The 136,301-nt window shown below is 37.0% G+C and overlaps 1 protein-coding gene, 3 non-coding genes and 1 pseudogene across 4 annotated transcripts; all 5 read right to left on the bottom strand.

Moving 5' to 3' along the window:
• Window positions 1-2,082: 2,082 nt before the first annotated feature.
• LOC126013076 (U6 spliceosomal RNA) lies at window positions 2,083-2,189 on the bottom strand. The gene has a single exon (XR_007497409.1). It is a non-coding gene; the product is annotated as a U6 spliceosomal RNA (small nuclear RNA).
• A 49,152-nt stretch (window positions 2,190-51,341) lies between these two features.
• Window positions 51,342-51,448, bottom strand: LOC126013019 (U6 spliceosomal RNA). The gene has a single exon (XR_007497357.1). It is a non-coding gene; the product is annotated as a U6 spliceosomal RNA (small nuclear RNA).
• An 18,480-nt stretch (window positions 51,449-69,928) lies between these two features.
• Window positions 69,929-128,242, bottom strand: ECT2 (epithelial cell transforming 2). The gene is made up of 23 exons (XM_049775245.1): window positions 128,113-128,242; window positions 126,757-126,836; window positions 124,442-124,624; window positions 123,386-123,475; window positions 122,379-122,486; window positions 119,479-119,552; window positions 118,311-118,441; window positions 117,966-118,081; window positions 117,800-117,862; window positions 114,928-115,150; window positions 110,371-110,507; window positions 107,205-107,324; window positions 103,823-103,891; window positions 101,794-101,904; window positions 100,861-100,957; window positions 98,370-98,451; window positions 93,316-93,394; window positions 93,043-93,162; window positions 90,477-90,615; window positions 88,371-88,525; window positions 78,546-78,653; window positions 75,909-76,055; window positions 69,929-70,018 (listed from the first exon to the last, which is right to left on the bottom strand). Exons 1-23 carry the CDS (start codon window positions 128,240-128,242, stop codon window positions 69,929-69,931), a joined length of 2,652 nt encoding a protein of 883 aa, XP_049631202.1.
• Window positions 91,346-91,452, bottom strand: LOC126013176 (U6 spliceosomal RNA). The gene has a single exon (XR_007497503.1). It is a non-coding gene; the product is annotated as a U6 spliceosomal RNA (small nuclear RNA).
• Window positions 119,905-120,026, bottom strand: LOC126012644 (uncharacterized; annotated as a pseudogene).
• Window positions 128,243-136,301: the final 8,059 nt, after the last annotated feature.

The raw sequence follows: 136,301 nt of genomic DNA, 5'->3' as shown, positions 1-136,301 counted from the left end.
AGACTTATCAAACTTCCAAGCTACCAATTTGTTTTGGACCTATAATTCCTTGACTGTGCAGTAACACAGGACTGCTCAACACCTCAATATCTTACAGTAGTATCAGCCCAGTAATAGTATAGGAAATCTGATGGGAAAGTTACATAAAAACCTGCCAACCCCAGTGAGCCTGAACAGTAACACACACAGCTAGAATAGCACCAACCACAACCCAGTAAATCCTTTACACTGTCTTTCATAACGCCACGATGAGATATAGCAATCATTTCAAAATGACCTGCCTTGCTCTAAGATTTGATCATTCCATTTACCTTTGCACTGTAACAAGCAATATGAAGTAAATTCGAATGTGCCTGCATGGCAGCACGTGGTGAGTGGGAGATCAGGGACACTGGTGAAGGGAAGGTCACACTGGTGGTGGGACTAGTGTTTGAATATTTAATACCTGAAACAATGGTGTTATGAACAATTTGGTAAATCATGGTTTTGTAATAAAATTTTAAAAGACCATAATCAAGATTATTTTTATATTCTTCCAGTGTAAATGCCAAATTAAAATCAAACATACTGAACTTCAATAGTTGTTTACTAAATTTAATTTCCTTCATAAGGTGAGTTTTTAGTCTTCACTTTTAAAGAGTTGTTAAATAAACTAACCTTATTTTTTAAAAAATTCATATTTTAAATGGAGATAATTTCTTTATTTAAGCACCATAGTTACAAATATGTTCATAATTGGATTGCAGTCATAAAACACATACCCCCCTTCACCAGTACAGCTTCCCTGCCACCATTATCCTCCCCATTTCCTACCTCCCCAACACCCTGTCTTTGAGCCAGTCATTGTATTTCTTTTTTTTTTCTTACAGCTGTGTAGTATTCGATTGAAATTCACAGATTTTTGAAAATAAGTAACTAAGTTCAAAAATATAATGGGCTATTATTTTCCTATTACTACTATAGGCGTTGAAATCTGTATAGTATTCCTTCCACTTTTTCCAAGATATATTTAAAGATTCTTTTTTTTTTGTAATTTTTTAAATTTTTTAACTGAAACCCAACTACAAAGACACTGTCATAAGAAAAGAAATTAAAAATAAATCTCCAGTCCATTTTTTCTCTTTTTTTCCTCTTTTTCTCTTACTCTTCTTCTTCCTCCTCTTCTTCCTCTTCTTCTTCCTCCTCCTCTTCTTCCTCTTCTTTTTCTTTCTCCTTGTCTTCATTTTCTTCCTTGTTTTCCTCCTTCTTCCTCTTTCTTGTCTTCCATGTCTTCTCTTCTTTTCCCCTCTTCTTCCTCCTCTTTGTCTTCTTCCTCTTCCACTTCTTCCTCCTTTTTTTCTCTTCTTCCTCCTTTGCTTTTTTCCTCTGCCTTGTTTTTTTATTCTTCTTCCTCTTCTTATCACTTTTGTTCCAACTCTTCTTAATATGCTCTTCCTGAGTCTCTGGGACTCCAATGATTCTTATGTTGTTTCTGTTGAGTTTATCAACGACTTGTATTTTTATCTATTCACATTTTTTAAGTAGTTTATTCATTGTCTGATCATTTGCTTTAAGGTTCTTTTCCAATCTCTTCTGTTGTATGGAGTTGTTCTGCATCTCATCCTCTGGCTCACTGGCCTCATCCTCAGCTGCTGTTACTGCTTTGGAGAGGCTACTCATTGAGGTGTTCATTTCATCTGAGTTTTTCAGATATCTTATTTCAGTTTTTAAGTTCTGTCACTATGGTCTGTTCAGACCTATCCATGCTTGCTTTGAGATCTTTGAGCATCCTCCATATTAATACTCTAAACTCCTTATCTGAGAAGCTTTTCAGGTCATCTTCATTTTCTATGCGTGGTTTCTATGCATTTTCTATGCATTGTTTCCTTATTGCAACACTTGTATAGTGGTTTTTACTATGTGCGGAGCTGAGTTCCTGTGTTAGAAGATGCGCAGAGCCGCGGAACGAAGCGCTCCTCTGGCTCCACCTTATTGGGTGGGGCCCTTACCGGGTTTGTGCCCTGGAGATTGTGTTCTATGGCGTCTTCTTGGCTGTCTTGGGCATTAAAGCAGACAAGGAGCAAGGCAGCACTCTTTTATAAAGAAAAAATATGAAACACCACGAATTTACGTGTCATCCTTGTGCAGGGTCCATGCTAATCTTCTCTGTATTGTTCCAATTTTAGTATATGTGTTGCCGAAGCAAGCACTATTTAAAGATTCTTGATATAGAAAGATTGGAATTTTTGATTCATTGTCACTATTTACATTAAATATTACTGTGAAAGATTCATAATTTACTTTGGTTACAATAAAAATTATTTTTAAAAAAGAAAGATTAGAATTTTTTAAACTTAAAACTGAAGTGAAGAAAGCAGAGTCTTTTCAGAAAAGCAGTGCTGTAACAATTGAACATTGACAGATGTAAATAAGGACCTTAACTATACCTCAATAATATGCAAAAGTTAATCCAAAATAGATCGCTGGCTTGAATAAAAATATTAGACGATGTCACTAACCAATCATTAGAGAAATAAAATATGGGAGAAAATCTTTAGGATTAAAATCTAACTAAAGAATTTTTAGACTGAACAATAAAAACATAGTCCATGAAAGGGGAAACTAATCAATTAACATCAAGATGAAAATTTATGCTCTGCAAAAATGATGAAATGGGTGAGAAAAATCCAGGCTAGAATAGATACTATAAAAATGACATGACCATAAGAAAGATATGGAAATATAAATGCCAATTCATGCTGGTTGGACAAATCAGGAGAATAAGTAGGCTGAACACTGGGAAAGGGAATGGGCTGTTATTATTCATATTATAATTAGAGAGCACTAATTTCTGGACATCCACAGGTCTGGGAGAAAAAAAAACATTACTTTGTATTTAGAGAAATAAGATAATGTTTTTTTATTCACTGATCAAGGCTAGGCATTTAAGCTTCACTAAATTGAGAGAAAAGACTAGTCTTCTCTTTTAATAACATAATGTCTTCTCACTAGAAGCCTGGAATAGCAGGGATTTTCTCTACTTTTCTGTTCCTCCATTCCTTTGAAACTCTTTTCATAATGAGCTTCCCACAATCTCTTTATTCCCTCCACCATTGCTCATTTTTCTGGTCTATTTGTGTTACAGATTACGAGTCTCTGTCTTCATGGGTTTCACCAACTTTTTTGTCATTTTTTCCCTAAGCTCATATTACTACTCTTTGAGGAATGTAAGTACTTCTCTTTTATGTCTATTTTCAATTTTCCCAAGTTCATCTGATGTGTTATTACCTCAGAGACCTTAAATGACTTCTATGATTATGCAGTCAAGCTGTCCATGAACAATAATGTCCATAGACAGTAAATAAATGAGCATGTTCATTTTCCTTAACTGCTAGCTAAAACTGAGTGCTTCATTCAAATATTTATGTAATCACAGTGAAATATGGAACATTAATGGCTACTTTAAAAAACAACAACTAGAAGTCAGAGACATAGCACAGTGGTATGGCGTTTGCCTTGCATGTGACTGGCCCAGGAAGAAAAAAGTTCAATTCCTGGCATCCCCTATGGTCCCAGCCTACCAGTTGCCATTTCTGAGTGCAGAGTCAGGAGTAACCCCTGACCACTGCTGGGTGTGTCCCAAGAAGCAATCAATCAATATATAAAGTTTAAAATAAAATAAAATAAAATAGTTACCAGCCTTTACCATCTCTCCCACACACCCAAAGAGTTAATTACCTATTTTGGGACAGTGAACAGAAGCATTATCCCATCTAGAAGAGGAAAACCAGACCTTGGAGACACTGAGGGCTTCTAAGCTGAGGCTATTAAACTGCACAATTTAAGGAGGATTTACGTGGTTTGTCCTGCCTGTTGTCTTTATTGGAAGTAATTCACAATGAGGTGTGGAGGGAGTGACAGCAAGCATCTTGCATGAAGTTAGCTGGCATAGTCTATTCTAGATATGCACTGTCTGAAGATGGCAACTGTGTTTTTGGAGTTAATACACTTTCAAGTGGTTAAGAGATTAGAGATTAAGGGGCCAGAGAGATAGCATAGAGGTAAGCATTTGCCTTACATGCAGAAGGATGGTGGTTCAAATCCAGGCATCCGATATGGTCCCCCCAAGCCTGCCAGGAGCAATTTCTGAGCATGGAGCCAGGAGCAACCCATGAATGCTGCTGGGAGTGACCCAAAAACCAAAAAATATATAAGAGAGATTAGAGATTAAAGCCATGCATTTAAAAAGAGGCAGAAGCTAGTCTAAGGGTTAACATATAGCCAACCTCAGTTTGGTTTTTGCTACCACATCATCCCCACCACCATTGCCAGTTGCATTCCTTGAAATTCTCTAATGCCTTTGGGATGATTTGGATAACCCAGTGTATCACAGGGCCTGAACAACAGAGTATCTTCAGGCTGAGCACTGAACAATCAACCTGGTGGATATGAATATCCAGGAAGGGCTCTGTGCTTTGTAACACTGCTTGAGATATGGGGGATCATGTGGGATGCGGCAGATTAAACCCAGATCAGAAGCATACAAGGCAAGTGCCCTCCCCATTGTGCTGTCACTCTAGCCCCTGACTAACATATTTTTAAAATAAAAGTAGGCAGGTTTTTCTTTATTTTGCAGGAAATTAAGAATTAAGACATTGGTGATGATAGAATTAGCTTCACTAGCATTCTTCAAAGTGATGCTATGTCATTCATTCGTATCTTATAAAAACCAGATTAAAGGGGAGTGGGTGAATTGGATGTGACAATAGGACATGGAGGATGTCCTGGGCACTTTGCTGATGGTGAGGAGAGATCATTGTATACACTAAGACTATAATTGTCATAATCAGGGCTACAGTGCGTTGGGGACTTGCTTTGCAAATAGCTGACCTGATTTCACCCATACCATCCCATATACCCCAAGCACTGCCAGGAATGATTCCTGAGTGAAGAACCAGGAGTAACCCCTGAGCTTAGCAGGTTATGCCCCTCACAAAAAAAAAAAAAAAGATGTCATCATTGTTGTAAACACATTGCCTTTATTACAATACATTTGTAACACAAAATCCTTGCATTCTCTAAGTAGTAACAATCCAAGCAAACTAATGCTGAAAGTGCACCTTTGTTCACATTTCTCACCACCTTGTACTTCCCCTCTTTTGTTCTCCAACAAACACTTTCGATTTAAAAGCACTCATCTATAGAAAGATTTCAGAATCCCAACAAAGATAATGTAAAATGAATGAAATCCCAAGCAATTACCAATCTAGCAGCACATCAGTTTTAGAGATCTTCAGCTTTCTAGGTGGTAATTGGTGCATTAAAACTCACTGATTACTTCAACTACTTTGGTTTTCGTGAAAGAGGAGGAGTGGTTTTTTAGCATCTATGTCAAGCAGAATTTTTAAGATACTTATTGGTCAAAGGCTTTGATCAAGAGATATAGCAAAAGTTCCAGGGATCACATGTGTGCAAGCCAATATAGTCTGCCATATATGGACTATGTCAGCTTTGTAAATACAGAGGCAAATGAAAAGATGTTCTTTATAATCTGGTTTTAAATACACTTTTACAAATCATCAGACTATCTTGTAGAAGTTGTCTGATATAGCTGAACATGGACAAATGGATATATAAATAGGCAAAAAAAAGACAAATATTCACATATATGCTTATTTTTAAATACACCACAGTTTAAACCCTATATTAGCATCTACCTTTGCAAATAAATTGTGTGCCTCAAAATGTATAGAGGCCATGGACTCTGAAAGTACATAATAATAAAGCATAAAACATGAAAATGATATCATCTTGCACTTAAACCACCTCAAAGTAACCATTATTACCCTTTCCTTTTAAATCTCCACTGAAGTTTCTTATTGACTTTCTTATTATGGCATGATTGCATTTCATAGATCAAAATTTTATTCTTCTGAACTTTCATATAAGTTCCTCCTGCATCAATTTCACTTCATTATTTCTCAATCTACTTGCATAAATAAGAAAAAAAGGTTATTTGCCTTTTTTAACTGACTATTCCATCGCTTCTTATAATATATGTAGAGTACTTAGTTTATCATAGATGCTAAACAAATATCATTCAAATTTAACCATTCAAGTCAAGCAGATTCACAATATATTCTAAAAATACTTTTAATTTAAAAATAACAAAAATGAAAATGCTTTCAATAAATCTGTTTCTTCTGAAATACTTCATGTATATTATTTCACAACATCCTTGAAAAGTTGCTGACATTATCCCTAATTATGTAGCTGAAGATATGGAACCTCAGAGAACATAATTAATGAACAGCACATGGTCACACAGCTATAAATACCAGAACTGAGACTCATGCCCCAACCCATTTAACTTTAGTCATATTTTTGGTTCCAGGTGGCTAAAGTAGAGTCTGGGGCTGGATTTTTCTAAGCTTAATTACAATACATTCCATATATGCATTTAAATGCAAACAGATCTTAACTATGACAAACACTAAGAATATAAAAAATTAATTTGGAGAGATCAGAACTTTGAAATTTCCTCCCATCATATTTCTTGAAAGTAATTGCTCAGGAATATAAGGTGGTTCTTACTTCCTGTAAAACTATTTCAGAAATGCTGTCTCACTTGTAATGGAACATCATTCCTGGAACTTTGTCCCCTATAAAGTATCTTTCAGAACTTTAGTTGATGCAAAAGAGTCTCTTCATAAGGTACCTCTTCTTCACCACAGTGAAAAGGCCTTCTCTGTCTGCATGATATTCACATGAGCAATCTTAGTTTTTAGAGTCACTAACTTCTCAGGTTGCATCCTAAAATAAACACTTACCCTATATGTTCTGTAAAATTAAAAAAAAAAAAAAAAAAAGCTGGGGCCAGAGCAATAATCTAACCATTAGGGTGTTTGCCTTGCAGACAGCTGACAAAAGTTTAAGCCCCAGCATTCTATATGGTCCCCTAAGTACCACACAAAGTAATTCCTTAGTGCAGAATCAGTAATGGTAACTCTTGAGTGAACATTGCCAGGTGTGACCCAAACCAAAAAAATATTAAAAAATAAACTTAAGGGGCCGGAGCAGTGGCACAGTGGTAGGACATTTGCCTCACACAAGGCTGACCTAGGACAGACTGCAGTTCAGTTTCCGAAGCCAAGAGTGATTTCTGAGCGCATAACCAAAAGTAACCCTGAGCGTCACTGGGTGTGGCCCAAAAACCAAAATAAATAAATAAGTAAGTGAATAAATAAATAAATAAATAAATAAAAATAAACTTAAATTAAAAGGCTTAGGAATCAAAGAGATAGTACAGTGGGTATGGAGTTTGCCTTGCTTGTGGCTTACCCAGGTTCTATTCTCACCATCCACCATATGGTCCCACAAGGACCCTTAGTGCAGAGCTAGGAGTAAACCCTGAGCACTGCTGGGTGTTGCAAAACAAAACAAAATAAAACAAAACAAAACAGGAAAAAAATTGAAAATAGCGACTCTTTTAGATTCCTTTACAAATTTAGCATATTAATTTGACTTCATTCAAAGCAAATAGGTTTTACAATATTTGTTTGCTTGCTTTTTTTTTTGTTTTTAGATCACAGCAGTTCTCAGGACTTACACTTAACTCTTTATTCAAGGATCACTCCTGCACTCAAGGATCCGGGGAGCTATTTTATTTTTTGTTTTGTTTTTTGTTTTTGTTTTTTGTTTTGGGGCCATATCTGGCAGTGCTCAGGCGTTACTCCTGGCTTCATGCTCAGAAATTGCTACTGGCAGTCTCAGGGGACCATGTGGGACACCAGGATTTGAACCAATGACCTTCCACATGAAAGGCAAATGCCCTACGTCCATGCTATCTCTCCAGCCCTTGGGGAGCTATTTCTAACAGCAGTAATCTTATCTTATATGGTGCCCGGAATTGAAACCCATAACATTCAAGGTACACATCTTACCTGCTACACTATCTCTCTGGCTCCAGATTTTATAATTTCACAATCATACAAAGCTCTACAGACCAGGTAGTATTGCAGAAAGAACCCAGCACTCTTGCAAACAAATTCCCAATAATTTCTAATATCCTCCTATTGTCATGCACTTTAGAAATTTAGTTCATGTTCTTATTTGTCATCATTTTATGGAGGGTGGGTAAAACCTGGTGATGCTCAGGGGTTATTCCTGGCTCTGTGCTCAGAAATCACTCCTGGCAGGCACGGGGGACCATATGGATGCAGGGATTCAAATCACCCCCCATGCTGAATTTGACTGCATGCAAGGCAAACACCCTACCATTGTACTATCTCCCCAGCTCCTCATTTCTCATCTTCTGTTCAATACTTAATACCAATACCCTTAATCTCAATCAAGGCAGCTAGTTCCATTCAAGTACCTCCAAAACATCACTTATTTTTGCATCATTCTTCCTAATGTATCTCAAATGCTAATCATTCACAGAATTCAACTTCTGTGAACTTTGAACTATAGTTCCCTAGGTAGCCCCATCTTCCAGACTTTATATGGACTATATTCTGTGTCAGCCAAATTCTATATTTACAATAAAAACAAAGATTGCATCAATCTTGGCCTTGAGTGAAGAAAATTATTATAAGGTATTTTTAGAATACATTGATTTTCTTCCTTTAGTCCAATTCTCCCAGCTGGGCTCCAGGAAATAAATATTTCAATGTTAACACAGAGACCAGAGTGATGGCATAGCGGTAGGGCATTTGCCTTGCATGCTGCCAACCTGGGATGGACCAGGTTCAATCCCTGGCATTCCATGTGGTCCCCTGAGCCAGCCAAGAGCAATTTCTCAGCTCAAAGCCAGGAGTAACCCCTAAGTTCTACCAGGTGTGGCCCAAAAACCAAATAAACAAATAAATACATAATAAATAAACTCTCATTAAAAGATAAATAACTTAACACATATGTATAATTATATACCTATCTATAAGACTTCTTCTTTCGGGGCCGGGCGGTGGCGCTGGAGGTAAGGTGCCTGCCTTACCTGCACTAGCCTAGGAGACGGACCGCGGTTCGATCCCCCGGCGTCCCATATGGTCCCCCAAGCCAGGAGCGACTTCTGAGCGCATAGCCAGGAGTAACCCCTGAGCGTTACCGGGTGTGGCCCAAAAACCAAAAAAAAAAAAAAAAAAAAAAAAAAAAGAAATAAAGACTTCTTCTTCCAAAAACCAAAAAAAAAAAAAGGGGGGCCGGAGAGATAGCATGGAGATAAGGCATTAGCCTTTCCATGCAGAAGGACGGTGGTTCGAATCCCGGCATCCCATATGGTCCCCTGTGCCTGCCAAGGGCGATTTCTGAGCATGGAGCCAGGAGTAACCCCTGAGCGCTGCCGGGTGTGACCCAAAAACCAAAAAAAAAAAAAAAAAAAAAAAAAAAAAGACTTCTTCTGAATGTCCTCCAGAAAGCTGCCATTTATCATGCTCTTTTTGTGTGTGTGTGTTTTGTTTGTTTGTTTGTTTGTTTTTGGGTCACACCCAGCAATGCTCAGAGGCCACTCCTGGCTCTACATTCAGAAATTCCTCCCAGCAGGTTCGGGGGACAATATGGGATGCTGGATTTCAAACCACCATCCTTCTGCATGCAAGGCAAACACCCTACCGCTGTGCTATCTCTCTGGCCCCTATTTATCTTATTCTAATTATCTTTATCTTGACTAGTGCTCCACTTCCTCTTTCCTTGTTTCCCCTATTAAATATAAGTCTTCATATAAATTGAATACTCTAAAATTTTAGTCTTTAGGATGACCATTCAACCATATTCCCTCTCTAATTAATCATTAAACCTTTTCATTTTTATCTAATAAATCTTTTCTGTCTAGTTTCTCTGTTCCATTCACTAACACTGCCACAACCTTAGTTTATGTCTTCAGTAAGACTCATTCTCTTCACTCTTGCCAGCCTCTGGAAAACCCCAATTCACACTGCTGTCACGGTTTTGCTCTTTTTTTTTTTTCCTGAAAACAAATCACATCATGTATAATCATATGCCCAGAATATTAACTTCCCTGAATTTCCCTTCTGTATCCTTTAAGTACTGCAATAACACTTTTATGGAATTCACTCAAATCAAATAAAATTACATTCTATAATAGAATTCAACCAACTTCTAATGGGTATCAGAGTTTTGGGTCAAAACAACTCCAGATTCTGTGTTTAAGCAAGGATAATAATAGAATCTTTGGTGTATTCCTAGCTAGTATACCTAACTTTAATAGTACTTATTTTCAGGGACTGAATCAATAATACAGTGTGTAGGGCATTTATCTTACACATAGCTAAATCATGCTCTGTCCGCAGCATTCAATATAATCTGCAAAGGTCACAATCAGGGGCCGGAGAGATAGTACAATGCTTTGAGCACTGGCTAGTGACTGGCTAGTGAGTTTGATCTCTGGCATCTAAATGGTCCCCAAGCACCAGAAATGATTCCTAAATGAAAAACCAGGAAGTAACCCTGAGCACCTGTGTGTGGCTCAAAAGCTAAAAACAAAACCAAAGTACTTATTTTCTAATTTAGAATATTTGCTAGTATCCATCAGTCTAGTAATAAACTAATTCAGAGAGCTAATTCAGAGAGCTGAGAGTAAAACATTTACAATAGTTACCTAACAGGGAGCAAGTGTTACAGAAGACTGAACACAACAACAACGATGGATAGGAACCTCTAGAGACTCTATCCTAGACCCTGACCTATAAGATCGCTAGCTATAGTGGCTTGATTTTCTCACACACAACCGAGAGGAAACTTTCCTGGCATCGCAAAAAAAGTCTTTGGGATGGGGTAATGAATATATAGGGAGCCAGGGTTTGATCCCATGATGGTATGCTTCAAGGATGGAGAAACCCTGAATCTCTTAGGCCATGGGAATTCCCTTTCTTCCCCAATGCTTACTGTGCCTATGCAAAAAAAAAAAAAAGTGGAGGGAACACCAAACCCTGCCACTTCAGCACCCCTTCTTTTTCTTGTTTTGTTTTGTTAGTTTTTTACTTTATTTTCCTTCTCTTTTTTCTTCCACTTTTCTCTTTCTTTTTCACTCTTGTGCTTATTATTTAGAGATTTATTTTTATTTGCCAGGTCCATTTTTTATTCTTTCATTTTTCTTTTCTTTTCTTTTCTTTTCTCTCTCTTCTTTCTTTTTTTGGTAGTTGTCACCAAGTTTTTTCTCCCTTTTTTCTTATCCTTTTTATCTCCAATGACGGTGGGATGGATGCTCAATCTACAACAAGCTGTAAAGTGGAGACCAGTTGCACTAGCATTCTGGGGGGTAAAGGAGGGAGATATGGCATGCATACTGGGAACAGGGGTGGAGGGAGGACAGCACTGGTGGTGGGAATGCCCCTCATTCATTGTCACTATGTACCATAAATGATGCAGTGAAAGATTTGTAATGCACTTTGGTCACAATAAAAATAAAAAAAAAAAATAGTTACCTAACTTAAAATCTTTCCAATGGTAACTAAAGTTTCCTGGGAATGAGTATTTCTGATCAAGATAGAATTTATTTCAAATATTAGCAAACTACTTCTAAAGTGAAACCAAACTAACTAAATGCATACATATTTATCACACTTTCTTTACTGAATGAATGTAAGCTAAATTGCAGATAAGATAACATTGTTTTTCAGGTCCTTACATGCATTCCTAATTTGCCTACTTGGTAGTTAAGCCAACTGGATCTTTTGCATCCAATTCTTACCATCATTTCTAGCCACTCAGTAATAGACTTGCAGAGCATGGAGCAATAATAGAGCAAATAGTGTTGATCTGGGTTTAATCTATGGCCTTACCTAGGATTCTCCAAGCCTTGCCATGAGTGATTCCTGCATTTAGAACAGTAGTAAGGTCTGAGCACCACTGGAGGTGGCCCAAAAATAAGCAAAAAGAACGGATATACAATACATGTTTTGATGAGGGACAAAGGAGTGAATGTACTAATTCATTCATTACAAAGATTCTTGCTAGGAGTGAAGAATTCATTTTATCTATCTAGACTTCAATATTCCAATTCTTAGACAGTAACTTAAAATTAAACTAATCTATTTGAGAAGTTCCCCTTCAGTATTTGGGAAACACAAATATTGGCAATTTTATGTGGTTCAATCTTTGATGATGCTTCCAAGATACTCTCGAAGAAAGAAAAATTATACTTTTAAGACTCAACTTTTATACAAATGTTTAATGACCAGATCCCAGGAAGAGAAACAATTCCTTATCCTCACTATGTTGTTGGTCCGTTCAATCTCCTTAATATTATTAATCGGTCCACAGGGAACCTGGTTATTTGAAGTTGTCACAGGTCAATTAAATCCTGGGTGCTTCTGAAGTGACATTCAGATTAGTGGAAGGGTGAAAGGAAATCAATTCTTACTTCTTAGTCTGCAGGTAGCTGCAGGTTTCCTGGTGTGAGTAGTGAACCTTTCTTTCAGAGACAAAGGCAAAGATGGCCTCTCCTTTCAGGGCCATTGGCTGATTGCTGAGGTGATGCTACAGAGAATAGGGACCCCAGGGATCTTGACTTGCCATTAAGGGCACTGACACAAAAAATAAAACTCTCTTAATATGGGGAGTTCGAAAGAGAAAAGAATGCAATTCCTATTCCACCAATCGCTGAAACAAAATTTCCTTGAGAATTCAGACTTCAAACAGGGATAAGAGCACCAGGTTTCATTATCTAACCAACATGTGGAATAAGGGAAGAAATGCTTTTTGAGGAAAGTGTCACTTGAGCAGGGGAAGGGGAAGGAAAGATGAGTCAAGGTGAGACAAAGTGAATTCCACCATTTAATTAGCTATCACCCTTGACCTACCAGACATAGCCACTATAATTCTTGAATGGTTGAGTCCAAGAAAAGAACAGGTAATTAGAGAACAAGCACTAGAGCATTGAGAAGTGTCACATATATCCAGGGCTGAGAGCAAACTGGATATATGCTCTATGCTCTTAATGTATTCTGCTTTCTAATTAGCAATCAGGACTGATTTGCCAATCATTCTACCTATAATACATAAAGCACTGGAACATAAAGGGGAAAAAAAAACAAGTTCAGAAAATCAATTATGCTTATATTTACATTCCCTCAAGGCAGAGGCGTTGCAAAAACGGCCGAAATATTATCTTTCTCTTTACAAAGGAGCAGAAAGGAAGGATGAGATTGCAATTCAATATAATGAATAAATCTCTGGCTGTTTGGGGAAAAGCACAAGAGTGGAATATTTATGAGACTGATGATGGAAAATGCATTTCATAGGGTCAGCTATTGTGGAGCTATTTTGCCAATTTTAAGCACATAAGAACAAGTACATGTTCAAGATATATAGGATCATTTTTTACATATAGGTAGTTAACAAGAAATATGCCAGAAATCAGCCTTTTTATAGGATGGTAGGTGGTAGAATAGGATTTCTCATCACTCAAATTACCCCATGAACATGACATTACCCTCACACAAGAAACAGTTTGTTCCTTCCTTCCAGCCATGCCAAAGGTTCAGCTCATATTCAATCTCCAACCAAAGTTTCTGCCTTTCTTTAGCACCAACTGACCAAAACTAGCCCTGCACAGGCCCCAGTGCCTTCAACTCCCATTCAAGTGAATATACTTTTCTATTCTCATCTTAGTAGACTTCCTTGTGACTGTTGCCACTGATACATATCTTAAGAGGAGAGATGTGGACAGCATGAGTTCCATGTGCATGATATGGCAGCACACATGTGCACAGTATAGACACATGGGTCCAGGGAGTACATGTGCATGCCTCCTTTAATCCAAGTTGGTTTCTACAGGGTTTCTTCAAAGCTGCCCCACATTGGGCTTTCTACCTACATTAAGAGACCAATTATGGTTTCCAGGGGGTTAGTTGGGAATAGTTGGTCATCTTTAACTTTCCTTTCCTAGTCTCTGTGCCCACTGGAGCTTCTCTTATCATGTCTTAGTTCCAGTTCCTTAGTTTTAGACCTTTGTTCTATAAGGTGTGTCCTGGTAGCCTAATGTCTTTTACATCCCAAGAACTCATTGTCATGTTGTGGGTGGAGGGGCTTCCTATCTACATGCCTGTTTCACCAGTAAGATTCATTTTTTAGAACCTTTCATCTTTGTTTCCTGTGTTTTCTCTTTTGATTGTCCTTCTGACTCTTTGTTAGTCCAATTGTGTCTCTTTTATGATTTTCTCTTTATCTACATATATCATAGATATTTGTGACCTGGTTTCTGCCTGCACTTTAAAAAAATTTAGTTTCTCATCTTATGGTTTTAACTACCCTTAAAGTCTATTGAAGAGACCTCTCCATATATCACCACCTCTTGTTCTCTTCTCATGCCTAATAAATGGGCTCAATGTTAACACTTGGAAGAACATCACCACAAAAATATTTACTAACACTTTATAATTAATATAGAGAAAATAAAACTGGTGTCTTCTAACGCTATCCTTTTTGGCCCATCTTTATGCTCTTGGTGTCTGTGTCAAGATGCCTCTACAATAAGCTCCATTGACACCCATTTCCTATTCATACCTTTGTGTCTTCTGCTCATTTTAAACAAAAATGTCCAAGTGACTCTAACATGAAATAAGGCAATAACTAGTTCTGAGATTAGTTTGCAAAAACAGACTTCCTTTGGCTAGATCTTGCTTTCTCTGACCCTCTTTTTGAGCAAAGTCAGCTACAAGACTATGAGATGTCCTACAGAGAGTGACACATGACATGAAACTGTCACCAAATAACAATCTGGGAGTACCTTCCAGTTGCCAACAAATATCTGAATGAGCTTATTAACTGTAGAGACTCTCCTACAGGGGGAATTTGAGATAAATGATTGAGTTCCAAACATCTCCATTACAGTTTTATAGAACAGACTCAACACACTTATCAAATAAATTTTCTCTAAGGAGCACCAGGAGTGATTCCCAGCACAGATCCTGAAGTAAGCCCTGAGCAAAACCTGATGTGGAAAAAAAAAAAAAAAAAAAGAACACATTTAATCCTGGCCATCTCCATAGACTCATTTTTTTCTCTAATGAGATGTAAACCAAATCTTGAAAAATTATGGCTACACAGGCCTATGCAACAGAAAGCTGATCATTTCAAAAGAAGGTGGATCAAGCACTCACCCTGGCAAAGCCACACCTGCTGCTTCTATCACCCACAATCACCATTTCCAAGATGGCCCTTCCTCATCACTCATCCTCTACAATTCCAGTTAGGAACACTGATTTGACCAAACTTTAGGTATGCCAGTTTCTGAACTGATACCACCAGGACTTTTCCGAGCAAGTGTGGGCACTCTCTACCCATATCTCATTAGTTCCAGAAGCCTGACAGCTCAATATGTACCTCTAAAAGTTGTACTATTAGTAATAGTGCTTTGAATTTCTAGACAACTTCATTTTTGATGCTGCCATCCCAAAAGGAATACCCCAATTTAGAATAAAGGGCAGCTAACAAAAGCTTACAAAACCTTCTGCCATTGTATTAATGACTTTATTGAAAATGCAGTAATTTTGGATCCAAAGGTTCTGCTCAGTCTCTGTTGTCCAAGTTGGGCCTCTGCAATAAGACATCTTGTTGTTGTTTTATAAGAGTTCTGGGCTACAGCTTAGGGTATGGTTTTCCTTATTGGTCCCAAGGTAGGTTCTGTTCAGTCACGGTTGTCAAAGTCAGTTTTCTGATGTTGGTGCTCTTATTTTTCACAGTTCAAAGCACAATACTTCTTCTGATTTCCATTTAGTGTTAAGTGACGTGATAGGACAACCTGGTCTTAGGTCAAATTGTCATTTCCTCGTTGTCATATCAAAACTGGCACAAGTTGGTGCCAGAGCAGTGTTATAAATCTTCCAATGGAGCTTAGTTCCTGGTTTTGTTGCCCGGAGCTGTATCAGTTCTATGTCTGGGATCTGGGGGTTGGGATTGGACTAACACTGTCCAATCTCCTGGAGACTGCGTTGTATCCACATGACACATGTTCAGGATGGGAGGCACCCTTCTGCTATAAAAAGTGTGAGTTCTTATCCCTAGAAGATAAGATCTTGTTTCTGTGTCTATGTTTCCCCCCCCCCTTTTTTTTTTTACTGTGCCCATACAAAAACGTATGGAGTCATACTGTGTTGCTGGTGCTGTACTGGGTAAGGATGACACGCTGCACACACAGTCTCTGTGGTCTGGTTTTGATCTGAGCTTTTATCCCAGTCAAGGATTTTGTACCAAGCAGCACCAAAACTGGTAAGGATAGGAACTGAACGAAAACAGGGAGCAATTGTTACAGAAGACTGAACACTAGAACCATAAAGACTCTATCCTAGACCCTATCCTATGACCTGAGCAAATACCAAGATCACTAGCGACAGTGGCTTGATTTTCTTACACAAAACCGAGAGGAAACTTTCTTGGCACCACAAAAAAGCCTTTGGGATGGGGTAATGAGTATACATGAAGCCAGGAGTTGATTCCACGATGGTATGTTTCAAGGTTGGAGAAACCCTGAATCTCTTAAGCCACGGGAATTCCCTTTCTTCCCCAATGCTTACTGTGCCTATGCAAAAAAAAAAAAAAAAAAGGTGGGGAGAATGCCAAACCCTGCCACTCCAGCACCCCTTCTTTTTCTTGTTTTGTTTTGATTTGTTAGTTTTTTACTTTATTTTCCTTCTCTTTTTTCTTCCACTTTTCTCTTTCTTTTTTATCCTTTTTATCTCCAATGATGGTGGAATGGATGCTCAATCTACAACAAGCTGTAAAGTGGAGACCAGTTGCACTAGCATTCTGGGGGGTAAAGGAGGGAGATATGGGATACATGCTGGGAACAGGGGTGGAGGGAGGACAGCATTGGTGGTGGGAATGCCCCTCATTCATTGTCACTATGTACCATAAATGATGCAGTGAAAGATTTGTAATGCACTTTGGTCACAATAAAAATTTAAAAAAAAGAAAATACAGTAATTTTCACAAATGTACTTGCTATTGTACTTTCTTTTCTTTTTCTTCCATTTTTTTTTTCAAAAAATTTGATTTAGCTTATCTAGAGACAAATATATTATGATCAACTGTGTCAGCTATATGATGCATCTTTTTAAATATGATTTTTTCATAGAAAAAAAGAAAAGGGAAAATAAATACACTTGTGGCAAAACCATAAAGAGAAAAATAATCAGTAATTGGTATCACCTAAGCCTGATCAGAAACTATTAATGTTCTTTTATACTTTAAAACACAGGCTTCATTTATATATTATAAATTATAAACTTTATATATATTTATGTGTATATGTATACTGTATATACTATGCAATGTATTCTTTTAATAATACATTTTATAAGTATAAATTGATTCAATCATTCTTTCTAGATTAGAATTCAGTTTTAGAAGATGAAAATTGTTTCCTAGAAATATTTAATAACAACATAATCATATAAATATACATACAATAGTTAAGGGGAAATTTTATAGTTTTTGACACTCAAAAATTTTAGGCAGAAATAAAACAATATTTTTACATAACTCTGATGCTAGAATTAAAATGTTAATTACAGAAGCTAGAGAGATAGTCCAGTGAGTCCTTTCACATAGCTGACCTGAGTTTGATCTCCAGCACCCCATATCATTCCCAGATAACTGCCAATGGTAATGATTGAGCATAGAACCAAGAGTAAGCCCTGAGCACTGCCAAAAAGAAAAACAAAAATGTAATTACAAAACTTTGCAAAAAGAATAAAACAAGTTCAAAGTTCAGCAGGCCCCTTCACTTTACTTCCACTATTGTTAGTAACACACCCCTAGTTTAATAATATTATCAATTCAAGGGTACTATTAATAAACTAGCAATTTTATTAGAATTCTCCCCAAAGTATGTTCTCTTTCTATTAGGTGGTCAGTTGCTGCAAAGAACAGACAACACAGAGTGAATAGGTCAGAGATAGGTTTATTAAGAATCAGCATTAACGGGGCTGGTGAGGTGGCGCTAGAGATAAGGTGTCTGCCTTGCAAGCACTAGCCAAGGAAGGACAGCAGTTCGATCCCCTGGCATCCCATATAGTTCCCCCAAGCCAGGGGTGATTTCTGAGCGCTTAGCCAGGAGTAACCCCTGAGCATCAAATGGGTGTGGCCAAAAAAAAAAAAAAAAAAAAACAAGAATCAGCATTAAGTGCTGCAAATCAAAGGGACTTGGAGCACTGAAGGCCTGAATGAAAGTCAGAGATTTGAAGCTCAAAACATAGATTAGGCACACAATTTATACATTTTCAGCCTGTGTATTCAAGGCACATATCTGCATTCTTTCAAACACATACCATATTTTTAACCCTTATCTAAGCAAAGCAGATGTTACATTAAGCTGTGTATCTTGTCTAGGAGGTTTAAGAGCCCTATTTGCTTCTTGTCCTCCAGTCCCTGCCGTCCCAGAGACCCATGTGGGGTGGATGGAATTTGCCTAATCTCTTCATCCTGGGCACTGAATGGACATGGTCTTTGTCTGTTTTCTTAGGTCCAGGCACCACTCTAGTTCACTCTCTCCCCTATATACTTTTTATTTTCTGGGATCTAATTCTTTTAGATTGCTTTCTTTGTCTTCTTTACATAATCTGTGACAATTCCTACTTTTTCACCTTATTTTTCAGTCTTTTTTACAGTTCTAAACAGTTGTTTTGCAAAATGTTGTTCAACTTGTTGTTTTGTATTAGCTTGACTAAAACCCTTTAAGCAATAAAGCTATTTTTTCCTGTAACATGTTTATATTCACAAGACTAAACAGAAAATGAGCAAGTTATTCCATTTCTAACATAGAATGATGCAAAAGTTCACTTTGAAAGGGATTGAGTTTTTGGTTTAATTTGGCTTTGAATAACAACCAGAATTATACAGTTATTTGAAATTTGAGGTGTGATTAATTAGCAAAATACTGCAGCTCTAACATGAATTTTACTAGAAAAACAGTAAGTTTTTTTAAAAGATCACACACCAGGAAAATGCAGGTTGCATATTTTAAAGGTTATAATTAAATTCTGATAGCTTCTGTATATTTGCAATATTCTACTCTTAGATCTTTAAAAAATATTATTTATTCTTTTTTTTTAATTGAGAACATTGTGAATCAAAAATCCTTCAGAGTTGTATTTCAGCATATAGTCACAGTGACAAGGCCATTCCTACCACCAGTGTTAATCTCCCTTCACCAAAGATCCTAGCATGTATCCCATACCTCCAATCTTAGCGCCCTGGACTACCAGTGTAACAGGTCCATTTTAAGTTTAGATTGTTATAGTTTGGGCCTCTTGATTCTATTATTGTTGACTTTGATTTGGGTATTTAGTTCTGACCTCTTTTTTTTTTTTATTTCAACAATGCACCTGAGACCACTTGGCCCCTGGACCCCATCTACTTTTTTTTATTATTATTTTCTCAATTGTAGAGATGCAGAAATATGAGGTAAAACAAATTAATTCCTGTCCTAAGGTTATATAAAAAAAGGCAGGTGCCCCTATCTAAAAGATACAAATAAAATGTAAAAAAAAAATTGTCGTAGCAGGTTTTTATTTGTTAGTTATTGCATAGGTGCAGCAAACATTGGGGAAATTAAAAAGTAAAAACCCTTGGCCTAAATAAACAGGGTGTATCTATCCATGAAGCATGCTGTTACTATACTGAATACATACTCCAGGCATACTAATTGTCCATTTCTTAATGATACCAAGAAAAATTTTACTCAATCACGGTTGTCTGTCACATTTAGGTTTCTGTAATTAGAGATCTTGATTTTTATGTAGATCCTTTGTCAAAGCCGGAGTGTCACAGAGTCTTCTGATTTCACCTAGTCTTCTGATTTCATCTCATTGCTAGGTAGGTGGTGAGGCAGGGAAACTTGCCTTTAGAGCAAGTTGTTGCTGTTTCCTGGTTATCAGGAACCTACCCTGGAACAGAGCAACATTAGGGCCTCTCTGGGGGTAGTAGGTTTAATTCCTGGTGCTGTATGAATCATACTTATTTGTTTTTAGTTTTTTGTTTTAAGATCACACCCAACAGTGCTCAGAATTCCAAGCTTTGCACTAAGGGTTCACTCCTGGTGGGACTCAGGGATGCTGAGGATCAAGCCTAACGTCAGCTGTGTACAAGACAAGTGCCCTACCCACTATACTATTATTCTGGTCGGATGCTTATGATTGTGCCTCAGAATGATTCTGAATTTTCTTTATCCTATCTCCATTTCTTTATTATAATTTTTCTATAGAGAAGTTAGCGCTTTTCCCCATTCATTTACTTGTTTACATGTTTATTTAAATATGAATCCAAGAATTCTATTGGTTTTGATCCTGTATTATCATGATGCATTTTAGAGTTCAAATCTTTCCATTTTTGCTTATTGTGAGCTCTTTTAGGTTCACTCTCAGGTCCTTATGACATGCATCTTTCTTCCTTTGAAAATGTCCTTATTGCACCGACAATATAAAGTAGCACCATTTTTCCCTGCAAAGGCAAACTAAAAGAAGGGGAAATCTTACATATAAAAAAGAGCTCTTATCTACTAGAGATAAGAACTCATACTTGTTTACAATACAGGGATATCTCCCACCTTCAAAATATGTCACGCGGACCCAACTTAGACCTCAGGTGATTAGACACCATCCGTCCAGCCTTGAACCCTGGATCCCAGACATAGAATCGACAAAGTTCTTCACAACAGCTACAGGAAACAAATCCCATCTGGGACATCCTTAATACCACTGGGCCACCAACAAGTGCCAGCTCTATATGATATCCTGACAACAAAGAAAATGGGAACAACTTGACCTAAGAACAGGTTATCCTACCTCACCAGCTAACGATAAGACAAAATCAGAAAACTTGTCACCCTTTGGTCGCTCCAAAAGCCAAGATCGCGATTTACAGATGACTGGCTGCTAGAACCATGACTGGACTGAATATATCTTGAGACCAATAAAAAAGCCCCAGTCTAGGGTTTGAACTACGACCCGCACAACAACCATGATCCCCAGTTCCAAAGGTTCGGCAGAGACAATTGCAACGGAATGGGGCTTCTGAAAACACAATGAAAGACGCTATCCTAGGTTCCATCTAGGATCAGTGCAAAGACCAAGACCACCAACCACAGAAGATGGATTAAAATGACACTGAGAGAACAGAACTTCTAGAACCACAAAGAAAGACTTCATCATAAGTCCCACTCCTGGACCTGTGCAGATACTGAGATTTCTAGATACAGAGGTCTTATTTCATCACCCAGGACGGAGCAAAGTTTTCCAAACACCACGAAAGCACCACCGGTAGAGTAAATGAACCTGAACGGAGTCTATAGTTAATCCCGTGACAATATACCCCACGGGTGGAGAAACCGCATATCTCTTAGGCCAAGTGAATTCCTTTTCGAATGACCCCAAAATTTACTGTGCCAGTGCAGGAGGGGGAAAAAAAAGGCAAAAAAGCACAAAACATTTTTTATTTTTTATATATATTATATATATATTCTTCATTTATTATTATTACTATTTTTATTTGTATTTACCTATCTACTTTTTGTCAATTTCTTTGTTTTGGTGTGGTTATTGAAGTTGTTGTCCCCGTTTATATTTATATTGGTTTTTTTTTTCTTCTTTTCTTTTCTTTCTTTAGGTGCTCTGTCATGTTTTTTAACTCAAGAACATGGCTTTTTTTGTGGTGCCTATCGTTATCACTGGATATTTGACACTTCTTTTTGTACTGTTGGGGTGTTTCACCTTCTTTTTCTCCTTCATCTCTCAAACCGACGATGAGAGCCTCTAGAAGGATTCCACCCATTTTCGGGGTATTAGACTTTTACCCAAGTTTATTACTTTTCTCTTCTTCAAATAAAACCACATAACTTGAACTTCCTCCCAGTTAGAGGGGGAAATAAGGGAGGCACCAAGACCAAGACTACTAAGTAGTAAACTAGGTACAGAGGGGACCACATATTCTCGCAGCTCCGGGGTGAGGGAGGAGGATATGGGAGTTAGGACGAACACGGAAGTGTAGGGAGGACAAATCGGTGATGGGAACCCCCCTGATTTTATGTAAATATGTACCTATAATATTATTGTCAACAATATGTAAGCCACTGTGATCAAAATAAAAATCATATTAAAAAAAAAGAAAATGTCCTTATTTTCTGACACTACAAGATATTTCAGTCTCATCTTTTATTATCTCTGATCCAACTCTGAAATCAATTATTTTTTCAATGAAAAGTTGATTTCTTTCATTGAAGAATAATTTCTCTAACCCAAAATATTACCACGGGGGTGGCTTCATTATTCTTGAGGTGTCTCAGTGGTGAAAGCTGGAAAATACATAGACAATACTTTACCACACAAACACACATCCATATTTACTTCTGTATGCATTTGTATGTTTGTTGAAAACAATGAAGTTGTATCAACATCTATGATTCTAATCTAACAATATGAGGTTACTCTAGTCTTGTTCCTTCATGTAAATTTAAATTCCTTTTCCAACAGAACAAAACCCAACTCTCATTAATATTATATTCACTGATATGTTCAGTACTAGTATTCATGTAAAATAATAATACTACTGCTCAGCTATACCCTATGAAAAGTATTTATTAATTAAGCAAGTTTTTTTTTAATTTATTGTGACCAATGTGAATTACAAGTCTTCCACAGTTATATTTAAGGTACAAAGTGACATGAGTTAGGGACATTCCCACTATCAGTGTTGTCCTCCTTCTACCTGTTCCCAGCATGTATCCCATACTTCCCCTCATTTGCTCCCTGGACTGCTAGTGTAGCCAATATCTTTTGTATATATCTGGGTGTAGATTGGTTATCTTGATGATGTTGTTGATGACTTTTGGTTTGGTGTTTGGGTCTGATCATTTTTTGTTTCCACTCAATGTTCATATGACTGTTTGCTCCTGATACCATCTACTTTTTTTCTTCCCTCCATTTATGAGGCAAAACAAAATGATTCAAGCCCTGTGGTTATGTTGGAAAAAAGGAAAAAAGAAAAAGAAAAAAATAGATGCTGGGAGGAGTCTAGGAACTAATCAATATCAATATAAAAGGAGAAAAAGGAAAAAAAAGAGAAAAAAAAGGAAAAAAGAAAACAACCAGGCACCAACAAGAAACTTGGCAGCAAAAATAAACACCAGCTAAAATGGCTACAATGCGAGAAAGAAAAAAAAGAAAAAAGAAAAAGAAGGGGGTGCTGAAGGAGAGTGCGGCAGGGTTTTGTGTCTTTTAGTTTGTTTGTTCTTGTTTTTGTTTTTGGGCCACTCCCAGTGATGCTCATGGATTACTTCTGGCTATGTGCTCAGAAATATCTCCTGGCTTGGGGGACCATATATGGGATACCTGGGAATCAAACCACGGTCCGTCCTAGGTTAGTGCATGCAAGGCAGACGCCCTACCACTTGCACCACTGCTCCAGTTCCTTGTGTCTTTTTTTTTCCATAAGCACAGTAAGTTTTGGGGAAATTAGAAAGGAAATTCACTTGGCCTAAAAGATACCAGGTTTCTTCACTCTAAGTATTATTGTCATGGGAACGACTACAGGCTCCAGACAGGCTCATTGATGAATCCGAAGGTCCTTTTCTGATGCCAGGAATGTTCTCCTCAGTCGTGGCTGACAAAATCAGTCTTCTGTAATTGGAGATCTTGGTAATTAGGCAAAAGTCTTTTATTTTAATTTTTAAATTTAATTTAATTTAAATTTTGGTTTTTAGGTCACACCCGGCAGAGCTCAGGGATAATTCCTGAGTCTTTATGCTCAGAAATCGCTCCTGGCAGGCTCGGGGGACCATATGGATGCCAGAATTCAAACCACTGTCCTTCATAAAAAGCAAAGGCCCTACCTCCATGCTATCTCTTTGGTCCCGGCAAAAGTCTTTTAATGTCATTCATCAGACTCACAATATATAGTAACAATACTTTTCCAACACTATTTAGGTTAGGACTTTAATATATATTTAGGACATCTATGCCATTCATTCTTAACATAGTTATATTCCTATGTTAATCATTACATTACATTTGGATCTCTCTATTACTGGCTAATTTTAATTATATACTGGGAAAGACAAATATAAAATGTTACTATAATTCTAAAAATCACACCTATATTAAAATATATTATCTGAAAATTCATTTGCCATGTCTGTATTTGTTCATATCCATAGACTCACTCTATTCTCCAAAGGCATGTAAATCAAGCTATGAACAATCATGGGCATACCAGCCAAGCAGATGAAATAGCAATTTTAGGAAATCAGGTTGACCAATTTCCTCCCTGCTCAAGCTATACCAGCTGCACCCATCACCCACATCTGCCACTTTGCCAATGGCCCATATTCACCACTTAATCACTGATGTCAGCAGAGACACCAACCCTACCAAAATTCTAGGTATGCCAGTATTTAGGTTAACACCAACAAGACTTGGTGTGAGTGCAGGCACACTCCTCCCAACTCTGAAATTCTTGTATTACCAGAAGGCCTGGCAGCTGAACCATGCCCACACCACAGTATTAGCCTTGGACCTTGGAATTGCTTCAGCTGTGTGACAACTCCAATTTATTTATTAATTCTGTTATGCTAGTAGAAATACATCATTTTTGACATTATTTTAGATTTAATGCTACATAATGTTCAGGAAAATAAACAAATAACAGGAAATTAAACTAGCAAAAAAATCACTTAGCAAACCTGACAATGACCTAATAACCTTATTGTGAGAAACTTTAATTTTCACAGTCCAAGCAAGTGAAAGTAAAAATAAACAAATGGGACTACATTAAACAAAAAAGCTTCTGCACTTCAAAGGAAACAGTGATTAGGATACAAATACTACCCATGGGATGGGAGAAACTATTTACCGAGTATGTACCCATCAGATAAGGGGTTAAAACACATCAGTAAAAGACATCAAGTACCCTTCAGATAAGGGGTTAATATCTAAGTTATACAAGGCACTAATAGAACTTAGCAAGAAGTAAAAACATCTAACTCCATCCAAAAACGGGGAGAAGAAATTAACAAATATTTTCTTGAAAAAAGAAATACAGGGGCCAGAGCAATAGCACAGCAGTAGGGCATTTGCCTTGCACGTGGCTGATCCAGGACGGACCTGGGTTTGATCCTCAGCATCCTATATGGTCCCCCAAGACTGGAGCGATTTCTGAGAGCATAGGCAGGAGTAACCCCTGAGTGTCACCGGGCGTGACCCAAAAGCAAAGAAACAAAAAGAAATACAGATGATCAAAAGGCTCATGAAAATAATGCTCCACATCACTAAATCATCAGAAAGATAAAAATCAAAACAACAATGAGATATTATCTCACACCACAGAGACTGTCACTCACCACAAAGAATAAGAACAACCCAGGCTGTCGCAGATGTGGGGGAAACCAGACTCTCACTGACTTCTGGTGGGAATATAGACTGGTCCAGCCTTTATAGAAAACAATATGAATATTCCTCAAAAAACTAGAAATTGAGATTTTATATGATCCAGCAATACCACTCCTCGGGATATAACCTAGCAACACAAAAACACACTACAGAAAAGCCCTCTGTGTTCCTATGTTCATTTTAGCATTATTTACAATATCTAGAATCTGAAAACAACCCAAGTGCCTCAGAAAAGATGAGTGGCTAAGGAAACTATGCTACATCTATGCAATGGAATACTATGCAGCTGTTAGGAAAAAAATTCATAAAATTTGCTTATACATGATGGATGTAGAGATAATTATGCTAAGTGAAATGATTCAGAGAGAGGGATAGACATAGAAAAATCTTACTCATCTGTGGGCTAAATGAAAAACAAAAAATAGTATGGTAATTATATTCAGAAAAAATAGAGATGAGAACAAGAGGGCTAGTCCATGGTAGAAAGCTTGCCACAAAGAGTGATAAGTGCATCAGGGTAGAGGACAGTCCCCTCTGACAATAATAGTTAGAACTTATTGCTCTGGACAATAACTGGGTGGTACTGGGTCTAGAATGAAAGGGCAGTTGGTAGGGTGTTTGCCTTACATGCAACTAAGTTTCATCCCCAGAATCCCATGTGGTACCCTGAGCCTGCCAGGAGTGATTTCAGAATGCACTGGCAGGAGTAAGCCCTGAGCACTGCCAAGTGTGGCAAAAAAAAAAAAAAAAAAAAGAACTTGGAGTTGAACTGGGAGCTGAAAGTGATATGCACAATGCCTCTTCATTAGCAATAGTGCAAAAATAGTGTCTTAAGAGAGAGAAAAGTAAAATAATGTCTGCCTCAGAGGCAGGCGGGGAGGGTGGGTGGGAAGGAAGAAAACTGGAAATATTGCAAGCAGAAAATGTGCCCTGGAGAAGGGTGTTGTACATTCTATAACTTAAACTTAACCATGAACAATTTTTTAATCACAGTGCTTAAATAAAGTGGTTATATTAAAAAGAAAAGAGAACTCAGATGTAAAAAAAATAAATAGAAAATCAAACTTGCAAGCAGCACCAGGCAAACATCATACATGAAAAAAATTGGCCTTTATTTCCTTTTTATTGGGAGTTTATCTTCATGAATGATTCCTGAAGGTGGAATTTCTGACCAAAAGCTAAGTACATGTAGCTTTGTTAGATATTATCAACCTTCCCTTTCACAGAGTTATACTGGTACATTTTATTAAAAACAATTTACGAAGGGTGTCTGAATCTTCACAGCCTCACTAATGAGGCATGTTTTCATACTATTTTTATGTTTTCCAGTAAAAATAAATTATACCTCACTGTTGTCTTAATGTGCGTTTCCCTAATTACATGAGTCTAAGAAATGTTTTCATATGTTTGAGGGATATTTATATGGTTTTATGTCCGGGTTTCTCCTTTTCTCTCCTGCATCCTCATCACCATTTTCCTGATTCTTTGTCCCTTAATTTCTATAACTATATGTGTTCTATATTACAGATATTTTCTACTAATTTGTCAGATAGTCTTTAATTTTATTTACACTGTGTTTTTGTTTTTAAAAGCTATGTTTAGTTTTCTGTGGCCAGATTTCTCTATCTTTAATTGACATTGGATTTTGAGTCATATTAAGAGAGTCTTTATTCCTAACTTCAAACAAGTTAAAGAAAAATTGACACTGGTTTTCTTCAGATACATGAATCCTTTTATTGTTTACATTTAAATTCGTAATACCTTTGTCATTTATACTCTTAAAATGGAAATATGGACCTGATACTATCTTCTTCTAAATAGTTGCCCAGCATCATTTATTAAAATGTTCAAATTTACTCTATGTCTCATAATTTGCATATGCAAGTATGCTTATCATCACTGAGTATCAGGAAATAGAAAGCAAAATGATAATGAGATATCACTGAGAATGGCTTATCTCCAAAGGAACAGAAATAGGGCTGGAGAGATAGTACAATAAATAACCTAGGTTTATGTCTATACACAAATAGGGCTAGAGAGATAATACAATAAATGACCTAGGTTTATGTCTATACTGTCTGATTCAGGTTTGAACTCTGGCATATATAATCCCCTGAGTTCTGCTCTGAGTGATCCTTGAGCACAGGGCAAGGAACATGCCCTATGCAAAGCTGGTTGTGGTCCAAAAAAGCAACAATAAAAAAGGCACTTGCAGAAATATGGAAAAAAATTAAACATAAACACACTTTCACATTGGGAATATAAATTGGTTTAGCTACTATGAAAAATAATATGACTATTTCTTTAAAAGTTAACCTACCTAGGGCTGCATGGTTGCACAGTGGTGGGACGTTTGCCTTGTATGTGGCTGGCCCAGGACGAACACAGGTTCCATCCCCATATGGTCCTCTGAGCCTGCCAGGAGCAATTTCTGAGTGCAGAACCAGAAGTAGCCCCTGAGGGTTATTGGGTGTGGCCCCAAAAGCAAAACAAAGTAAATAGAAGTTAACCTACCAAATTATCTAGAAATTCGATGGAATTTATTCAACACAAAAGCATTTATCTAGAAGATATGTATACCTGTATTCATTGTAACATTATTTGCAATAGCCATGATATGGAAACAACTCTTGCCCAATAACAAATAAGTGTGTAAAAAATAGTATTTATACACAATGGAATACTACTGAGTTATAATAAAAGATAAAATCTTGCTTTTTGCTACCACATGAATGAAATTAAAGAATGTTATGTTAAGTAAACTATGTCAAAAGAAGAAAAATACCAGATAAATTAACTGAAATGTGAAATATAAAAGAAACAAGTCAAGGAAATTGACAATGCCCTTACCCTCAATCAAATAACTTATTTTACCTTAAAAAAAACTGAGGAGGAAGGGAGGAAGTCATAGGGTTTTTGCCTTGCATACTGCTGACCCACAATGGACCTCGGTTTGATCCCGCATTGTTTCATATGGTGCCCCAAGCCAGGAGCAATTATTGAGTGCATAACCAGGAGTAATCCCTGAGTGTCACCGAGTGTGGCCCAAAAAAAAAAAAAAAAAAAAAAAAAAACAACAACAACAACAACAACAAAAACCAAGGAGGGGAGCATGAGGACAGTGAAGGTTTAGAGGATTCCTGTGGTAGTTATGGGGAGATTGTAGCCCATGGATAACATTGCATTTTTAAAACATAAGTTTCCACTTTTATCAACCAATGTTACTTTATTTAAAAAAAAAAAAAAGAAAGAAAATTGGGGGTCGGACAGATAGCATGGAGGTAGTGCGTTTGTCTTGCATGCAGAAGAACGGTGGTTCAAATCCCAGCATCCCATATGGTCCCCTGAGTCTACCAGGAGCGATTTCTGAGCATAGAGCCAGGAATAACCCCTCAGCGCTGCCAGGTGTGACCCAAAAACAAAACAAAAAAAAAAAAAGAAAGAAAATTGGAAAAGTAAAAATTAATAGCAATGAAAAGATTAAATAAACTGTCAATAAACAAGAAATTTTAAAAAATATTTATTACCAAAAATATTAGGAAAGCACTGACAGATGAAGCTGAGATAAGGAAGCCATACCCTTGACCATAGCCAACAGAGTTATTTATAATGGTTAAAAAAAAGACAACATAGGTTAATCAGTAGACAAAGTGAATGCCTTAATGCCTGTACTAACTCTCTGGCCCAATTTAGTGTGTTTGACAAAAAATGTGTAAGATCTTCACCACTCCCAATTTACTCTCTGGATGAAGAGAAAGAAAAAAAGAAGAAAAGAAAGAAAGAAAGAAAGAAAGAAAGAAAGAAAGAAAGAAAGAAAGAAAGAAAGAAAGAAAGAAAGAAAGAAAGAAAGAAAGAAAGAAAGAAAGAAAGAAAGAAAGAAAGAAAGAAAGAAAGAAAGAAAGAAAGAAAGAAAGAAAGAAAGAAAGAAAGAAAGAAAGAAAGAAAGAAAGAGAAAGAAAGAGAGAGAGAGAGAGAGAAAGAAAGAAAGAAAGAAAGAAAGAAAGAAAGAAAGAAAGAAAGAAAGAAAGAAAGAAAGAAAGAAAGAAAGATAGGAAGGAAGGAAGGATGGAAGGAAGGAAGGAAGAAAGAAGGAAGGAAGGAAGGAAGGAAGGAAGGAAGAAAGAAAGAAAGAAAGAAAGAAAGAAAGAAAGAAAGAAAGAAAGAAGAAGAAAGAAAGAAAGAAAGAAAGAAAGGAAAGAAAGAAAGAAAGAAAGAAAGAAAGAAAGAGAAAGAAAGAGAGAGAGAGAAGAGAGAGAGAGAGAGAAAGAAAGAAAGAAAGAAAGAAAGAAAGAAAGAAAGAAAGAAAGAAAGAAAGAAAGAAAGAAAGAAAGAAAGAAAGAAAGAAAGAAAGAAAGAAAGAAAGAAAGAAAGAAAGAAAAAAGAAAGAAAGAAAGAAAGAAAGAAAGAAAGAAAGAAAGAAAGAAAGAAAGAAAGAAAGAAAGAAAGAAAGAAAGAAAGAAAGAAAGAAAGAAAGAAAGAAAGAGGGGCCGGGAAGGTGGCGCTACAGGTTAGGTGTCTGCCTTGCAAGTGGATGGACCGGTTCGATCCCCCGGTGTCCCATATGGTCCCCCCAAGCCAGGGGTGATTTCTGAGCGCATAGCCAGGAGTAACCCCTGATCTTCAAACGGGTGTGGCCCAAAAAAAAAACCAAAAAAAAAAAGAAAGAAAGAAAGAAAGAAAGAAAGAAAGAAAGAGAAGGAAGGAAGGAAGGAAGGAAGGAGAAGAAATGAAGGAGAAGGAAGGAAAGGAAGGAAGGAAGGAAGGAAGGAAGGAAGGAAGGAAGGAAGGAAGGAAGGAAGGAAGGAAGGAAGGAAGGAAGGAAGGAAGGAAGGAAGGAAGGAAGGAAGGAAGGAAGGATATCGTGAGCACTGCTGTTTGAAAGACCACAAAATAAATTAAGTTGCAAGTTTTATTAAAAAGTCACTGCTGGGGCCGGAGAGATAGCATGGAGGTAAGGCGTTTGCCTTTCATGCAGGAGGTCATCGGTTCGAATCCCGGCGCCCCATATGGTCCCCTGTGCCTGCCAGGAGCAATTTCTGAGCCTGGAGCCAGGAATAACCCCTGAGCACTGCCAGGTGTGACCCAAAAACCAAAAAAAAAAAAAAAAAAAAGTCACTGCTGGGGCCAGAGTGATAGCACAGCGGTAGGGCATTTATGCTTTGCACAGGGCTAATCAAGGGACGTACCCCAGTTCGGATCCCGGCATTCCATATGGTGCCCCCACCCTCGAGCCTCCCAGAAGCAATTTCTGAGAGTAGAACCATGAGTAACCCCTGAGCGCTGCTGGGTGTGACCCAAAAAATCAAAATCAAAATAAAATAAAGTAAAGTAAAAATAAATAAAAAGTCACTGCTAAGGGGCTGGAGTGATAGCACAGTAGAGAGGGTGTTTGCCTTGCAAATGGCAGAACCAGGTGTGATCCCCAGCATCCCAAATGGTCCCCCAAGCCTGCCATGAGTGATTTCTGAGCATGAAGGCAGAAGTAACCTTTGAGCACCACCGAATGTGTCCCCCACACCAAAAAGAAAAGTCACTGCTGACTATCATATGCTTTTCAAAAATGAGCTATTAAACCACAAGAAAAGGCATATTTTTAATTTTTGAGTTATTTTATTCCTTACCTATGAAAATCTTTATTACCTAAACCCCAGAATATATATATATAACGAATTTGGAAATTCAGACAACTGCAAACTGCAAGATTAAGCTTATCTCTTTGAACTTTTATTTTGGTGCTGTTTCTGGGAATCTATTTCTCTTGCCTTAAAGATTTAATATGCTGTAGAGTCTTGAGCCAACATCACATTGTTCCATACTGTGGATTTAAGGTCACTGGATAAAACAACCTTGTATGCAGGCCCAATATGTTCCTATTAGTGGAGAAATATAAATAACACTATCTTTTTTAAAAAAGACAACACATCAAAAAATTTTTACTTATAGATCAGTGCAGCTTAGTAACTAATTTTCCAATATGCTATGGAACTCAGTAAACATCAGAGTTAGGCTGCAAGATAATTCCCTTACATTTTCTGAAAATTTTATTTCAACTCAGTCAGGGAGCCTCCAGCCATATCTATGGTGCTATTGGCAACCTTCTTAGAATACAGCCAGATGTAGAAATCAATCAGTTCTTCCAGCTATAAATTTTTACTTTAGACTTTATTATTTTTCACCATTTTATTTTCATTCTATTAGACTACTGAAATCTTTAGATATTAAAAGCAGCAATTTATCTTAAAGAGAATGGTTCTAGGATGTTCTAGGCCTTAATTGTTTTCTCTGAATAATCACAGAGAGGTGATAGGGTCATTCAATATGCTGAGCAACAAGCTTTGTAAGGTCTAAGTTTGATCCTAGACACCACAAAATTCTACAAGAAATTCTGGGAATACCCTGAGCACTGTGCCAGGAGTAGCCTCCAAACATTTCTGGGAATGGTTCCAATAAGTAAGATGACTATGAAGAGCCAAACAAAGCTATCCCTGACTATATTTCAGAGGTGATCCAACTCCTTCTTATTCCTATTTTTCCTTTGCTGGAGACCTTGCAAAAGTATTGAGATGAATCATTTAATTTCAAAAAGCACTTGATTACAAACTCTATGACAAATTTTTCTATAAGTAGGATCAGTTTGACATTTAGGAAACTATCCAGAATTCTGTTTTAAGATTTTTGTGAAGTAGTTTGAACAAGTAGCTAGGATCATATCAAAAACTCTGTGCTATTTATTATAAACAGTGAGTTAACCAAAAATCTTCACTTCATGTTGATGAAATGTCTCTTCTCCAGGGAGTTTTCCTCATGTTCATTATCTGATTAATCATCCATCTATTCCCTTGGAGAAAGAAAAGAGAAAAATATGGATTTTAGTAGCTTTTATTTTTAAATTTCCAGGAGGATATATGGAGACTCAGAGAATAAATATTTAATGTTTTGGATATGTGAAATGGAAAAAGAAGCTGTCCAAAGAAATGTGTGTAGTAAGTATGGAAAGTCTGGTCTTTAGTCCCTAAAATTGATAATTAGAATAAGTGAACTCTGTCTAATGACCATCATTAGTGTTAGTTCATAGTTTAATGTATGAAACTTAATTTTATTTATTAATTATTATTATCATTATTATTATTTGTTTGAGCAACAAATGTACTTAAAATGTACTTAAAATCCAGATGTACTTAAAATCTTACTCCTGGCTTTGAGCTCAGTGATCACTCCTGGCATGACTCAGGAGACATATGAGATGCCAGATATCCAATCTGGATTGGACATGTGCAAGGCAAGTGTCCTGCCTGCTCTGGGCCCTATTTCTTTTTATAATTGTTGTTGTTTGTGCCACACCTAGTCATACTCATGAGTTACTCCTAGATCTGCATGCAAGAGTTACCCTTTTTTATTAATATCTTTATTTAAACACCTTGATTACAAATATGATTGTAGTTGAGTTTCAGTCATGTAAAGAACACCCCCTATCACCACTGCAACATTCCCATCACCAATGTCCCAAATCTCCCTCCACCCTACCCCACCCCGACCTGTACTCTACACAGGCTTTCTACTTCCTTCATTTATTCACATTTTATGATAGTTCTCGATGTAGTTATTTCTCTAACTGCACTCATCACTCTTTGTGGTGAGCTTCATGTCATGAGCTGGACCTTCCAGCCCTCCTCTCTTTTGTCTCTGAGAATTATTGCAAAAAAGTCTTTTATTTTTCTTAAATTTTTCATAGATGAGTGAGACTATTCTGCATCTATCTCTCTCCCTCTGACTTATTTCACTCAGCATAATAGATTCCATGTATATCCATGAGGAGTTACTCTTGATGGTACTCAGGGACCATATATGGTGCCAGGGATTCAAACAAGGGTTAATCATGAGTGTACTCTCTCTATCTCAGTTTGTCTCTGTATCTCTGTGTTTTTGTCTCTGTCTGTCTGTCTGTCTCTTTCTCCCTCTCTCAGACCAGTAAGAACTTTAAAGCACTATACCAATAACATAGGTCAAATGTTGACACAAGAGAACTGCAGAATATCTCAGTGGCATAGAACACAGATCTTTGATCATGGCTGTAATCTCCAGTGATACTGCATCCTCACCCAGTGGGATCATGGCAGCTTTGCTTCTAAACCTGGTAACTCCTCGCCCCACAGGTGATTTCTAGCTGTACCACATCAAGGTGTGTGCAAACACTAAAAGCAACATGGTACTAAAAAAGATATGCAGGCACTGTTGGAGGGAGATGGATGGGGGAGAGAGAATGCTTCCTGGCAACAAGTTTTTCCTTTAGTCATAAAGCCAAAATGTGATTAAAAGATGTTGCCTAGTCATCAGTCTTGAAATATACTGAAGACATGAAAACTGCATTCCTTTAAGGTACTTTAGGAAAAAATCTTTAGAGGAGATATTGAGGTACACACACACACACACACACACACACGCACGCACGCACACACGCACACACACACACACACACACACACATGTGAATCTCCTCAGAAAAGTAGTTTCAAAAAAAAAGTCAAGAATATAACTTGGGTTATAAATAAATAACTTGGATTAATTCCTATTTTCTCCTGCTCCCAATTTTGGCGGTTTGAGGACAAGAACTCAAATGCATTATAACCACTATGGACAGGAAGTGTGACCCTATGAGCAAATAGTGACCTCTGAGGAGCACTAAAACCAAAATTGTGAGCCACAACAAGAGAGTGCCTCTGGTGAGCACCACAGCTAAAAACCAGATTTGTTAATAGATCCCATCACTGCAACATTGAAGAGGACAAGATGGATGAGAGGAATTAAAATAAAAAAAACTAATGCTTTAAAATTTTACATAAAGCACAGCTTCTCTTATGACCAAACTGCTAATGCTCCACCCTCTTCCCCACACGAAAGGACTTACAAGATTTGCCTTAGTTAGAGATAAAATACTGAATTTCCTCATCTGTAAAATGAGTCCTCTGGCTCAGCACTCGCATGGCTTTTTGCCCCTGGGTACTTGGTGAGAATAAAATATTTTAAAAGCTATTCACTTCTCAGGAAAAAAATAATAATAATGACATAAAACCAGTCAGGCATATTATTCCATATTGAAAGCCACAGGACTTTAAGAGAAACTAGAGCTTTAGGCTGCTAGGATCTCAGTGAAGATTTTAATAAAAATAAAAATATACTGTGTAAGCATCTGTAGCTGTTCTGATATTTCTGATGAACCACAGATTTGATCCCCACCAATGATGCTTTTCTAGGTTCAAGCTTGTGACATGCTTATTATACATATATGATGGCAAGGAATTAATTAATAATTAGGTCTGCTGTGAGTGACTTGGGTAAAGTGGAGAGGACAGAGGGAGCCTCAAGAAAACAGTGCTTCTATCTCTCTACTTAACCCAATTTGGCCACCTGTGTTAACAACAGGAGGGTGAGGCCTCTGCAGAAATTTAGTAAAGGATCTTTCTTCAGATGATTTAACTGTGAAATGTAAGGAAGATAAGGAAAGCTATAGTCCCCAATAAATAAATCTAGTTATCATTAGAATAAATCATGATTTGGAGGCCAAAGCGATAGTTCAATAGATAGTGTTTGCCTTGTACACAGCTGACCTGGGTTTGATCCTTGGCAACATATACGGTCATTCCCTGCCCTTCTTACACAAGCACCAGCAAGAATATTTTCTGAAGCATAGAGCCAGAAGTCAGTCCTGACCACTATTTGATATGGCCCCCCAAAAACACCCTAAACAAAACAAAATAGACCATGATTTTAAACAATTAGGAATAACAGCCCCAAAGATTATAAGAAGGTGCCCATTTCTCCAAAATCCTCAAGTCCCAGTCCAGGTATGAATCTGACTTAATAACTACTTTAATCCCAACTGTGAACTAATTTAAGCTTAAAAAATGGGAATAATTTTTCTGCCTTATGAATAAAAAATTATTTTAATCTTGTGCTCATAGAAACCTGTGGTAAGTCAAGCCCAGCTGCCCATGTTTAACTCTATTTCTGACTATGATGTGATGCAAGATTTGTCCAATAAGCATGTGGAAAATATTCATCATCATTTGTTATCTAGGAATCCAAATTAAAATGACCAAGAACTATCACTTGACACCTGTAAAAATAGTTTACATCAAAAAGAACCAGAAACAAGAAGTATAGTGAGAATGCAAAAAACAAGGAACCCTGACACAGTTTTGGTTGAAATTTCAGTTGTTTCAATCTCTACATGAAACTGATTTCTCAAAATATTAACTCTAGATCTACCATATGATATAGCAATTCTACTTCCAGATTTCTTTTTAAAGAACTAAAAAATACTAATTTGAAAAATACATGCACACCAATGTTCATTGTAGCACCATCTACAGTAGTCAAAATTTGGAAACAACACATGCTCAAAGACAGATGAGCAGAAAAAGATGTGACAGATATATACAACAGGCTATTATTCAGTTTTTAGAAAAAAATGAAATCTCATATTTTGCTAAATGAATAGAAGAGCAGAGACCATTATTTTATTTCATTGGATATGTTTTGGTTTATAATACTATTAATAATGGTTTCTCATGGTTATCATTCTAATACCACACCAATCTTCAGTGTAATCATATCACTCCTTCCCCAAAAACCCTGAGCCCCCTCATTCCCAAACCCCAGCCCCACTCCATTATATTACCTTTGGACTAGAAGAGAACATTTTAATAAGGCAGTAGCAAAAGGATAAATATTAGAAGATGTCGCTCATATACGAGATTTAGAGAAACAAATCAAGGGCACAGATAATGACCAACAAACTCTTAGACTTTAACCACAGAACTAAGATTACCAACGGGAATAAAGAAAAATAGGATGAAAAAGTTTTTTCATCTAGAAGGACCTAATGCTTTTTGTTGAAACTATTGGCAATTTAGTGGTGGGCTCTAGTGAGATCATATTGTACCCTAAAAAGATAAACATGTATAATTTTGTAAATCAATACTATTTTAATAAAATAGAATAATGCTAAAATATGAATTATTAGCTTTATTTATTATTTAACAATCTGGGTGACATTTCATGTCTTTATACTTGCATAATAGCAATTAGCAAAAGTTGAGTATTACCAAGGTAAGTGTATGCTTTCAGTTCCTTAACTTCCTCAAATAAACTCCCTGATACTGCATATGTACTGGTCTGACCTCTACTGACTTTACAGTTTGCAAACCCTGAGGTATGTACTCTCTTCTCCTCTAAACTGATCATTAAAGCCAGAGTGGTAAAATCAAGTGGTCAGAAATAGCTACCTATTTGTATCATATTCTTTTAGCTGATGTGACACCTTCAGAAGGAAACTGTGGATATAACCAGCATTATAAGACTGGATTTATTTATTTCCCTAAAAGAATAAATCATGTTTTATATGTCACATAAATCATAAATAAATATCTATAACTTATAATATATAAGTTTTAATACAGTATGTTCAAGTCAAGTTAGTAGGTAATTATTCCATTTTTAAATAAATACATAAACATATATAGATGGTATTTGTTATTCAAATATAATTCTTTCCTGCTTTGATATAATGGATATCAAATTTATAAATAGTGAAGAAGTACAATTATAAATGTATATATCTATTTCTTTTGAATGGAAAGTTGAATATTTCAAACCAAACTATCTAATATTTGACTAGAAAACACCAATGTAATATTCTAAGGCTTTCTGCAAATTTGCAACATATATATAATGCAAAATTAGTTTATACTTATGGAATTTTTATTGGATTTATTTTCATGTAATATACAATAGAAATCTATTTACCTTATGTGTACAATAAGTATATGTTAGATTATAAATTAAATTTTTGATATATTTTATTTATGTAATAAATGCAAAAATAAAATAAAAACATAAGTTTAAGAGTACTGGGGCCAGTGTACAGTGGGTAATGTGCTTGCCTTACACACAGCCCTTCAAAATCAATCCCCAAACCACATATGGTCGACTGAGCACCACGAGGAGTAATTCTTAAGAGCAGAGAGAAGAATAAGCCTGAGCACTACTGGGTGTACCCCTTCCTCACCAAAGAAAAGAGTTTATTTATCATACAGAGAGTATTGTAGGAAGAAAATAGAAGTTGCAATCAGGGAGGCACGAATACTGTTTGGAATTGAGTGAATATCAGTGGGAGTGAGCAAACAGAGAGTATGAAATAGCAAACACATGTAGTTCACCTACGCTCAAGCTCCAAAATCCAAGGATATGAGGAAAAGTCATTTCTTTCTGGCACTTGACTCTCTAAGAATGTGGCTATGAACCATTATTTGAAATGACAAATAACCATAGCCCAAAAGGAATTTGAATAAAATTTACAGGCACAGTCATTGTGTCTGCTAAATTCCATGTTTTCTAAAGATACAGCTATGGGTATTTATAGCTCTTCTATTTTACTTTGACCTATGATGAATATTAAGTTGAACAGATTCCTTGGTCATAAGTTCTATATACCATCCACTTCACTAAATCTAGCCTTCTTCACAAGATTTAGGATTTTTGCTTAGTGTTAATCACTTCCTGGAAACCTTGAAAGTCAGCAACAATTGTGGGACCAGATACTCTCATGCTCCATTCATTGTTATGATACATGCCATACCCAGTTGATAAATTCAAAGACCTTCTCAATGTCAAAATTTTTTCATAAATCCTTAATTGAAGCAGCGTTGCCTGCATCATCAGACCGTATATCAGTATACAAGTGGTGCAAACTGCATCACCATCTGAAAACAATATGCCTTGAAGACTGCAGCAACTAGTAGGTCCAGAGGCTACAATAATGACTTAAGGCTGAGAGGCAAAACTGTGATATTATCTCTGAAATTGTCAACACTAGAAGGACATCTGGGAGCATTGTATATTATCAAAAGAGCCTTGTCTGCAAGAATTCCATCCTTGTGTACTCTTTGATGAATAGAGACAGTTAGCGTCTCATGTAATCACTGAACACTGCTGCCTTGGTCACCCAATCTTTCTGAACTGAATATCACAAAACAGGCAATTCATTCTTCAATAGTCCCTAAAAGGCACTGACTGGGGTTTTTGAAGTTTGCACCAACAAAGAATTTAGCTTAACATCACATTCACTTTAAAGCAACGTTAGCCTATTTTGGATGGTTCATGTTCTGGCATTTTGTCTCCTTTTTTGAAATGAACATACAAGAGAGCATTTGTTTCCAAAACAGCCCAATTTCATCAACATTGAAATTTTTCTTTGCTGTTCAATCACCTTTTCAATAGTTTTTTGCAATTCATGGATTCATCTACTTTCTTCACAGGCTTTTCAACGTTCTTAAAAGACATTTTTATATAATAATGTGGGGAAACTGATTAGATAATGCACAACATGTTTAAACTGTGCAAGCACCAGATTCAGAATTTTTGAAAGAAGAACTAAAACTCTACTGCAGCATACTCCGTATTTTCTCTCTGAATCTATGCACAAATTAAACAATTTTGCTGCTGTGACAATGTTCAATTGTTTTAATGAGATTTCCTTTCAGATAGTAAATTTTTGGGGAAAATTATGTCATTTAAACAAAGATTTGGATAGTAAGATTCAGATGGCAAATTATCATTTATGCTATGAGAGGAATATAAAAGGATATGAACCACAGTTTATAGTTAATATCCTTGAAAGATAGCACACAATAATTTTAGTACTTTTCTTTATTCATCAGTGCCTCTAGTATATCAAAAATAAATAGTCAACAATTTTATAAATGGTGAAAATAAATAAATAAATATGCTTTATAGCTGTACTAACAGAGTACTTCACACCTCAACTCCTTTGTCTTGGTGCTCAATACTGAAAGGTATTTTAAACACTATTTTTCACTATATTATATTGTAAATCTTATTTTAAATGTTACATATTAAATTATATTATTTTTTTAACTTTCTTCTTCCTTCTCCCTTTTTTCTTTCATCCTTCCTTCATTTGCTTACTTCTTCTTCTTTTTTTTTTTTTTCATTTGCTTACTTCTGACTCTACACTCAGGGATCATTTTTGACAGAACTCAGGGGACCATAAGGGATGCCAGGGATGATATTTGAATCAACTTTGCAAGGCAAGAACCCCACCTGTTGTACTGTCTTCCTAACCCTGAATTTTAAAAGAAGCCTCTTCGAAGCTAAAAGCCAAACAATAAATAGAGGACAAAGAAGACTTGTGAAGGAAGTGTCAGAAAACTCATTTTACAACTGTTAGCTCAACACCATGTCAAGGGAATAAAAAGCTTTTGTAGAAGAGGCAGAGAAAGATGACTTGAAATGCTGTAACTTATTTTCTTATTTTCTTTGCACCTCCTAAGGAAAAAGAGTATACTTCACCTTTTCCTCAAACTTGGAGAAAGGAACATTAAGGAGAACATTTAGAGAACTTGATGTGTATTTCCTGAAATGTTCAGATTACAAAGAACTAATTTATGGGACTGGAGTGATAGCATAGAGGTAGGGCATTTGCCTTGCACACAGTCTATCTAGGATGAACCTTGGTTCAATCGCCTGACATCCCATATGGTCCTTGGGCCAGGAGCGATTTCTGAGTGCATAGCCAGGAGTAACCCCCCAAAAAAGAACTGATTTATGACATACCTGAGGTGATACAGTCCAAAAGGATCCCAAACTATAAAGTGCTAGCTACTCTTACACCAATAATGAGACACAGTGCTACCAATCAAGATAGGACATGTACTGACCCTGACTCTAAGTAGGATATCTAAGTCATGGGAACATTTTTCTTTAAAGAAAAATTTAAGATCCAGAAAGAAGCAAGATTTTAGACCACATTTGACCTTTACCATAGATTTCCAGCCAAAACTATGGCAGAAGTTTATTCTTTTTTTCTCCCTCACAGAGGGCAAGGAGTTGGGCCACATCTAGGAGAGGTACTTAGCATTTATTACTGGCTTTGTGCTCAGGAGTGCTCCCTACTGGTACTCCTGTACCATATACAATGTTGAGGATCAACCAGGGCTTTGTCGCATGTAGGGCAAGCACCACACTTTCTGTACTATACTATCTCACCAGTTCATGGAGGTAGAAGCTTAACCTAAAAGAAGGTAAGAGTTTTGGTTATCTTTAATAAGGTCAAATAATAAAATCTAATAAATTATAGTGACTAAAACTAAATACAAACTTATATAATACAGCAATTCCACTTCTAAGTTATCCAAATGTGCCAGAAACATTAATACAAGAGGATATAAACACCTACATACTATTGTAGTACTGTTTATAAATAGTAAAGCTATTTATAGTCAAGCAATAATGAAAGCATTGATGCCATCAGTAAATGTTTTTTAAATGAAGAAAATGTATAGCACAGCATTAAGAGGAACAAAATTTACACCATAGGTGTTCAGAAGAAGAGGAATGAAAGGCATACCAGTTAAAAATATAGTAGTTGGAAGGAGGGTCTGGGAGTATATGGAAGAAAGTGTCTGAGGAGGATTCTGGAAGGATCTGAGAGTCTGAGACCGTCTGAGGAAAGTTAAAGGGAGTATGGGGTTGTTCCCAGCACACGGTTACTCTGAAAGCTCTAGTTGCCAGGGGTTCCATTCTCTCAGGGATGCCTTCCAGATGAAAAAGGAGGAGGAAGAGGAACAAGAGGAGGATGAGGAGGAAGAACAGGAGGAGGAGGAAGGATAGGAAGAATAGGAGGAGGAGGGGTAGGAAGAATAGGAGGAGGAAGTTGAGGAAGAGGAGAAGGAAGAGGAGGAGAAGGAAGAGGAGGAGGAGGAGGAGGAGAAAGCAATGCTGGACTTTTCCAGGGACCAGGATCTGGAGCACATCAGGCAGGGATGGCAGGACCGCTGCATGTACCAGAGAACATTGGGGCTGCACAAGAAGCTGAGCTATAGGCAATTCTCCTGTCCTACAGGCAAGGTGAGCATTCACACTGGAGCAGGAACATTCAGGAGAATGGATTGGAAACCTTGGAAACCTCTGAAATAGGAAGGTTTTGGGGCCAAACCCTGTAGCGCTCTCTCTCTCTCTCTCTCTCTCTCTCTCTCTCTCTCTCTCTCTCTCTCTCTCTCTCTCTCTCTCTCTCTCTCTCTCTCTCTCTCTCTCTCTCTCTCTCTCTCTCTCTCTCTCTCTAAGATTACCCCTGGCTCTGGGCTCAAAAATCACTCCTGGCAGACTCAGGGGACAAAATAGGATGCCAAGGATCAGACCAGAGTCAGCCACATGCAAAGCAAAAGCCCTCCTGCTGTGTTATTTCTCCAGCCCCAATGATTGTTTTTTTTTTTTTATTTATTTATTTATTTACTTTTGCCCAGTGATTGTTTTACACCATTGCACTTATAAGGGTATATGGGAATCCAACTAGTCACCTTTCATAACTCTTTTACATAAGGACCTGTCTGATTAGCCTGCAAATCCTTATAAGGACATTATTGGCTATAGTGAAATCACTTGTCTTCATTTGCCTATACCATCTACTGGTCTTTCCAGTTGGATTCCTCATTAGGCATAATCAATCAGAGGGCAGCAGAAACAATAAAGAGTGTGGGAAGTTCAATGTCTGTGAACTCAGGCTACCTTGTAGAACAGTAGAGGGGGAGGGGAGAGAGCAGAGAGAGAAGTCTAGCGCTGGATTCTTGTTTCTGCAGTCCTGCAGCCCTCAGACACCTCTGCAGGACAGGATCTACTCAGAAACACTGGAACCCTGACGACCTCTCATGGACGGACCTAACCCTATACAGGGTCCACACAACCCACAGCTGTCCATTATGCTGCAAACAGTTGAAGAAAGGAAGGACAAGGCTGAGAATCCTGGAGCCCCCGAGAGCCACATACCAGTGTCCCCCTTCCTCCTGGGCCTTCAGACTGGGTGTCCTGCTTCTGCATCCTCAGCTGCTCCACATTCATTGAATATGTTATTGTAATCTGTTTTCAATTGTAGGTAGTTTACCATTATACCATAATGCTCATAATTTTAGATTGCTTTTAGGAAACGAAACTGGATGTTCAAGACCCACTAGACAATATTTCATGTTATAGACTCCTCTTACAGTACAGTGCTTATTACTTAGTTTTCTAGACTTGAAAATTATTATTTTTCTTAAGAATGCTTTATACACAATCTAACCCACGAAGCCTTTCTTCAGTAAAGTTTGCCCTCATCAATCATGACAGGACTAAAAATGAAAAACTTTTACATCTGACTTACAGGCTTTATATATATGTATTTTAAGTATTCTGCCCCATTTTACCTGGGTCAACTTTTCAACTGTAACCCATGGATCAATCTTCTAAAAGAAATCATCAGAGGTCATCTGCCCCTTCCCCATTTCCCCCATAACATTTTTTTTTAATTTGATGCCCAAGTCTGGCTCATCTCACCCAGCCACTCACACTTTTGCCCTTAGTTGTTCCAGTTCCCCCAAATAGGCTAAATGGATCTATTTGGGAATCTCTAGATGCCCACCCTGAGTCTTGTGCACATGTCACCAGTCCTCCGTGCATGTCTGCCCTGCTGGCAGCTGTGATCAGGCAGGATCAGGAAGACTCCTGACTGAGGCATTTTTTTGTTTGTTTGTTTGTTTGTTTTTTGTGGTTTTGGGCCACACCCGGTGACGCTCAGGGGTTACTCCTGGCTATGTGCTCAGAAGTCCCTCCTGGCTTGGGGGACCATATGGGATGCCGGGGGATCGAACCGCGGTCCGTCCAAGGCTAGTGCAGGCAAGGCAGGCACCTTACCTCTAGCGCCACCGCCCGGCCCCAAGGCATTTTTTGAGTGTTGGTGCTGTGATGAGGCACCAGGTATCCCATTAGAACACTTTGTTTTATCAGATGCAGGGACCAGTGGAGAAGCGAAGCAAGGTGGGCACTGCAGATGCCTGGGCAATAGGAGGAGGCATTTGCCTGGAGGACAGTGGGATAAGACAAAGGGGCCGGAGGGAGTGAGGCAGGCAGCAGATAGGTGTGGGATTTCTGGGACCCCATTCCACCTGGGCCACAACCCGACACAGTCAGGAGTGGGGTACAGGACCCAAGTGTTTGTAGACCTTTCACCAAAATGCAGATCACGAGATCAGTCTCCTGTGGGACCCCAACACTGTCCTCCCTCCTCCTCAGGGGCCATGAACTGCAGACCCCCTCCCCAAGGTAGGAGCGTGGATTCTCACCTGAAAAGATGCTCCTCTCCCTGCAGCCACCCAGATCTACAGCAGGCAGTTCTACCAAGATCACTGCCTCTGTTTGAGCAACTACATGTAGCCCGATGGCTTCAGTTTCATGTGCAGCTTCTTAGGTCCCAAGAAGTCTACGACACCATGGACCTGGGGTGGTCAGTGCCCAGGTATGAAATGGCCAGTTTAGGCTACTGGACAGCAGGGTCAACTGCTGAAAATGTGTGTGTGTGTGTGTGTGTCAGAGAGATTTCCCATTATGTCAGCATTTGAATAGTGTTACTGTCAGGTGCATGAGAGGAGGAGCCACTGAAAGTGTGTTGACGCGGATCTAGGTGAGTGAGTGTTCGAGTTATTGCAAGTTTCCTCTATTCTCGGATGAAAGGAAATGCACTGTGTTTAATTTTGTGCTATTTGATCCATACCCAGTGGTGTTCAAAGGTTACTCTTGTCTCTGTACTCAGGAATTACTCCTGGTGGTGCTCAGGGGTCCATGTAGGAGGCTAAGGACCCAACCCAAATCACTCACATGCAAGGCAAATGTCCTCCCTGCTCTGGCCCTCATATCCATATATATATATATATATATATATATATATACACACACACACATACATACACATATATATATACATATATATATATATGAATACACACACAGATGGAAACATTCCTGGTCCTAAATACCGATTTCACTGCTCTTCTTTCCTTAGAGTCAAACTTACAGTAAGAAGCTGTTAAGTTCTTTGCACACACCACTGAACCTTTGGGCAATCATAGATTTGTTTGGTCACCTCAAAACCTGGGCTAGTCCCTGCTGCTTCTCCTTCACAGTTGCAGGAGTGACATGAATGTACTCAAATAATGCATGAACTTTGATTACTGACATCTCATGTGTCAAATTGCACTGAAGAGACACCCGATGGTTCTGCATACCTAGAAAGGCTGCTTGCTGAGTCAAGCTCATATATGAATCCACACCATCACCCAGTCTCCACCAAACAGCTAGAGCTGGGGGCGGGTGTCCTTTGCAGTTTGGGACAGTCATGAACAAAGCTGTCATGAGCCCTTTTTTTATTCAATCACCGTAAATGACAAAATTACTCATTTTTGCATTTCAAGCATACAATGTTTTAACACAGATCTCTTCCCACTGTGTTTCCAACACTGTTGCTAATGCAGTTTCATGAATGACACTTTCTCACCTTTGAGCCTCTCCTCTTCCTCCTCCCAGGTGAAGGCTTCTCTCCACATTAATGTTCCCTTCCTGTCCTCTCCCAGGCCCCCTCAGGTGGCTTGTTTTCTACTGAAGATCAGTTGTTATTTCTTTGTTTTCACTGTTTTTGGCATTCATTATTCTGCCATCATGTTTCTTTATATCCTGCACATGAAAGATTATTCTATGTCTGTCTCCCTCTGACTAAGTTCACTTGGCCATCATGTTTCTTTATATCCTGCACATGATCTATGTCTGTCTCCCTCTGACTAAGTTCACTTGGCATGAGACTCTCCAGATCCCTTCATGAAGCAGCAATTTGAATGACTTTATCTTTTCTTATGGCTGAGAAATATTCCATTGATTTAGATGTGCCATAGTTTCTTTATTCACTATTTTTGAATACATGGGCTGTTTCCAGATTTTGACTATTATGGATAATGCTGCAGGAAACACAGGGGTGTCCTGAATCTATTATGTGTATGTATTCATATGTGCATGCACTTGAGCCAATCTTGTCCTTTCTTTTTTTTTAATTGTATAACAATTTAATGGTTTTCAGTGTATAAGTCTTTCGCCTTTGTTAAATTGATGACTAGGTACTATGATTTATTTATATGTGACTGATTTATTTTTTTCTGGTTTATTGCTTGCATATAAAAATGTAACTGATGTTGGGGCCAGAGAGATAGCACAGTGGTAAGGTGTTTGCCTTGCATGTGGAAGGTCGCTGGTTCGAATTCCAGCATCCCATATGGTCCCCCGAGCCTGCTGGGGGCGATTTCTGAGCATAGAGCCAGGAATAGCCCCTGAGCATTGCCAGGTGTGACCCAAAAACTAAAAAAAAAAAAAAAAAAAAAACAGAAATGTAACTGATGTTTGCATATTTTTGTGTGACCTGCCACATTTATACATAGGTCTATTATTTATTAAAGTCGTTGTTTCTTTTCTATTTGTTTTAATTTGTGGAACACACCCAATAGTGCTCAGGGTTTGCTCCTGGCTCTGACCTCAGGGATCGCTCCTGGCAGGCTGAAAGGCCAAATGTAGTTTCAGAGATCAAACCCATTGCTCAAAACTATGACTATTGCTCTGGTCCCCTATTTCTAAGTTTTAGTGTGGGGCCTATTCCATGTTCTGAGCCTACTGTGCTAACTCCTCAACATTCCACTCATCCTGAGTGCTTATTCTTATACAGATTGTTTCTCATTTTAATTTTCTTTGAACTATAAATCACACGCACAATAAAATGAATTGGTTTCAAGCAAAAAAAAAAATAGTAGCTGATTATTTTATTCTAAAGAGGAAGATGGGCAACATGATCTACAAAACCCAAAGAGTTATAAACAAAACAAAAAAGTTATGTTTCACTAAACATAAAATACAACATTCTAAATAAAATGGCAAGACCCAAAGAGAGACTTCTAAAAGTTGCAAGGAAAGCAAAGGCTCATGTTATAAAGTAACCCTCCTAAGACTTAATCTATTAAATGAAGCTCTATAGGCAAGAAGGGATGATATCATACATCCTACATCATATCTTAAATAAAAAGAGCTTCCAACCAAAAACCCTCTATCCTGAGACTAGAGTGATAGTCAGAGAGTATTGTGTTTGCCTTACACATGACCAACCAGAGTTCAATTCCAGCCATCCCATATAATTCCCAGAACTTTCCAGGAGTAATTTCTGAGCACTTCCAGGTGTGGACCAAAACCAAAAATAAACAAACAAAACAAAACAAAACAAAAAAACACCTCTATCCTGCCAGATTATCACTCAGATTTACAGGAGAAATAAAAACATATTTCAGACAATTATCAGCCTAATCTATGTTGATTCTAACCTAGGCAATGACACTCCACTCAAAGGCAGAGAGATACAGAAACAGAATAAATGGAAGTGGGGAAGCAAAACAGAGTAATTAAGGGGACTTCACTGATGAACTTGGAACTTACTTGATTTAGATTTAGGCTTAGCACTTTGTATGTAAATGGCAAGGTAACTTCAAGGCAAAGTTACATAGAAGAAAGACAAGAAGAGGCAAATGGAAGAACAATCATAAAAGGATAGTATCAAAGTATAAGCAGAGAAAAAAAGAAAGGCTAGAGAAAAAACCAAGTTGCAAAAAAATCCAAAATGATCATAGAGAAAATAAATGCATTCCTTTCTTGACATCAGTAATTCCTCTAAATGGCAATGAGTTGAACTTCCCCACCCAAAGGCATAGAGTGACTGGACAGACCCCACAACAAAATCTAGTCTTTGTTGCTTATAAAGAAAAATAAACACTTAAATTTTCATGGGTACAACTTAGAGTGAACAGTTAAAAAACAATCATGCGGGGGCTGGAGAGATAGCATGGAGGTAGAGCATTTGCCTTGCATGCAGAAGGACGGTGGTTCAAATCCTGGCATCCCAGATGGTCCCCTGAGCCTGTCAGGAGCAGATTTCTAAGCATAAAATCAGGAGGAACCCCTGAACACTGCTGGTGTGATCCTAAAACAAAACAAAACAAAACAAAACAAAAACAATAATGCAAATAAATATTTCCTATAAAAATCATGTATGGAAATTGCTATATAAGACAAAAAAGACTTCAAAGAGTATAAAAAAAATCAAAGAATCTCTATGGAAACAACCCTGTGACCTCAGGGTGAGCTATGTAGAAAGGGATCTTGAAATAAAATGATTTGATTATGACATTGTGGGGTGGATATGGTATTATTGCAGGCTGTAAATAAAAAATAATAATATTGTACTACTATAAAAACATGTATAAATGAGCAAATCCCCAAATTTCCAACAAAGATGACTGGATAAAGAAATTGTGATACATATACACAATGGAATACTAAAACAAGACAGAGACATGAAAATTGCCTCTACAAGAATGAACCTGGATGGTAATGTTTTGAGTGAAGTCAACCAGAAGAGGGACAAATTCAGAATGATGTGTTTCTTGTGTGGTATATAAAGAAACATAGTAAGCAAATAACGATTAGCCCAAAGCAGAAGAATCTAAAAACTTGTGGGGTCGGAGAATTGGCATGGAGGTAGGGCATTTGCCTTGCATGCAAAAGGACCATGGTTCGAATCATGGCATCCCATGTGGTTCCCTGAGCCAGCAGAGCGATTGTTGAGCATAGAGCCAGAAGTAACCCCTGAGTGCAGCTAAGTGTGATCTAAAAATCAAAAAAAAAAAAAAAAAAAAAAAAGAAAGAATCTAAAAACTTATGACGGAACAGAGATTCCCATGAAAATAAGACTTAGGTAGGGGCTTGGTGGTAAAGAGTAGACCCGGAGATATTAATAGAAAAGCACTTTGGTAAGATGTGAGGTGTTGAAATGTGGTATACTTGAAACCCTATCAGTGATGGTACATTGTAAAATGGTAGATTCGGACCGGAGAGATAGCATGGAGGTAAGGCATTTGCTTTTCATGCAGAAGGATGGTGGTTCAAATCCCGGCATCCCATATGGTCCCCTGTGCCTGCCAGGGGCGATTTCTGAGCCTAGAGCTAGGAGTAACCCATGAGCGCTGCCAGGTATGACCCAAAAACAAAAACAAAAAGGAAAGAAAAGGTGTAAAATGGTAGATCCTGGTCAGTAAATATTTTAAAGTTTGTTCTTTGTTTTTGCTTTTAGTTTTTGGGCCACACACTGAACTGTTCAAGGCTTACTCCTCACTCTGTGCTCAGGGATTACTCCCAGCATGTTCAGGGAACCACATGGGTTCCAGCAATCAAAACTAGCTCAACTGTATGCAAGGCAATGCACTACCTGCTGCAGGTGCTAGGTTAACATTTATAAAAAATAAAAAATAAAAAAACAGAGGTGGAAAAATCTTGGGTACTTTGGTGGTGGTTGGTATAGTGAAGATGTAGTATTTTGTATTTCAAAACCATAAACATCATGTGACCTAACTACCATAAAAATCTTTTTTTATATTTAAGAAACTGTATGGAGATTTGAATGTATAAACTATTTTTAAAACCAAGAAAATGGGTTGAAGGGATAGCACAGCGGATAGGACATTTTCCTTGCATGCAGCCAACGTGGGATCAACACAGGTTTGATCCCAGGCATCCCATAGCCTGCCAAGAGCTATTTCTAAGTGCAGAGCCAGAAGTAACCCCTGAGCACTGCTGGATGTGGCCCCAAAACAAACAACAATCCCCCCAAAAAAAAACAAAGAAATAATAATAAAAATTATAATTTAGGCCCCTGTGTGAATACAAGGGTAAGTTGAGGCTACTCAGACCCTGCAGTATTGACAATACAAGGGCAAATTTGCTTATGCCGGGGACCCCCAGATTCATGCCTGTTAATCCTAGGGGGCATCATGTGGATTCAGGAACTGAACTCTAGATCAGGTTCATGGTAGAAATGGGACCTAATCACTATACTATTCCCCAGCCTCCAATAAAAAGTATTTTTAAGAAAAAAAAATGGATTAAAGGAAGTTGAAAGGTACAAGCTTCTGCTTATGAAATAAATGTTATAATGATACAGTGTCTTTGGCAACTCTGTTTTAACTATAACTGTGTGGGTTCAGTTCTTCTACAGCTTGAGAAGCCAATACTTAAGAGACAAATTGACAGGTTGAGAAAAAGATTTTTTTTAGCAACAATCCTAGATCATCTTCTGCATTGTCACAAGATGTTATAAGAGGTAGTTTATAGGAATAGTACCAGGAAGTATATTTCAGAAAGGGCAGATTAAAGAGTGGTAGTCTCTGATATTTTCCAAAAAAGCTCTTGCGAATTGGTCCTCTGAGGCATATATGTTATCTTCTTTGTATAGACTTTTGGGAAAAAGACTATAAATGGGAAAGTCTACCTTTTCAGGACCGCCTATTCAGAATTGTTTGCTGAGTTTTCAATTTTGAATTCAGCTTTCAATTTTCTTTGAGCTCTTTGATAGTGTGGAATATTGCACTACATACCGTATTTGCCGGTGTATAAGATGACTGAGTGTATAAGATGACTCCCTAATTTTGCAGTTAAAACATAGATTTAGGCCTATATTCGCTGTATCAGACAGAACGTTCCTGTGCTGTAACTGTATGTACCACAGTGAGCCAATCACAACAAGCAAAGGTTCAAAGGTTATACTATAATAGACTTCCTCTCTGACTCGCCTCTCTGAGCAGGCTTTTTATAGTGTAAATGCGGGTCCAGAACATTGTCTAATTTGCATGCATCAAAAGCCTGCTTGGATTGGCTGAGTTAGAGAGGCGGTCTGAGCAGTCTTGCAGTGATTGGTGCAGGATCGAGTTGGAAAATTCGTTTTGTGGCAATATTCAGACAATTTCCGTTTAGCGGCATATTGAAACATTTTTCGGGATATACTCGGCGTATAAGACAACCTTCGATTTTCGGTTGACTTTTTTTTGTTTCAAAAGTCGTCTTATACGCTGGAAAATACGGTATTTAAAATTTGCTGAGAGAGTAAATTTTTAAAATTCTAACAGTAAAAAATATAGCATGGTGACAAATGTTAACTAGATTTCTTGTGGTGATCACATAATGTGTATAAGTATGGAATGCTACACATCTGAAATAAATATAAACTTGTTTATCAATTTACCTCAATTTGAGAAGGGGATTTGGGACCACATGCAGTGGTGCCCAAGGGTTACTCCTGTCTCAGAGCTCAGGGGTCATTGCTGGCTGTGCTCAGCCCCTATGGGATGCTGGAGATCAGACTCACGTAGACAGCATGCATGCAAGGCAAGTGCCCTACCCACTGTGCTATGTCTCCAGCTTTTATACCTCAATATTTTAAAAAAGCAAATGGAAGTATTTTATTTTTGGATAATAAGAAAACCAAAGAATATGTCCTAACTTTTACAAAGAGAGGATGAGGTGGGAAAATCTTTAAATTGAAGAGTCAGAGAATTAAGTTGATTATAATTATACCCTATTCACTTGTTCAGATTACTAAATCACCTATATGCATCACACATTGCTATAATTACTAAAATGAATTTTGGGGACACATTATACACTGTTAGTCATATCTTCATCAGAGTTTATGGGAAGTGATACACCCCCGTCTCAATACCAAAAGAGGGTCTTCTTCACAATAGACTAATTGACATTTTTGGTGACACAGTAACTGTTCCTTATGGCATAAAACTGTGTTTAAATCTGCTTTAAGACACTGCTAAGAAATGGATGTGGTGCACTTGAAAAATAAAATGCACCAGGAATTATAGGCACTTTGAGTATCAACTTAGCTTCATTTAACTACTCCTATTCCTGCTTCATAGTTTTATATTATCTCATGTAAACAATCTTTTTTCTTTGGGCCACACCCATTTGACGCTCAGGGGTTACTCCTGGCTATGCGCTCAGAAATCACCCCTGGCTTGGGGGGACCATATGGGACGCCGGGGGATCGAACCGCGGTCCGTCCTACGCTAGCGCTTGCAAGGCAGACACCTTACCTCTAGCGCCACCTTCCCGGCCCCTCATGTAAACAATCTTAAAATAACTATATTTTATAGCTTAAAATAATTGCATCAAAACTAATTTTGAACATATGTAACTTTTTTTGCATTTTTATTTAAAAAATATGAAATGCTTCATGAATTTGCATGTCATCCTTGCACAGGGACCATGCTAATCTTCTCTGTATCGTTCCAATTTTAGTATGCATGCTGCCGAAACGAGCACATATGTAACTTTTTTAAAATTATGAAACTACTTATTATTTTATAATTTTATTATTTCAAATTATTTATTATATTACAAATTATTTCATAGTTTTTGAAATTTATGAAACTAGCTCTCTCTCTCTCTATATATATATATAGCTTTTGGATCATACCTGGTGGTACTCAAAAGTAAACCTGGCTCTGCATTCAGGAATTTTTTTTTTTTTTTTTGGTTTTTGGGCCACACCCGGCGGTGCTCAGGGGTTACTCCTGGCTGTCTGCTCAGAAATAGCTCCTGGCAGGCACGGGGGACCATATGGGACACCGGGATTCGAACCAACCACCTTTGGTCCTGGATCGGCTGCTTGCAAGGCAAACACCGCTGTGCTATCTCTCCGGGCCCTGCATTCAGGAATTTTTCTGGTGAGACTCTAGATGGATGCCAAGGATCAACTCTAAGTCAGCTGCATGCAATATAAACTCTCTATACATTGTACTGTCCCTCCAGCTCCTAGGCCCTAGGGTATTTCTTTTTGTTTGTTTGTTTTTTGTTTTTTGTTTTTTGGTTTGGTTTTGATTTTGGGGCCACACCCGGAGTTGCTCAGAGGTTACTCCTGGCTGTCTGCTCAGAAATAGCTCCTGGCAGGCACAGGGGACCATATGGGACACCGGGATTCGAACCAACCACCTTTGGTCCTGGATTGGCTGCTTGCAAGGCAATCGCAGCTGTGCTATCTCTCCAGGCCCAACCCTAGGGTATTTCTAAGTAAATATTTATCTATATTTAAAAATTCTTTTTAATTCCTATTTTGTTTTGGAACCTATTAAACTAAGATTTAATAGGAAGTTTAAGATAGGATAGGATAGGAAAGGTTGAAAACAAGCTTTTTAATCCCTATACTTCCTCTCTGGCCATGCAGGTATTTTCTTTTAAAAGAAGCAAGCCCTATCTCCCACCTTGAACATAGGTCATGTGGAACCAACTTAGACCCCAGGGAATTAGGCACCAACCACACAGCCTTGACTCCTGGACCCCAGACATAGAAACGACACAGTTCCCCACAACAGCTCCAGGAACCAAATCCCCTCCGGGGCATCCATAATGCTGCTCTGACACCAACATGTGCCAGTTCTAAAATGATATCCTGACAACAAGGAAATGGGAACAACTTGATCTAAGAGCAAGTTGTCCTTCCTCACCAGCCAACGATAAGACAAAATCAGAAGACATGTCACCCTTTGATCTGTGCAAAGTCAAGATTGCTATCTACAGATGACTGGTTGTTACAACCATGATTGGACAGTATGCATCCCTGGACCACCACCACCACACCAACAACAACAAACAAGCTCTAGCCTAGATTTTGGTCTACGATCTGTTCAACAAACAAGATCTCCAATTCCAGAGGTCTGACTGAGACAATCACAACTGAACTGATCTTCCGGAAACAAAGAAAGACTATCCCAGGCCCCATCCTAGGAGCAGCATAATGACCAAGACCACCAACTACAGAAGATGAATTAAAGCGACACTGAAGAAACAGAACTGCTAGAACCACAAAGAAAGACTTCATCATAAGCTCCATTCCTTGAGCTGTACAGATACCAGGATCTCTAAATACAGAGGTCTGATTTTACCATCCATGACGAAGCAGAAGTCTTCCATACACCACAAAAGCACCGAGGGGAGAGTAAATGATCATGCAAGGAGTCTATAGTTAATCCCATGACAGTATACTTCAAGGGTAGAGAAACCCTGTATCTCCTAGGCCAAGGGAATTCCCTCTATAATGTCCCCAATAGTTAATATGCCAATGCAGGGGAAAAAAAAAACAATCCTTTTATCCACTTATATATTTAATTATTGATTGATTTTTTTTGACATAAGTATTTTGGAGTAGATATTGAAGTTGATGTCTCCAATTTTATTTTATTTTATCTTTTTCTTTTTGCACTCTGGAATGGTTTGATTTCAGGACCGAGACTATTGTGTGGTGCTTGTCTTTATTGCTGCACTGCTCACTGGATATTTTATTTGATATTTCTTTCTGTATTGTTGCGGTGTTTCAATTACCTTTTTCCTGTTCTCTCTTGAACTGAGGTTAAAAGCCTCTTAAAGGACTCCGCCCATTTTCAGCTTATTTGATTTTTTACCCCATTCTATTGCTTTTCTTTCCTTCAAACAAAACCACATAACTCAAACTATCTAGCTCCGCCTCTCAAATAGAGGGGGAAACAAGGGAGGTACCAGGACCAAACAGATATATGATTACTAGTAGTAAGCTAGACACAGAGGGGACCACTTACTCTAGCAGCCTGAGGGGGGAGGTTGGTGGGGGATATAGGTTGCAGAAAGGGATCGGGGGTGGAGAGAAGACAAATTAGGTGATGGGAATTCCCCTGATTCAATGTTAATATGTACCTAAAAAATTAATGTGAAAGATATGTAAGCCAATATGGTCAAAATAAAAATTAAAAAAAAGACAAGCAAACCCTATTTTACCTGAAAATATCGTTTGCATGCATTAAGTATGTTTTCATATATTATAAATTAATATATAAATATATGTGTACACGTATAAATATATAATTACAAGTAGGAATTCTAGTTCAAATGCAATATAAGCATAAATGATTACCCCCCCCCCAAAATCTCACTGAACAAGAGTAAAGGAATAATATACCTAAGGTGAATAAAAAGAAAAGAAAACATCAGCAGAGGAGAAGTCTACACAAAATTCTAAAATATGGGTAACAAATGTAAGCCTATTGAGGATAAAACCAATTAAGGAAGTAACCTGTTTTTATTCTTCTAAATCTGTGTGGCTCAAAATTTATATATTGAATAGTGCACCAAAAAGATTGCTGGGACCAGACAAATAGCTCAGCAGGTAGAGAACTTGCCTTGCATGAAGCTGACTTGGGTTTGATTCTCAATACCACATATGAGCTCTTGGAGCCCTGCCCTGCCCTGAGAAGTGGGCCCTGAGCACATCTGGGTGTGGCCCAATTTGTTTTTAAATCTCTAAGCCAGATAAATAGTACATAGTATAGGTCACTTATCTTGTATACAAACCTGGGTTTGATTACTGGTATCCCATATGATCTTCAGAGTCACAGTGACACATGAGTGAGGAACCAGAAGCACTCCCTGAGCTCTGCTGGGTGAGACCCAAAACAAACAAGCCAAAAATTTCTCTGCTAAACAACACTCTGGGGTGGGATATAGGAGGATGTGGTTGTAAGTAGAGGTGAGGGTAGGATGTATTGAGGAGCACAAGGTTATGCCTCCAAAACCATATAAACTCAAATATAGTATAAATTTGAGGATTTGGATGAAGGTTTGCTGCAGATGTCTTGAATATCCTCCTGTACATTTAGCCAATCTTCCAAACATAAAGTACCTCTTTCAATAAACCAGAGGCTATACGTCTCTAGGAATTGAATGAATTCCTGTATCTGTTGTTGTGATATAACAGAACCCTTAGCTCTTATAATATACTTTATAGTATGAGAAAAAAATTGTTGCTTAGAATAATTTTGACCCATGCTACCTGTATACCTTCTCGTCTTGAACCTGGTGCTGTCTAGGGAGTCCTAGGTACTCTGATGAGTTCCTACTTCGTGCACTTAAAAATGAGAATGAAAGAGGGGAAAAAAGGAGAGAGAAAGGAAAGAGACAGCTTGCTTTCTCCGATGGCCCCCAAACGTTGAGTGCCACTCTGCTTCCGCTTTCCCCCCGTAAAGATTTACTGACCCCACAAAGGTTTTGCTTAGGGATGCAGGACATCTGCAGCAGAGTGTTCATAAGAAACAAAGATCTATTTGAACTAGATATGGGGATCGTTTTATTTTGATTGACTGCAAGTGTGAAACATTGAATTTATAATCCTAACACTTAATGTGTCTCTATATTGAATGGCAAACATTATAATAATAATGCTGAAAATTAATGTTCCACATTAAATTAAAGTAAAAACCAAACCTTTCCAAAAATGGGACATAGGGCCAGGAGATAGTACAGTGGTTAGGGTGTAAGCTAGGTGCATTGTATCCACTCAGTTTGATGCTAGGCACCACATGGTCCCTGTACCTATTAAGGTGCAGTCATTGAGGTGCCTGAGTACTGCTGGCAGTAACTCTTAGGTCTCTGGTACCTTTGGGGGTGAGGGTGGGGTTTGGTAGTGGGACAATGCTGACACTATCTTTTCCTTGGGCCTTTACACTGAACTATCAGCTTAATTTGGTTTTTGATTTTGGGTGGGGGGCACACCCAACGGTGCTCAGGGTTTACTCCTGGCTATCTGCTCAGAAATAGCTCCTGGCAGGTACAGGGGACCATATGGGACACCAGGATTTGAACCAACCACCTTAGGTCCTGGATTGGCTGTTTGCAAGGCAAACACCACAGTGCTATCTCTCCAGCCCCTGTCAGCATAATTTGTTAAGAATTCCTGGGTAGTGCCTCCCAGTCCACAATTCAGGGGTGAATGGTCAACGCCTGATCAGCTGAAGTCTAAGTCAAGTCACTATGCCAGAAGTTCAGGGTGTAAGGTCCCACTGCAGTTTAAAATGTGCTCCCATCTCTATTAGATAAGAACTTGTATGCATATGTAATCTCCCTGTACTGAACCCTAGAGCAGGGGGATGGGACCCCCAAGCCAGGCTTTCACAGCAAGGCCGAGCAGCCAGGTCTCCGAGGTGTGAGGGAAAGGAAGCCAACCCTTCCCTAATGCATAAAATTGGGGTAGGCTGGTGACCAGCTCTGCAGACCCCAGATACCAGGATTTTATGGTTCCTCTTGGAACTGGTAATTGGGTTGTCTCTGAATGGAGGAGTTTTCCAACAGGACCCCTGAACTGGATCCTAGAGCAGGGAGATAAGACTACCAAGCCAGACCTTCACAGCAAGGCCGAGCAGCCGGGTCTCCGGGGATGTGGGGAAAGGGAAAACAGCCCCTTCCATGCCATAAATGTGGTTGTGAGGGGGACCCCTCCTTACACGGGGGTCCTTTCTCATCAGTCCTCATTTCCAAAACGCGTGGGCGCACAACTGTACTTTGTTAACCATGATTCCACAATGCTCATAATTTTAGATTGTTCCTAGTAAAGGAAATGGTATGCCCAAGACCTGCAGGATAATACTCCATGAGCTTAATTCCTCACAAAGCAGAACATCCCCCCACCCTAGCCAGATGTCAACCAGCTCCCAAAGTGAAAATATAGAAACACCGACACTCAGCTACTATAGACTCACTTTTGATGACTCCTCTCCCATCACCGTCCTCTACAGTGGACTTTTGCTTGCTATGGGATTCGGTGGCTGAGAAGCCCTGAGGTTGAGGACATTCACTGATGTGTGACTGCTGGGACTCCAAAAACCAACTCACAAGTTGAAGCTGGGTAACGGATCTTGCCCCTTCCCTGCCTATTTCAAGACTTGAAAAGGACATACAAAGCTCCTTTGAATACCTCTTTAATTACATTCCTCCAATAAGCATATCCGTGACCGAATATCTTCTCACGTAGCGACAATTTCCCCCATCCTCGGGATCTGTTTTGTACAGAATTCTAGTAAACAAGTCTCTGTCTAGAGGCCACGTAAGAAAAAAGTTTATGGGGATTGTTGGTCTTGATACCTCAGCCCCTCATATGCACCAGTAATACCTTTTGTCATTCTTCCTTTTTGCATAAGCACATTAAAATGGGAAAAGATTGCATATGCAAACACTTTTAACTTCTTAAAAGGTTCAGCTAAGGAACCTGAATGATTGCACAGGGAGTAGGACATTTGCCTTGCACGTGGTCACCCAGGTTTAATTCCTGGCATTCCATATGATTCTTCCAAGCTTGCCAGGAGCCATTTCTGAGCGTAGAGCCAGGACTAATTCCTGAGAGACGCTGAGTGTGACCCCTCCCCCTCAAAAAATTCAGTTAATAGGACTGGAGAGATAGTACTGTAGTTAAGGCATTTGCTTCACACTCGGTTGACCCAGGTTTGATCCTAAGTATTCCAGATGGTACCCAGAGCCTTCGAGGAAAGATTCCTTAGTGCAGAACCAGGATTAAGTGCTGAACACCTCTGATTGTGGCCCAAAAACCAAAAAAAAAAAAAAAAAAAAAAAGAAAATTTCAGTCAAAAAATAGCATGTAAAGTTGAAAGTTACAGTTGTTTATACTATTTATACGAAGATAACCTTAATACTTAACTCAAAAATAGTAACATTTTTCTCTATCAAGTAAATAATTGTACAATTATTTTAAAAATAGTTATAATAAATTACATATCTTCCATTATAGGAAATCAGAAACCATGTATCAAGCTGAATTTATTCTTTTACAAATAAAGTCAGACTAGAAGAACCATTTCAAACTGAAAAATAATTTCTTAGAATACAGTATTTTCCATGATCTTTGTTGCCACACTGCCAAGAATTGCAACAGTACCAGATTTCTTGAAGGTAAATTTTTATTGGGGAGATACAATAGTGCCTTCACTCACGTTTTAAACTCTACAAAAATTTAGCCTTGGGCCCGGAGAGATAGCACAGTGGTGTTTGCCTTGCAAGCAGCCGATCCAGGACCAAAGGCGGTTGGTTCGAATCCCGGTGTCCCATATGGTCCCCCGTGCCTGCCAGGAGCTATTTCTGAGCAGACAGCCAGGAGTAGCCCCTGAGCACCGCCGGGTGTGGCCCCAAAAAACCAAAAAAAAAAAAAAAAAATTTAGCCTTAAACTTACCACTGCCCAATTTCATCCAGGTTTATGTAACTTCTTTCCTAGTTTCAGCTTATGGTGTTGCAATATATGTAGAGTACTGAAACACTTTCCTCTAAAAGACTTCTAGACAGGTTATGCTTTCACACTTTCAGGCAGATGATCTGTGGAGCATTGTTTCCATCAGTAACATCAAGACAGCTCTTTGGACCACTGTAGTACATCAGAACTGGCACTTCTGTCACATCTCTTGGGTAAGCACTTTTACGCATTGCTTAAAATCTGTATTCTTCCTAAAGTACACCTAATATGTATGTTAGATGAACACTTTCTGAGATGAACTAAAACCCAAAGGCATTTGCATTAACACTTGATGTGATTGTTCTTCAATTCATTGCTATGCTTGGCTCACTTTTTCCCAGTTACAGCATCTGTGGATATAGGAACAATTTCAATAGTTATTGAGCATCTACCTATTATCTTTCAGGTTCTGTGTCAGGAATGGAAAGTCTAGTTTAAAAAATAAATTAATTGATTTTTTCCTCACTTATATAGTATTTACTAAGTTGTTCTTAATATAGTCATTTCAGGCAGTAAATGCTCAAATATCCATTCCACCACTAGAGTGACCTTCCCCTCACCAGTCCCTAGTCTCCCACCCACCTCCATAGCCTGTCTCTATGCAGGCACAAATTGCTTCATATTGCTTGTTACAACACAAAGGCAAATAGAATTGTCAAAACTTAGATCAACAAGGGTAATTTGTAATGATTGTTATATCTCTTTATGGTATAATTTAAGTCGTGTCTAAGGATTTACTCGGTCCTAGTTGAACCTTCACGCTACTGTTTAGGCTCACTGAGCTTAATAGATTACGTACTATGTAACTTGGCATTAAGATTTCCTGTGATTCTACTGGACTAACACTGCTATAAAATATTAAAGTTTATCCAGGACCTATAGATCTGAAACAAATTTGGTGGCTTGGAAGTTTGATAAGGTTAAGTCAAGGAGACGGACTATTTCTTGCGAGAGTATGTTGGGCTGCTATAGTTAATGCAGAAAGGGAAATCTGCCCACCTTCCCTTTCTGAGAAAGCCACAAAGGTATCAGTTTGGACCAAGATACCTGGGAAGTATGACAGCTATTATTATTTTTTTTTTTGGAGGTTGGTGGAGGAGCCTAACCAGTTTTTTCCCCAGAAAGCTTAAATTAACAATTTTTCTTCTAAAAAAGTAACGGAGTAGAGGTTGGAGTGGTAGTATCACTATATTTTTGGTTGGGTGCTATTTAGGTGGCTAACCTAAAGTTGACCCTCAAAACCCTGTCAAGAATGATCCCTGTATGCAGGACCAGGAAGGAACCCTGAGTACTATCAGGTATAGCCTAAAAATCAAAATTTAAATTAATGCCTTACCATAATGCATAATTACTATGATGAATATAAGCACGTTTTTTTTCTGTAGCATCTAGAAGGAAACTGACCCCACATGAGAGATGAATGAACATAAAACTAGGACAGTTTCCCATATAAACTGTTGTCATAACATGTCATAACATGTCCTAGTTTTATGCTCATTCCTATTTCATCTGAATCCTTTATTCTTTATTCTTCCCATTTATTCCCCCTCACTTTTTGTTTAGTTGATACTTTTCTTAAATAAATTCTATTTAATCTATTTTATTGAATCTCTAATAACTCAAGGGACATGCAGGGTCAGTTTCCTTCAGATGTTCCAGAAGAACCTCCATAAGGTGGTAGGAGGAAGGGACCACTCATGAAGAGTCCCTCCTGAAGAGTCATGTAGGGACAACTCATTTTATAATATGCTATAGAATGTCATTTTCCTAAATGTCTCTAGGAGAGACATAAAAATACTGTAATAATTTTTGCTTTAAGAAGATTTTTAAACTTTGTTGACTAAAGACTGAGGAAGATGAATTAGGAGGTAAATAAGATACTTCCTGTGGGCTGCTACTTCAAACCCTTTTAGTCCTGCCTCTTCTTCTTCTTTTTTTTTTTTTTTTTTTTTTGTGTGTGTGTGGTTTTTGGGTCACACCCGGCAGTGCTCAGGGGTTATTCCTGGCTCCGGGCTCAGAAATTGCTCCTGGCAGGCACGGGGACCATATGGGGTACTGGGATTCGAACCGATGACCTCCTGCATGAAAGGCAAATGCCTTATCTCCATGCTATCTCTCCGGCCCCCCAGTCCTGCCTCTTCTTACTAAATTTATCCTAGGGTATTTGTTACTTTGTTTCCATATTTATCCCTAGGAATTTAGTAAGTTTTAGGGTATCAAAAATATCTGGGAATTCATCAAATATAGACTGGAATTTCTAGGAACTTTAAAGTCCACAAATACATCAAGCTAAGAAATAATAGTTTTTATTTTATCCAACAAATGAAAATATTTACAAGAACAATCAACTGTAATTTGGAGTGATGCCCAATTTGATAAAAAAGAGACTACTGACTTTCCCTCCTTCTGGTTCTCCATTCTTACTCCTAATTAAGTTAATTGTAGTAGGGTCAGAGATATAGCACAGAACTTCACAGCCAAACTGGGCTTGATCCCAGCACCATGAATGATCCCCTGAACACCATCAAGAGTGATCCCTGAGCAAGACAGATGTGACCAATATTTAAAAATATAAAAATAAAAATTCATTAGAGCAATAGCATAGTTGATAAAAAAAAAAAAACACTTGCCTTGCACATTACCATCTGAGGTTTGATCCATGGCATCATATATGGTCTTCTGAGCCTGATAGCCTTGAGAACAAAATCAAGAGTAAGCACTGAGCAAGATTAGATTTGGCTCAAAAACAAACAAACAAACAAAAAGATCTACTAGATCAACCAGAACGTTGATTGTCGGAAATTCAGTGTTTGTGTAACCCAAAATAAATCCAGAAAGAAAGTCACACTCCTGGGATAAGTATGGGTAAGTATGACATATGATGTCCAAGGGAATAAAATACTTCGTAAGATTGTAAGGGAGAGTGTCTAGCCACCAGACTATGAGGGAAAAAAAGATACATAAATCAAGTGTGATTTATTATTGCCTGGTATTTGGTTGTGGTGATAAACTTGGTGGTTATGGCAGAGAAAGTAATAGAGATATAAGACAAAGAGTATTGAAGGGTAAAGTATGAAGAGTAGATTTCTAGTCTGAATAAGCAAAAAGTAAAGTGTTTTAAATCACCAAGGATGTTTCACAGACATTTGTAGTATGCATTGATAAAATATAATGTAAAAGTTTTACAGACATTTGTAGTTATGTATTTATAAAATATAATGGAAATGTAAAATATATATGAAGGAGAGATAGAGATATATGTGTGTAATAAAGCTTATGTAATATAAAACATTAAAATAAAGATTAAAGGTAGATTTTTGGATCATCAATACATAAGAGTTGAAAATACTCTATGTAATATATTCAGAGAAATAAACTGAGATGTAGTTCAATGAGGACTGTTGAAGAGTAATAAAGGAAGAAGAGTCAAGTTAGCCACAAAGTCAGTACAGTGAAGTCAGCACAGGGTCTTATCCACTCTACTATCTTGTCAGCCAGAGAGTTCATTTGTTTTGTGGGGTTTGGGTTATTATTTTGTGCGATTTTGTTGTGATTGTTTTGTTTTAAGGAGAGAATGGTTTATGAAAACAGTGCTGATGGGTACAATTGATCAAATACGAAGTCTATATTAGATTTGTCAAATAGGGACTTCTTGGTGACCTCAGCTGGATAAATAGCTTAGTTGGCTGAGAGCCACTGGTGGGAGCCTGGGGCCTTGCAAGCACTTGGAAGGTCCACAAAAACTTATAGATGGAGACTGGTAGTTTCAAGAAATGGGGATGAAGACAAGGGTTGCAAAAATGGTTGAAGTAAGGTAGAAAGGTAAAATTGTTATAATTAAGTCATGGAGATGGACCATACCACATAGTGACTATAGTTCAATCACTGTGTTACAATACTGTAAATCTGCTGATACTATCCAAAAAGGTTTTAGCCCTTCCCCAAAATATTGGCGCTAAGCATGATGATGGCTATTAACTAGTCTTCTGGTGATTATTTTGCAATATATACAAATATCAAATTTTTATGGATCCAATGTTTCATCAAGGTCATACACCATGACCAAATAGGTTTTATTCCAGAAATGCAAGGATTGTTTAACATATATAAATCAATCAAGATAATACACAATATCAACAACAGAAAAAATAAAAATCATGTAATTATATCAATAGATATAGAGAAAGCATTAGATAAGGTCCAACACCCATTCATGATTTAAAAAAAATATCAACAAGATTGGAATTGAGGAACTTTTCTGAACATAGTCAAGGCCATTTAGCACAACAAAACCCCATGCAAATATTATATTCAATGAAGACAAAGTAAAAACCTTTCCTTTAAAATCTGACAAGACAAGGTGCCTCCTCTCACCACTCCTCTTTAACATAGTATTGGAAGTAATTGCCTTAGAAATCAGGCAAGAAAAAGTTATCAAGGACATCCAAATAGAACAGAAGTCAACTTCTCACTGTTTGCAGATGACATAATTTTATACTTAGAAAATCTAAAGACTATCTTAAAAAGCTTCTAGATTCATATAGCAAAGTGGCAGGTTACAAAATTATTATGTAAAAATCAATGGCATTTTTATACATAAATAATGGCAGAGAAGAAATGGACATTAAAAAAACAATTCCATGGTCCCCCCAAGCCAGGGGCGATTTCTGAGCACATAACCAGGAGTAACCCCTGAGCATCAAACGGGTGTGGCCCAAAAACCAAAAAAAAAAAAAAAAAAAAAAAAAAACAATTCCATTCACAATAGTGCAGCACAAACTCAAATACCTTGGAGTCAACTAAACTAAAAAGGTGAAGAACTTATACAAAGAAAACTACAAAACACTGCTTCAAGAAACGAGAGAGTACACAAGGAAATGGAGACTCATATGCTGTTCATGGATTGGGAGGATTAACATCATTAAAATGGCAATACTCCCCAAAGCATTGTAGAGATTTGATGCAATTCCTCTAAGCATACCCATAACATTCTTCAAAGAAGTGGATCAAGCATTCCTGAAATTCATTTGAAACAATAAATGCCAATGAATAGCTAAAGCAACCCTTAGGAAAAAGAAGATGGGAGGCATCATTTCCCCAACTTTAAATTGTACTATAAAGCAATAGTCATTAAAACAGCATGGCATTGGAATAAAGACAAACCCTCAGATCAGTGTAATAAACTTGAATATTCTGAGACTGACCACCAAGTATACAATCAATTAATTTTTGATAAAAGGGTATAAAGAGACAAGAAAGTGAAGCAAGGAAAGCCTCTTCTAGGGTTGATGTTAGAAAAACTGATCAACTACATAAAAAAATATGAACTCAAACCTCTTTTTAACACCATGTATAAAGGCCAAAACAAAATAAATAACAAGCAAAAATAAAGACCTTGCTATCAGAGCTGAAGCCAAAAGTACATGGAAGAAAACATAGGCAGAACACTCCATGATATTGAGACTAAAGACATCTTCAGGGCCGAAGAGATAGCATAGTGGTAGAGCGTTTGCCTTGCATGCAGCCAAATCAGGACAGATGGTGGTTAGAATCCCGGTATTCCATATGGTCCCCCGTGCCTGCCAGGAGCAACTTCTGAGCGCAGAGCTAAGAGTAAACTCTAAGTGCTGCCAGGTATGACCCCAAAAAATAATAATAATAAATAAAGGCATCTTCAAATATGAAACACCACTGTCCAAGCAAGTGGGAGTAAAAACAAACAAATGGGACTACATTAAACTAAGAAACTTCTGTACTTCAAAGCAAAGTGACTAGGAATCAAATGCTACCTATGGAATGGGATAAACTATTTACCCAGTACTTACATAACTATCCATCAGATAAGGGGCTAATATCTAAAATATACAAGGTACTGATAGAACTTAAGGAGAAAAAAAAATCGAACCTCATCCAAAAATGGGGAGAAGAAATGAACAGACATTTCCTCTATGCAGAAATACAGATGGCCAAAAGGCACATGAAAAACTGTTCCACATCACTTCTCATTGTCATGTAAATACAAATCAAAACAAAAATTAGGTACACTCTTACACAACAGAGACTGGCACATATCACAAAGAATAATCAGTGTGCTGGCAGGGATGTGGAGAGAAAGGAACTCTCATTCATGCTGATGCCTTCTAGTCAAGCCTTTATTGAAAACAATATGGAGATTCCTCAAAAGAACTGGAAATTGAGCTTCCATATGATCCAGCTATACCACTTCTAAGGATATACCCTAGGAACACAAAAACACATTTCAAAAATGCCTTCCTCACACCTACATTCATTCAGTGCTATTTACAATAGCCAGACTCTGGAAACAACCTTTCAATAGATGAATGGCAAAAGAAATTGTAGTACAGACAAATATGGGAGAAATTTATAACAGGATGTGATTTTATTTTTATTGGCACTCTAATAAATTATTATACATATGATTGTCTACGGTTCAATTCCTGGAACTGTGTAATTCCCGGAATGCTGCCCATTGTAGCCACAAACCACCCTCTCCAAAGAAATAATCACAATTATTTAAAATAACACATATGAGGTGATGGGGCATTAACTCAAAGGACTGGAGTACATGACTTGCCGACATGAGGCCCTGCATTCGATCTCTGGCACTGCTAAGTTTGGTCCTGGAAACTCCTGAGCACTTGTTGGGGTGACCTCGTGGCTTCCAGCCCCATTGGTCTGGGAATCAAACCATTTGAACTGCTGGCCCAGTATCATTGGGAGTATCACAGGGAGTGGCCCCAACTCCTCTCACACAGCAATACTTGGGGGGGGGGGGGGGAGAAACTGTGGTACATATATACAATGAAATACTCTGCAGCTGCCACAAAAAATGAAGTCATGAAATTTGCCCATACATGGGTGGACATGGAAACTATTATGCTGAATGTAATATGAATTATTAAATTAATAACAGTCCTGATGGTGGTGGATGATTGTGGATGGATAGTGAGGCCTTTCTCGGCCAGGCCAAGCGCCTGCACCCACCTTTTGGCAAGTGGGTCTGATGGTTCAGGATATCGGTGAGGAAATGACCCACTGCAGTCATGAAGTTTTATGAAGGAGACATGAAGTTTTATTAATATAAGGCCCTAACCTCCATGTGTATATCTCATATCACTTCTAAGCTAAGCAGCCTCTTTCCTGCTCCTGCATCTATCCTGTCTCTCATCTCTCCATGCTGCATCTTCCTTCTGAGGCTTCTCCTGCTGAGCCTTTCTTGCCCTGAGGTAACCCCTTAAATTACCAACCAGACCCCTCCCAGGTAAGAGAGGGTCTCCCTCTCAGGTGAGATAGGCTGGAAGTTGGGGGGAAGGGTAACACAATGAATTAGAGGGAGAGAGATAGACACAGAATTCTCTCACTTATCTGTAAGTCTTAAGAATAAAATACAAATATAATACTGAGACAATAGAGATGAAGGCTGGAATGTCCAGTCCATGAAATGAAGCTTACCACAAAGATTGATGAGTACAGTTAGAGAAATAACTACACTAACAACTACATGACAATAATAGCGAGTGAGAGAAATAGAATGCCTGTCTTGAAGACAGGCAAGGGGTTGAGAAGGAGGGAGGTCAGGGGCAATAGTGACGGGAAGGTTGCACTGGTGAAGGGGGGTGGTACTTTTTATGACTGAAACCCAACTAAAAACATGTTTGTAAACATGGGGCTTAAATAGATATTAAAAAAAGAAATTATTGTCATCCAGAATTTTATCATTTTTCCCCTTGCTCTTCTTTAATGTTAACAGCTATCTATAACTCAATTTTTTGTTTGTTTGGTTTTGGTTATGGGGTCACACCAAGTGTTGCTCAGGGGTTACTCCTGGCTATGTTCTCAGAAATCACTCCTGGCTTGAGGGACCATTGGGACACTAGTGAATCAAACCGTGTTCCATCTCCTAGGTTAGCTCATGCAAGGCAGACACCCAACTACTTGTACCACCACTCCGTCCTGCATAATTTAATTTTTTTTTAACAATATCTACTTTCTAACATGGTTTTAAATTTAGTATGAGTCTGAACTAATTTTTAATTGCATATAGGTAAAATGTATTAATTTTTATCACTGACATTGATTACTATGCTATAATTTGTTCATCCATCCTGCTATAGAAATTGAGATTATTTCCAATTTGAGTCTATTGCACTTCCAGGGGCAATGTTACTCCTAATATCTGCAGACTTAGATGTGTAAACTTCCCTAGATACAACTTCAGTTAATTAAAAAACTGATTTCTGTTCAATAAATTCACTAATTTATCTAGTCTTATACAAATAGTTTTAAACTCTTTATTATATATTTGGTAAAGCAATAAACTAACTTTAAATATATAAATATATATTATTTTTCTATTATAGGCTTCCCTTTCCATGGACAATAATGTTCCTGTGAAAAAGTAATTAATTCTCTCAAATTGTAAAAATTTTTCTTTTTTGAAATAATCTCTGCATTGGTTATAATCTCCACTACATTCAAGATGTTCAAAGAAATATTTTTAAAGATTTCATCATGGTGTAATGTAGAATTTCTCTAAAGAACATCCTTTAATCCAGGGGTCTCAAACTCAATTTACCTGGGGGCTGCAGGAGGCAAAGTCGGGGTGATCCTTGAGTGCAAAGTAGTAAGCCTTGAACATTGGGGGGTATGACCCAAACAACTAAAACAAGATTCCTCTAGGGCAGGGACACAAAATGTACGGAGGGCCGCAAACGGCCGGCGGGAAGCGAGTTTGAGACCCCTGCTTTAGTACCTTAAGAAAGGTAACAATAATAAATTTTCAAATTTATTATATATTTGTTGATATGATCATGTAAGTTTCCTCTTTCTCTACTAGTGTGGTGAACTACTTTGGTTTTGTGTTGTTAAAACAACCCTGAATACCAAAGATAAATTCAACTTATTAAAAAGGCATTCATCTCTTGCTACAATGTAGAATTGATTGCTAATATTTAGAATACTAACGTTAGTTTTAATTGATAGTTCTGAATGAGATTAGGTTGCTTTTTACTTTGACTTCAAGATAACAATAAACTTATTAGAAATGTTCTTTCCTCAAGAAGAGAGCAACAGTACAGTGGGTAGGGCTCTTGACTTGCAGGTTCAATCTCTATAACTCTCCATTCAGTCATCTGAGCCTGCCAGGAGTAATCTCTACCTCAGAGCTAGGAGTAAACCCTGACCACTGCCAGGGTGGCTCAGTTTCCCCCACCAAATTGTTCCTCAATCTGGTTCTTCTATTTGGGGTTTATTTTTTATTTATTTTTAAAAACAAACATTGAGGCTAAATGTATTATTTTTTTAAGAATTTTAGTTTTGGACTATATTCTTTTGTTTTGTTTTTGGGCCATACCCAATGATGCTCAGGGGTTACTCATGACTACTCAGAAATTGCTCCTGGCTTCGGAGACCATATAGGACGCCCAGGGATCGAATCGCAGTCTGCCCTGGGTCCGCCGCATGCAAGGCAAACCGCTGAACCATCAATCCAGCCCCTAGTAGTATTCTTTAATATAAAACCAACCAGCTTCTCATCTGGCCTAATTAATATGTTTTCTTTCATTTAACAGTTTTCAAATTCATGCAAATAATTGCATAATAACCATGACAATCTCCTATTTTTATCTTCTGGCAGTTTTCCTTTTCCATTTTCTTTTGAAGATTGAATCTTAACAGTTCTCAATACATGTGCATTTCTTTCCTGTGGCTTTTGTTTTTTAACATTTTATTTCTTTTATTATAAGCCTCATCCCTCCAATATAAAAACTTTTGCTTGAATTCAATTTAAATGTATAGGTTAGTTTGAAGAAAACTGACATCTTTATATTAAAACTTTCTATTCATTAGCATGCTAGGGTTCTCCATTGATTTCTTTCCTAGACTTTGCCATTATGTTGTTATAAAATTCTACTTAGTACTTGATGTGCATACTTGGTTGTTTCATAACTTTACAAATGTAGAAAAATCAGCCTTTTCTCTTCAAATGCTCCCTTCCCACAATTTAAATTTCTTTCCATCTGTCCAATTATGACAATGCTGAATTGTTCTTCTTTCTTTGTTTTAATCTCTTAAAACACCTCTTAGTCCAACTCTGAGTCTTTCTGGTTCATTTTCTCAATTTTTTTAGATCATCAGTTTTCTCCTCAGCTGTGTCTATTTTTATTTTTGTTTATTTTTATTTATTTATTTATTTGGTTTTTGGGCCACACCTGGCGGTGCTCAAGAGTTACTCCTGGCTATCTGCTGAGAAATAGCTCCTGGCAGGCACGGGGGACCATATGGGACGCCGGGATTCGAACCAATCACCTTAGGTCCTGGATCGGCAGGTACAATTTCACCCAACACCACAGAATCCTCTGAGCACTAAGTAGGAACCAAGCACCACCAAGTAAAGATCCAAAAATAAAATGAACAAAAATTAGTGGAAGAAGGAATAATCAAACATATAAGCAAATACACAATGTATTACAGATCAGAAAAGGTATTCATAGTAGCCTATGAAAATTTGTTGAGAGGAATGATATGTTTAAACATAAGACATAAACATAGGTTTTAAGTATTTATTTACAAAATTCTTACTACTACAACTGCTTTTAAAATATATCAGTAAATGATCATTTACCATTCAAAGGTGTTACATACATGGCATAGAAAAAAATTCTACATAGCCACACTAAGTAAAGCAGATGATAGAAAACTGTTAAATGACAATGACATTTACAGTACTTTGAACAGACAGAAAATAAAAATGCATTTATTCATGTTATAGAAAGCTATTTTTATGTAACTAATTATTAAACTTGTGAAAGATAACATAAGGGTTTGAAAACTATTTTACAAAAGCAAATAAATGTATTTCCATTTTACATTTGAATATGTAACCACGATACAAAGTTGGCCATACAAATATTTAAATATTTTAAAGTGTATTAGTGGAACTAGTGCCAACAATAGAATTATTTCTGAAAGAATGGTGAATTTTTACCACAATTTCATCATGGTCTGTCCTCCAAAATAAAATCCCAACACTAACTAATCAACTAAATAAGTATTTGCTATAGATGCAATCACCATATATATATATATTGCTTTTAAAACAGCTATAAGTGTACACCAATATCAAGTTTATGCAAAATATACAGTATTTTTCAATTTCTCTGTCCATATCTGAACTCACAAAAGTGTTTTGGAACAATCCCCGGCTACTTATTTTGTTAGTAAGGACAAATCTTTCTAAATACATACATTAGATCATGAAAACAGTTGAAAATACAATGAAGGAGCAATCAATTCACTACTATAAATAGCATATGTGACATAAGATTCCAATAATCTAATCTATACAAATTTTTATCTAGCAAGTACTATATTACCTAATTTCTGCACAAATAGATATACAAATATGTAGTTCTCAAAATTCATTTGTGGACATTACACAACATTACACAGCGGTAATTACATTCATCAATAAAAATTACTGTATTAGGTTGTAGGGTTACAGATATTACAAATAACTTAAATTATTGGTTTCTAAATGAAGAAAAAATCAAATGGCACAGCGTAGTGTTACCTATCTTCTTTCCAGCTTACACCAAATGCTAATAACAAGTACCATTTAAGTCAGTTTCTCATTTGAACGTGAAGTGTTTGTAAGTTTCCAGAAATTTAAAAGTTCTTTCAAACTTCATATCAAATGAGTTGTAGATCTACTTAAAGTATGACTTCTTCTTTCAAAGAAGGAAGGAAGGCTGACAAGGGAGGGAGATGGAATGCCCTGAAAAGACAAAATACATAAAATATATTTAGTTTTTATTAAAATTTTTAACATAGTTCAGCATCATGCATATCATTTTTACCTTTTAAGAAATTGCCACTGAAACTGAGTAAAAGACATCTGAAAATACTAAACTCCTTGATTAAAGAAATTAACATTAAGGATGTGGTAGTAAGAAAAAATACTAAAGCTAATATTCTTTAAAATAATGGCCAGCCTATACCATTACTAGGGATATACCTCAGTAATATCAGAAACACGATACAATAATGCCCTCTGCGTGCCTACGTTCATTGCAGCTCTATTTAAAATAGCCAAAATCTGGTAACAACCCATATGCTTGAAAATGATGAGTGACTAATGAAACTGAGGTACATCTACACAATGGAATACTATGCAACAGTTAAGAAAAAATGAAGTCACAGAATTTGCCTGTACATAAATGAATATGGAGACTATTATGTTGAGTGAAATAAGTCAGAGGGAGAGAGATAAACACAGAATAGTCTCACTCATCTGTGGAATTTAAGAAAAATAAAAGACAGTATAATAATAGTAATACCCAGAGAAAATAGAGATGAGGGCTGGAATAATCATGCTATAATGAAGCTTACCACAAAGAGTGGTAAGTGCAGTTAGAGAAATAACTACACTAATAACTACTATGACAATGATTAGAGAGCAAGAGGTACAATGCCTATCTTGAAGAGAGAGGAAAATAGAGGACACTAGTGATAGGAAAGCTGCACTGTGAACAGGGGGTTTGCATTTTATGGCTGAAACCCAATTACGAACATGTTTGTAACCATGGTGTGTAAATAAATTAAGAAAAAATTCTTAATATGTAAAAATAAATAAAACAATAGTTAGCCTAGTATATTATATAATTTAACTGGAATAGATACTGGCTTACAACTAGTAACTGTAACTTCAGTTATTTAGTAGCTCCATGATTCAGATTATTGTCTTTTAATTATGAATTATTAAACATGCTTTTGATGTTTAAAAGGAAGTACATTCAAAACATCCTAGTAGTTTTCTTCTTAATAATATAGCAAAATTAAGACTGCTACCACTGGGGTGGAGCAATAGCACAGAAGTAGGGGTTTTGCATTGCATGTAGCCCACCCAATCGATCCCCAGAATCCCATCTGGTCCTCTGAGCTGAACAATGCCAGATATATAACCAGAACATACCCAGCCCCTCCAAAAAAAAACAAAGAGTGCTACAACATTTTTTTTTCTTTTGGGTCACACACTTGGGCTCTGTACTCAGGAATCACTACTGCAGGCTCAGGATACCATATGGATCCTCAGTTGGCCATGTGCAAGGTAAATACCATACCCACTGTACCTATGTCTCCAGTCACAAGAGTGAAACAAATTCATGAGAAATAATCTTATATATTTAGGTCATACATTCCTTGAGACTATTTATGGCATGTGATTATTTGCAGAAATGTGTGCACATAATTCTGATAATTATTGAAAATCTGATATAACCTTTAGATAATCAATAATAGATATTAAGGTAGTGACTGAAGCCATATACATGAGTAAGTCAATCATATTGTGTATCTCTTACACATATAGTTGTTTACCTTGCACACAGCCAACCTAGATTCAATCCTAGGCATACTATATGGTCCCCTGAGTACCACCAGTATTAATTCCAGAGCACAGAACTGTAGTAACCTCTGAGGACCGCTGGGTGTAGCTAAAGGGGAAAATAAGGATTTTTCTTTCCCAGGACAGAGATAGTCCAGCTGGTAGAGTGTTGGCCTTGCATGCAACCGACTGACACATGTTTAATCCCAGTAACCCAGAGAACCACCAAGAATAATTTCTGTGTACAGTGCCAGGAGTAAACCCTGAGCATTTCCAGGTGTTGCCCAAAAATCTCTTTAGGGGCTGAAGCAATAGCACAGCTGTAGTGCATTTGCCTTGCATGTGGCTAACCTGGGACAGACCTGAGTTCAATTCCCAGCACCCCATATGGCCTCAAGCCTGCCAGGAGCGATTTCTGAGTGCAGAGCTAGGAGTAACCCCTGAGCGCAGCCAGGTGTGACCCATAAACAAACAAACAAAAGTCTGTACCTTAATTACTAGTATTGTAAATCACAGTACCTCAATAAATGAATAAAGCAATAAACTCTGGAAAGCATGATAAGAGGGACAGACACAGAATGATCTCTCCCATATGAGGTATATAAGGAATCAGAGCTAAGGATTAACAATGCCCAAAGATATGAGAAACTGAGAATTGGTCTTCAGTAGAAAGTTTATCACAGTGAAAGTAGAGCGGGAGGAATACTGAAATAATGATAAAATGAAATGGACACTGGTGGAGGGTATGGTGCTAGAATATTTCATGTATAAACCTTACTTTTAACAATTTTGTAAGTCATGATGCCTAAAATAAAATTTAAAAAGAATCTTTTGCCATCATTAGTGGTACTGTAAATAAGAGTACCTCATTAAAGATATTAAAAAAAAAACTTTCATTGAGCCAAAAGTAGCACTTTTGAAAAGAAATATTAAGTTGGTTAGTGGTCTAAATGTATTGTTTCATTGTCAAAGCTAAACATAATCAGAATTAATCAGAAACATGCACAAGGGGCCGGATCAGTAGAGCGTTTGCCCTGCACATAGCTGACCCAGGTGTCCCATATGGTCCCACAAACCAGGAGTGATTTCTGAGTGCATAGCAAGGAGTGTCACAGGGTGTGGCCATAAAAACAAACAAAAAAAGAAACATACATAAAAAATCTAAAGTGAATATAAATAAAATTAATAAGAAAAAAAGGTAAGAAGATAAAAGGTTTTAACACATATAAATGGCTAACTGTAAATTTTAATGCCAAAAAGGTAGTAACCTATAAATAATCAATTAGATAGTAAAAGTGTTGGTAAAGTATTGTCACTTAAATGATAACACAGTAATAATTTAAGTAGGCATTATAAAAGTTCATTTTCTTCACTATTTGTTATCTATTTTTGTTTTCCTATTAAATTTTGTATTAAATACCACAAATCTAAAATTATGAATAGAATTTGGACCATAAATCTACTTTATAAGAAAATTATTACTATTTTTAAAAGATCACCTTCATAAATTTCTTACAGGAATGAATTTCTCTGGACTTACATAAATTGCCCAGTAAAAATATTTTATCTGTCAATAATCAAAGAACTACTATCAAGACTAAATTGTTGTTAGGTCAAAGCAGTTGTAAGTTGTGAATGTCAGAGTTCCATTCAATAAATGATTCTAATGAGGAAGAATATTTTCTATCTTGTAAATATAAATTTAAATAGCTAATAAGCTCACATTAAACTTCACGAGGCTTGTTTCCATTACTGGTTGGCATATCTCCTAATTCTTCACAAATGTCAAGATGAGTTTGATAGATTTTTTTTGAAATTTGAAAAATTAACATTTCCTTCTAGTATTTCTGAAAATCTAGCTCGTGAGGCAGATTGACGTATAGATGGAAACCAGGAGTTTTGCGAGCACCCACTAGTAGAGTTTGAGCGCTGAATATTAACATGCTTAGAAAATCCAATTACATTGCTTGTGGAAACAGAATGGGTAATCTGTTAGAATAGAAATATGCAATTGAGAAGAGGCATGAATGGTTTGATGATATTTTAGGTTCTTCTTATGTAGATTGTTTGCATAAACGTGACAAAAACATAATTTAAAATAATTTTCTAAAATTCTTCTATAAAATCCAATTATCCTTAGCTGAAAAATGATGTTCCATAGTTGCTATCATTGTATGAAATAAATGATAATGCACTTAAAAAAGTTTATCTGATCTAAATGGATAACTGCTCACTATATTTAATTTTAATATTTTTAACTGATCAAATTTCTTAAAACACTTATTTGTATTACCAGCTAAGTACAACTTCTCTACCATTTGCTTAAGATTAATCTTGATCAAAAATTCATACAAGGGGCCGGAGAGATAGCATGGAGGTAAGGCGTTTGCCTTTCATGCAGGAGGTCATCGGTTCGAATCCCGGCGCCCCATATGGTCCCCTGTGCCTGCCAGGAGCAATTTCTGAGCCTGGAGCCAGGAATAACCCCTGAGCACTGCCAGGTGTGACCCAAAAACAAAAAAAAAAAAAAAAAAAAAAAAAAAAAAAAAAATTCATACAAACATACTTAAAGATTTGGCTTTAACTCTTTGGTGTATTATTTAAAGATAAGTAGCTTCTTAATAAAACTTTTTGAGCATCAGTATAAATTCTATAATATTAAAAACCACTAAAAATATTTACTATATAATCAGAGCAGTTTACATGTAGTAATTTAATCCTTACAGTGACTATATTAGACTCATTTCAAGATGGTAAACTTTAAGAGAAAAAAATCATGGGAGCCAGAGAGATAGGCCTACCTGAGCCCACCAGGACTGGGCTGAAAGTACCCAGAGCAGTGCTGGAAGAAAGGAATAGAGAGAGGAGAGAGAGAGAAAAGAATGAGAAGCAAGAAACAGAGAAGTATCATATAATTAGTAAATAGCAAAGCCAGGATGTAAAGTTTAAATGCTCTACAGCACTACTCAAACTGCTTCATGATATATAAATCAAGTAGATACATATATGTGCATGTTTATTTACAAACACACTGATTTATTTACTCCTTTCGGTAACAATAAAGGATAAATAATATTAACATTTTTCTCTCATCTAAGAAAATTACTTAAGGTCACGTAAGTCAAAAGTGACAGTTAATGCTTTTCCTTTTCGTTTTTTGGGACACACTCAGCTGTGTTCAGGGCTTACTCCTTAATCTGTGCTCCAGTATTATTCCTGTTAGGGCTTAGGAAACCATATGTGGTACTGGGATCAAAACAGTTTTGGGGGCCGGGCGGTGGCGCTAGAGGTAAGGTGCCTGCCTTGCCTGCGCTAGCCTAGGACGAACCGCGGTTCGATCCCCCCGCGTCCCATATGGTCCCCCAAGCCAGGAGCGACTTCTGAGCGCATAGCCAGGAGTAACCCCTGAGCGTCACCGGGTGTGGCCCAAAAAACAAAAAAAAACAAAACAAAACAAAACAGTTTTGGATGAGTGCAAGGAAAGTGCTCTATATGCTGTAATATTGCACGGGCCCCAGTAATTGTTTCTCTTAACCTTAAGAGGGTAAGCTAATAATTTTACAAAGAGACAGATAACTCATAATTTGTTTTGTGATAGTAATAAATGTTATGTATGTCCTAATAGTACCTAGTATCTGACAGAATTTTGGAAGGCTAAACTTTAAATTGTTTTGAAAGCATTAAAAAAATACATACGAATTGAGGATTTAAATTATCCTCTTAAATTCATATTCAGAGATTATCATCTACTCATAAAAATAGCAAACATATAACTCAATCTGCCGTATTACTGAAGATAACTTTTATGAACAGAAACATTCCTATATATGTTAGTAGAGGGATATGCCAGAAATATTCTTCGTTTGTTTTCCTTCTATTTTCTGTGGAGAGGATGTCTGGGCCACACTCAGCAGTGCTCAGGTTTTACTGCTGGCTCTAGAATTCAGATCACTAGAGATCACTCTGAGGGTTCAGGGAAAGATATGCCATGCTGAGGATAGATAAAATAAGGGTTGACTGTATGTAAGGCAGTTGTCTTAACCCCTGTACTATCTCTCTGACCATGAAACATGTTTCTTTTCTACAGACTTTAGAACATATCCTAAATCCCAATAAAATTTCACACCAAATAAACTACAATTAAATGTGTATTCAATTCACTTTAGTTTTCTCAGTTATCTTTTTCAAACAAGAATGAGGTATTTAGATATATTATGGGGACAGAAAAAATTAAAAAAACCCACATCAAAGCCATAAATACCATTAAAATCAAGTCACTTACTGCTAATGATGACGTGCTAGATAGACGACTCAATACATGCTTGTCATTGCTGGAAGGACTTCTTCCTTCCACAGAACTTTGGGATGTCATAAGAGCTCTACGTAAAGCTCTTTTGGGTGTTTTGGAAAAAGAGAAGGCTCTCGTAACCTAGAAATAGGAAGAGGTACAATTAAGTAAGCTACATCATTCATATAGCTTTTAAGAATTAATATACAATGATCTATCAAATTTTTCTATCAATAGTATATGATGAATTTGTATTTCTTTAAACAAAGCAGTAAGAAAATGCAGTTCAAGGTAGAATGTTCTATCCTGCATTCACAGAACACAACAGAGAAATAAAATAGAAATCTTCCCAAGGGATAAAAACCTGGATTGTTTGATTCTGCTACAAAACTGTGAGACTTTAACTCAACTCACTTTCTCTGCTGAAAGTACAAGAGGTCATTTGAATCATCTTTTAATTTTTTTTTTTTTTTTTTTTTACGGCCAGAGTGATAGCACAGCGGTAGGGTGTTTGCCTTGCATGCAGCCGACCCGGGACAGACCCGGGTTCTAACCCCAGCACCCCATAGGGTCCTCCGAGCTTGCCAGGAGTGATTTCTGAGCATAGAGCCAGTAGGAACCCCTGAGCACTGCTGAGTGTGGCCCAAAAACCTATAAATAAACACATTAAGAAAACATTTTTTTTTTAATTTTGGGACAAACCCAGTGGCAATCAGAGGTTACTACTACTGGCTCTGCTCTTAGAAATCATGCCTGGCAGGCTCAGAGTACCATCTGGGATGCCAGAGATTGAACCCAGGTACTCTGTGGGCCCTCATTTTAAAATTGTTACCTATTATCATTCGTGTTAAATAGTGGGGAATATAAAGATTATTAAAGTATAAGATTTATCTTTAAAAGCAAACAAAAATTTAAGTGAATCTACTAGCACATCATGACTGCTAATATCTCTTCAATATTTAAAATCTAGTTCTACTTTTATTTTTTATTTTGTCTTGGGGGCACACTAGGTGGCATTCAAGAGTTATTTTTGGCTTTGTGCTCAGGATCACTTCTGTTGGATCCATATGTGCTACTAGAGAATGAACCCAGGTCAGCTATGTGTAAGGCAAATGCCCTACCTACTGTACTCCAGTATCACTAGTTTTTTATTTACTTATTTACTTATTTATTTATTTATTTTTGTTTAGTTTTTGGGTCACACCCGGCAGTGCTCAGGGGTTACTCCTGGCTGTCTGCTCAGAAATAGCTCCTGGCAGGCTCGGGGGACCATATGGGACACCGGGATTCGAACCAACCACCTTTGGTCCTGGATTAGCTGCTTGCAAGGCAAACGCCACTGTGCTATCTCTCCGGGCCCTTTATTTATTTATTTATTTATTGGGGTTGGGTCACACCCAGTGACACTCAGGGATTACTCCTGGCTATGCGCTCAGAAATCGCTCTTGGCTTGCGGGACCATATGGGACACTGGGGAATCATGGGGGCCCATATGGGACACTGGGGAATCGAACCACAGTCCGTCTTAGGGTAGTGCTGGCAAGCAGACACCTTACCACTCTGCACCAGCGCTCCGGCCCCTCACTAGTTTTATTTTCAAAAAACCTGTTGCTAGCATTCTTACGTAGACTTAACAACTCTGAGAATGGGAGATAGGAATGTTATCTTCACCATGAGAATAATAATACACTTAAGGTTAGCAATTAGTTTGATTTGAGGTCTCCTGATTCGGTTGTGAGCATTTTGCTAAAAATAACTATATTGAGAACTATCCTAACAAAGTGAATGAATGAGAGAAGTAGAAAGCCTGTCTAGAGTACAGGTGGGGGTGGGGTGGGGAGGAGGGAGATTCAGGACATTGATGATGGGAATGTTGCACTGGTGAAGGGGGGTGTTCTTTACATGACTGAAACCCAACTACAATCATATTTGTAATCAAGGTGTTTAATAAAAAATCTAAATATTTAAAATGAATACACACATTTTACAGTAATTACTATATAAATGTGTATTAGTTAACATTATTAATAGTATATTATATAATTGATACAATAAAACAATAATGTTAGTAGTACATTCCTACAGAAATATAATGCATATAACTACCACTTAACAAGAACAGTAGAAACACGAAGTTATGATTACCATGTCAAAGAACATATTAAACAAAATCTATTAACTCTATAGATCATTTCTTTTTTTTTTTAAGCTAGTCAAGTGAAGCAGTGAGAGTGGAGAAGGAACAACGAAATCTGTAACTGGCTGTGATCAATTAATTGTAAATACCACCGCACTTGGACCAGCCTATAGATCATTTCTTAGAACCAATAGCAACAGTATTTTTATTTTTTTGTTGGGTTTTGTTTTTGAGCCACATCCAGTGACACTCAGGGGTTACTCCTGACTATGCGCACAGAAATTGCTCCTGCCTTGGGGGACCATATGAGATGCCAGGATTCGAACCACTGTCCATCCTGATCAGCTGTATGCAAGGCAAACGCTCTAACACTGTGCTATCACTCTGGCCCCAGCAACAGTATTTTCAATATGCTATTTTTAATAAACAGTATTTTATTATGCTCTGAAAATACACTTTGAAGGTATATTATATAATTATTTCATAAGACTCACTCTTTTTGATGTCTTTTTTATTGCTCTAGAAGCTCTACTCAATGTACTGTCCATATCTTTTGTATTTATTTCAAAGGCTTCAGGATCAGCAGTGTAAATAAGGTTCTCCTGTTAAAAAAAAGTTTTAAAACATACAAATTAAAAAGTTAAAGACAATTATTTGTATACCAAAATCTTTATTTACACTTAGCTATTTCCTCATAAGGATGTTTATAAATGAAGCTACTCAGTATTTTTTCTGACATTATTTGACATAATTTCTAATATAGGATGTATTAATTTAAAAGTTGAAATCAAGCACTTGATAAATGAAAAAGTCATTTTAAGAACAATGAATACAAAGGCAACTGAAATTTAAAATTTTTTCAATGTTATCAGACCTGTGATATATATTTCTCATGAAGGATAAAACTAGTATTTTCAATATATACAAATAGATATGAGTATATACATGTATACAAATTATTAAATATAAGTATAAATGAAGAACATGCATAAATTTAATATTAACCCTCTTGTATTGTAAAAAGTATTATATAAAATAAGTAAACAAAAATCAATAAACCCTAAGACAAGCTAAAAGGTTAATGGACATAATGCTTAAGTAATACATTTGTCCAAATATATAAACTATTACCACAAAACACTTCCACTGAGATAATCTAAAATTGAAACAAAAATGAACTTCTACATTTTTCTTCTCTGCTGCTATTTTTGGGCCACACCTGGCAGTGCTACTACTGGTGGGCTTGGGGGACCCTATGGGATGCTGGGAACAGAACCTGGGTGGACTAAGAGTGAGGCAAGCACCTTACAAGCTGTGCTATCACTCCACACATTTTCGCTTTCTTCCTTCGTTAACATCTATACCAATTTAAAGCCATTGGATTTGAAGTGAGAACAATTATTCCACGACTAGTAATGGACAGAAATCAGAAGGTATGTAGCTGCTTCCCATCTCAAAATTGTGTGCAAAATTCTGTGTATAATGTGCAAAGAGCATTATAGAGACAATATTTCAGGCAATATCTCTAAGAAAGTTAATGTATTGAAATTTATGTTTGGACTTTCAAAGAAAGCAATTTTACCTAAGTGAAATGATTTTGCATATTCCTACAGCTAATTTCACTTTAAATAAAGAAAATCTATGCTATTAATTGGTAAGCTGCCTCACTATTCTAACACTATAAATTATTCTCCTGAACTATCATTCTCTGGCTGGAGTGGATTTTATATAACCTATGACTGTTGGGTTTATCTGAAAATTTTCTCATCTATGAAATGTAGAAAATTCCTACTATGCTTAACCCATAATGATCATAAGGCTAAACAAGATAAGGCACTAAAGTCCTTTAAGATGAAAAGTTAAATTATTTTACAAACATAAAATGTTAAATATTATACTTTGGCTCTGCAATGCTTTAGTTCTTCATCACCAACACCAACATATAGAATCTTAATTTTTTTCTCCATATTTTGATTTTGGGCCACATCCGGAAGTGCTCAGGATCACTCTTGATGGGACTTAGGGGACCACAGAGTACTGGAGATCAAATGCAGGTTAGCTGTGAGCAAGGCAAGTGCCCTACCCACAGTACAGTCATTCTAGCCAAAGAGCCTTAAATTCTAAAATTCTCCAATTTACTTGGAACAACCAGATGCATCCTACCTCATACAAAGGCCTTTCTTACTTGATTCATTTGTTAAATAGCCAATAGTTGCTGATTTAGTTCCAATCAAGAAATTGTTCAGTACTTGCAATCATCAATTTTTTAAAATGGCACATTTTAGGGCTGAAGAAATAGTACAGCTGGTAAATCCTTGCTTATCTCGAAAGCAGCTAACCATGATTTGATTATTGGCATTCCATATGGATTGCCAGAACACCGAAAGGAGTGATTCCTGAGTGCAGAGCCAGGAGTAACCCTAAGCATTGCAAGATATGGCCCTGAAACTACAAATTGTAAATAAAAATGTTACTTTTTTTTTTTGGTTTTTGGGCCACAACCGTTTGACACTCAGGGGTTACTCCTGGCTATGCGCTCAGAAATCGCTCCTGGCTTGGGGGACCATATGGGAAGCCAGAGGATCAAACCCAGGACTGTCCTAGGTTAGCGGCGTGCAAGGCAAACGCCCTACCTGCGCTATCACTACAGTCCCTAAAAATGTTACATTTTTAAGAATAGTTATGACCAAAGGTGCTGAGGACATGATTACACAATTCAGTACAGTGGTGGAAGCCTGTTGTTTCAATGCTATGTACCAGAATACTTAAGGGCTACCAGGGCCACAGGTAGTACTGAAAGCTAGGGGTGACATAAATGCTAGGGGTCAAACTTAGTGCCTTGTACATGCTAAGCATGTGCTCTATCACAACCCATATCCCTGACCCAATATTACGGGATTCTGAGTAAAAAAAAATAATGCACACTAAATATAAAAAATTGACAGCAATAACCATGACTAAGCAGAACTTCTGGAACCATAAAGTAAAGACTCTTTTCTAGACTTCGACCTGGAACCTGTGCAAAAACCAAGATCTCTAAATACAGAAGACTGACTTTGACAACCACAACTGAGCACCATAAAAAGACCTCAGGGTTCGACAATGAGCATGGCCAGAGCCTGTAGTAGAGCCAATCATAGTATGTTTCAAGGGTAGAGAAACCCTGTATCCCTTAGGCCAAGGAAATTTCCTTTCTAATTTCTCCCCCAATTCTTACTGTGCTTATGCAAAACAAACAAACCTTGCCACATCAGTCCCCCTTCCTTTTTTCTTGTTTTTTTTTTCTTTTTTTTTAATTTATATTCATAGCTTCTAGACAGGGACTCCTCCCTGCCTTTTTTTTTCTTCTTTTCTTCTTTTTTTAATATGAGTTACCTTATTCTGCCTCATAAAAAAAAAAGTGCATAGTTCCAGGGCTAGGAGTTTCATGAATATTGAATGGAAATAAAATTGAGCAGACCTAAATACCCAACCCAAAGTCAATGACAATAGAATCAAGAGATCCAAAGGGACCTGTTACACTAGCAGTCTAGGAGGCTAAAGATAGAGATATAGAATTCATGCTAGAAACAGGGGCGAAGGGAGCTCAACACTGGTGGTGGAAATTGCCTAAATTCACTGTCACTATGTATCTTTTTTTAGCCCCACTCCCTTACACTATATATCTTAAACATAACTGTGAAAGACTTAAAATTCACATTGGTCTCAATATAAATTACTAAAAAAATAAAAGGTTATTTTAAATAAACATATAGTTTAACCAAAATTAAAATGCAAGTTGCCCCCCAACTTAAAAATTTGGAGTGCATATTGCCACTTCAAACAATCAGTAATAATTTGACCACTATATGGGATTAGGGGCTGTAGCGATACCACAGTGGGTAGGGTGTGAATGACTGGATTCTATCCCTGACAAAAGAAATAAAAAATTAGCATAATGGGCCCGGAGAGATAACACAGCAGTGTTTGCCTTGCAAGCAGCCGATCCAGGACCAAAGGTAGTTGGTTCGAAACCCAGTGTCCCATGCGGTCCCCGTGCCTGCCAGGAGCTATTTCCGAGCAGACAACCAGGAGTAACCCCTGAACACTGCTGGGTGTGGCCCAAAAAAAAAAAATTAGCATAACATTACTCAATTGCAACTAGAGTTGCATTCCTTTTTTTTTTTTTTTGCATATTTTGGTTTTAGGATTACACTCAGTGCCTACTCTCCAGCAGGTTTAAGGGACCACGTATCAAGTAGCATGGCCTTTGCATGTAAACTGTACACACTAGTCCTATGAACTATCTCCCTTACCCTTCAATTTGCCTCTTAAAATATTCAAAGTAGTAAGAGGAATAGTAACATTATTTAAATTAATTTGTCAATAAAATATACTTTGGGGCTGGAGTGATAGTACAGCAGGTAGTGCATTTGCCTTGCAAGTGGATGACCTGGGTTCAATCCCTGGCATCCCATAAGATCACATGAGCCTGTCAGAGTAATTCCTGAGCACAGAACCAGGAGTAACCCTGAATAGTGTCAAGTGTGCCCCAAAATAAAAAAAAAGAGAGAGAAACAAAACAAATAAAAGAAAATAATTCCTTTCTTATGATTTAGAAGTTAGAAATAAGTAATGGAACATCAGTGAAATTATTATCTGATCTCAGGAAATATATGGAACATGCAATTAAAAGATCACATATTAGCAAGAGACCAAACATCACATTTAAGTATTCTTACAACAGAGTAAGACTCTACCCTTCAATCTGACATAACAGAATACAGGACATTATATCAACAACAACAACAAACTATCAAGAGGTTTAAGCAAGTACTAAAATATCTAAGCCTTAGTTTCACATGTAAAATGAGATTAGATTGTTTTCCTTCAAGCTGAAATGTTGCTTTGGTTTTTTTTGGATATACAGTGCTTCAAGGCAAGCACCTTGGGGCCAGAGCTACAGTACAATGGGTAGGGCGTTTGCCTTGCAAACAGTGGACCAGGGTTCAATCCCCAGCATCTCATATGGTCCTCCAAGCCTGTCAGGAGTGATTTCTGAAAGCAGAGTGAGGAGTAACCCCTGAGCACCACCAGATTATGGCCCTAGCACCCCCCCCCAAGTACCTTACCCTCTTTACTATAATCTCCCCAGATCTACTTATTATTTTTTTTAATTTAAGTAAATGTAATTGTAATTATTCATAGTTGAATTTTAGGCATATAATATTCTAATACCAATCCTACTAGTGCTAACATTCTACCACTAGTGTTCCCAAATTAACCCATCCACACCCCACCTAATCCTGGACACACACATTTTAAAGTTTGATGGTTGTGGTTTAGATCTCATGTTTCCAATGTTGCTGTGTCTGTGGTTTAGATATTAGCTATACCAGTCTCCTACATTACCAGCCTGAGGTCCCTGACACCTGCTTCCCAGTTACTTCTCTTTCTCATCTTCTTCCTCCCCTCCTGTTTCCTTCTTTCGGTCCTTCTCCTGTTTAAGTCAAGGATGATCTAGACACCCCCTTTAAAAACGTGTAGTATTTTAAATATAGCAAGAGCTCAACTGAAGTAACAGGGTATCTGAATTTACAAACATTGCTTAGAGAAATAAACTTATTACAAAAATTTTTTTAATCAGAAGAACATTAGTAAATGTTTACTGCCATCTTGTGGTAATTTAAATTTGTAGATTTTTTTCATTAGCAATTCCTATTTCAGTTCTAAAATCATTGATAATGCTGTGACTAGTAATTCAATAGGCAGTATTTGAAGGGAAATTACCATGAACTCTATAGACTTCAGTATTGTAGTTGTAAATTTGGAAAGGACTGCATTAGACATCTAGTCACTAGCATCCTGATACATGCAGGAATAATTCTACAAAAGCAATCCTCCCACTTTATGCATGAACTATTTTATTCATACATAGAACTATGGAAAAGTGTCCTTGTAATGAATAATATACATTTTATAAGAAAAAGATGGATACATCATTTCTTTAGTCAATATTTTGTTGCATGAATTAGCACAGTATTTTTCTCCATGAACTTCTTAATGGAATAATTTCTTATCTATATCAACATATTCTTAATACTTTGGGGGAGGGGGATTGGGAGCTATACGTGGCCATGTTCAGGGCTTACCCCTGGCTCTACACTCAGGAACCACTCACAGTGGTGCTCAGGGATGCCACAGATCAAACCTGCACGTCAGCTATGTGCAAGGTAAATGTGGTACCTGCTATACTACCTCTCTGACACCACTTACTCATTTTTTTTTAAATGGGGGAATAGGGGGGCAGAGCCATGTGGTATCTCTTCTCTTATGGTACCATTGCCAGGGAGTGATCTGATTCCTGAGTGCACAGCCAGGAATTATCTCTGAGCAATGGTACAATGGGCGGGGCATTTGCCTTGCATGTTTGCATAAAGCTGACTTGGTTTAATCTCTGATATCCCTAAGTACAACCAGAAGTAATTCCTTAATGCAGAGTCAGATGTAACTCATGGACACTGATGGGTGTGGCCCCAAATTAAAAAAAAAATTTTTTTTTAAAAGTAAAAAATTTGGACCCAAGCTATTGTAAAAGAGATGTCTGTCTCCCAGCTGCCCACTACCTGCTAGCCAGTTCTCCACCGGATTCGAGTCTACAACAATGGTTACTGAGATATCTGAAGCTCTTTGCACTACATGAAAATAGTGACCAGTGCACTTTAGAAGAGTGTTAATCTGTGCTCACAATATAAATAAGAGAATATTGATCTGAAAACAACACGTGAGATCTGTAGAAGGGCCTGTGAGCTGAGATTACCAAATTATGTTGCTTCATGTTTGAGGTGGAGGACAGGGCGTCATTAGAATTTCGACACTGTCCTGCCTTTTCCCTGTACATTTGACACAGACATCAAAGATGCCTTTAAATCTGATGAGGATATCCATCCAAAGTTAGGAAATTTTGAGTGATCCAAGTAAATCCATAATTGAAGAATTTTGCCTCTGACTGATTTCACAAGAAAGGTTCTAGTGGAAATTAAAGAAAGCTTCCTCCATTCTATGCATGCAGCAAAATTAGAAATTCCAAAATGAACCTAAATGATTTCATCAGCATGGATTTGAAAGTTGCCTGGAAAGCAGTCTACTCGTTCTCCGACTTTGTGTAGTATTAACCACTGAATCAGAGACGTAGATGCAAAGTCAGAGAGAAGAAACTTCAGGTTGTGAACAGCACATCCCTTTATCTGGGACAGCAAATTGTAATGGTGTGATTGACTTAGAATTATGTTTGCCTCTTTTAATTCACACAAATACAGACTGACTAAATATCTGAAGGATGTGTCAAGTTGAAGTTTGATGTAAATTGTCCTGATATGTCTTATTTGTTCAAACATAACCTGACTTGCTAAAAACTGCTCTTGGCATGATAGGAATTTGGACTTTGTGTTGATTTGGGGTTGAATTCTTCTCCAGCTTTATTTTAAGCTCCTTTTTTTTATATTTAAGCTTCTTAAGACCAGGCACATTACTCATTTAAAGGTTTCAAGCTACTAAAATCTCCTATATATCATAAACAGTACACCTCAGTATCTTTCAAAGTCAGACTTAATTATGACAAAATAAACATTTTATTCCCCAGCAAAGTTCAACTCAATCTCAGGAAGGGTATGACGCTATACTAAAATAGTTCATCTACAATCTTCAATATGTCATTTGTGAAAGATGAAGAGGTTTCTACATGGCACTTCAACATAGATGAAGGCATTAAATTATTGTCTAAGAAATCTATATTTCCCCCCTTTTTGCCGTTTCTCTCTTGGCCCGGCTTGGCTTCCTGGCTTTTGGATCTTTGGGCCGCATGAAGCCCAAAGGGAAGATGGCTAACAGGAGATAAGATGCAGGGCTAGCAAAATATAGCTGAATGCTTAAAAGGTTGACATAGGCCACACACCTGTGGTGGCTAGGGCATAAATAAAGATGATTCTTCCTGAAGCCTGCGTGTGAGTGAGTCTTGATTACGCCGACTACCTGGGCCTGGAACTTGCCAGCTGGATGGGGGATGAAGCCACGTGGCTGGGGCCTAAGCACAAAGGCCTCCATCCACCGCCATCCAGCCCCATCGTTAATTATTTAATTCTACATCTGGCGCTCCGAACTTTGACCTGAATCCTGGACCCAAGAAACCAGCAACAATGGTAATATTTCTGCTTTTCAGTTTAATTTTGGCTCTTTTCGGGTGCACTAAGCCCAAAACACTGGGCCACGTGCAGCCATGTTCAAACATGGCCGTGACCCCATCTAGGGAAACAAGGGCAATTAAAACAGAAGAGGTGGAAGCTTGCATCACCTCCAGCCCAGGCCCAGGCCCAGAACTGAAACTTTGTTACAAGAAACAAAAACCTCGGCCTGTAGAAAAACTAATTAAAAGTCTAAATTGGAAACGGAGGAGAAAAAAGACTGTATTTAAAGTGGACTGATTTTCTGAAAATGACCTTTGGCTTGAATTTGGATTTCGACTTTGGAAATTTCGAACTGAACTTTTAGTTTAAATCACTTGGAACTCTGAACATCCAAAGTGCTCCCAGAGGGAAAAAAAGGCAGCGGTGAAGCCCCTGCGGCAAAAAGCTCCAAGCGGCAAGCTCCAAGCAGCTCGGCTCGGCTGGGATCTCGGCTGGAATCGGCTTGGCTGGGCTCAGCTTTGCCCGGAAAAGCGAAAAACCTGGAATCCACGCTCCAGATCACAAACCGGCAGCGGAGCCTGGAACTACGGAAGAAAGCCACGTGGTAAGATCAGCGTGGAACAAACCAACATCTGAACTTTAAAAGTTTACAAAAGCCACGTGGTGAGATCAGCGTGGGACAAATTAATCTAAACTATGGTTTTAGGTGTAGAAAATTAGTGGGTAGTAATATTTTACTCATAGTTGGTAATGAAATAAGTTTTAATTAGTTAGTGGTTAAAAAATAAAAATATAAGGGAGGTAATACAGATTAGCCCATTTTAACATCTAATTTCTAACCACCTGCATCTTTGTCTTAAGTCATTTTCTTTATAATTTAAATGTGTTTTGTTGTCTTTCAGAGTTAATATTTTCAATTGCAAAATGTTTTACTGTGTATTTTAATGTACTTAGCCTGTTTTTAAAATGTATGTTATGCATGTATGCTGAAGTACTTGTGTATAGAAAAAATATAGGAACAGTAAAGTTCCCCCAATATAGTTTAAAAATATAGGAACATGAAAGTTCCGAAATAGTGCTTGGTAAAAAAGCATTAATAGAATTTTAGGTTACAGGTGTAAAGTATATTTTGCAAATGATATGTTTTTGAAAAGGGCTGGTATATTAATTTTCACTCTATTACGTTGGTGCATAAAAATATTAAGAAAAGGAGGAAATGTTGGTGTACCTAGCTAAAACCCTGAAGTTGGGTGCAAAGACCCTAAGACCCACCCATATCTGGGAGGGGTCTTGGGAACCGGATAATAGGTGTAACTACCTGCAAGACCGCCCATTTCTGGGAGGGGTCTGAAAAAGGATAGATAAACCTCTGAGCCAGGGGATTCGGGCCCTTTTTGCCGTTTCTCTCTTGGCCCGGCTTGGCTTCCTGGCTTTTGGATCTTTGGGCCGCATGAAGCCCAAAGGGAAGATGGCTAACAGGAGATAAGATGCAGGGCTAGCAAAATATAGCTGAATGCTTAAAAGGTTGACATAGGCCACACACCTGTGGTGGCTAGGGCATAAATAAAGATGATTCTTCCTGAAAAAACAAAAAAAAAAAAAAAAAAAGAAATCTATATTTTATTTGATTTACTACAAACTACCTGATTTCTAGTGAATCATTTAACTTCAATAATTTAATTTTTTCATATATCTTCACTTTAATCTGTATGGAGTAAAGAAAATCAGATATTTATGATGGCATTTGATTTCAAGAGGTTGTGCTAAGAAACCTAAATTGACAATTTGCCCGAAAGAAAAAATAACTTGCTACAACTTCTTTCTTGCTTTCAGCAGATAAAAGAATAGAACAAAAACATCCTCCATTTCACAAATAGTGAGGTTAAAGACCAACATATTAGTCTCTGACTGAGTATATTACAAGTCCCAAAGCCTCACTAAATCAGAGCCATAAAAGTTGAAAGACCTAAACAAGAGTCTCAATGAAACGTTCATGTTTCTATTATAAAAATCTTTCACAAAATCAGTTTTCCTTAATATACCCAAAGCTAAAACTCTCCTGCATTCATAATTAACTATTTAGAAATATAGAAGTTTATTCAGACTGCACTGCCACAAAGTTTAAACTTTAATTATAATAGTAGTTTAAGAACTTACAGCATCTGCTTTACAAATGGTGTTGGCTACATGTCGACATAGCATCTTTAGCCAATTTTCTTTTGGAAGTTCCTCTGATATCATCTGGAAACTAAGCAGCACATTTGCCTGCTCTGTTGGTGGTCTCACAAGCAAAGCAAAGGCATTACGGCAATCTAAGGTTCCAGAAAAATCATAAACGTTAAGTTTTATTCCTTGGAAAATTATAAGATTTATGCTAATTCCCAGAGAGTAAAACTGTTCCAGTGAAACTATCTCTTCTCTATTCTCTCTTTCTCAATTTTTAAATTAGACAAAGTCATATCAAACTGAAACACTAAATATATTAAAAACAAAAACTACCACATGAAAATGAGAAAATAAAAATGTTAATATGCTGACATTAAGTACACAGTATTTTCTCCATGGCATTTAATGTTCTCGATAGAGCTTTTTGTTTGTCTCTGTGTTTGGTCTACACTTAGCAGTGCACAGGACTTATACCTGGCTGTCTATGATGGTTCACTCAGGGAGGTACTGGGAGGGGGGTGCGCATATGTAGCACCAAGGATTCAAAATGAGGTCCACATGTGAGGAAAGTGCCTTAATCCTTGTACTATCTTTTTTGTCCCAATAAAGCTTTTTATAGGAGTATAAAGTTTTTTTTTTAGAATTTTGGAAATATAATTTAATCTAAATATGTGATGTGATTATAATTCTTCAAACTGAACCTACTTATTTATATCATGTTCAAAGAAATAAAATGTTCAAATATTAAAAATGTTATAGGGGCCAGAGCGGTAGGGCATTTGCCTTGCATGTGCTGACCTAGAACGAACATTCCATATGGTCCCCCTAGCCAGAAGCGATTTCTGAGCGCATAGCCAGGAGTAACTCCTGAGCATCACGGGGTATGACCCAAAATCAAAAAACAAACAAAAAATAAAACAAAAACTGCTATAAAATATTTTGTTTCCCACATGTAAAAATAGAACAGATCATAAAAATTAAACATTTCCTGGGGCCAGAGCGGTGGTGCTAAAGGTAAGGTGTCTGCCTTGTAAGCTCTAGCCTAGGACGGAGCATGATTAGATCCCCCAGCGTTCCATATGGTCCCCCAAGCCAGGAGCAATTTCTCAGTGCATAGCCAGGAGTAACACCTGAGCATCGAAAGGGTGTGGCCCCCTCAAAAGAAAAATTAAACATTTCCACATTGTTAACTATGTATAAATGAAGATTTTTTCAACGATTATGTAACCCTTACTAAACCTAATATTTAACAATTAAGTAAAGATAGTAGTATAAACTGTTCAAATGCCTTATAAAAGACCAATTTGGGGGCAGGGAGGCTTGGGCCAACCCAGCAGTGCTAAGGGCTGTTTTCTGGCTCTATGTTCACTGACTATATGTGGTGCTAGTGATCAAACCTGTGTAAGCTGTGTCCAAGGAAAATACCCTACCCTGTATTATCTCACTCTGGCTTATACAACAGTAAAGTAAATAAATAGGCACTCTCATTCATAGAAACACTATGCATACCGTATTTTCTGGCATATAGACAACTTTTGAAACAAAAAATAGTCAACCGAAAATTGGGGGTCGTTTTATACATCGAATATATCCCGAAAAATGTTTCGCTATGCTGCCAAATGAAAATTGTCTGGATATTGCCACAAAACGTATTTTCCAACTCGATCCTGCACCAATCACTGCAAAGCTGCTCGGACTGCCCCTCTAACTCAGCCAATCCAAGCAGGCTTTTTATGCATGCAAATTATACAATGTTTTGTACCTGAATCTACACTGTAAAAAGTCTGCTCAGATTGGCTGGAGTCAGAGAGGGAGTCTATTACAGTATAACATTTGAACCTTTGCTTGTTGTGATTGTGTATGTGGTACATACAGTTGCAGCACAGGAACGTTCTGTCTTATACAGCACATATAGGCCTAAACCTATGTTTTAACTGTAAAATTAGGGGTGTCTTATATGCCGAAAAATAAGGTAATAGCCAGAAGTATAAACAAACATTTGACTGAACTGTCCAACTTAAATAAGGCAGTAAATCAAAATAAATCAAAGGAACATGAACAATTTTCATTTACCAACAGTTTATCCAATGAGCATACCTTCTGTCTCTCTTATATCCAGTACCTTCTTAATTTGAGAAAGAGGCATTAGATGAATATGCTTAAGAGAAGCTGTAGGTCTGGTATTACCATGAGGACTCCTAAAAGTGCCAATAACTTTGTGTCGTTTTCTTGCTATCTAATTATCAGGGAGAAAAGGTAGGAGGGGCAGTCAGTAACATGATCTAAAAACATGAAATATTTAAAAATGACATTAATCACAAATCTATATGTTCAACTGACAACTAGTCATTGTAGAATTACTAAAACATAATTACCATGTGACACACTCATAGAAGTCAAAGCAGAAGAGGTTCATGTTCATATGAGAAGAGCTCAAAAATAGAAAATAGAGATAGGGTCTGCAAAAGGTTCAAACTATGAAACAACTTGGAAAGAAGCACTGTTGAGAAGTAGTGGACTCAAAGGATGCAAGAATCTGGGATTCACAAATTGTTGCTCTGGGATCAATCTCAGGTTCAAAAGGTAATTGATTTCAATTTAAGAACAGAATTCACAATTATCTCAGATCCTCTTCAAGGCTCTGAGGATTAAGAAGAAATTACAGAGAAATGGTTCTGATTTTCATGATATTTACAGATGACTAAGAAAGAAGATTAAAGAAGTACCTAGATGATACATAAAACACATGAAACAAATTCAAAATTTAAGGCGCTCTATTTAGTATAATATTATAGTCAAGTCTCATAAAAGGAAAAGCTAAAGCAACACTAGAGAATACTGAAAGAAAACTAAAACTTATGATTCATGATGTATTTCACTTCCCTACATTCTATAAGAATCAAAGTTATATTTTATTAATTTTGTATTTTATTAAAATAATTATATTAAATAAAGTTATATTTATTTTAAATATGTAATGCTTCATAAATTTGTATGTCATCCTTGCACAGGGCCCATGCTAATCTTCTCTATATCATTCCAATTTTAGTATATGGGCTGCCAAAGCAAACACTTAAATTATCTTTCACTTCCATGAAAGTCGTGCAAAAAAAAGTTGTATCATAAAAACATTAAACACAATATCATTTACATTAAGTCATTCAATGAGTGGTAATTATTAATTACATCACAAATGACAAAATATGATACAAAATGTACCTTGTGTTAACTAATGAGAAAAAATTAAAAGGAAAAAGTGTCATCATAGTCATAATGAAAGAAAGATAGATTACACAGACCTATTCTATATTGTCACCATTTTACATTAACAGTGAAATCTGTAACTCAAAGTTTCTACTGTAATATTAATATACTTTTAATTTTCTAAATAAAATTAAACAATTGAAGTTTTTAAAAAAGCATACCAAAAATGCTCAAGAGATTCCACCAGTTTGTGAATCTTAGATAACTGGACTGGGGGTTCAATAAAAAGGCCTGAGAACAATGTCCTGCTAGACTGGGATCACCCAGATCATCCTAATAGTGCTTGAGTCTCCAGAATGTACCTGGCAATGCACAAGGGGCCATGTGGTACCAGGAATCGCCCATGTTAGGCATCTATCCTAATATATTTCTCTGCTTCGAGTATTATTTTTATAGGGGAAAAGCAAACAATAACATTGACAACAAAAATGTTAGTAGGTCAAAAGAAAAACTCAAATATAAGTATAAAAGAGAAAATATAACCTTAAATTAGAAATTAGTTTCTATAAAACATCACCTGTCATACAGATTTTATCCATTTTTAATGTTTCTAAAACAGAGTATTCTTCAGTTTTGGACTCAGAAATCCTGTGAGTTGTCTAGAGACCCTATCTATTTTATTTCAAATTTGCTAAAAAGACCTTTAAAATAGACCTTCTGGGGCCAGAGAAATAAAACAGAGGTAGGCACTTGCCCTGAAAATAGCTGACTGCAGTTCAATTCCAGTCTCATAATCCTTACACTGATCAGTCAAAATTGGGCACCAAAATTCAGTATAATAAAATAACCAAAGTTAAGTTTCTTTTAACCAAAATACTGGCTACTTCTTTGCTAGGAAATTCTACTTACATATAAAAATAAAAGGCCCATAAATAAATGAATAAATATCCAAATATACAAGTCCTTAAAATGGTCAATACATTTTTTTTTTTTTTGGTTTTTGAGTCATACTTGGCAGTGCTCAGAGGTTATTCCTGGCTCTATGCTAAGAAATCGCTCCTGGCAGCTCAGGGGATCGTATGGGATGCCAGGATTCAAACCACCAACCTTCTGATTGCAAGGCAAACGCCTTACCTCCATGCTATCTCTCCGTCCCTGGTCAATCCATTTTAAGGACTTGTATATTTGGATATTCAATGTCACTATGTACCTAAAATACTGCTGTGAATGATTTATAATCCACTTTGGTCAAAATAAAAATTATTAATAATAAAAAAAAGTAAAATAGCCAATCTAAATTTAACTGTCTAAAAATAAACATTTTTACTTGAAACATTATTGCTAGGTTTACTTTAAACATTACAGGTGTAAGTAGTTTTAAACATTCAAGGGGCTTTTAACATGTGAGAAAGTTAAACAAATGAACCAGGTTTTTATGCTGGATTAAGTACAATTTTACCTCCAAGCAATCATTGAAGAGAAAGAGAGTCACTTGTTCTCCTCTGTCACAAGGGTGCTCACCTAGAGAAACAGTTTCTATTCGATGAACTAAGCTTCGATGAGAAGACAAAAGATTAGCCTGTATAGATTCAAAGTATCAATGAAAAAGACTATTAGGTGGTTACTTTTCAAGTTACAATTTAAATTAAGTAGTACAAAGATTATGCTTATATTAAAACTATAACACTAAAACAAGGAAAATAAACTGATTACAATAAAAATGAATACTTACTGGACATCCATCTACTTCATAAACAACATCAAAAATTTGTTTCTGGGCTTCAGTTTTCCTTTTATCCTCATTAATATGCCTAAAAATTAATAGTTAAAATAATAAAATAAAATACACATATTCACCATCTCATGTCCCCAGAAAGTCTATCATGCAAGTCTCTCTTAATTTTAGTAACTTAATCATTTAAAAGTCTCTAAAAATATTATGCTATATTTTAAAAATTCCACAGAATTATTCTGAAAAGTATGTTTTGTTATATTCCGCACTATGTTCTTTTTCAAACTATACTCAATATATTTCCTAAAATATATTGAATCTGTTTAAACTTTAGAAACAAAAGATTCTTCAGATTCTAAAGACATTTCTTATAGACAGTGAGCAAACAAAGTCCAAATTATGTACTGTAAGAAACTTTAAAATTCAGAATTAAGGGCCCGGAGAGATAGCACAGCGGCGTTTGCCTTGCAAGCAGCCGATCCAGGACCAAGGGTGGTTGGTTCGAATCCTGGTGACCCATATGGTCCCCCATGCCTGCCAGGAGCTATTTCTGAGCAGACAGCCAGGAGTAACCCCTGAGCACCGCCGGGTGTGGCCCAAAAAACAAAACAAAACAAAAAAAATTCAGAATTAAAACAGACTAAAATTATTCTCTTTCACAATAGCACTACTATATATTCTTCTCAGTATATTCTTATTTCAGTATACATGAAAGCTGTTTTAGATTAGGTCACAAAACAAGTCAAAAAGTTTGAAATGATCAAAATAGCACAATGTATCTATTTTCACAAAATAGAATCAATTAAAAATTAATTTTGGGGGGTGGGTTTTGAGCCACACCCACTGACACTCAGAGGTTACTCCAGGCTATGTGCTCAGAAATCGTTCCTGGCTTGGGGGATAGAACCACAGTCCATCCTAGGCTAGCACGAGCAAGACAGACAGATACCATACCGCCTGCACCACTGCTCCGGCCCAATTAAAAATTAATTTTAAAGAGGACCAAAGTGATAGCACAGTGGTAAGGCGTTTGCCTTGCACACAGCCAACATAGGACGGACACAGGTTCAATACCCGGCATCCCCTATGGTTCCCCAAGCCTGCCAGGGGCGATTTTTTAGCACAGAACCAAGAGTAACCTCTGAGCGCCGCCAAGGGTGACCCAACACCCCCCCACCCCATTTAATTTAAAAAATGGAAACTTAGGAAATTCATGCATGCATAGGAATATGGAACATTCCTAAATAACAGGTAAAGACGAAATCATAAGGGAAATTAAAAAGCACCTTTAGGTAAGTGAAAACATAAAACACAGCATACCAAAATTTACAGTCTAAAGCTAAAGTAGTGTTTAAAGGGAAATTTATAGCATAAGTGGAAATTTAAAATATTCTCAAATAAGAACAGCTTTCTGCTTTAATCAATAATCTAGCCTTGCATTTCAATACTCTGGAAAGAAAGAGCAGACTAAATTTAATGCAAGAAGAAAGAAATAAATCATAATGCCCACAGTGAAAATAATTCAAAGAGAATTTTTAAAAGGGCAAAAATTTAACAAGCCAAAACTTTGCTCTTTGAAATAATAAAACTGAAAAGCTTTAACTCAAGAGATCAAGAGGTGGCAGACGACACTGAATAACTGAATATTAACAATTACTTGCTTAGATGTATTCCTAGACACTAAAGCCTAGTTAAAATGGCTTCACTAATAAGTCTCCCTAACACAAATAGAATATCAATTCTTTGTAAAAAACTTTCTCACTCAAAAAACAGAACAATTTATCAATCCAGTCTGTGAAACAGTATTAAGATGATACCTATGCTATACAAAAAATAAGACAATCATGTATCAAGAACCCTTATAATACTGAAACTACTAGCAACATAATAGATTACATACCAGGATCAGTACAAATGTACCTCATAAACCTGAATATGCAAAAAATTAATGTAATATACTACAGGAATGAAGACAAAAGTCACAAGACCACCTCAATGGACAGATGAAACAAAATATCTGACAAAATCCAAAGTTCTTTTTATGATAAAGATAGTGATATATGAGGAATAAACAAAAACTTCCTTAATCTAAAAAAAATCTATACCTACTATCAAAGTTGGTAGTCAAAGAATGGATGCTTATTCCCTTAAAATCACTAAGAAGGCAAGGGCAAGATATGAATTCCTAGCACTTCTATGAGTATTGTTTGAAGCCAAAGCAAGTTAGTAAGAATTTTACATAAAATGTATCAAGGTTGGAAAGAAGTAAAACTATTTCTATTAGATGACATGATCCAATTTATAGAACATTCTAAGAAGGTCACACACAAAAATTACTGAAATTCATAAATCTAAAAGACTGAAGAATAAAAGATGAATACATAAAATTAAATGGTCTTTAGAAATATTTAGAATATCTGTAAACAATCCAAAAGTTAAATAATTCTGCATACTATAGAATCAAAAATAGTACTTGGGAATTAAGCTTAATAAAAAAGCTTAATTAAGCTTAATACTCAGAAAACTAGCAAAACAGTTGGAAAAAACTAAAAAACTAAACACATGTTCAGGAATGAGAATATTTAATATTGGTAAGATACAGTACTTTTAAAATTGATTTACAAATTCAACAAAATCATTACTCAATTTTTTTATGCTAAGTCATATGCAAATTTTTAAAAAAAAGAAGTGTTCAGAAAAACTACTGTCCTAATCCCCAAATAATAAATGCAAATAGATGGCTGATAAACATATAAAATGCCGAAAATTATATACAAATACTTTAAAAAATTATTTCATGTAACAGGTCATGGGACATCAGATAGCATCTAGTTACATGTACTAAATATCTTGATACATAAAAACCAAAAAATTGAACTGTCCTCTATAAGGCAAACCAACTGTTATCAAATTTTCAATTTTTGATTATAAATAAAAGATAATTCCTAATCAGTTATGTCTCAGACCTATAGAAGAAGTATAGAAATCAAACTGATTTTTTGAAGTCAATTTCAGAGAGCCAGAGAGATAACACAGCAATAGGGCATTTGCCTTGCATTTGGTAGACTCAGGAGGAACTGGATTCATTTCCCGGCATCTCATATGGTCCCCCCAACCTGCCAGGGGCGATTTCTGAGTGCAGAGTCAGGCATGGTCCCTGAACACCACTGGGTGTGACCCCAAAACCAATCAATCTAACAATCAATCAACAAATAAATAAAGTTGAAAAAAAAAAAGAAGTCAATTTCATCAGCTTTAATGTCAAGTCAATCCCATACATTTAGTTCCATAAAATCAAAAATAGTAAACACCCAAGCCAAAGTCAACAACAATGGAATCAAGAAATCCAACTCTAACAATCTAAATATTAAATGGGCATATTATAATACTGTCAAGATGTGGGGCAAAGGATAGTGGTTAGGATTCACTTTGAGAACATAGTAAAGGGAGGACAACACTGACTGTGTGAATGACCCTAATTCATTTTATGTCTGAAACATAACTCTGAAGAACTTTGTAAATCACAATGGTTCCAATAAGATAAAATAAAATAAAAAATATAAAAATAGGTTACAAAAAGACATAAGTGAAAATGTAGTAGGTTAGAAAGATTAGTAAAGTAAGGCACTTGACATGCATGTGCCTAAGTAAGGTTCGATCTCCAGCACCACATTAGCCCTGAGCAGTGCCGGATGTGATCACAAAACAGAATGAAAAAGAACTAAAAGTCTTCTATTTTAATTTCACAATAATCAAATTCCTAAGCTGCAAGTGATTAGCTTGCATGAGTAAAAGGGCTATAATTGAAGTAGCAAGGCAGACTCACAGATTTCTTTCTTCATTAAGTACAGCAACCCAATATCACACCCTACATTCACTTACAGAAATGGCCCAGCATGGCCACTTAACCTTATCAACTTCCAAGCCAAGTTTGTTTTAGATCTATAAATCCTGGACCTTGTAGTTGTATAACACCTCAATATATCTTAATAGTAGTGTCAGCCCAGTAGTGTTAAAGAATATCTGATTGGGAAGTCATATCTACCGACCTCAGTGAGCCTAAAGAATAAACAGAAGGCTCAACTAGCAACAAAGCACACACCAGTAAATCCTGAAGCTAACTTTTAGAAAGACCTTGAAGAAAGGGATAACAACCATTTCAAATTGACCTGTCTTGGGCTTTTGCATGCAGTAGACTTAGATTTTTGATCCTCAGCATCCCACCAGAAAGAATTTTGAGTATCACTAGAAAGAATTCCTGACTGCAGAGCCAGGAGTAACCCCTGAGCATTGTTGGATGTGTCCCCCAAACAAAACAAATCAAATTGATCTGTATTGATCTAACTTTTAATAATTCCATTTGCCTTGGTGTTGTAACAAGCAATGTGAGGTAAATTTGTTTGTGCCTGCATAGAAGCAAGCAATGGTAGTGAGTGAAAGATTGGGGGAACTGGTGAAAGTAAGGTCACACTGGTGGTGTGATTGATGTTTGAACATTTAACACCTAAAACAACTCTATTATAAACAACTTGGTAAATCTCAGTGTCACAAAAAAAAAATTAGAAAAAAAAATGTCAGTGCACTTGTAAAAATTCAAAATTCTAAACTATCATTGCTCTTTATTCATAATCAAATATTTTTAGAAATGTTCTGGATCAATAAATTCTTAAACTATTTGTTTTAATGTATACTACATTAAATAAATATTAGCTATTTAAATATTTCTATTGATTTGTTTTGTTTTGTTTTACTTTGGGGCCACACCCAGTGACGCTCAGGGGTTACTCCTGGCTATGTGCTCAGAAATTGCTCCTGGCTTAGGGAACCATATGGGACGATGGAAATCCATCCGTCCATCACATGCAAGGCAAACGCCCTACTGCTGTGCCATTGCTCATCTTCATTTCTATTGATTTTTTTTAATTTATAACTTTATAAGTTCATAAATTAGGAATTTTAATAAAACTTACCATTAATTTTTACCCTATTTATGACTATTCTATCAATTCCATTCTAAATTTCAGAAACAATAGAACATGAAACAATAATCTTACGTCATGACTTCCTTTAGTGATCCAATAGCTTTTTCTAACGTGCTTTTGTCAGGATTTTCTTCAGCTGTATGCTTCTTAAGATCTGCAAAAAGTAAATATTATTGCATTATTTTAAGAGTTCTCAACATTTGCCTAGGTTTCTGCATCAATTTTCAACAGATATAGATATTAGAACAGAGACATACAATTCCCTTCCAATAAAGCTTGAGATTTCCTAAAGTCTTCACTCTCTCCCCATAGTGCTGAATGAAAACAATGATCCTTAGTTAAGTAAGAATTATTCTGTTATATGTTACATAGAAAACCATAGCACCATTACACAAAGCATTTGGTGTTAGAGCAGGTTTTTTTTTTAGTCTGGAGACTGATGAGTTGCATATATTTTGCCTCTTATGCAGATTGTTTATGCAATAATCCATCTATAGTGTGTTATATCCCTATAATGTATTCTATCTAATGGTTTACTATTTCCACAGCCATCTAATCTATTTTAAATAGAAGGTAAAAAATGACTTAGATAGCAAGATCATTTCCATCATAACAATATTTGATGAATTGCTTACAATGCTTAATGAAACAATCATAAAAATAAGAAAACATCCGATTAATTTATACTTAAAAATTGCTTGTTCACATGTTCTTTAAAAAAAATCCATAAACTCAAGGGGCTGGAGAGATAGCACGGAGGTAGGGTGTTTGCCTTGACTGCAAAAGGACGGTGGTTTAAATCCCAGCATCCCATATGGTCCAGTCCCCCAAGCCTGCCAGGAGTGATTTTTGAGCAGAGAGCCAGGAGTAACTCCTGAGTGCTGCCAGGTATGATCCCAAAACAAAACTAAACAAAAAAGATCTATAAACTCTAACAGCTTTTAAAGAGTAGGAAAATAATTTTACAAACTATTACTCTAACCATATTAGATAACCTGAAAGAGATTACCAACTTTTATTTAAAACTACAATTCATGGTAACCAAATTATAACAAAATAGCTAAACAATAAAAACATTAGCCTCTTTTATGCTATAGTTATATATTACATACAGATTATTGACCTATTTGTAAATTTTCATATAAGCATAAAGATATAAAAACCAAGAACGGGGGCCAGTGTGGTGGCGCAAGCAGTAAGGCCTTTGTCTTGCATGCACCAACCTAGGATGGACTGTGGTTTCAATACCCTGGAGTCCCATATGGTCCCCAAGCCAACAGCAATTTCTGAGAGCATAGCCAGGACTAACTCCTGAGTGTCACCGGGTGTATCCGAAAACAAACAAACAAAAAAAAAACTCCAACAACATAAGACCTAATAATAACTTAAAAATAGTCTCCACTTTAGTATGGTAAATACATATATACATATTATTTTCTTGTATTATAGGCAAAATTTATTCATAAAATTCTTGTGGCCTGGGGTATGTGTCTGTGAAAAATTCATTGGCCTCTCAGGCATAAGATTATGATTCTGATCCCTGATTCTATCCACATGCATTGAGTGTGGTTGATTAAGCATTTGTGTGAGCAACCTCAACAATCCTCAGAAAACATTACAATAAAAATTGTGAACAAGGATCACAACAAAATAAATTTGGCTGGGGAAAGTTCAAGTTCAAGCTATGTAAAAGCATGCAACTACTGAGAGTACTAAAGTTTAATATGCTAGAATTACAAGCAGATATACAATTCTCATTTGTTACTATAACACCAGGAGCAAGAGAGAAAAGGGGCAAAAATGAACACTTGTGATTAGAGCAACAGCACAGCATGTAGGATGCTTACCTTTCACATGGTTGACCCAAGTTTAATATCTAGCACTCCCAAGATGGTCTCCAGGCCCACCAAGAGTGATCTCTGAGTGCAGAATCAGAAGTAAGTTCTGAGCACTTCTGGGTATGGCCCCGAAATAAAAATAAATAAAAACGAACTCTTGGCTGCAAATGCCCGTCCAGTAATACATATAAATTGAGGAAATAAGCATGTGTATGTTTCAAAAGTTTCCAACATAATTTAGTGGAAAAAGGAAAAGCATAAAACCAAATATAAACAACTTTACATCCAATAAAAACTTTTAACATGAGAATTTCAAATATTTAAGAAAAAATCATAAAAATATACAAAAATGGGGCTGAAGAGATAGCTCAAAGTGAATGATAAGAGGGTTAAAACAATAGTACACTGTTGACCTGGATTTGATCCCTGGCACCCGTCAGAATCTCCCAAGCTCACCAGGAATGGTCCCTAGTACAGAGCTAGGAGTAAGTACTACAGCAAAAAGGAGGGAAAAAAAAAAAAAAAAAAAAGCCAACAAACCAACAACAAAAAAGCCCCCACAAACTAAGTAAGCACAAGTTTTGCATGCAGGAAGTCTGGGTTTGATCCTCTAGCATCCTATGATCTCATAAGCACCAAGCCAAGAGTAAACCCAAAGCACTGCTGAGTATGTCCCTAACACAAACAAAACTTATATATAACAAAGTAATCAAAATATCAAATACCATTTAAAAGTAAAGCAACACTGGGTAACCTCTGTACTGGTCGGATAAGAAGCTCAACAAGGCTTTGCCGTCCACATTCTGGTTTAGCTTGGTTTATCTGAAAGAAATTAATTTTTTGAAAGAATTTAAAAAATGTTTTATGCAGAGATCAGTCACCCAAATATATTACATTATACACTATAATTAGAGACCTAAAAGAGCTAAGGTGGGATGATTGTAGTTCTCTGGCAACTTACTATGATGGAATCATCTTTTAGTCTTGAAATGATCTCCTGGCCATCCAAAAGGTTATTTTATATATATATCTTTGTATTTTGGGCCACACCCATTTGATGCTCAGGGGTTACTCCTGGCTAAGCGCTCAGAAATCGCCCCTGACTTGGGGGGACCATATGGGACGCCGGGGGATTGAACCACAGTCCTTCCTTGGCTAGCGCTTGCAAGGCAGACACCTTACCTCTAGCGCCACCTTGCCAGCCCCAGGTTATTATCTTAGAGAGAGAGTTATCTACTTCTCACATTTCACCTTATATTTCCCTTATATATACATTACTCATAAGTTTTTAAAATATTAATTATGTTGAGAAAGAAAATAATGTAAAAACCTACTAAGTATATAAAGTTTGAAAATACAATCGAGGACAAAACAAAATCTCACAGGCAAAATTTCAGGTTTTTAACTAAGACATATATAGCTTAAGGAAATAATAACCCGACATCAACATTCCTGTTGACTCAGATGCTTCTTACATACTTTAAAGAGTAACAGTATTTGCTGTTAAATATACCTGCCACTTTCAGATACAGTTAAAACCACCAATAACAATAAAGTATCCATGCATCAATACATAATTTTTATTAACAGCATGATTTAATCATCTGATTCTTTTTTTCATAATTACCTGATTCTTATTTGAAAGAAATATACATTACCTTCAGAAAGGCATGAAATCTTGGTTTTTGTTTTTCACATTTAACAATTGTTTCCTTGCTCATTTCAAAGAAGTTTACAAAGGGCGGGTAAGTTTTTACCAAATCTTTTGACTACAGGAAGAAGAGAAAATACCACATTTATTTGTTTTGCATGCCACACATTAAAATTTGAAAGTGAATGACCACAACCTGCAATCATGGGTATGTAAAAGTTTAAAATGTTTCAACTCTAGTTATATATGGAAATCCACTTTATAATTTCTCGCAAGTTAACTACCAAATAAAACATATGTATATGTTATATGTACATATAAACTGAAAAGTCAAAGAAAAAAATTACTATTGCAATAAACATAACAAAATGTTTTGACTACTGTAAATTCAAAAATAATAATTGTAAGAGTTCATCTATAACCAAATTAGCCTAAGCCATAATCATACAAAAGATAGAAGTGCCCTAAGTAAAAGATCTATTACCCAAAATATAAAAAGGACACTTCTCTTGCTTAACTATTTGACATGTTTAACAGGTTTCAAAATAGGAGCATAGGGAAGGTGGGGAGGGAGGGCTGGGCTGATGGTAGTGCAGGGAAGTGGACACTAGTGAAGTTGTGGTGCTAGAATTTTTATGTACAAAACATTACCAGTAAGTTTTGTGAATCGTATAATTGAAAATGGAAATTTATAAAAGTTCATGAAAATAAGTTGCATATTTTAAATTCTCAATAACATGGGGGTTGGGGGAGTAGAACAAACAAACAAACAAAAAACCTGAGAGATGGGGAGATAATTTAATAAAGTACAGCACATTCTTTGCATGTAAGAGGCCCCATTCAATTCCTGGCACCACATATGGCTACACTCTGTATACGTTCAGATATATAACTGAAATCCAAAATCCCAAAAGTGAAAGAAAAAAAATTTTGAGACTCTATGGTAAGGGTAGAAAGAAAATTTATAAAAGTAAAGGTCAAAAATCGAAGCAGTGAAAATTATAAACCCAATTCACAATACTTTATTCAAAACAATTTTAAATAACTTAAGCTATAAATATTATCACAATAAAGAGGCAATTTATTATTAGTTTTAATAAATAGTTTTAAGGCAGGGTCCTAAATTTTTAAATAGGGGCCAATACACTGTCCCTCAGACAGCTGGATGGCCAGACTATAGTTTAAGAAAAATATGAACAAATTCAAAGTCCTATGCACAGTGCACTCATCTTATTTTGAAGTAAAAAATGGGGGAGAACAAATACAATATTTAGGATGAAGAACAAGTAAAGTTAAATCAACAAACTTGCCAGTATTTCAATGGGAACTATGGGCCTTTTTTTGTCAGGCCTAGTTTGAGGACCCCTGCCTGAGAGTGAGAGGAGTCCTCAAGAGATAGAGAAGGAGGGGAATCAGAGAATACAGTACACATTCCACACAGGCGCACTATGGGCCCAGGACGAGTAGGCTAAGCAGGACAGGCAGTAGTGGTATAAACACCCAGTGGGCTAATTAAATGTCCTTGGTGGGCTGCATGTGGTCCACAAGCCATAGTTTGAGAACCCCTGTTTTAAGGGATAATACTTCCAATATATTTCATAAATAGAATTATATCAAAGTTTGGGGCCAGAGAGTACAGGGTAGGGTATTGCCTTGTACAGACTACCCAGATTAAATCACTGGCATCCTTTCTCACTGGTCTCCTGAATACTCCCCCCTGCCCCAAGTGATTCCTGTGTGCAGAGCCAGGAGTACCCCTGAGCATTGCCAGATGTGGCCCAAAATACAAAATTTTAACAAATGGCGGTAGGGTGAAAAAAATAAAAGTTATGTCAAAGTTTTAAAAGCTCATATTTATTTATTTTTGTGAATGTTATGTATGATGCCAGGACTGAACCCAGATATTATCTACACAAAGCGATAGCCTGTACTGCTGAGTCACATGCTAGGGCCCAAACTCATTTTTAAATAGGTAACTTCATTCCCTGCCAGTCCCTGATGTGATACTTTAAAAGAACTTAAAATAAAATACTTACATATTTAAGAAAAATATCACCAATGCTTTTGCTCTCATCCCAATTAACAATAAGGTCTTCAAGATCATCCTGAAAGAGCATAAATTAAGACTGAGCTTAATTAACACTCCCTTAATATTTTTAATATTATTAAAGATAGTCATTTGAGAGAAACATTCAAGTATTCTAAGTTAATGTGCTAAACAATAGCATTTTCTCTTCAGCAAGGAGCTTACCTTAATTAAAAATAATTTAGAAAGCAGGGGCGGGCCCGGAGAGATAGCACAGCGGCGTTTGCCTTGCAAGCAGCCGATCCAGGACCAAAGGTGGTTGGTTCAAATCCTGGTGTCCCATATGGTCCCCCGTGCCTGCCAGGAGCTATTTCTGAGCAGACAGCCAGGAGTAACCCCTGAGCACCACCGGGTGTGGCTCAAAAACGAAAAAAAAAAAAAAAAAAAAACTGGGGCCCTTCTAGAGGCTCCCACGAACCACCATTGTTGCCAGATGAGCTCATCATCAGCCCAGCTCCAGATTTTCAAATTCTGGACCATCTGGCCAATAACATGACATATAACACCTCCATAATTTTAATATTGATTTTCCAGTAGGAATACACTAAATTAAATATGTCAAATTATCATAGAAGCGGTATAACCTCAATAATCTATAACAAAACACTCAACTGGCAATATTCTACTAGACCTTCAGACAGTATGACTCCATTGCAAGATATGGCAATGCTTACAAATTTTCTTTTAATGCAGTTTTTTCTATAATTTCATTACCATTTAATTGTACCAAGCAATATTAAATAAATTATTCATACCTACAAAGGGGCAGGCTTTGGAGAGGTTGGGAAACTAGTGACCAAGGTGGAGGGAATGTTACATTGGTGAAAAGATTGCTGTTGGAATATTGAATGCAACAACTCAGTAAACCAGTGTTTAAAATTTAATTTTTTTAAAAAAAGTAAATTAAAAAGATTTCTACATAGTGAAAGTAATCAACTACCCCTCCCACAAAATGAACATTGAGATTATTGGAAGATATTTTGTATATATTTTACAAAAAGGTTGATATCCAAACACACAAAAAAAACTCACAAAATGTCCCAAGAAAATAACAAGGAACTATATTTTAAAATGGGTAAAATCTTCCAACAGCTAAATATATGAAGGGCTCCACCTCTCTTCCTGCCTCAATGGCCCTGCCCCATGACCTCTTCCTGAATCCTCTAGATATAGGAAACCCTCACCACCTGGCTCTCAAATTCTAAACTGTGCAGGCACCCACAAAACAATTTCATTCCATTAATACTAACAATTCTAAGCATTGATCGTTTTGATATCTTGGCACAGGTATTTCTACAATAACTCTATGCAAATGATTGCTTAGACAACAAACTGTATGAACATTAAAATAGCCTCTAAGGGGCATAGATTGTTATAATTGTTTAAAATTATTATATTTGATAAAATATAAAAAAACAAATCAGATCTTAGATCACTGGAAATCTGAAGCTCAAATCAATGTTCATAATCTTTAAAAATAAAAGGGGAAATGAAAAATTTCACATGCCCAGAAAATTATAGAGCTCAAATAAAGCTTCAAGCCTCCTCAATAAGGAACCTTAAATCACTACTCCAAGCAATGGCCATAGAAAATTGGAAGAACAATTAAAAAAACTGAAAGATAAACAGATCTAGGGTATCAAGGTTTGTATAAATGGAACTGAAGGAGTTAAAATATATAAAAGCAAGCCACACAATAGAATTCAACATGCAAAGAACCATATCAGTGATACTGAAGACAAAATACTGGCCATCACCAAGAATGAAGTGACAAAAGAAAAGATAAATAAATGGAAAAGAATGTAAGATTTGTGATAAACAGTAGCAAGATAATTTCCAAATCATAGAAATACTAGAAGGAGAGGAAATGGGGAAGAACAGATGGTGGAAGAAATAATAACCAAGAACTTTCCTGATCTCTAGAGAAAGGCAGCTGCAGATTCAGAGACCCAAAGAATACCAAATAAAATAGATTCAACTAAAACAATGCAAAGATACAGAGTAATCAAAATGGTTAAAATTAAAAGACAGACTACTTAAAGCAGTGAGAAAAATCTCTCAAATGCAAGGAAGAAGACATACAAGTAATGCAACAGACCTATCACATGAGATCTCACAAACCAGAAAAGAGTGAAATACATCTTCAAAGTACTAATGAAAAGAACTTTCCCAACCTTCCCATTCCACTACCATAACAAAACTATCATTTGAATGAGAGAGACATTCAAGAACCCTTTCCAAAAAGAACCAGCAGCATTCTTGACCACAAAAACAATCCAATCCTGCAAGAAATGCTGAAAGGCCACCTGCCACAGGCCAGCCAAGTCAGGCAGCACTGACAGGCTAGGTGGGGGACTCTGGCAGCCACCTATAAAAGATTCTTGCAAAAATAAATTTCACACACACACATACAATAATGGCAAGCAACACAGCCCTGTATCTCCTCCATCTCTCTCAGTATCAATGGACTAAACTCCCCTATAAAAAGGCATAGAGTAGCTGGGTAGATCAGCAAGGAAAATCCTTCTATCTGCTGCCTTCAGAAAACACACCTAAGTTCACAGGTAATATATCAGATTTAGAGTGAAAGGATGTAAAACAATCATATAAACCAATGGGAAAAAAAAAAAGCTGAGACAGCCATACTTATAGCATTCAATATAAAGAGGGTAATTAGAAACAATGATGGACAATATTTATTGGCTTAAAGCACCTGAAATAACTAAAAGGGGTTTAAGAAAAGGACTAGTTTAGATAGTCTATAGGAAAATATAAAAACAAAGCTAAAACAAACAGAAACCTATGAAAAAGGAAAGCTCATTTTAAGTGTTTCTTTCAAATGTTAAGATTTTTTCTTTTTAACATTTTCCATTTTATTTTATCAAGACATTTTACCATCAGCATTTAAACATCAAATGAATCTGTGCCATTACAGTCATAATGGATTTATCTTCATATGATTATGCTAAATTCTAAGTGAGAGAAAGATAAAAATAGAGTTTTGGGGCCAAAGTAGTGGCACGGAGTGATAAGGTGTCTGTCTGCCTTGCCAGCACTAGCCTAGGACAAAATGCAGTTCGATTCCCCGGCATCTGATATGGTCCCCAAGCCAGGAGCAACCCCTGAGTATACCAGGTGTGGCCGAAATAAAAAACAAAACAAAAACAAAAACAAAAAAATAATAAAGTTCTATCGCAAAGTGATTAATGATTAATAAATAAGAGGAAATAAGAATTTTTAGGGAAGAAAACTTTTGTAGCTAATCAGAAGTACCTGAAAAGCATAATACACAAAAATTCAAAAACAATTACCAACAACCTAACACAATTTACCTTTATCTTGGTATGTACATCAAAGATATCTGGGATACTACCAAAAATAGTTTTAATTTCTTCTGGTGCAAGGATAGGCCCACCACGTTGTCCTTCCTCTTCCAAAGGTACCTGAAATAACTAAAAGAGGTTAAAAAAATAAATATAGTTTAGGTAGACTGTAGGAAAATAAAAAACAAAGCTATAACAAAGAAAAGAAACCTTTGGAGGAAAAATTCATTTTAAATATTTCTTTTAAATATGAGCTATTTTTCATTTAACATTTTCTATTTTATTCTCTTTGTGCTTTAATACATATGAATTTAAATATATTCTTGTAAAATACTCTCATCTCAGTCTAAAAAACCATTAAAATGATTAGTATGTTAAGAATAATTTCTACTTTTCACTTATCTAGAAAGAAAGCAATTAGTTATTGCCAAACATATACTTAATAAAAGTTAACTAAATATTTTGAAGGGTTAGTGAAGAAAGCTGGTTTAATTAGACTTGAAACTAAAAAGACCTAGTTATGCTGTTTTTACTCATCTAAACAAAGGGGAAAAACATCTCTTAGAACTATTGGATTTAGCAAAGTCACGGGTTTATTAACAAAAGTAACCTTTCAGTATACACCTAACATGAGTGAATATATGCAGACATAAAATTATCTCCCAATAAAGTACAAATGGAAACCAACATTAAAAGCCGTAATTGCAATTTAAAAATCAATATATTTGGCTGAGGAGATAAATCAAAGGACTGAAGCACATGCTTTACATGCAGAGGCCCAGAATTCACTCAATCCCTGAAACCACATGGTGCCCTCAAAAATCAACTGGTAGAGCACTGGTGATCCACAGCACTCCAAGCATAAGCATCACTATACTGTGAGGTAAGTGAACTTCTAAGCCTACATATCACTAGTGAAGTCATCCATTTCCCTTAAGGACTGCTTGTTAGTCAAACACTAAAACTCCAGCTTATCATGTCTAGGCTAAGTATCACATATCACTAGTATGTAAAGAGGCACCAGATTCCTCCCAACCATTGCTTTGGCTGGAGCTATAGCACAGTAGGTAGGATGTTTGACTAGCAGGCAGGCACCTGAGGTTCAATTCCCCAACACCTGCCTAGAGTCATCAAAAATCTAATTCTTACTATAAAGCTATAGTACTAAAGACTATAGAACTGATTGGTGCATAGTGGTAGGGCATTTGCCTTGTATGCAGACCCAGGTTCAATTCCCAGATCCCACATGGTCCCCTGAGCCCGCCAGAAGCAATTTCTGAGCACAGAACAGGAGTGCTGGGTGTGGCCCAAAAACCTAAATTAATAAATGTTAAAAAAAAAACTGATTGAACTAATAAAGACATTTAATATTGCAGAAAAAAAAGTTCATATATGGCTATGTAAATTCTGTATAAAATCATCATTTGTCATAGCAATGAATGAGCCAAAGCCTAAATCTAACATCTTTTTATTTTTTTTTGGTTTTTCAGCCACACCCGGTGACGCTCAGGGGTTACTCCTGGCTATGCGCTCAGAAATCTCTCCTGGCTTGGGAGACCATATGAGATGCTAGGGATCGAACCCTGGTCTGTTCTAGGCTAGAGCGCGCAAGGCAGACACCTTACAGCCTGCAACACCGCTCTAGACTCCCAACACCTTTTTAATTATTAACTCAAAATAAGTCCTATACTTACTTAAAAATAAAGCCCAAGTAACATTCAGAACAAAATACCAAAGAAAGTCTCATGACCTTAACTTAAAGAAATTTTAAATGTGAAATTTAGTAAATGATGGCCAAAGTGATATTCCAGTGGGTTAGCTTTCCTTACACACAGCCAACCTAGGTTCAATCCCAGATATCCTATATTGTTCCCTGAGCAAAGAGTGATTCCTGAACAAGCAGAAGTACTCCCTGAGCTTCCCCAGTTTGGGAGGGAGGGAAGGGAGAAAAGGGAAGGAAGGACAGACGGAAGGAAGGAAGGAAGGAAGGAAGGAAGGAAGGAAGGAAGGAAGGAAGGAAGGAAGGAAGGAAGGAAGTAAGGAAGGAAGGAAGGAAGGAAGGAAGAAGGAAGGAAGGAAGGAAGGAAGGAAGGAAGGAAGGAAGGAAGGAAGGAAGGAAGGAAGGAAGGAAGGAAGGAAGGAAGGAAGGAAGGAAGGAAGGAAGGAAGGAAGGAAGGAAGGAAGGAAAGGAGGGAGGGAAGGAGGGAGGGAAGGAGGGAGGGAAGGAAGGAGGGAGGGAAGGAGGGAGGGAAGGAGGGAGGGAAGGAGGGAAGGAGGGAGGGAGGGAGGGGAGGGAGGTCTCTATCAAAACTGCACAATTTATTATAAAATACATGTATATACACATAAGCAGCTAAACATATAAGATATTTCTGCAAATATGGTGACCCCTACTTGCTGAAATTATCTAAAGATAGTAAAGAAAACCTCTTTCTTCTTTTTTGGTTTTGGGGCCACAACTGGCAGTGCTCAGGGGATTATACCTGGCTCTGCAATCAGAAATCACTTCTGGCAACCAGAAACTCTCTATTATTTTTCTATTCACACAAACTTGATACCAATTTATTATTCCTATTTTTCCCCATTTTGACAGAGTCAAAAAAGATCTATCCCAGTATATTTAGAACCTTGAACTTCTACTTTTTCCGTAGTATCACTTCCATCTCACAAAGATTCATTAGAATTTTTCTTCAGAAATTACTTTACAGTACATTTCAATTCTGATAAGCAATGAGTTAAGATTTATAGTTACTATTTAAGAACATTTGGCATGCGAAAGGACCAGAGAAAAACTTTACTATTATTACTTTCATTGCTATTGATTTTTCACATATAATTTAATAAAGCAATGGTTCTAAAATATATTCTTTCCAAAAAAGGTATCAACTAATTCCAAACATAGAAACAGTTTATTTTATTGTTTATCTCAGTAACTCAGTATGCTAAGATTACTGATAACTCTTCTTAAAATCACTATGAAAAGTAATGCTATTTCTGCATAATTAAAAAACTACAGTTACAGCATTTTCCTAGCAGCAGTTTTTGTCACATATATTCATTTTTAATATCCATGTACAAATTCTGTGCTTACATAATTTTTTGTAGGAAATAACTATCTTAGAGTTTTTCAATTATCAACACTGGAACAGAGATCATTTTGCAAACAAATTCTTACCTGAATAATTGTAGCCAATATATTTACATAATTACTTTCAGTCTGATAGAGCTCTTTTGCAACCTGCCACCTGGCTGACTGCTTTAATGGAACTGGAGTGGAACTTTTTGAAGACTTGGAACAAGACTTAGGAGTATCTAAAAGATTAAAAGGGAAAAAAAATGTTTTAAATAAATGTACTAATTGAACTACCTAGAGATACAGTTACAAAGTTGTTCTTGATTGAGTTTCAGTCACACAATGTTTCAACACCTATCCCTTCACCAGTGTACTTTTTCTGCACAACTTCTTGATTACCATACTTATACTACAGTTATATCTTGGGACCGGAGTGATGGCACAAGTGGTAAGGCAGTCTGCCTTGCCTGTGCTAGCCTAGGACGGACTGCGGTTCGATCCCCGGAGTTCGATCCCCGGAATACCATATGGTCTCCCAAGCCAGGAGCGATTTCTGAGTGCATAGCCAGGAGTAACCCCTGAGAGTCAGCGGGTGTGGCCCAAAAACCAAAACATTAAAAAAGAAACAATCTGTTGGCCCAGGAATTCTAGCTCACCATTACTACACTGCCTAGCATATGTAAGTCTCAGGGTTGGTACTTGGCACCACAAAAATAATGTCTTTATGTTGGGAAATATATTTAAGTATTTAGAGATAAAGGTATACCAAATATGCAACTAATTATGAGTACAAATATGAAAACTATGTAAGTTAAAAAAGAACATGAATGTTGGGGACTGGAGTGATAGCACAGCGGGTAGGGCATTTTCCTTCCATGAGGCCAACATGGGTTCATCCCCAGCATCCCATATGGTTCTGAGCCCACCAAGAGTGATTCCTGAATGCAGAGCCAGGAAGTAGTCACTGAGCACAGCCAGGTGTGGCCCCCAAAACAAAAAACAACAACAAAAAAAGAGCATGAATGTTTACTTATTAAGAAAACAATTTCTATTTGGAAAAGAGAAATCTAAAACCTTCATACTATTTTTGTCAATTTTTAACAATATAAAATTAGTTCCAAATTAATTAAATAATAAAGTAAAATGAAAACCCAAAAGAAAGAACAGTTGTTGGGATTAAAAAATTATAATAATAAAAGCTTTCATATATGAAAGAAGCTCTGCAAAACACAAAACATCAAAGTAATTATTTTTAGTTCAAAGTATGTTACTAAAAACTATAGTTTGACCCACAGAATAATGTTAGGGGCGCCGGAGCAATAGCACAGATGGTAGAGCATTTGCCTTGCATGCGGCCAACCCGAGTTTAAACCCCAGCATCCCAGGTCCCCCAGGAATGATTTTTAAGTGCAGAGCCAGGAACAATAAATGCCCGAGCACCAATGGGTGTGGCACAAAGGTAAAAAATAAGAGGATGTTAGGATATATTCATAACTATCATAAAAATTTTTTAAAAGAATGTTTAATAAAAGCTTAACTTATTTTTAGCACAATGTTTAGATTACTTCAACATTTAATACATCTCTTCCTAGTAGCAAGTTTTTCATGCTATGTATGAGAAGAGGATGACATGGGAAAGATATCAATCCAGCATATCAATTTTACTAAATAATCTAAGTATTATTAAATAATCATGAATTATAAAGTTGAGAATGTTCCTCAAATATGAGTCTGCAAAGAAATGTGTCATATAAAATCAGATTATATTCAGACTACATTCACCATAAATTTGGATACTTTAGGGGAAAAAAAACCCTAATATACAAAGATCATATGTACCATATAATACATAATATATTGGTATAGTTGTCACATCTCTTGTCTTTAATGATTCACTTTCTTTTACTTTGGCTCCAAAAGGATAGTCAGCAAACTGCTGACTGGGTTTGATCCTCAGCACTCTATGTGGTCACCCAAGCCTGCTAGGAGTGGTCCCCCTAAGTGCAGAGCCAGCCTTGAGCACAGAAGAGCATGACTCAAAAACAAAACAACCAAATATATATATCCTTCATATTTAGGGTCAACCTAATAAATACTTCTTGCACTTATTTTAGTGTCTTTCCATGCTTTCCTTCCTATCACTCAATTCTATCAATATTTTTCTAGTGTCATACTTTTCAACTATCACCAATTCTTTTCACCTCATGACACATGCCACTAAATTAGTTCATGGTTTCCAAACTGCCTTTCTTTTGAAAGATTCTTCAGAAATATCCAATGCTAACTGCTTACTCACTTACTATTCAATATCCTCTGAAGATCCTTACTGATAACAGCAAATGATTTAGTATACCATTGTGAATACAATGGTTTTTACAATAAAAATCATCTAAGTAACCTCCAATTAACCAATTAGCTCCTACTTTTCCATAATCCAAACAAAATAATTTACATTATCTACTTCCTAGAAAGTCAATATAATCTTTTTCCTTTTACATTCTCAAACCCACCTCAGTTTTCTTGGTCTACTTTAAACCAACTTTCAATTCTTTCCATAAATATTTAGCAAATATTTATCCAGTACCAGGCTATTGGAGTTAAGCAAAAAAATAAGATAGGCTTGTAACGCTTACATTCTGGTGAAAGAAATAAAATAAAAAAGTATAATTTTAAAATGTAATTTCTAATGGTAACAACGACTACTGAAAATAACAATCAGCTGATAGATGGGTTGATAGGAAAAAAGTAATGAAATAAGACAACTTTGCAGAGAACACAGTACTTCTTTAAAGAAAGCAAGGATAAAGTTCCTGAGATATGGAAATAGTGAAAATATTTTAATAACAAAGAAAAAATGACTGAATCATAGAAATAATTAGAGAGCATGCCCCTACATGTGGTCAAAGGCAAATGAGGGCAGGAATATCAGAGGAATTTAGCACTATGCTAATACAAGACCACTAAATGCTTTAGGCACAGGTATAGCGTGATCCAATTAGTAAACTTTTAGAGATCTCTCAAGTGCTTCATGTAGTAAGCACAGAGAAATGACTCTCTAGGGAGACAAGGGAGATAAGTCACAGGCTAGATCACATGTTCAGTATGAAGGAAGCTTGAGTTCAAGCACTGAAACCATTAACATAAACACCATACTCACCCCCGTGACACCAGGAGTGTTCCCAAGCACGAGACCAGATGAGAAAAAAGGAAACGTTTAGAAGACTATTAGGATCATTTAAGAGATCCATTTTACAGAAAAAATTGAAAAGAAATAGTTAGAAGTTATTGACAGAATTTGGTATTAAATGTAAGATATCTGGGGCCAGAGCAATGGCACAGTGGTAGGGTGTTTGCCTTGCATGCAGCTGACCCAGGACGAATGAGGTTCAATCCCAGGAGTGCCATATGGTCCCTCAAGCCAGGAGCAATTTCTGAGCACATAGCCAGGAGTAACCCCTGAGCATCACTGGGTGTGGCCCAAAAACCAAAAAAGAAAAAGAAAATTTAAGAGATGCATTAGGGATAAACATCAACCATGTAGATGTTTTTAAGGCCATGGAATTAAATGAGATCATTTAGGAATAGGAAAAAAAACTTAGAAATAAGATTCAGTTTAAGAGCTAGAGAACATAAGTGATATATAATGGAAATAAGGGTGGAAAAAGGTGGATTAAAAAATAAGCTATTGGACCCGGAGACATAGCACAGCGGCGTTTGCCTTGCAAGCAGCCGATCCAGGACCAAAGGTGGTTGGTTCGAATCCGGGTGTCCCATATGGTCCCCCGTGCCTGCCAGGAGCTATTTCTGAGCAGACAGCCAGGAGTCACCCCTGAGCGCCGTCGAGTGTGGCCCAAAAACAAACAAAAAAAAGCTATTCATGTGTTGAACTCTGTTAACAGCATAAAACAGTCTAGTCTCCCAGGTAGTAATATATATAGGCAGGATTAGAGTTCAACTAAGTTAAAAAAAATCAATGGAAAATAACGAAATGAGGGCCACGAGTATGGCTGTGAAGCATGCCTTTCATGAATGAGTAGGGTTTTAAAAGGAAATGACACAGTGGTAATTTTGAATATGAAAGGAAAGCAAGATATAATAATACGTGGAGGGGTAGCTTGAGATAAAGAGAAAATTTTCATATATCTAGAAATAAAGGTTTTTTTGCACACTCAAAAAATAATAAAAAGGGGGCCCAGAGAGATAGCACAGCGGCATTTGCCTTGCAAGCAGCCGATCCAGGACCAAAGGTGGTTGGTTCGAATCCCGGTGTCCCATATGGTCTCCCGTGCCTACCAGGAGCTATTTCTGAGCAGACAGCCAGGAGTAACCCCTGAGCACTGCCGGGTGTGGCCCAAAAACCAAAATAATAATAATAATAGGAAAACTAATGCCTGAAAAGAAAAAAGATAAACTGTTCTGCATCAATTAAGAACAAAGTGGCTTGACATCACTGTACCTATTTTCTTCATAGTTCATGTTATTGTGATCTGTGCTTCTCTTTACCTGGTGCTAAGAAATTGCTTTTAAACAGTTCTATCACTTTCCAGCTATTAGACAAAGGCAGAATCTGTTATATTCATTGCAACAAAGATTTTATCTATTCTAATTACCATTGTACTCTACTTTTAAAGATCAGTTTTAAAAAATTGTAACTTATACCTCCATAGTTAATGCTAGATTCTGGTGTATTGGAGATATCTAGTAAAGATCCTATAGAAAGGGAATGTTCAGCTGATGGCCGCTTGCGGGGAGGGAAAGGGGACAGGTCTGTTTCTCTTGAAAGCTGAGCAAGTGTCTCTTTTAATCGACGTCTTTTGCGATTGCTGTTTGGTGTGTTTAAAGATAGCAGCGATACTGATTTCTTGAGTTCAGGAGTATCAATCTGAATCAAAAGCAAAAAAACTCAATTTACTTCCATAGTTCTTCACCAGCAGCACAGATACAAAAGAAAAACATTCTGAATATAGTAAAATATAACTTTTACACAGTAATTTTACAGCTCTTCATTCTCCGAGGTGATTTATAAGCTTCAGAAAACATAGTTGAGATCATAATTGTCTAACTTACAGTAAACCTAATTTTCTTTTCTTCATAGTATAGTCACCACTGTATACAACTCTTCTACATTCATCAGTACCACATGGGGAAAGATAATTTTCAAGAGGACAGACAAATTGATATTTTTTTTTGTCCACTATATCCCTAATATTTAGCAATCTTGAGACATAGTGCTCACCAGAATTTGCTAATTCACACTTTTAAGAGCTTCCCCCAAAAATCTAAATCATCTTTCTTAAACTTTGTTAAGAATCTCTTATTGGTGGGGCCAGTGAGGTGGCGCTAGAGGTAAGGTGTCTGCCTTGCAAGCGCTAGCCAAGGAAGGACCTCAGTTCGATCCCCCTGCGTCTCATATGGTCCCCCCAAGGCAGGGGCAATTTCTGAGCACTTAGACAGGAGTAACCCCTGATCATCAAACGAGTATAGCCCGAAAAACCAAAAATAACAAAAAAATAAAATAAAATAAAAAGAATCTCTTATTGATAACTGAAAAATTAAAGAAGACACAATATAGTAACTAATTACACTTAACACAGTAAGCCTATACCTCATCTTCAATATTCCATTGAAAACTATTAAATTCCAAACTGAAGTAAATCTTCCCTTAAATCTAGCTTCTATTACCTTTATGTCACATTTTGATGACTAATACCACTTTTCATAAAATCCAGCATAAAGGCCAGATTTGGCAGTGTGGTGGAGGAAGGAAATGGTGGGCATTGATGGTGGGAATGTTGTATTGGTTAAAGGTGGTTTTCTTTTTATGACTAAAACCAATTATAACCATGTTTGTAATCATAGTGCTTAAGTAAAGATATTATTTAAAAAAATAAATAAATAAAGGAGGGCCCAGAGAGATAGCACAGTGGTGTTTGCCTTGCAAGCAGCCGATCCAGGACCAAAGGTGGTTGGTTCAAATCCTGATGTCCCATATGGTCCCCCGTGCCTGCCAGGAGCTATTTCTGAGCAGACAGCCAGGAGTAACCCCTGAGCACTGCTGGGTGTGGCCCAAAAATAAATAAATAAATAAATAAATAACAGGTTTTATTCCCTTGTCTACATTCTATTACTAGTCATTGTTTTAAATACTACTCCCCTACTCCACCTTCCTCCACAAATATCTTTCAATGGCTCCCAATACTTATATAACAAAACTCAAATTATTTCCTTTTAGGGGTGGAAGGTTGGGACACACCCAACAGCACTCAAGACTTTATTCCTCATTTTGTGCTCAATAATCATTCCTGGTGCTGCTCCAAACCACACTGGATACCACAAATGGAACCCAGGTTGGAGGCATGCAAAGCAAACACCTTACCTCTTGTACCCCAGCCCCCAAATTTCAAATACTTTAACATTAAAAGTGATTCTGATTCTAGCTTGTTGTAATCTGCTGGCCTTATTCCCCACTCTTCTAAAGCCAGACTAAACTACATAATATCTGAATAGATTTTTCAAGCATTCATACCATAGTCTATGTGCTATCTAGCTTGAATGTTCTTAGAATAGTCTATAAAATGACTGAACATTTGTTTTCATTTTTGTTTCTTAATTTCAATCTTGTCTGAGTCACTTAAAGTGAAGTCTCCTAGGACTATTACTCAATTACAGCACATATCATATTGTACTGTAATAATATATACAACTATCTTTCCCTTAAAGCTTTAAGTTTCTTTTGTTTGTTTGTTTGTTTGTTTGTTTTTGGGCCACAGCCGTTTGATGCTCAGGGGTTACTCCTGACTATGCGCTCAGAAATCGCCCCTGGCTTGAGGGGACCATATGAGACGCTGGGGGATCGAACCGTGGTCCGTCCTACGCTAGCGCTTGCAAGGTAGACACCTTACTTCTAGCGCCACCTTCCCGGCCCCAAAGCTTTAAGTTTCTTAAACATGCAAATGTTGTTCATAGTGGTAACACCATGAGTTAGTCATATATTCAAATATGTAGTAATTCCAAAACTTCAAAAAATGACATAAAAGTGACTGTAAACTGGGGCCAGAGCAATAGCACAGCAGTAGGGCATTTTCCTTGCATGTAGCTGACCCAGGACAGACCTCGGTTTCGATTCCCAGTGTCCCATATGGTCCTCTAAGCCAGGAGTGATTTCTGAGCACATAGCCAGGAGTAACCCGAGTGTCACCGGGTGTGGCCCGAAAAAACAAACAAAAAAGTAACTGTAAACTATAGTCTTTTGGAATTAAAAAAAAAAAAAAAAAAAAACCTATCATCAGCCTTGAGACCGGAGCAACAGCACAGCAGGTAAGGCCTTGCACGTAGCCAAACAAGATTCAACCACTGGCACCCCATATGGTCCCCCAAGCCTGCCAGAAGTAATTTCTAAGTGCAGAGGCAGGAGTAATCCTCAGTGCTACCGGGTATGACACCCCCCAAAAAAAGAAAAAGGAAAAAAATAATCAACCTTAAAAAATCAAATTTCAAAATAAATAAATGATGAAGCAACCAAAAATCATACCTTTTCATATAGATACATAGTTTCTCCAGCCCGGGCATCCATTTGAATGCTTCCCCAGAACCACTAGTTGAGAGAAAAGAACATGTTAGTTAAGAACTAAATCTACCTTAACAGAAAAGTTTTTTCAATACATACAAAATCCAGTCTTATTCTAGAATTAACTTACCTCTTGCTTGACAACATAAAGTTTCTTTGAAGGTTCAAATGGAAGTTCTTTCACTATATTTTCTTCTACTATGAGGTGAGTACATCTTTCATCTCCAACTGGTAAAGAGCTACCTCCTAAAAATAATCCATACAAGAATAAATGAGTACTTATCAATGCTTATGAGAATTAAGTCTACTCATCTTTAAACCCAAATTTTTAATAAGTTCATTCACCAGTAACTGATAAACAAGCAGTAGAAAATTTTAAGACTTGTCATTCAATGCATGACTCATATGGCCTCAGTTAGAGCCAACCAACAAGAAAAAGAGAAAATACATTATTTTAAATTATTCTAAATTCTACCTTGCATTTCAGTCATTTCTTCCATGTTGATTTTCTCTTCATCTGAAAATCCCAGAAAACTTAGAATGCAATCTTGAAATGGTGGAACTTTAAACTCATTTCTAAAATCATCAACTGCTGCACAGAAATTCCTAAAAACAAAATATACTATTCTAAAACCAGCTTAACTTAAATTTAATAAGTTAGAAATGGAAACATAAATCTAATAACTCAGAGTTTTAGCATAATCAGTTTTATTGCAAATACTGTTATTTTCAAGAAACATGTTTTTTTGTTTGTTTGTTTTGGGGCCACACCTGGTGACAATCCAGGGTTACTCCTGGCTATGTGCTCAGAAATTGCTCCTGACTTGGGGACTGATGTAAAGCAAATGCCATATCGCTGCTCTATTGCTTTGGCCCCACAAGAAACATGTTTTTGGGTTTGTTTTTTTGTTTTTCTTCTTTTTGGGGGGCCACACCCGGCAGTGCTCTGTGCTCAGAAATCACTCTTGGTAGGCACAGGGGACCATAGGGGATGCCAGGATTTAAACTATCTTTGGTCCTGTGTCGGCTGCTTGCCAAGCAAAGGCCCTAGCGCTGTGCTATCTCTCCAGTGAGAAACCCCTGAGCATCAAATGGGTGTAGCCAAAAAAAAAAACAAACAAACAAAAAAAAAAAATTAGTGTGTCCTCAATCATCTCAAAGTAACTGACAAATTTGAATAAAGCCTAACCTTTAAGATATGCAAATCCCTGCTCTATACGTGAAATTTTATATACATTCCACGGGTTCTTTAGTTACATGAATTTCTAAAAAATGATAAATAACAATAAGAATAATAATAAGAAACCATGAGGCTGGAAAGCTTAACAAGGCAATGAACAATGAAGAACTACTTAGAATATAACCAAATAAGAAAAATAACAGTATCCAAACAGTTAGATGCATTAAACTATTTAATAATTTTAAGATATTTATGATTATAGAAACTCAAGTAATAATTCCACATGCAATCTATATACTTTCAAGCTTTTAAAAACTATTACTTTTACCTGTACTTTATTTCCTAAACAAACTAGACTAAATTTATCTGTAAGACATTAAATTAAGTATTTTGGTACATGAGTTTATGATTATAAATTTCTGTTTAAATCATATAATGAGAAAATGAAATTCTAAAAACTTACTGGTCATTCCGCCTTTCCCAAGCCTTGTAAATCCATTCTGGCTTCATAATTGGAGTGCCCAGGCTCACAGCAATCTAAAATTACAAGTGTGATTAAAATAATTGCACTCATAAGTTGTTGTTGTTTTTTTGTTGTTGTTTATTTTTTTTTTGGTTTTTGGGCCACACCCAGTGTTGCTCAGGGGTTACTTCTGGCTGTCTGCTCAGAAATAGCTCCTGGCAGGCACAGGGGACCATATGGGACACCGGGATTCGAACCAACCACCTTTGGTCCTGGATCGGTTGCTTGCAAGGCAAACAACACTGTGCTATCTCTCCAGGCCCGCACTCATGAGTTTTAAGAATTATAAACATACATTAAGATTCCTTTGCCCCTAAATTTTAGATCATCATTCATTTCCTTTGTAAAAAAAATTTTTTTAAATATTTTTGTCCCCCAATTCACAATACAGACCAGGCAAAGGGCCAGTGTTGAGGTGCATTTAATGTACCTCCTCTTCCTATAAAGTCAGTGTTAAGAACACAGCCTGTGGTAAGAATTGGGAGGCCGTATCTTTCCTTTTTTTTTTATTTTTAATATATATATACATATATTATACATATATTATATATTATGTATATTTATATATTATGTATACATATTATATATTATATACATATAATCCTTCACCAGTGCAACATTCCCATGACCAATATCCCAAGTGTCCTTCCTCCCCACCCCACACCAGCCTGTACTCTAGACAGGCTTTCTACTTCCCTCATTCAGCCACATTTTGTCATGATAGTTCTCAGTGTAATTATTTCTCTGACTGCACTAAACGATCCCTGTGGTGAGCATCATGTCAGAAGCTGGACACTTTGACAAAAAAGAAATACAAATAGCTAAAAGGCACATGAAAAAAATGCTTCACATCACTAATCATCAGGGAGATGCAAATCAAAACAACTATGAGGTACCATCTCACGCCATAAAGATTGGCACACATCACAAAGAATGAGAACAAGCAGTGCTGGCTAGGATGTGGAGAGAAAGGAACTCTTATTCACAGCTGGTGGGAATGTCGTCTGGTCCAACCTATGTGGAAAGCGATACGGAGATTTCTCCAAAAGCTGGAAGTTGAGCTCCCATACGATCCAGCTATACCACTCCTAGGGATATATTCTAGGCACACAAAAATACAATACAAAAATCCCTTTCTCACACCTATATCCATTGCAGCATTGTTTACAATAGCCAGACTCTGGAAACAGCCAAGATGCCCCTCAATAGATGGTTAAAGAAACTATGGTACATATACACAATGGAATATTATGCAGCCATCAGAAGAGATGAAGTCATGAAATTTTCCTATACATGGATATATATGAAATCTATTATGCTGAGTGAAATAAGTCAGAAGGAGAGAGATAAACACAGAATGGTCTCCCTCATCTATGGGTTTTGAGAAAAATAAAGAACATTTGTGTAATGATTCTCAGAGACAAAATAGAAGAGGACTGGAGGGTCCAGCTCCTGACATGAAGCTCACCTTTGTAACAATTTAAAATCAAAAAATAAAACCAAAAACCTGTCTTGATATCATACATCCGAGGTTTAAGTAACTAAAACAAGCTTCATGACATCCAAGAAGTTTATTTGGGGCTGAGCAATAGCACAACAGTAGGGCATTTGCCTTGCATGCAGATGACTCAGGATGGACCCAGGTTCAATCCCTGGCACCCCATATAGTCCCCAGAGCCTGCCAGGAGCTATTACTGAGCACAAATCAAGGAGTAACTCCTGAGCACTGCCAGGTTTGACCCCAAAAATAAAAATTAAAAAACAAAACAAAAACCAATGTTTCTATTTTCTTAAATTTACCTCTTCTAAATGTGTCTTATTATTTATCTAGTTCTCCATTCTCCTTTCTCCATGTTTACTTAGAAAAAATGGCCAAGATAACATTAGTAAAGATCTGTTTATATCACTATAAACTTCTATATGAACTGAAAAAATGTGCCTCTAAGGAGTTCAGAATTACCCAATAATAACCACTAACTACCTAAGTACACCAAGAAAACATGGAAAAAAGGGATAAACCCTTCCTAAGATATTCAAGTGCAATCTTTTTTTGGGGGGCGGGGAGGGTTTGGGGTCATACCCAGTGACTCTCAGGGGTTACTCCTGGCTATGCACTCAGAAATCATTCCTGGCTTGGGGGACCATAGGGGATGCTGGAGGATCTAACTGTGGTCTGTTCTAGGTTAGTGTTGCAAAGCAGACACCCTACCATTTGTGCCACTGCACTGGACCTAAGTGCAATCTTAAACTAAGATTTTCATAAGTCTTTATGCTGCTCTTTCATAAATGTAAAAAGTTAAATCTTAGAACTATTATTTAATATGGGTCAAGTTTTATAAAGACTATTTAGACAATTAAGGGGCCAGAGCGATAGCACAGTAGGTAGGGCATTTTCCTTGCACGCAGACAATCTGGGTTGGATCCCTGGTATCCCATATGGTCCCCTGAGCCTGCCAGGAGCCATTTCTGAGTGCAGAGCCAGGAGTAACCCCTGAGCCCCACTGGGTGTGGTCCCAGAACCAAAAAAAAAAAAAAAAGACTATTTAGACAATTATGAAATTATTTGCTTGAAATGTTATTCATCTAACAATTTCCACAATCAAACTCATGTTTCAGGATATAAATCAATTCCCATTGCCTCCTTTAAGATCTAAAGGATCATGCTCCTACAATTTAAAATTGTTACTAAATGTATACACACATACATACACCCCCACCCCCCAAATCTTGAACTTCTCACCCTTAAAAGCATGCTAGGAAAAACAATAGGAGTACTTCACTTAATCATTCCCAAAAGAATGCTATGCTGATATACATAAAAATAGCCACAATTGACATACCCTGAATTTTTCTCCTTGGGTACAATTTGCCACCAAATGTGTCACTTTTGAATTAAACTCTTTTCGAATCACTCCACCCATGTGATGGACCAAAGTCACCAATTTAACCTCAAAAGAAAAATAAGCAACATCACTTTATGGTTAAAATAAAATATTTTTAACTATTAGCAATTCATTTAGCATTTTTATTTATAAGATGCATGGGAGTTTTTCATAAAGCTGTATATTCAATATAAAAATTTTACAGATCACAGAATGATGTTTGTATAGACCTCTAGGACAATAAAAATAGGCTAGAACTATTTAACCAAAACTCTAATGTAAAAGCAAATAATTTCAAATAAGGTGGCTAACATATTTAACAAAGGGCAACTTAAAAGATCTGGTAGTTATTAAGAAAAACTAAAAAACACACACATAAGAAGTTTTTCTGTTATTCATATGCCAACTATCTAGACCAGCTTTCTCAACTTTTTCTGGAACCTGATCACCTTCTGGCCTTGTTTCCCTTCCTATGGTACCCCTTTCCATTCTATCAATTTTCACATGTGGCCCCATTAAATATCATGGCGGCTCACAGTAGTCTCCAGTTTATAAAATGCTAATCTAAACTAAACATTTGCTTCTTATTAATACTCATCAGAATTTTTCTTCACAAAATACAAAAATCTAACAAATTCAGTTTCTCCTTCAGTATTTTTATTTTGTTTTGTTTTTGGTTTTTGGGTCACACCCAGCAACGCTAAAATTAAATATTAATTTCTGGCTCTTTGCTCAGAAATCACTCCTGGCAGGCACAGGGGAGAGGGGAGTGCGGTATATGGGATGCTGGGATTCAAACCACCGTTGGTCCTGGGTCCAGCTTGCAAGGCAAACGCCCTACCGCTGTGCTTTCTCTCCAACCCCTCCTTCAATATTTTTTAAATAAAATTATGATATATGACCCCAAAGTTAATTTTGCATTTATTTGCTAGAGAAAATAATATTTGAGTGCTTGAAACACTTACCAGTTCTTCTTTCTTCCTGAATCCAGTAAAGCATAATACTAGATTCATCATACTTGTACAATAGAGAGGCCGACATGAAAAAGGCAATGGCTGAAGAATACAATTTTAAATCAATGTGTTATCTTTATAGAAGAATACAAATGACATCTTTCTCAAGCTTAGCATGCGTTACCCCTATAGCCTAGCTTGCCAATTCAATGATTTACTTGCATTTTCTACTATACAACAACAACAAAAAAAGAAAAACTGCAAATTTCATAAGAATATTCAAGACTTCTAAACATCTAAACACTCTTCTGTCAAATTACACATAAATTTAAAAAGTACTCATAAATATACCCAATTCCTTAATTCCAACATGCATTTTTACATATATGAATACATATCTAATTTCATATTTGGGGGCAAAAGAGATAGTACAGGGGGTTAAGGTGCTTGTCTTTTAGTGGTCAAAGTTGGTTCTGGTCCCCAGAACTGACTAGCCAAGTTATCAATGCTTATGAGAAAACTCTGTTCCCACCCCCCAGAAAAGAAGTACAAAGACCAAAATTTAATAAGGCAAGCTAATGGATAAACATAGGAAAAGCAAGTACCGCACTAATTTATTATTATTTATAATTTATTATATTACTACAGCTTTTATATTAAAATGTTATGCTGAAACTAAAAGCTAAATTTCCCTAGGGTTAAGTCATGAAGCAACTGATGTAAGGAAGCATGGTACCACCTCTCTCTTATGTGTGGTAATTTGTGTATCTTATCTATATGCAGAGAATTTTACGTTCCAAGATTAAAAAAATGTATTTCTTCCTAAGACATGGGTATTACAACTATCTATATATGTATATGTATATGCATATATACACACAAAGACATACTGGGTGCATATACACGTATGTTTCACTTTCAAAGATTTTAGATTTTCAATATTCAAAATACTCAAGCAATCAATGCTATTAAGGATATTAATTATACTTTCAATTTAATTGAAAACTTTTCTATTTATTAGCATAAAATTTAACCTTACAAAGTAAAAATAAACAAAATTTTTCTTACCGCTCCATTTTGTGCACAGTTTAATACAACTGGTGGTCCAATAACTCTACAATCAGTCTTATGTAAGTCATTAAAGACAGTGTTCTGGAAGTCTGTGACTATAAATACATTTTCAAATTCTGGAGAATCCAAACTTTCAAATTCTTCCACTGATTCCATCTTGACAAAGGGTACTTTGATTTCCTTTTTCATGTAGTTATTAAAAATAAAAATTAGATATAAAAACAAAAAGTACATAACAATAAATGAGGTCTAAAACCAATTTAATAATTTGAGGTATAAATTTGTAGAAAATTTGTTTCTAGTTTAGGCATTAAATTTAATAAAATAGTCTTTGTGTGGATCAGACCCAAGGTGTCATACATGCAGGCATTATGCTCTACTCCTGACCTACATCCCCCTGCTGACCATATATTTGTATTTTAAAATATACATATATCTTTCCACATTAAGATCTCAAATTATGAAACCAGTATCATACAATTTTAAGTTTCTGACCTTATTTCAGTCATTATAAATCATCTAGTACCTTAAAAATTATTTAAATTATACATTCTGTGAGTATGTATGTATTATATAATCTATAGTGCTTTTAATTTTGAGTGGAAAAAAATCATGATATATATATATATACAGCTCTTCTGTACATCTTCATAAAAATAGAAAAAGGAACTAGAGAGACAGAGCACAAATTAAGGCACATGTCTTGCACACACCACACCTAGGTCAATCCCTGGCATCTCAAGATTTCATAAGCATTGCTAGGTTTAATGCTTGAGGTTCCTGAACATCTCATAGTATGGGACTCTGGAGATTCCCTGAGTACTTGCCTATGTGGGCTGGGTAATCCTGAGCACAAGGCCCCCACAGTACACTGCATCCTCAGATATTCAGAATGAAGCCCTGGCTGGTAAAATATCTCTGGAGTCGCCCACAGAGACCTAAAGCATCACTGGGGGAAGACCTGCCCCCCTCAAAAAAAATATTTTTTTATATTGACAGTTCAAATATATAAAAAGGATATTAATTAGTTAAATAATTTCAATATATAAAAATGAAGAGATAAAAATGAAATGAACTTCAGCATATTTAGGAGAAAAAGAAAGTTACTGTTAACATGAAAATAATGATATTTAAGTACCTTATGACAACTATATAGAAAGAACATAATTGTTTAAGATAATCCTAAACAGGTCAATAAATTATTTGTTTTTAATTTCCCCTTGAATGATATGATAGATTGAATTATGTACCCCCTTTAAGCTCAGACTATACTTTATTTGGGGATATAGGGTCTATAAAGAAATAACTATGGTTGAATTGTCACAAAAGTGGGCCCTAGTGCAATCTGACCAGTATCTTTGTAACACAAAATTCAGACACAGAAAAGAAATATGATAAAGTCACATTAAGAAAGTTAAGTCAAGGCAAGAGGTTTCAAGGGAAACCAAACTGGCCAATATATTGAAATTGTATTCTAGACTCCAGAACAATAAGAAAATGTGTAGTGGGGCCGGCGTGGTGGCACTAGAGGTAAGGTGTCTGCCTGCCAGTGCTAGCTTAGGACGGACCACGGTTCGATCCCCCGGCATCCCATATGGTCCCCCAAGCCAGGAGTGACTTCTGAGCGCATAGCCAGGAGAAACCCCTGCGCGTCACTGGGTGTGGCCCAAAAGCCATTAAAAAAAAAAAAAAAGAAAATGTGTAGTGGTGTTTAAGCCATTCAGTCTATGATACTTTGTGATGGCATCCAACAAAACTAGTATTCACATGCTGAAGCAAATTCCCTGATGTATCTCAAATTAATATAATTTAAAATTTTGGAACAAAAGCATGATTAAGAATATGAACTTCACAAGAAAAAAGACAGATAATTTATCAAATTTTTATAACAGTATGTTATGTTAGAATTTCATTATTTAAAAAATACTTAAATTGGAGGTTTCAGAAACACTATTATTTAAAAATAAAAAGTAGTTCTAATCATATAGCTTCAGAGTACACAAAATATAACCTGTGTTTAATTTAAGTTCAATCACCATAAAGTGGATAATTAGAAAAATTTCAAGGGAAGTGCAGCATGCTACATGCAATGAAATGCTTGACCTACCATATTAACAACACTTTTTATTAATTTTTCATCCGATTTTCCAGGACAACTTTCTTTTATCTTTAAAACAGGGACTTCCATTATTTTAATAGTCTGTAGAAAAGAAACTTAAGTATGAGATTATAAAAACTATACATTATTGATATAATAGTGGAAGAAAAACAGCCTTTTTAAAAGGAAATGAAAACTGAAAAAAAATCCATACCTTTAAGGCATTTATAAGTTCTTCATGTTTTCCAGCTTCTTGAACTAATATCATTCTCGTTTCAATCTGAGGCATTTCTTCTATTAAAAAAATGTTAAATACATTTATCAGGGACTCTCATCAAAATTAGTATCTATTGTCTCTAGTTTAGTTATATATGGTACGTTTCTACCTTTGAGGAAATCCTAACATTTTTTAGAATTAAAATTCTGATTCTTAATTTGTTAAAGAACTTGGCTATACACCACTTTAGAGACACAAATTGCAGGGGTCTTCAAACTACGGCCCACAGGCCACATATTGTATTTATTCCCATTTTGTTTCTTCACTTCTAAATAAGATATATGCAGTGTGCATAGAAATTTGTTCATAATTTTTGTTTTTACTATAATCTGGCCCTCCAACAGTCTGAAGGACAGTGAACTGGCCCCCTGTTTAAAAAGTTTGAGGACCCCTGTTAAGAGTATACAACCAGTGTCCCTCCTAACCAAGTGCACATTCACTATCTTACAGTCATCTATTTTGACAATGATATAACCTTAGGAAAGAGCCATTTTTGAAGTGGTATGAAATAACTGGTTCTTCACCTAACCAGTCATAATAAAAACAAACTCTAGCTAATAATGCTACAACTGCATTGTCCTTACATAGGTACAACAAAAACAGCAGTTGCCGGGGTTGGCGAGGTGGCGCTAGAGGTAAGGTGTCTGCCTTGCAAGTGCTAGCCAAGGAAGGACCACGGTTCGATACCCTGGCGTCCCATATGGTACCCACAAGACGGGCAATTTCTGAGCGCTTAGCCAGGAGTAACCCCTGAGCAAACGTGTGTGGCCCGAAAAAAAAATTAAAAAAAAAATAAAAAGATACTTCCCTTCAAAATTTGGAATAGTAAAAATTCTATGCAGTATGAAGGGATTCTGTCAGCAAGAATTTATAAATCTTTGCACTCTAACTTAACATTAACACAGTCAAATTTTAAGAAAGTCACTATTGGACTAGAGAGATAGTTCAGGAGTGTATATCTTGCATCATGGCACAAGGAATTTGATCCCTAAAACACTGCAGGGTCCTCCATGCACTGATGAGGGTAGTGCCACCAGAATGGCCCTAGTGGCCCTTAGCATAGCCGATCTTGACACCCCTCCCTTAAAAAAGTTGACAATAGAAGATTAAATTTAGTTGAGAATTAATGTAAAATTAATTTCTCATTAGGCAATATATTCCTTGTACCTTAAGCTTATAGAGAATTGTGTCAATTATATCAATAGCTAATATCCCAAACTGAGTTAATAATTTATTTTTCAAACTGAGTTGTCATTTAGTGATGTTTCAAAGAATATATGTAGCAAAACTTACCTTCAACATATGGAGCAGATACAATAAATATGTTTTCCTTAGAAGTGTCAGTAATTTTTGAATCCAAAATGGAAGAGTCTGCCAAGCTTGTTCTTTCAGTAGAGGATGTTAATACACTGTTGTCAGCCATTGTTTAGTCTTCTATATTGGCTGAAAATAACAAAATCAGAATAAAATATATGGGAAAAAAAAGTGGAGAAAAAAATTAGAAGTTCCCTTTTCACCTATATTTTTTATCAAGTAATATCACCCACTTAAAAATAAATCAGAGGGGCTGGAGCAATAATAGTAGATTGGGCTATTGCCTTTATGCAGCCAACCCAGGTTCAATCTCCATCATCCCATATGTTCCCCAGAGTAATGCCAGGAATAATTCCTGAGTGCACAACCAGGAGTCACACTGAGTACAAACTCAGTGGCCCAAATAATCAAAAGAAAAAATGAGCCTCAAAGTCACTCAACATCTCAGCCTGTTTCTTCTTGAGTAAATAAAACTAGTAATAAAAACAATTTATATAAAAAACTAAAAGCATGTTACCTGATATTAATGCTCAAAAAGCACTCATGTTTCACAGTTGCCTTCTGCTAACCTATTTCTCTTCCCATATTTATTTATGACATCACCATTATCTTCACAAATAATCTGTCACAAAACTGGATATGACCAGAACAAAATCATGCAATTTGCAACACAAAATGAACTAGTGTCTATCATGCTGACTGAAGTTAGAAAGAAAGAAAGGGAAAAAGATACAGAATGATTTCTCTTAAATGAAGCAAAAAGATACCTAGCATGGTAACAACAAAGGTCCACAAGCAACTTAATGGGAGAACTGATCCACACAACTGAGTTGTGGAGATGGGGCGGCCAGAGGAGGGGTATTTAGGTTTGGGAGAGGAGAGATACACAGGTAATGAGTGTGGTATTTTAACTATGTACGTGAGAAATCATTATTAAACACCATTGTAAGCATTGAAAAGATGGGCAAGCAAATACAAAAAGATGAGCTCATCTTTATCTGAAATCTAAAATACTTTTTACTGTACTTAGTTTTTCAGATTATATAAACATTTTCCACCAAATTCTCAGCAAATAATTTAAGCAGAATGATGTGGAGAAGGTATAAGATATCAAAAAAAAAAGTATAAGACATCTTTAGCTTTATATCTGGATGGGGATACTAAGTAGTGTAAAGATACACACAGAAAAAAGACTTGAGCATAATTATTAGGTGTTATTTGGTACTAATAGCAACCACAAAGTCAGTTTCTCAACTTTCAGGCATTACAAGTGTGATTGATTAAAAACTGAAATACATTACTCGGTCTGTAAACTTGTGTGTGTGTGTGTAATCGTGTGTGTGTGTGTGTGTGTGTGTGTGTGTGTGTGTGTGTGTGTGTGTGTGGTTTTTGGGTCACACCCAGCAGTGCTCAGGGGTTATTCCTGGCTCCAGGCTCAGAAATTGCTCCTGGAAATTGCTCCTGGCAGGCACGGGGGGACGACTACATGGGACGCCGGGATTCGAACCGATGACCTCCTGCATGAAAGGCAAACGCCTTACCTCCATGCTATCTCTCCGGCCTGGTCTGTAAACTTTTAAAACAGTGTGATCAGAGTTCATAAACCACTTACATACAGCTTAGATCTCAATCAAAAACTTAAGTTTCTAACTAACACTTGCCTCTGCAGGCCCAATATTAAAAAAAGCCTCAGATAAACAGTCGTCTGGGTATCATTCCTTTTCCCCCTTCCTTAAGCACATCATCTTTCAGGAAAGAGAAATTAAATGCAATCGTGACTATATTGGTTGTCTTAGGTTCCTAAGACACTAGTTCCTATGCCCCTTGCCCTCCGATGAACAATGAACCTAGCTGAACGCTCAAACACGTGGGGGCACATTTGTATTGATCTCTGCCCAGCAAGCATTCCAAAGAAGCAGGTAGAAGCCATAAAGAAACCGAGGACAGGGAGGTTAAACGAATGACTTCCTTAAGTCGCGAAGTGATAAAACCTGGGCTAGGGAGCCTCAAAGCCACACAGATGGGGCCGGGAAGAGCTGGGAGCGTATAGAGTGTGAGGTCGGGGGTGGGGTGGGAGGTGGCAGAAGTTGAAGTAAAACCCCTAAATGCCAAGCCCTGCATGCAGATCAGCTCCAGCGACACCGAGATGTCAAAAAAACAAAAAACCTGGAGAGAACCACTACAGCCAGCAAAGAGATTCTGAGCCAAGGCAGCAGCAGCAGCAGCAGCAGCAGCAGCAGCAGCAGCAGCAGCAGCAGCTGCAGGACACCTTCCTTCCCCCAGAGCTCCCAGCCAGTCCTGCAGGGGCCAGGCCAGAAACCTTTCTTCCTGATCAATCCCCTTTTTGCTCCCAGGAGACCCTAGTGGGGGGTCCAAACTCGAGCCACAGATTGGAGACAACGATGAGTGCATGAAAGCCCAGGCAATCTCAGCCGCTCTGGGCTTCCCAATCGGCTCCCCCGGAGCTGCTGCGGCGAGGCGAGTTTCCAGGGCTGGAGGCTCCGGAATTGGCGGTCACCGGGGCGGGGCTCTGAGGCCTCAGCCCCGGGACCCACACGACTCCCAAATCTCTGGCCCGCTCCTACGGCCCTTCTCCACACACACACGCGGAATCCTCACCACTCTCCAAAGCTAAAAAAAAAAAATTAAGGCAGGCCCGGGAAGGAGTTCCACCGCTTCAGGCGCCGATTCCTCTCACAATCGACGCCATTCCGCTCCGAAGGAGACCGCAGCCAATTCAAAAAGCGAGCGGCTCCCTCCGAAAAGCCATGCTGAGTGGCACGTGACGTCAGCCTCCTTGCCATTGGCCGAAGCCCCCCTCGAGGAAGGCGATTGGTCGCTTTGCTGAACCCACCTCCCCAAAGCCTCCTTCTGATTGGTTGTGCGTGGGATTCAAATCGACCCAACGGCCTTGGGCGTCAGAACGTCGGGCGTTTGGCCAGAGACCCCGGATGTGGCCTGAAGGTGGCGGTGGTGCTTTCCTTGGGCTGTGTGGGAAAGCAGGTGTCTCTGTGGCGACCGCTTGTTGACGCTGTAAACATTCCCATCTTGAGAGGCTTCTTCCTTCTCCCACACCTATCAACTTTTTTTTTCCTAAGCAACACCAAAATCTTTTCGATTTAAATCTGTGCTTTCGCTGGTTATGCGCTATAGGATTTTCCTGCCTTTGTTTTTTCCTGCTCAAAACATGCAATTTTAAATGGGGCCTAAAGAGAGCTATGAATAATAAAAGTCTTCTCCAGATGAACTTTAAATCTCAGCCGTTTGAATTCTGATGTGCATAAAGCATTGTGCTAAAAAAAAGAATTTCATGGGCCATAACTATGTCTTGTATTTTATTGATATGTGTATATGTTTATGCAGACATATGTACTTATATTTGAATAAATGCAATAAACGTCTGTCCTGAATTTATGCAATCTGAGTTAAGTAGATTCTGCTTTTTCCTGTCCTCATTTAAGATCTTTCTGTTCTTCTTCTAAAGACCAGCTGAGTTTAGAGTTTTTCTCCTGTTTCTATTATTTTTATGAAAACCAGGTTATTTTCTTCACAATAAAATATAACACCAGTTTGTTCCACAAACTCTTGCTCTCTCTTGAAAAACATGTGTCTCGCTTGCTTGTTTCCTTGCTTGCTACTCTAGAGAAGTTCTTTCACACGTATTCTTCCTTTCTCTCCTGTCACATTTTTCTAAGCAAGTTGTGTTCAATAAAACTATCTTGCATCACTAAAAAAAATATGCATACATATAACACCTATAATATATTTTAAGTATGTCTTTTTCCTTGTAAGATTTGTATAATTCCATCTAATTGCTGATCTAAATAAAGGAAGAAAGTGGAATCTGATACCAGAATCTCCAATCCCACTATGAGGTGGAAAAGTTGCACTTTGGAACAGAACATTTCTGAATATCTTTTCAAGATATTATGGAAATGTTAATATTTTTAATTTCTCCTCAGACCATTTTAAGATACCGGCAAAGTATGTGTAAGGCAATGCTCAAAATGGGCAAAGAAGTCGGGGAAATAATTGTTGTTTTTCCAGTTTATAAGCAGTGAACATTTACAGCCTGCAACTTCTTTATTTTGCTTTGGTAACCGTTAAGGCAAAAGAAAAGTAAAATAGTAATTTAAGCTTTGTTTAGGAATGTGCTTTCATACTTACACTAGGGTGTGCCCTACATTCCAAAAATTCTCATCACTGAAAAGATAGCTTGAGAGGAAAGTCTACTATTTCCTCTGTGTACAGCATCCTGTTAAACAGACTTTGTACCCAAATCTAATGATTGATTATGTGATGTGGACACAAATTTCATGTTGAGCTTATGAAAGCTATACTTGATTTCTTTTGAGTGATATGCAGCAAGTTGACTAATAAAAAAACAAGCAAAACTTTCATTTCACAATCATGTAATCTCCTTTTTCATTTCCTAACCTATCACCTCAGGCAAGTTATTTAACCTCTGTCCTTTTTTGTCCTTCTATAACGAGTATGGCAATATTTGCCTCAGTGTTATGAAAATTAAAGGAGTTAGTATGTGTTAAAACTTTCTAGTAAAGGGCTGGAGAGATAGCACGGAGGCAAGGCATTTACCTTGCATGCAGGAGAACGATGGTTCGAATCCTGGCATCCTATATTGGTCCCCAGAGGCTGCCAGGCGCGATTTCTGAGCATAGAGCCAGGAATAACCTCTGAGCGGAACCCGGTGTGACCCCCACAAAAATTTTTTAAAAAATATCTTTCTAGTATGTAGTGAACATTCATTAGATTTTAACTTGCATGTGACCAGCCCCTGGTTTAATCCCAGACACTGCATACTGAGCACTACCAGCAGTAATCCCTGAGTACAGAGCCAAAAGCACCTGAGCCAAGAGCCCTGGGCACCACCAGGTGAGTCAACCCTTAAAAGATAAGGGGAAGAAGGAAAGAAATAAGGTAGATTTTTTTAAAGGAAAGAATGAAAGAAAATTCTTAGTTGTCATTCACAACTCCGAAGGTATTTCAGGTAAAAAATGCAAAAGGAACAGAATCCAAGTACTTGGTTATGCCATATTTTCCCAAAGTAAATCATCTTTGTGGTGGAAGATATAAAATGTGTTAAATAGAACTACTGAAAGACATTCTCCATTTAGATTCCCATCTCATGCTTAATCCTCTCCTAGTTTATTTCCTTCTTTATTTCGTTGTTTATTTCCTTCTTAATATTGAAGCTTGCTTTCTTTTCCTCCCCACTCTGTCTCCCGTCCTTTTTCATCAAAATCTCTTGATACATCAATGAATAGAGAATTTGGAAATAGACTTTTTGGATTATGGTATCTTACTTCATGCCATACACATCCTCATTTTAAGTGTGCACATTTCCTGTGCAAACTCTTTTCACATCAGAGTAAACAAAACGGAAACTTTTGTAATTTATTTTAACCTGCTAGGTTAATATATATTATTTTTATATATGTTAATTTACTTCAATATACTTGATTTGTTGGGGTGGGCTTTGTTTTGATTACTTAAAATTGTAATAACTCATAATTCCTAGATTTAATTTTAAAATATGAACTGTTATGAGGCTGGAACAATAGCACAGAGCATTTGCTTGCAAGTGGTTGACCCAGGTTTGAATCTCAACATCCCATATAATCCCCCAAATCTGCCAGGAGTAAAAAGAAGTTTGTAAATTAAAACTTGTTTACATAAAAAAAATAAGAACTAACATCTAAAAAATTGCCTTGAGAGTTGGAGACATAGAGTAGAGTGCTGTGGCCAACTGGGTTTGAATTTACCATCCCTTTTAACCCCCATAACACCCCCCTACATCCCATATGGTCCCCACCCACTCACCCAGGAGTGATTCGAGTAATCAAAGTGGTTTGTCACTCACCCCAAAAAATGACAACGAAATTGCCTTCAAATTTTACATGAATACTTCTGAATTCTATTTCCTTAATTACTGACAATTTTCAACTAAAATGTCATATTTCCTTGTTGGTTATAAGAAATCATTTTATAACCTGTCATCATTGCCTCTGAAACAAGCTTTATAAATTATTACTATGTGCCAAAAAGCTATTTTATACACTTCAATAATCAATGATTAGGATATGAATTGTTGCTTCATATAAATAAATTATTAGGTTACAAAATTGACTTGGGTTTCAAAACTATGCATATTTAGCTCTTTAATTTCCACGTGAACAAATAAAATTATCTTTCCTTAGGGATCACAAGGTTTCTAAATATTATGACATCGTTGTTTTATTTGTTTTTGTTTTTGTTTTTTTTGGTCACACCCGGCGGCACTCAGGGGTTACTCCTGGCTCTATGCTCAGATATCGCTCCTGGCAGGCACAGGGGACCATATGGAACACTGGGATTCGAACCACTGTTCTTCTCCATGAAAGGCAAACGCCTTACCTCCATGCTATCTCTCCGGCCCCCGAGACCATTGTTTTAAATTGTAATTTTATTAGTAAAATAATGAAGGGAGGGGCCGGCGAGGTGGCGCTAGAGGTAAGGTGTCTGCCTTGCAAGCGCTAGCCAAGGATCAGGACCACGGTTTGATGATCCCCAGGTGTCCCATATGGTCCCCCCAAAGCCAGGGGCAATTTCTGAGTGCTTAGCCAGGAATAACCCCTGAGCATCAAACAGGTGTGGCCCGAAAAAAACAAAAGCACAACAACAGCAACAACAACAACGACAAATAATGAAGGGAAATAATTCAGTTCATTAATCTCATTATTTTACAGAAAAGCTTTATTAACACCAGCAACATAGAAACTATATTTTACTTAAGTAAGATTTAAGATAGCTAGCTAGTTACTGGCAAAATCAAGATTAAAATTTTTATTTCCACTAGTTAATTTTTTATATTTTACATTATGAGATAACCAAGGTATTCTTCATAAAGCTTATACTTTTTAGCTTTGAAAACACTACGTTGCAGAGCCGGTGAGGTGGTGCTAGAGCTAAGGTGTCTGCCTTGCAAGCGCTAGCCAAGGAAGGACCACGACCACGGTTCGATCCCCAGGCTTCCCATATGGTCCCCCCAAGCCAGGGGCAATTTCTGAGCGCTTAGCCAGGAGTAACCCCTGAGCATCAAACGAGTGTGGCCCGTAAAAACCAAAAAGAAAACACTACGTTGCTTTCAGGTTTTTGTTTTGTTTTGTTTTGGTTTTGGTTTTTGGGCCACACCCATTTGACGCTCAGGGGTTACTCCTGGCTATGCACTCAGAAATCGCCCCTGGCTTGGGGGAACCATATGGGACACCGGGGATCGAACCGCGGCCGTCCTACGCTAGCGCTTGCAAGGTAGACACCTTACCTCTAGCGCCACCTTCCCGGCCCCTGCTTTCAGTTTTTAAGAGCATTTTTGGTTTTGTTTACCAAGATACCTCTAATACAAAAGATAATCTCTAATACTTCAAAACAGTACCTCACAAGCAGTACAGTTTTATAAATTGTAATTTGTTTTCGAGAATGCTTTTTAAGCCTGAAATCAGAGTAACATGGTGCAAATCCAAGTTCATCATCTTCCTACCTCCCTAATATACTTCAGTCCTACAAGGCCTATGTGTTTTTATCTATACCAGCTTCATTTTATTCTATTCTCTCTCTTTCTCATAAATTCTAATTGTACAGCCTCGGGAATTTTTGCACCTGCTTTTCTCTCCATCAGTCATTCTGTTCTCCATTCTTTAATCTAAATTAGGCAAATTCTACTCATTCTTTAACCTCAACTCCTTGAGATATCTTTTCTAATTCCTCATTCTAGCAAAACCCTTAGTATCTTGCCCCAGGACTATAAGTGTCTCTTTTGAGGAGAATATCCACTACATGGATATTATGCTAATGTTCTACCAGCATAGTTACTTCAAAGTAGGCAAAATGTCTTCTTGTTCACAATTTTTTCACATAACCTAGCACACAGAAGGAACTCGGTTAAGCATTTGCTGAAATAAATGTGAATGAATTAATGAATAAATATTTTTATTGTTGATTTGGGGCCAGACTGGGTGGCACTCAGAATTTAGTACTGGCTCTGCACTCACAAAACATGCCTGACAGGCTCGGGGGTCTTTATGGGATTCTGGGATCAAACCCACGTAGGCCACATGCAAGGCAAATGGCCTACCCACTGTGCTATTGCTCTGGCTCTGAATGAATTAATT

Source organism: Suncus etruscus, chromosome 6 (assembly GCF_024139225.1).
Source record: "Suncus etruscus isolate mSunEtr1 chromosome 6, mSunEtr1.pri.cur, whole genome shotgun sequence".
Classification (NCBI taxonomy): domain Eukaryota; kingdom Metazoa; phylum Chordata; class Mammalia; order Eulipotyphla; family Soricidae; genus Suncus; species Suncus etruscus.
The sequence above is the reverse complement of the archived record's forward strand: the minus strand, read 5'-3'. Positions and strand labels throughout refer to the sequence as shown.

Excerpts from the sequence above, each read along its gene's own strand:
- ECT2 (XM_049775245.1), bottom strand. The coding sequence starts at position 128,242 with ATGGCTGACAACAGTGTATTAACATCCTCTACTGAAAGAACAAGCTTG. Across the intron at positions 122,487-123,385 it reads TCAGGAAGAAAGAAGAACTG|GTTAAATTGGTGACTTTGGT; the intron begins GTAAGTGTTTCA and ends TTTTCTTTTGAG. Across the intron at positions 90,616-93,042 it reads TCTTCAATGATTGCTTGGAG|ATAGCAAGAAAACGACACAA; the intron begins GTAAAATTGTAC and ends CCTGATAATTAG.